The sequence below is a fragment of the Dipodomys spectabilis genome, unplaced genomic scaffold (assembly GCF_019054845.1).
Source record: "Dipodomys spectabilis isolate Male_0828 unplaced genomic scaffold, ASM1905484v1 ptg000092l, whole genome shotgun sequence".
NCBI lineage: Eukaryota > Metazoa > Chordata > Mammalia > Rodentia > Heteromyidae > Dipodomys > Dipodomys spectabilis.
Window position 1 is genome coordinate 14,238,783 of NW_024870769.1, and position 137,654 is coordinate 14,376,436.

The window sequence follows — 137,654 nt, forward strand, 5'->3', positions numbered from 1 at the left end:
GCAGGAAAGACTGTCTCCTGGGTACTGGCCTGAAAATAGTAGGTTGTCTTTTCCTCCTTCGTTTTGGCAAACAGGCAAGACCCTCTCTCCTGGGCAGTAACAGGAGATGGTGGACTGGCTTGGCTATCTGGGGCTTTCTTTTCTTTCCCTCGACCCCTGACTTGTAATTGATCCCTGCTTGAACTTTTCTGGAAGAAGTTAAACAAATGAGGTATTTTTCCCACCCAAGATGTGATGCTTGATAAGCAGCTTGACCCATTCTTCTTCCTGTCTACATGAGGATCTCCAATGAGATTAATAATAATCAAACATGTCCTGTAAAATTGAAAGCAGCACCCCCATATACAAAAAAATTAAAATGCCCAATTTTCCTTCAAAACATGTAAAATGATGAAGAGTAATTAAAACATGGTTAAATAAAAGGTTCTAAAAAAGGGCATTATGGCACCATTGGGGCCTAGAGTTCATCTCCAAATAGCCCAGGGGTGCAGCCCCTGCTGCAGGTTAAGAAGGTGGGCACATCTGCTGAGGTGCCAAGGATTTCTTGAAGACAGATTAGACCAGATATCTTTCAGCTGAGGTGCAATGTTAGCAATTTCACACGTAGCCAGACACACCTGGGCTCGGCTTCTGATAGTGTCTCAAGGGGCTTCAAGGAAAGGTGTCAGAACTAAACTAAAGGTATTAAATGGGTCCAGAACAAGCCACCAGGACAAGCACTATAGGGGAGGCCAGGTAGCCACACCTACAAGTGTGCATGCAAGGATGGCACAGGAGACGCTGGAGAGGGAGCATTGTAACTTGGAGACAGGCCTGTACTCTAAGGTCTGAAGGGAGATATTTCCCCACTACTGTGTGTGGTCTGCTGCTGTGGGTGGCTGGCAATTCAAGCAGGGCAACAATTGGATCAAAGATGTTTCCCACAGGCCTAGGTGATGGAGGCGGGGCATCATGTGTGTGTTTTCTTTCCTTCCTTCCTTCCTTCCTTCCTTCCTTCCTTCCTTCCTTCCTTCCTTCCTTCCTTCCTTCCTTCCTACCTACCTTCCCTCCCTCCCTCCCTCCCTTTCTCTTTTTCTTCTTATTTCTGGGCTTGAACTCAAGGCCTAGGTACCATTCCTGATCTTTTTCTGATCAAGGCTAGTACTCTACCACCTAAGCCGCAGCTCCAGTTCTGGCTTTTTGCTGGTTAACTAGAAATAAGAGTCCCATTGACTTTCCTGCCCTCAGCTGGCTTTGGAACTGTGTCCTCAGATCTCAGCCCCCCTAAGAAGCTAGGATTACAAGCATGAACCACCATCACAGTGTGATTTTACTGGGAGATGGTTGGACTTCAAGAAAATGGGGCCTAGTGGAAGAAAAACAGGTGAGCACAGGGGTTGCCTTAAAGAGGATAAAAGGCAGCTGGACCAAGTAACCAAAAATGGAAACTTCTGAAAGCATGAGCCAAAATAGGCTGATTATCTCAAGAATTCTGTCACAGTGAGAGAAAACTCACGAACACAGGTAGTATTTGGAGAAAATACAGTAGATTTCTGCCTAAGACTTATTAGAGGGGACTCAGTAGTTGAAGAAAAAGTAATTTTAAGCTCAAATATAAATGATTTCTTTATGGACAAAGTGATTATTAATGCCTTAAAACACAACACAAAGTGCAAGAAAAAGCACGTTGGTTGTTGCAAATATATTTTTTATGCTGGTACTGGCACTTGAATCTAGGACCTGGGCACTACCACTTAGCTTTTTCACTCACAGTTGATGCTCTATCAATTGAGCCACATCTTCACAGACTTTACAGCCTGGGCTGGCTTTAATTGTGGTCTTCAAACTCAGCTTCCTGAGTAGCTAGGATTCCATGCATAAACTATTGGCACCTAGCCACAAAAGACTTCGAAAACAGTCAAAATAGTTCCAGAGTCTAGTGGTAGTGGATTTATGGGTGTTCACTGTAAAGTTTTCCTTAGCTTTCCCATCATGACAGTATGTCTGAAAGTAGAAAAGTAAGTTTTGTAGTACATTTGAGAAGCCTCTTGGAGGCGCTGTCGGGAGCTCCTAAGGCAAGCCTATTTGGTGTAGGGTTGATATTTTTAGAAGTTGGCACTTTTATTGACTTTCATAAGATTTTGGAAATGCAGGGTCTCACTGTATTGCCTAGGCTAGTCTTGAGCTCCTGAATTCAAGTGATGCTCCTACCTCAGCTTCCTGAGCAGTAACCTATCAAAAGAGAGTTATACACTGTACTTCCCAACTACTCTCATGTATAGTCTTAAAGTCATTTTACATCTGTATATTATTTGCCCAAGTGCCCTAAGTTAGTTTTACCATTTCAGCCTTCCTTTAATGACGGAAATAGACAAGTATAATATCTAGATGGTACAACTAAACCTTGGATATTGTCATGTGTGGCCATTCCAGCAGATTTACCCTTTGGTAAGCATGCACTGAAGCAGCACTTTAGTTGAAGGCCCAGTGGCAAGAATGCAGGGGAAACCAGGATGGTCACTGACTTTCTCTTCTTCTTGTCTTTTTAGGGTAGCCATTCCGAAATACAGGTGGAGCAGGAAGGTGGACCCTTCCAACAATGCTCACAGCAGCTTCCCCAGAAAGATAAGATGGTCTACTAATTTCAGAATTGCTGGGTGATATAGCACTAAGGTATTGCTAAGAATGTTCAATATGCCAAAATTTTCTGTCAATCTCCAGAGACAGTTGCAATGAAACTGAGTCCATACAGGGGACAGAGACTGGAGTTCTTGGACAAATGTTTTAAGAAGGAAAAATATATTTCTGCTTCCTTACAAATGTTATCACAACTAATTACTCATCTAAAATGCAGCTTAATTTTAGCAGCCATCTTTGAGAAACACAAGTATAATTTCTCATTATAGAGAATGGTGGGTTTTTTTTTCCTTTGATGTTTTTATGTTGTCAAGGCTGGTTCTGAATTTATGGGCTCACATGATCCTCCTGCTTCAGTTTCCAAAGTAGCTAAGACTATAGATGTATGCCAATGAGCTTGGCTCTTAAGTAGGATTTTAACATGAAGACTGACCTCCTGAAGAACAGAGCCAATTCCCCATTAAGTTGACAGTGTCAGTGTCAGCTGTGAGTTTAAAGCTTCTCTCTCCTCTTCCCTTAGACCCCCCCCCTTTTAATTTTTTTACTAGTTTGATATGGAAAACATGTTGGTAAACTTTAAGTACCATATATTCCTGAGGGTAACATCTACGTTCCAGTTCTGCCCTGATGGGTATATCCTTCACTCCAGCCCACCTCCCACATGAACTTGTTTCACTGAGTATTCTTTCTTGCTAGGAATTTCACCTCTACTCCCTTTCCCATTCTCCAGCAAAACAATCAAGACACATGACCAAATTTCTTTTTATTTTGCATACATAGGAAACAGTACCCTATCAAAAGAGAGCAAAAGAGACATGAACCAGCTGTTGCCAAGAAAGTGCATGCACAGATCTACTTCAAATTTGTTCCTAATCATGGGCTCTATAGGACTTCACACAGGAGCTGGAACTGCCCAAAGAAGTGGGTGGGACCAACTGGAGTCCCAAAGGAGATATGAACATTTGGGAAATGTCCCCAGAGGCAGAATTTTCACCAGCAGTGCCTGTGTTCTTGGTGGCAAGATTCAAACCCAGATTAATGGGACACATAATTTATTTTACAGACATGGGATTATAAAATTGTTGAGTCTCTTAAGATTGTTATAAAAAAAAAAACTTAGGCAAAATTTAGTCACAGATGCTGGGCCCCTTGATTCAGCTGTACCCTGATCCAATTCCCAGGGGCAGCTCTGAATGTGCTTCTTTATGTTAGAAAAGTAGAAGAAATTGAAGTTTCAAATGCAAAACAAATGACTCTCTAGACTGAAGAGGAATGATTTGGACCCATGTAGTTGTCTTGGTTGTAAACAGCAGACATTGTGCTTTATCATCTCATTTAAAATATAGACTGAGCATGGGAAGGTACTGCAGGCAGGGACCAGGGGTCAGAGTTCACAGAAGAGTTGTGAGTTACTCAGGTGGCAGCATTTGGGTTCACAAACTGTTCCCAAGTGTTTTGTTTCCTTCTGCATTTCCTGTGGAATTGCCTGGGAAGGTCACACAAACTCTATCCTTAAAGTAAATCCATGTAGCTACCCTGGCCCTATCTCTACTTCTCACCCATTATATAAATACCCCTTTCCCAGCAGAATGTGGACACTATACTTCTTGGCAGGAGGAAAACATTCCACGTCCACTTTAGTGAGTCTGGATACTCAAGGTTAATGAGTAACAATTCCTCAAAGACTTTGAATTAGTTTATTTAAAAAACAAGACCCCTGCTGTACAGCACTGGTGACCCACACCTGTATTCCTAGCTACTCAGGAGACTGAGATCTGAGGACGATAGTAGGAAACCTGCAGGAAAGTCCATAGGATTCTCATCTTCAATTAACTACCAGAAAGCTAGAGTAGAGGTGTGGCTCAAGTGGTAGAGCTCTAGCCTTGAGAGAAAAAAATGAAAAAAGAACACTTTCTACTCCTAGTTCTGCTCCTGACAATACTACATGCAATCTAGGCATCTTGGCTATGCTGCTTTTCTCCTAGTACACACAACATGATCAGGTCTCAGTCTGGTTTTAAATACACATCAATGCGACTAACTACACAGAGCAATAGAACTCCCAGCTAATTGTCAACAACTCTCTTGATTACTTGTAAGTCTATGGGTGAGCTATGATTCTTACTCCAAGGATTTCAAAACTACATCTTGATTCTAGTTTAGATCAAATGGTCAGTTTTCTTCTTTCTCTGAGCAGGCTCCTCCTCTTTGAAGCCCAGTAGACTCTTGCTGGGACTAAAATCATTACTACCAGCTCTGGTTCAGCAAGGCTGTGGTGCCATCTTGACCTTGTTCTCTCTTTCAAAAGGATTGATGGAAATACCTGGGCAGATGTGACCTTCTGCTATGAAAGTGTCTATCAAACACATCATCAGAGCTGCCTCAGAGAAAACAGTGGAAGCCTCTAGGCAGTAAAATCCATGGAGAACCTCTGATCTCAAAGGACAGGACACATACATTTCCATATATGCACTAAATAGGGGGAGGGCATTTTTTTTCTTCTCCAAGTCAGAACAAGAACTCATCAAATAGTGTCTGTTTGGGACCAGGAGTGATTTCCCATGAGTTTCAATGACTTTCCTTAGTGATCTTCTGATAACTGCAATGTTCATCTTGGTCCTGATTCTGATCTTCATCTGGAAGCAGATGAGGTTTTCTGGTCTGTACAGAGGGAAGCCTACCTTTGGGATGGGAGTGGAAATTGAAGATATTAAGGGGGTTGTTTATCTTCAGGAGGTGAGTGACACAAAAGAGGCTCATTCCCCTCTTCGTATCTCTAATAGCTTCAGGAAGAAGAATTGGCTAGGTCAGCTGACAGGCACCCTGTGGGCTCCTCCTCGCTGCCCAGCTGCTTGTTCATAGGCTAAGCTGCCTACTGGACTCAGCTCAGTTAATCACCCTCTATCCATTCTCCCTCATGTGCAGGCTCTGTTTTCCTCTCCTCCTAGCCTCTCTCATGATGATATGGTCATGTCACCCTAAGAATGCCAATCCTTGAGGACTGTTGTCACATTCCGCCAGACTCTATCAGAAACAAAAGCAACAGAGGAGACACCCTGTGAGTTCAAATATTGTCCTCCATGGAAAACTTGAAAGGGAACTGTGCTTGCTTTGAAGATATCAGAGGAGTTTGCCCTTGGGCCATTCCTGGAAGCCAATGTCCATGGGGATGGGGAGGGCCTTTGAAAAGCCCATCTGGTCTTTCCACCTTCCCCCACTGTGTGTCACTACTTGTCCTTTACCACCTGTTCGTAAGGGGGTGGGGGAGTGTTACAGTAGGAAGGAGGAGGTGGGTAGGTCATGGCTCCCTGGGGTGAATTGGGTTGGAAAGCCATTGCCATGGTATTCCCCACTGGATTCACACCCAATCCTCCAGGGTCGGTATAATATGGTGGCCCCGGCTGCTGGACTCCTGTAAAAGAAGACAATCACATGTGAGTTCAAAAGAAAAGAAAAAAAACCACAACACTAGGCAGTTTCAAAATTGGATTTTTGTTTGTTTTGTCAATCACAGGGCTTGAACTCAGGCTTGGGCATTATCTGAGCTTTTTTGCATGAGGTTAGTGCTCCACCATTTTGAGCCACAGCACCACTTCTGGTTTTCTGGTGGTTAATTGGAGATAAGGGTCTCATGCAGTTTCCTGTGGGGGCTGGCTTTAAATTGTGATCCTCAGATCTCAGTCTCCCAAGGAGCTAGGATTATAGGTGTGAGCCACAGATGCTGGGCTGTCAGAACTGGACCTTTCATTTCATGATTGACTCCATTAATTTGCATCAAGGACCCAACACATCCGACAGTGAATTCAAGGGAATAAGCAAGAATAATACATGGAAGAGTTTGCTAAAAACTTTCTAATATAACTTTCAGGTTCAACCTGCTGAGTTAGCATTGTGTGAGATCAGGGAGTCCCTGTCATTCAGGGTAAGCCCAAGGTCACAGGTAGGTGAAAAACTACCAAGACCTATGTTAGCAGCAGAGCTAGAGTTGATGTATCGCTATGCACCGTCGGTGGGGAATCTCTATTCCTCCCAAATATCACCAAAGATGCTCTTCTCCAAGTCTGAGGATCTAAGATGCAGGCCAGCATGCTGGACATGGAGGGTTTCAGAAAAGCTGACAGGAGGTAAGAGAACAGCTATCCTGTCCCAAATTGGCTGTAACTCTGAGTTGTGACTTCATAGCTTACTTTATGTTTGGTTACTTCGATCATGTTTTCCCCTTGATTGGAATAACACACATATGGACACCACACCCAGCCAACCATTAGTTGAGATGGAGACTCATAACCTTTTTCTCTTTTCCCTTCCTATAGATGGATGACCTATGATCTCTTGATCTTCATTTTCCAAGTAGTTAGGATTATAAGGTTGGGCCCCTGATAATCTTCTAGATTCCATTCTCTCCCACCTCCCCCCACCACAAGAGTTTACTTAAGTAAACTCTGATTCTTAGGAAGATGTCCATTCATTTGGGTAAGGTATTCCAAACCTCTCAAGCAGGTAAAAGTCAAATCTTGAAAATCTACAAATGTGCTCAAAGGGAAGTGGGACAGCTACAAAAACTAGGTCTGCATTCCAGGTGCCAGCAGGGCAGAAAGTCAGCAACAGATGCTACTTATTCAAACACCACAACATCTCACCCCTGTGTTACCCCACAGATGGCACCTGCTTCTGTCAGGGCAAACTCATTGCCTTGGCATGTGTTTACTATCAATGGCCATGAGTTTCTCAGATGTGTTGCAAATTAAATGTGCTCTACAATTAATGTGTTATAGAATTTAAAAGTTAAAGTTAGAAAATATAGCCATTGTAGTACCCTAGAAAGATGATGAAGGCCTTTGAGTATTAGAGAAGAAGGGGAAAGGAGCTAACAGGAAAGCACAGCCAATAATTGATGGAAGCCAACTCAATATGGAATATAAAAGGATGAAGACAAGATCTAGAAAAAAAGGCTCTTGTTTCTAGTCTCAAGGAAGGAGGACGCACCAATACAGGACAAGGACAGGGCAGATGGAAAATTCCACACTGGAGAGATAATTGCCAAGAAAAAGGATAGTCAGTTATGCAAATGTAGTAAGCAAAGACAAGAGTGTGGATAAGACCACTAAGGAAGTGCTCAGAGAGGAAGAAAAGGCAGTAGCTAGGATAAAGTTACCGTAAAGATCAGCATTCAAGACAGAAGAACACAAAACATTTAAGGTGACCAGGTGCTAGTGGCCTAATCCTATAATCCTGGCTACTCAGGAGGCTGAGATCTGGAGGATCACAGTTTGAAGCCAGCCTAGGCAGAAATAGCTGGGAGACACTATATTCAATTAATAAATAAAAGGCAGAGCTAGAGGCATGAATCAGTAGCATAGCACCAGTCATGAGCAAATAAGTCAAGAAAGCACAAAACTTCCAAGTTCAAGCCCAATATTGACAAAGAGCAACTGTGAATCATTTCAGGTCATAGAGAAGGATACAAAGGTGACTAAAGAAGCCAGAAAAAGTGTCATGACTGCAGAGATAAAGGACAATATTGTGTGTGATCGAGTGCCTATATGTGCATGTGTACTGGTACTGAGGCTTGAACTCAAGGGCTATGTTCTGTCCCTTAGTTCTTTCACTCATGGCTAGCACTCTACCACTTGAGCCACAACTCCACTTCCAGCTTTTTGGTGGTTAATTGAAGGTAAGAATCTCATGGACATTCCTGCCTGGGTTGGCTTCAAACCTTGGTCCTAGATCTCAGCCCCATGAGTACCTAGGGGTTATAGGTGTGAGGGTTACAGGCATGAGTCACCAGTGTCCAGCTACAAAGGAGAATATTTTAATCATATTTTTATTATCTTTAAGTAGTTGTATGTCAGCCCTTTCATCATTTTCTCTCATTCTTCCCAACACAATCCCTCTCTTTAATTTTCTTAGTTTCATAGGATATGCACTGAGTTTTATGACAGCATTCTTCACCCCAAAAGAAGAATTTTTAAAACTTCATTGTTATGATAAAGGTGATGTACAGAGGGGGTTACAGTTACGTAGTTAAAGAGTACATTTCTTTTTGGACAATGTCACTCCTTCCCTTTTTCCCTCTCCCAGTTTTTCCCTCCCATCCCCACCCACAAGTTATATAATTCATTTTCAACTCAGTGTCTAGTGAGCACCACTGCTGCATTTGTCACCCTTTGTCCCTCCATTTCTGCGCCTCCTTTACCTTCCCAAAGACAGATAAACAAACAAGATGAAAACAAAACAAAAACAACACAGAAAAGAACCTCTTGTTCCCATTTCCTGGAGTTCATTTTGATATTATTTTATATGATAGATGCACACAGGCATTGAACCTTTGTGTTCTGAAAGAATTTTTAAGAAGGCATAAGTGACTGGCCTGCTACAAGACCAAAGAGAGCTCAAAAGAAGAACTGCAAATTTTCAGCAGCAGTAGAGTTTGTGTTCTTTATTTGATACTGCTAGAATAGTGTCAGAACAGATACCCGACACAGTAGGAAAAAAGCAATCCAGGGGTAGGAATCAAGGGGAGAGACACTGTAAGGATGGGAAATGTTTCAACATTTTTTTCAGGGGTAGTGACAGATACAAAGGAGAGAGAGCATGGGTGAGAATGGTTTGGATACAGAAAATGAATGCAGCATCTATGAAGAAGTTGGACTAACAGGGAAACTATTAGGATCATGAGAGGTGAATGGAAAAGCAGCCCATGTTGCTGTTTTCCTCATGGATTAGGTTTAGACTGTGTTGGTTTGTTTGTTTAATTAATTTTTATTTTTTATTTTTGGCACGTAGAACTTTCTTCCTCTTTATTGACAGGCAATCAGGAATTCAGAATGAACACCGTGAGCCCTAACTCTACACAACGCTGCTTCATGTGTTGTTGTTGTTTTTAATTTTTATTTTTATTGTGAAAACACCGTACAGAGGGGTTACAATTACATGGGCAAGGTAATGAGTACATTTCTTATCAAGCACTTATTTTTTAATTATTCATAGGTATACAAAATCCAACAGGTTGGTTTTGTTTGTACAATGCACCTTTTTTTTTTTTTCTTGGTCATGGGGCTTGAACTCTGGGTCTGGGTGCTGTCCCTCAGCTCTTTAGCTCAAGGTGAGCGCTCTACTACTTGAGCCACCACGCCATTCCCAGCTTTTTCTGCTTATGTGGTGCTGAGGAATCAAACCCAGAGCCTCATACATGCAAGGCAAGTGCTCTACCACTGAGCCACCTTCCCAGCCCTGGACAATGCATCCTGATCAGTGTCACTCCTTCCATCATTTTTCCCCATCTCTTCCAACCTTAGCCACTCCCTCAACTTACCTATTTCCATTTTCACATATGTACCACCCTTCCTTTCTTCATTTATTGGACTGTGTCTACAATGTCCCTGAAGCATGGCCATTCACACTCATCCTAGAACCTCAACTCAGATTTTGTAGAAATTGGCAAAAAGGGATTAATCCCCAAATTGCCAATTGTTGCAAAATAGATTTGAAATATTTGAACCTGGAGATGGGCATCTCAAATACAAAAAAAAAACCACACAACAGAACAGTCAATAAATTATGTATTAACAACATGAACTTGGCAACAGGAGGCCAAGAACATCCTTTGAGCTCTGCTTTGATTGGTTAATTAAGGCTATAGGGCCTCAGGAATAGACACTGCTGCCTTGGGGTGAGTAGCAGAAGGCTCTCCCACCAGATGGGGCCAAGCAATGCCAGTTCAGCTGTCTCTTAGAGAAAATAGGCACAGTTCAGACCTAAGCAAGATTTCCACTAGTGTAGCTGAAAGGAGAACACTTGACAAGACACTGGCCAAGGTGAGCAAAGATAGATACTGTTTTAACTGAGGCAGAAAGACATATAGGAAGAGAAAGCAGGAAGCAGAAAAGAAGAAAGGAAGCAAGCAGGAAGCTTTCATTCCAAGTGTGAAACCCACATTGATAAGGACAGACTGGAAGTAGGAAGCCCAACTAGGTGCCCCAGACACCAGAGACCTTCCCTCCAAATTGCACATAATTGCATGGCATGATACTCTGGAATCAAAAGCACCTTAAAATCCTCCAAATAACAAAACCTGAAAGGTTCCCAATGAAATCCATGTGATCCATTCTAAAGTTGCAAAGAGAGACTGACACCAGAAATAGAGATTGGAATCAAGAAAAATAAGGCCCTAGGGAAGTGTGAACAATGGAGAAAAAATAGAGTTCCCTCACCCCCCAAAATACAGCACCTCCTATGTATCATGATATCCAAGTCCTACAGAAATAGCATGAGAGTCCCATTACATATTCTCATTTTATAGATTTAAAAGTTGAATTTTTCTTCTACTGGCCATGTTAGATCTGGAAGCACTGAGGCAGACATCCTTTCGCCAGTGCAAACTACAAAGAATACACAAGCTAGGGCAGCATGGACAGCTGGAAAGAAATGGAGTCCCTGAGGATGCTGCTAGGCCATCATCACTGTAACTCTGTCACAATAGCTACTCTTCCTCATTTTTCAATCTTGCTGAAATGAGTGTTTGTTACTATCAGCTAAAAGTATGTAAGCTGTGTAGAGATGACCCTATGCAGCAGGAGTATAACATAGAGCAGTGACAACTTTGGGCCTGTCTAGATGACATTATTCTGATAGCCACACCCCTCCCTAATACCTGGGCCAACTAGTCACCATAAGATTGCTAGTAATTCATGGGCACTGGTGCTTTTCAAACAAAAGAGACTTTAAGCATTTCTAGTTAATTTCTTTTACAAACTCCATGTTCTTAACATAATGCTGTCTTTCACTGGGAGCAAGTATAGTAGAAGCCATGGACAAGAAGAGATCTCTAAAAGCACAGGACTATACCACACCCCATCCTGGGCTCCCTTATCCCACTGATCCTTCCAGGGGGAGAAGCAATAAACAACAACAATAACAACAGCAATAAAAATGGGAAATGTTAGAGGCACAGGGGTAGAGATAAAGTGAGGTGATCTAATGCCTAACTGCAGCTTTATCCTGTTAAAATAATAATTACAGACTGGGAAGGTGGCTTAGTGGTAGAATACCTGCCTTGCATGCATAAAGCCCTAGGTTCAATTCCACAGTACCACATAAACAGAAAAAGCTGGAAATAGTGCCGTGGCTCAAGTGGTAGAGTGCTGGCCTTGAGCTGAAGAGGTAAGGGACGGTGCCCAGGCCCAGAGTTCAAGACCCAGCACTGGTAATAATAATGATAATAATCATAATCATAATAACAACAACAGCTTCTGCATCTTCAGATTTAACCAACTACAGGCTGCAATTGTTTGAGAACCATTGCATCTGCAGCAAACATGTACATATCTTTTTCTTGTTATGATTCCCTAACAATATGGGCTAACAACTATTTGAAGTACGTGCATTATGTTAGGGATTATAAGTTATCTATGATGAGTTGAAATATATAAGAAGATATGTGCAGATTATATGCAAATACCACACCATTTTATATAAGGGATTTGGATAGTCTTAGATCCAGGGGGTCATTCTCTTGTCAGACTCTTATGTCCTTCTCTTAAGTCAGATGCCCAGCCACTAGTGGCTCACACCTGTAATCCTAGCTACTCAAGAGGCTGAGATCTGAGGATCATAGCTCAGAGGAAGCACAGGCAGGATAGTCTATGAAACTCTCATCTCCAATTAACCACCCAGAAGAAGCCAGAAGTAGAACTATGATCCAAGTGGTAGAGTCCTAGTCTTAAGTACAAAAGCTCAGAGATAGCACCCAAGCCCTGAGTTCAGGCCACAGGACCAGCACCAGAAAAAAAAAGTCAGACTGTTCACATGTCCTCACTACTGAAGCTGAAGCATCCCTGGTTATGCTTCAGCTAGAAACTGGTGAGTAATTAAAATTTCAAAACCCCTCCCACTTTCCTAACTGGTTTCATTCAGCCAGGCAGCCACCATCACTACAGACCAACAGATTTATTATAGGATGGAGACATCAAAACAGTCAGGAAACCATCAACAAACTCACCACAAAAGTGTGGCCAAAAGGAATAATAGTAAAACTACATCTTACTAATAGGAATATTCTGCTCACTTGAACTACTTAATTTTTTTATGTATTAGATACATCCAAGGAAAACATGTTTTAAGTGTAATTCTACAGCCTTCATTACTGTCTATTCTTCCAGTTATTGGAAGCACAGCCATGCTGCCAAAGACATAACCAGTTCTCTCTTCACTAAATGCTCCTTAAGACTGTCTTGTCAGACAATTTTATAGCCTTGATTTTGACAAACTTTTGCTGTTACATAGCATACCAGAAAGAAGACAAGCTACGATTTAATTGCCTTTACTTTGAAGCTCTTGAACTAGTTCCCTCAACCATTCATCATAAGAACATTGATTTCCTCAGAGCTTGACTCTCAACTCTTCTAGAAATGAAACTCTTTCTTCCCCCCATAGTGGGGCTTGAACTCAGATTTGTGAATCCTTTGGTGCTGTCCTTGAGCTTTTGTGCTCAAGGCTAGCGTTCTACTGCTTTGAGCCACAGCACTACTTCTAGTTTTTGATGGTTAACTCTCCAGAGTCTCATGGACTTTCCTGTCCAGGCTAGCTTTGAACTGAGACCCTCAGATCTCAGCCTCCTGAGTAGGTAGGGTTACAGGCATAAGCCACTGGCACGCATCTCAAAAATGCACCTCTTAATCTGAGTTCCTAAAGAAGGTGAGGACAAATATAATGCCTACAAAACTGTCTACAAAACTGTCAACATTGCTCCTGAGTACTCGAAAAGTAGCAATTTGCTGAGTGATGGTGGCTCATACCTGTAATCTTAGCTATTCTGGAGGCTGAGATCTAAGGATCAAGGTTCAAAGCCAGCCTAGGTAAAGTTTGTGAGACTCTTATTTCCACTAATCTAACAACAACAACAAAAAAGCAAAAGTGGAATTGTGGCTCAAATGGTAGAATGTTAGCCTTGAGCAAAAAAGGAGGTCAGGGACAGAGCCTAGGCTCCAAGTTTAAGCCCCAGGACTGATACAGAAAAAAGGAAAACTAGGAAGAGGAAAGGGGTAACATTGTACAAAAGTAAATGCACTCTTTACCTGATTTATATAACTGTAAGCCCTCTGTACCTCACCTTTATAATAAAAATTTAAAAAGAAATAAAAAAGAAAACTAGTATTTTACAACAACTACTTTTTGAAAAAATGATCAAATAGAAGGTAAAACAAAAGAGAACAAAACAAATGATCACCAATCATAGAATATCTAAGCAAATTACCACTTACAAACATAGTATTTAATATAGAGGTATTTAGAATATTGGGAACATTACCATGCCTTCATAGAAATTTCTACATAAAATAACTTTTTAAGGAAAAGGTAGAGAAAAAATAATATGCATATATGAACTGCATTCATTGCATTCATCCAAGGTACACCAATCATAATTTAGCCAGGCTCCTGTGATCATGCCTGTAATCCTAGCTACTCAGGAGTCTGAGATCTGAGAATTAAGGTTTGAAGTCAGCCTGAACAGAAAAGTCCCCAAGACTCTTATCTCCAAATTAACCAGAAAAATGTGGAAAGTGGAGGCTAGCCTGAATCAAACACTCTCTCTCTCTCTCTCTCTCTCTCTCTCTCTCACACACACACACACACACACACACACACACACACACACACACACACACATCCAAGAGCATAAAGCTTGGAGTTCAAGCTCCAATACTGGCAGACACAGACAAAAAAAAATGCCCTCAAGCCCCCAAAAGAGAATATGAGGTTATAAGACAATGATCACACAATCCTATACATGTTTGTGACCAGCACAAATGAGTTATAAAGTTAGTCACTGGAATCTAAATGAACAAAATGGCCAATTTTTTTTCTTCCAGTATACTCTGTAGTCATATCCATGACAAATGTTTACAGATGATACATGCACTGCAGGAGAGAGAGACAGAGACAGAGGACTGTCTGACCTGGAGTGGGGTTTGGGGGTTGCCGGGTGTAGGACACGTTGAACGCAGGCTCTTCGATCAGTGGTGGTGGGTACATGCGCCTGCGGATGAAGAAGCCAGCTCCACAGCAGAAGAGTACACCCATCATCAGGAGGAACCTAAGGAGAGCAGAGACATAAGGCTGGAGCTCAGAGCAGAGACATAGGTAGAAGACCAGGTCCCATGGACTCAGCACTGTGACTCAGACTTCCGATCTTGGAACACCACTACCTACTGGGGACACTGAATACTATGACCCAGGAGGGCATGCCCTTGATCTTGGTCCTCTCCCAGTTTCACTGGTGGATGACACCAGGCAGACCAGTGATACTGAGAAGATTTGGTAGTCCTTTGGCTCAAAACGCTATCTGCTTTCAAAGTATTCCTGGATTTATTAGCTGGTCCATGGCTCTGACCTCAACTCAATATTCTAGTCTAAAACAGAAAAATGCTGCCTAAATCCTGTTTCATTCAGCAAATGCAGCTATCCTCACTGTTTCTTCCATTTTTTCCATTCTCCACTGTCAAGGACACAGGGCTGGCTATACATTTATACTTCCTAGCAATGATGCTCATTATTATATAAACACCTATAAAGGAGCAGAAATAACCTTCCTACAGAACATCTTAATTACAGATAAACTGGAAGAATACAGAAACTACAATTTTAAAAAAAACCCTAAAACTATAGATTCATCGAAGGACTCTCATTGACAATACTGACAGGTAGCAATTAGCCATAAGCAAAGGGGAAACCTAAAGGAAATTTAAATTCTATGAAATCACAGCATCTCTCAGACAAAACGCTAACAAAATTTTACAACTTAAATGTGACTAAAGTCATGGAATGTCACAAGGTGAGTTTTTGAGAATTACTGAAAGGCTTCACTCCAGCCTAAGGTGAGGTAATACATAGTTACTGGAACTATTAGATAGCTCTATAACTTATCTATATGACTCACTGCTGAGAGGACCAATGTAATTTAGTAAACCTACCCCAACCTTTGGGACAGTGATTATATACTTCAGTAACAGGTACTTAAAACTGTTTTTGCTGCCAAGATTAACAAAAAGCAGGACAAAATCTTAGTGTCTCTGCCTCCAGTTTAGATCTGTCTTTCCTCTAAGCCTTTCTCTCTACAGTCACTTTACAATCATTTTGGCTTCCAGAAAAGACAGAACAGATCAATAACATCTTTACAAGGGACTGAAATTATCCCTAAAGAACAGCAGAGTTTTGCAGGACAGATCAACTCCCAAATGAAGATGATTACCTGTGATTACCTAATGATGGGACTGCATCTTGGAGCAGGAGGAATTATCTCATGGGAACCAGACTGCTCCCTACAAGTGATGATTTTAGTGATAATTTCTCAGGAACCCCCTAAGAATGAGATCTAGTTCTTATTCTTCTGGAATTAGAACTCAGACATGAGACTCCATGCGTACATTTGCCCCTTGTCCCCTTAGTTTAAACTTAATGTTGATGCCTGAATATGAATATGAACTGAAGACAGCTAAATTAGAATTGATTCCATCTTGCCATGTAAAAACCCCATTTTCCTGCTCTATTCCTTTCCTAATAAGTTTTCTTATCCTTTTTACTATGTTTCACATCTTACCTGAATTATTCTTTCTCTGAATACAAGAAGCAAGGTAGATAGCTATGCTGACTTTCTAATAACAACTTACATCATTAGCATTTAAGAAAATACTTACAGAAAGATTGAATGAATGTATGAATGAATGACTCGGTTTCATTTCTCATTTGATAAAGGCATAGTTACTTTGGGAAGGGTCAATAATAATAGATCAAATTGACAAAACTGAGAAACTCTTGTCCATCTCTATACTGTGTGGGACCCATGGAACCTTCCAGAACCTCATAGAATCATGGAAACATACAGAACCTCCCACTTCTGGGAAAGTAACCCATTGCCTTGTGCAGGATGAATACACAACAGACAGTCATGGCCAGTGGCACCAGACTACACATTTAATAAAAAAAAGGTTAAGCGATGATTGGATGGTTAATCTTTGGGATTACTAACGTAATGCTAAGCAAGGCCATCAGTGGTATCTATTTAGTGGATAACTCTGGAACACTGAGCAAGGAGAAAAAACAGGGACTGAAGATAGGACTAACTCAGAAAAGGGCTGCAACAGTGGTCTTTGTGTTCTGTCTTCATGATGTTCTGTCTACATGATTCCTTCCACAAATAATTGTTAACTTACTGTTAAGTACTTAGCACCTCTAAAACCATACTACCTATTTTAGAGAGATAAACAGATGGAGCCCATCCACCCACCAAACTTCCTTTCTAATAGAGAAGGAAGACAATAAACAACAAATATACATAGTTATTTATAACTTTGGTAAGTGCTAAGAAGGAAAAATAAGGGATGCAATTAAGTGTGTGTGAGAGAGAGAGAGAGAAAGAGAGGGCATGCATATAATGTTGCATATAGTCATATAGTGTCTGTTACAGTGAAATGGAAAGGCAGTCTATCCTCAGGCACACCTGAGTTGGATTCTGAAGGAGGAAAAGGAAGACACAGCTGGAAAGAAGGGAAGGAAGAACTATCATCCTTGAGACTGAACAGCAAGAGGACAATGATTCAGAGCAGGAGTAAGAAGAGTGAAGAAAGAGGCTCCGAGTAAAAGGGATAAAGACTGGTGTTGTGACAGCCAGAAAAATCTGAACTGCAAGGATTTGACAAAAATCAAGGTACCCTCAGTAGTAAGAATGTTGTAATCAAAAAGGTAACAGCTATGTTTCTTAAACCTATTTTCTTAGCTAGGTGCTAGTGGCTCACTAGTAATCCTTGTTACTCAGCAGGCTGAGAGCTGAGGACCACAGTTTGAAGCCAGCTGGGGCAGAAAAGTCCATGAGACTCTTATCTTCAATGAGCTGCAAAAATCTGGAAGTGGAGCTGTCGTACCCAAGCCTCGAGTTCAAGCCCCAGGACTAGTGGGGGGGGAGGGGGAACGATCATTATCTTTAGGGTGGAATTTGAGAATTTACCTTCAATACAAAGTGGTACTTACTCTAAGTAAGTGTGTTGGAATATGAATGTGTGCAAAAGTTTCCTTCTCAAATGATGCTAGTGGTTACTACCAAGAGATCCAGTTCTCAGATTGATGAGAAATGACAAATACTTTTTTTTTTTTTTAACGGAGATGACATTGCACCTCCCATTCAGACTCTTAGAGAACAAATTAAGAAAGGCTAACAATTACCTAGCAGGAAACCAAATCCTGGCTTAGGTTATCACTCACCACCTGACTCAGTCCTTACTGAAGACTAGTCTAAGAATTTATTTTAAAAGATGCACTAAGAGATAGACTGGGGGCTGCGAAGGTGGCTCAGTAGTAAAGCGCTTGCCTTGCATGCATGAGGCCCTGGGTTCGATTCCTCAGCACCACATAAGCAAAAAGAAAAAAGCCGGAAGTGGCACTGTGGCTCAAGTGGTAGAGCGCTAGCCTTGAGCTGAAGAGCTGAGGGACAGCGCCCAGACAAAGGAATAGGAGTAGGGAATTATTTTTTAAAAATAACAATAAGGAAGGAAAAGCAGTAGCATGTATCATTAATACCAGAAAAGTAGTTTTCTTTTTCTTTCTTTTTTTTTTTGGTCAGTCATGGAGCTTGAACTCAAGGCCTGGGTGCTATCCCTGAGCTCTTTGCTCAAGGCTAGTAGTCTACCACTTTGAGCCATAGTACCATTTCCAATTTTCTGGTGGTTAATTGAAGACAAGAATCTCACAGCCTTTCCTGCCTGGGCTGGCTTCAAACCTCAATCCTCAGATCTCAGCCTTCTGAGAAGCTAGGATGACAGGCATGAACCACTGGCTCCCAGCTGAAGAATTAAGAGAGGAAGTTGTGTTTCTTTTGATCATCATAAGTAATCAAGAGCTCAGCACTGGCGGCTCATGCCTGAAAATCCTAGCTACATAGGTGGTTTAGAACTCTAGGTCTCTCTTCAAGGTTTGAAGCCAGCCTGGGCAGGAAAATCCATGAGACTCAGCTCCAGTTAAGCACGAAAAAAGCTGGAAGGAGAGCTGTGGCTCATGTGGTAGAGCACTAGCCTTGAGCAAAAAAAACCCACCAACTCAAGGACAACACCCAGGTTCTGAGTTTAAGCCCCAGGACCATCACCAAAAAGAAGAAGAGGAAGGGGGAGGGGGAGGGGGAGGGGGAGGGGGAGGGGGAGGGGGAGGGGGGGAGGAGGAGGAGGAGGGGGAGGGGGGGAGGAGGAGGAAGAGGAGGAGGAGGAGGAAAGGGAGGAAGAAGAAGAAATTGGTGTGTGTGTGTGTGTGTGTGTGTGTGTGTGTGTGTGTGTTGTGTGTGTGTGTGTTTCCACTGTTTTCAGCCTTTAGTATAGTAGTTCTCAACTCTGTATATCCTGGAAAAGAGTGCAGTTAGAGTGGAAACCTTCTGACTAGAACAGACTCTAGACCCTGCTTGAATAGGGTGCTCACCCACAGAAAGCTACCCTAGCCAGTCTTCTTTCACACAAGTGTTTTGCAATGCTAAATATGAAAGCTACCAGTCTATCTTTTCTTTTCTTTCTTTCTTTTTTTTGATCTGGTCATGGGGCTTGAACTCTGGGCCTGTGCGCTGTCCCTCAGCTCTTTAGCTCAAGGCTAGCGCTCTACCACTTAAGCCACAGTGCCACTTCCGGCTTTTTTCTTTTTGCTTATGTGGTGCTGAGGAATCGAACCCAGGGCCTCATGCATGCAAGGCAAGCGCTTTACTACTGAGCCACCTTCGCAGCCCCCAGTCTATCTCTTCTAACCTTGAAGAATTCATTCAAACCTTCCGGGCTAATGATCACCCAAGATTTTAGAGCTTGCAGAGCTTGTAAAAATACTCTTCTCCAAACTTTCTGCTCTTTGATAGTAAGTAGGAAGTCTTTGAGTTAGCTGAGGGGCCTAGAATAGCTGTCCGCACTCCCTAGTCCTCTTCCCTTCTCCCTGTATTCCAACCTGGGAGCACACACTCTGAAAGACATATTCTAAAGATTCTTGCCTTACCTAACTTTTCTGGCATCAAAGGTTCTTTGCAGAAATTGGTTAATCACTTGTAGAAAACTAAAGCTAGATCTTTATATAGCATCCTGCACAAGAATTAACTCCCCCAACAACAAATCCTCAAAGAAACAATTGCCCAATAAATAAATGGGCTAAAGACTTAAAGAGAAACTTCTCTGAAGAGGAAAGAAGGATGGCCAATAGACACATGAAGAAATGCTCAACCTCCCTAGCCATTAAAGGAATGCAAATCAAAACAACATTGAGATACCACCTCACCCCAGTTAGAATGGCTATAATCAAGAACTCTGATAACAACAGATGCTGGAGGGGATGTGGACAGAAGGGAACCTCACTGCATTGTTGGTGGGAGTGTAAACTTGTTCAACCACTTTGGAAAGTAGTATGGAGGTTCCTCAAAAGACTCCACATAGAGCTCCCCTATGACCCAGCAATCCCACTTTTGGGCATTTACCCAAATGATCACAAACAAGCCCATACTAAAGCTACCAGCACAACTATGTTTATTGCAGCATTATTTACCATAGCTAAGATATGGAACCAACCCAGATGCCCCTCAGTAGATGAATGGATCAAGAAAATGTGGTATATATACACAATGGAATTCTATGTCTCCATCAGAAAGAATGACATTGCCCCATATGTTAGGAAATGGAAAGACTTGGAAAAAATTATATTAAGTGAAGTAAGCCAGGCCCAAAGAAACATAGGTCCCATGGTTTCCCTTATTTTCAATAACTAGTATATGTCTGGGACAAGCAGAAACAGCCAGATAAGTTGATGTTAGGCGAAATGAACCCCAAGATAAGGACTCAAATGTTTTTTTTCTTTCTTGCTATTGTTTGTAACATATTTATAAGATATTTCATTGTTGCTTTGTATGTCCCTCCCCCATGGTATAACCCCTGTTTTCACTGTATTTGATATTGGTATAATTTGGGGAGGGGAAAGGAAAAAACAAATTGTTTAAATAGGGATACAGGTGGACCCATTGCAACAATGAGATGTACAAAACATGTTGAAAACTGAACTTTACAACTTTGGCGCGGGGAGGTGGGGAGAGAGGGGATGGGGAGATAGGAAGGGATGGAAAGGGGAAACAAAGGAGGAGGTAACAATTGCCTATGTAATTGCCAAGGTAACCTTGCCTATGTAATTATAAGCCCTCTGTACGGTATTTTCACAATAAAAAAAGAAAGAAAGAAAGAAAGAAAGAAAGAAAGAAAGAAAGAAAGAAAGAAAGAAAGAAAGAAAGAAAGGAAGAAAGGAAGGAAGGAAGAAAGAAAGGAAGAAAGAAAGGAAGAAAGAAAGGAAGAAAGAAAGGAAGAAAGAAAGGAAAAAGACAAAAAGGTTCTTTGCAGAATAAGAACTTAAATTTAGCACGGACCCGGTGGCTCACGCCTGTATCCTAGCTACTAAGGAGGCTGAGACCTGAGGATCATGTTTCAAAGCCAGCCCAGTCAGGAAAGTCCGTGAGACTCTTATCTCCAATAAACCAGTAGAAAATTGGAAATGGTGCTGTGGTTCATTCAAGTGCTGGAGCGCTTGCCTTGAGCTGAAGAGCTGAGGGACAGCCCCCAAGCCCATCGTTCAAGCCCCACAACCAACAAAAACAGAAAAAAAGAACTTAAATTTATCTACTTGTAATTATTAGTCTAGACATCTGTCTCTTTCCAAAACTAAACTGCCATAAATGCACCTCTATAGGACTCCCAGCAGAACATCTGGCCTGGGAGGTTTATTGAGAGAATATACAAAACAGAGTCAACGCATCCTTTATATTCAGCTGGGACACCTCAAATTCATACCTCAAGGTGTTAACTAGCTGCAGCACCAGTTGAAAATTGTGTTAATGAATCTCAACTTCAGACAATGAGTGGCAGCTGAGGTTCAAAGCCAGCTTAGACAGAAAGTTAGCAAGGTTCCATCTCCACAAATATGTCAGGCAGTGATGACACTTATATTCTCAGCTATGCGGGGAGCATGGGTAGGAGGATGCCAATCTGAAGCTGATCCAGGGCAAAACTCAAGACCTTATCCACAAAAATAACTATTAACGAAAGCAAAAGGAAATGATCTAGAGTTATGGCTCAAATAGTTAAACACCTGAATCTGGCAAATGCACGGTCTTGATTTCAAACTTCAGTACTCTCCAATGCCCCCCCCCCCCAAAAAAAGAAGTCTTAACACTGATAACTTAACCAAGATTTTGGAAGTTGGCCCTCTGACTTGACCAGCAAGAGTGTAACCACACTGATGAGACTTAAGAGGTTCTCTGTGTGAGATCCAGCCTTGTCAGCATTCATCTCAGTATGGTACCCAGCCTCAGATAGTGATACAAGTTAACAGGAAAGCTCAAGCAGGCCAGTCAGGGACTAGTGGCTTACACAGCTTGCAGATAGCTGGACACTAAGCCAAACCTGCCTGACAATAAAATGGGAGCAGGAGACTACAAAAGAAAGAGGAAGCACAAAAGAGGAAATAAGGATGGGGCACTAAATCTTCGGGTCATGACCTTATAGGAAACAAAAAGAAGACCCACCAAACCAATCAGAAAGTCCTTTTCAGAGACTCCATTCTCCCAAGACGAAGCTCTGTAGCAAAAGATAGCTGAGATGGGCTGAAGTGCCACCTTCCTATGGCATGATCTCTTTCTCTGCCATGTCTTTTCTAATAAACTTTCCTATTCTCTTTACTTACATTCCTATCTTGTCTGAATTCTTCTCTTGTTAGACCTCAAGAGCCCAGGTCAACTTTGCTGCCCTAAATTTCCAATAATATATTTGGTGCATTGGCCTGGAGGTTAGGAATTAAATATGTTTTCGGCTGACTTGGATCACTAAAAGATAACAAGAGGTGATCTTAACCAACAGCAGAAGCACCTGGCAAAACCAGTTCAGAAATGCTGACCAACAAGAAAGGAAGGTCAGTCCCTAATAGACCTTCTGGGATTTCTCACTGTTTTCCTTTTTAACCGTATAATGTCTAGCCTTTGATAATTTCCCCCCTCAATCCCCTTCTGTGGATCTCTAGTACTGTGGATCAAACTTATGGTTTCTTGCTAGGCTGGTGCTCTATAACTAGAACTACATCTCTCCTGCCCCTTTTTTGCATTGGTTGAGAGGTAACTTTTGAGGTAGGGTCTTGCTTTCAACCTAGACAGGTGCTTAGATTGTGATCCTCCTACTTCTACTTACTCATGTCACTGTAGATAACAGGTTCAAGTTAATGCACCCAGTCACTGTGCTTCCTCAGTAGCTGGAATAATAGGTGTGTGCCCCACCATTGGTTAAGATGAAGTCTTACAAACTTTTATGCCATGGCTGACTTCAAATCATAATCCCTGGATCTCCACCTCCCAAGTAGCTAGCACTACACCTGGCAAACTTTTAGAAAAATTTGTTTAGCTCTCCCACCACATTAGCAGTTTCAGATTAAGCCATCATGCTTTTGAACCTTCTTAGGGAGGGTTCAGGGTGTCAACATTCAATCCCCTTGCTCTTTCTGCCAGAAAGTCCCAATGAAGACACTCCTGAGAGATCCCCTCCTACCCTAAAGATAAGCCACACTTGGAAATGTCCCCTGCCCAATGGTCCTCCCTTCTCCTGCTGTAGTTCCAGTCCTCTCTACCTTCAGACATACACAGAGGTGTTACATTTGGAAATCTTCAGGAAGAAAAATAGTTCATGTTCTCTTACAGAGGGAACACCAACTACTATAAGGTAGACAAGCAGGACATTGATCCTCCTTGTTCAGTGCATGTAGCCATCTTGGCAGGGCAGCCTATGAAGGTTCTAAGGAAGTCCTGGTCAGGGGCTGAGGAGACAGGTTGCTGGTTCTGACCAGCAGATTCCAAAACTACAAATGAAGAGATGCTCATGCAGTGATATCTAAGAATATTGTTATTAAATAATTAATATCCCAATGGCCACCATGGGGTGAGGAATGAGTTTAATCGACAGACATGGGTAAGCTGCTCTTCTTTCTGCCAACCTCTGCTATTATAGGTTCAAATCAGCCCTGTGCAAACTTAAGAGGGGCAGTGCTTAACAAAAGGCAGATGACAAAAAGTCAGGAAGCTTGTAAACAGTTTTAACAAGGGAGCCATGATTTCCTCAGTAAGATACATCCATACAGTAGCTCTGTCTTTTGACAGGAATGAATACAGAGGTCAAATGGTTTTCCATTATATCATTCAGACTTCAAGCACTTAATCACATCTCCTGCAGCAGGTCATAGTTCCCACAAGGCTCTATGGCTCATACAACAAGTGATATCAGCTCTCACATATGCAAAGCTTATTTAAGGAACTGGTGATGGGGACGAAGAAAGGAGGCATTGCTACTAAAGTGTAGTTGAGGAGGTGGGGAGAGAAGGGATGGTAGGGGAAAAACAAAGGAGGAGGCAATAATGCTTGATAAGAAATGTACTCATTACCTTGCTCATGTAACTGTAACCCCTCTGTACAGTATTTTCACAATAAAAAAAACTTATTAAAAAAAAAAGAAAAAAACCTTAGCCCTAAGGCCACACAGAGCCACTACACATACCTACTGGTTTATCTTATCACTGGGAACATTGTTAAGAAGAAAAGACAAGACCTCACAGAGCAATTCAAGTGATTGATATAACATGTCCAGTGAGTTTTTTTTATAGAATTACTATTATTATTATTATTTGCCAGTTCTGGGTGTTTGATCTCTGGACCTGGGCATTGTCCCTGAGCTCTTTTTCTCAAGGCTAGCACTCTATCACTTTAAGCCACAGAACCATTTCCATTTTTCTGATGGTTAATTGGAGATAAGAGTCTCACAGGCTTTCCTGCCCAGGCTAGCTTCAAACATCAATCCTCAGATCTTAGCCTTAGTGGCATGAGCCACTCTACAGCCTGGTTCAAAGCCAGAAATTTAAAATCATGAAGACAGTTAAGTCATGAAAAATCTGAAGTTTTAACCCTTAGTGGAGTTTAGCTGAGGACATCACACCTAGAAGCAAAGTAAGTAGATGCAAGAAATGTCCTTTGGGTTTTAAAGAATTCCTTCCTTCCCATCCTTGAAAGTAATACTTTTATCTCAGGCAACTAGACTCTCAGAGGCCTCTACAGGATCCTCTGGGGATCACGATTCACAGAAGGCGGCTCTCTCTAAGGAAACTGCATCCCACCTTTCTCTCAAAGCACAATTTCATAGATCGCAGATGGTTCTCCAGACACCTGAGGAGCTGGAAGAGGGACAAGAAAGCAGGCTGTCTCTCATAAAGGCTAAGATTCAACCGTCACAAGGTAGATGAGGAAGACGGCCAGGCAGCAGAAACTTTATCACATGTCTTAGTTTCCTGACTCTGATTCTTCAAGACACTCAGCCCTGGCTCCATTTCAAACTGGCTAAGCAGCCTTGCTACAGGACAAGGCTGGCATCTGATCGCCTTTCCAGAAGCATGGTTCTTCCCTAGACAGAAGTCTGTGGAAATGAGGAGTTTTCTGCAAACTGAGCACAAGTACCTCTTATGAGCCAAGCCGTATGTTTCTAACTTTTCTGGTCCAGGGTGTCCAAAAGCCTGAGTGAAAGTGCTTAGAACTAAGATGGTAACTACCAAAGGAGGAAGAGATCTTGGGAGGTAGGGACCTTGTTAGAAAAAGGCATGGGGGACAAGAGAGAATTGTGACCTACCAAAAATACCACAGCCTCTGGATGGAGAGGGCGCGCACACAGCACCTGGAGCCACAGCAATCCTCATAGGAACGGCATCTGCAGGAGAGAGGGTACAGGCTGGTCACCATTCTGCATAGGAAGGCAGTGCTGGGCCGATCATGTGGTATCACCCACATTTCAGTGTAAGCTTTCTTGGAAGGAAAAAAAAAATCACAATGGATTCCTTTGGGGAAGACCTCACAACCAGAAATGGCACTAAACCTGCCAGCTTTGTACTGGAAGGATGCTCTGCAATCGACCAATGGTGTGTTGATCTCTGCTATCTTCAGTTCCTATGATGGAATAGCTAGCTAGCTATATCTGCCCACTAAATCCGTCAATGTTAAAACAAAGGTTATGAAAGTCAATGGCTCAAGTCTGTAATCCTAGCTACTTAGGAGGCTGAGATCTGAGGGCCATGGTTTAAAGTTAGCCCAGGCAGGAAAGACTCTTATTTTCAATTACCCAGCAAAAAGCCAGTAGTGGAGCTATCGCTCAAGTGGTAGAATACTTGCCTTCAATGAAAAAGGTCAAGAACAGAGTCCTGGTCCTAAGTTCAAGTCCCAGTACCAATATAAAAATTAATTAATCAATTAATTGATTTTTAAAAACAGCAGTTATGGAGTCAAACCAGTGACCAGGCAGCTTACCAGTGCCTACTCTTGCCACTTATTAGCTTCTGGCAAGAAAATGATTTGTGGCAAGTTACTGACATCTACAGAGAGCCTTAGTTTATTTATTAGCCAAATGGTGGAATGACTTCATTTGTAGGCTATCATCCTTACATAAAATGTTGATAGAATTATTACTGCTCATGCTATTTTCTTCCTCTCCATCCTCATTCATGGTTAAGGCTTCACCAACCTTGACCCATATGACATGCCCAGATTCATGACCCAGAGGTACCACTTAAGAAGGGCTGCAGATGAGTCCTATCACAGGCCTCCTATGGCTCATTCAACTTCTTCAAAATTCCTACCCTTCCCTAACAAAACTGATGCTGCTTTTAAATTTTATTTATTGCTTGAGCTCATAGGCTGGATGCTGTTCCTGAGCTTTTGTTTTGTGCTTAAGGCTAGTGCTCTACCACTTTAAGCCACAGCTCAACTTCTGATGTGCGTGCGTGCGTGCGTGCGTGTGTGTGTGTGTGTGTGTGTGTGTGTGTGTGTGATTAATTGGAAATAAGAATTTCCTAATCTTCCCTTCCCGGGCTGGCTTCAAACTGTGATTCTCAGATCTCAACCTCCTGAGTAACTAGGATTACAGACATGAGCTAAGTTTATTTTTTAAAGTAATTTAGTTGTTGGTGGTAGTGGTTGTGGGGCTTGAACTCTGGGCCTGGGCACTGTCCCTCAGCTCTTCAGCTCAAGACTAGTGCTCTACCACTTGAGCCACAGCACCACTTATGGTTTACTGCCCCGGCTGGCTTTGAACTGAGATCCTCAGATCTCAGCCTCCTGAGTAGCTAGGATTACAGGCGTGAGCCACTGGTGCCTGGTTTACAATTTTATTTTCTAAAGGGAAATTTTATCTCACATTTTTAAAGAGAAAAATGTTATGGTAATTCAAACTCTTTTATTCTGCACCTGGGTATCTACAGAGAACCTGTCACAAATACAATTTGAGTCCAGGTGAGCATGGTTAGGGGAATGCACTGTTCTCAATACTATGACATTGATCACATGACTGTGATGTAAGCTTCTACCAATTTTTTTCTTTAAAAATTAAAGTGTCTGGAAGAAATATGTAATTTGAGCTACTTTGGGTGCTAAATTTGTAGATTATTGAAGTTAAACAGGCATTTCATGTAATTTTTTTAAAAAAGGTGTAGCTCAGGGGCCAGTGGAAAGTGCCTATAATCCTTGCTACTCAGGAGGCTGAGATCTCAGGATCACAGTTGGAAACCAGCCCTGGAAGAAAAGTCCCCATGAGACGCTTATCTCCAATTAACCACTCAAAAGACTGTGTGGAGTATTAGCCTTGAGCAAAAGAGCTCAGGGATAGCACCTAGGCCCTGAGTTCAAACTTCACAACCAAAACAAAAAGAAAAAGGAAAAAGTGTAGGAAATATGAGACAGTAGTAAAAATGGAAAGTATCAAGATTAGAGGCCTGAACTGGGTGCCAGCAGCTCACACCTATAATTCTAGCCACTCAAGAGACTGAGGTCTGAGGATTACATTTTGAAGCCAGCTGGGGCAGCAAAGTCATATGACTCTTATTTTCAATTATCCAGCAAAAAAGCCAGAAATGGAACTGTATTTCTATGTCTCAAGTGGTACACCAGCCTTGAGAAAAAAAAAAAAGCATTATGCTGAGTTCAAGCCCCAGTACTGGTGCGCACGCGCGCGCACACACACACACACACACACACACACACACACACACACACACGAGAGGCCTGGATGTTGGGAGAACTGGATGCTAAGAGATAAAGCTATCTTCTTTCTGGTTACATTTGTTATATCTGTTATATTTGTTATATTTCCTTCCTTTTTTAAGTTCTATTTTATTTTAATTTTTTGTGTATGTGCTAGTCCTGAGGCTTGAACTCAGGGCCTTGTATTCTGGTTTTTGCTGTTGTTTGTTTTTCACTAAAGGCTGGTATTCTACACTTTGAATCATACCTCCACTTTCAACTTTTTACTGGCTAATTGGAGATAAGAATCTCACAGACTTTTCTGCCTGGGCTGGCTCTGAACCACAATCCTTAGATCTTAGCCTCCTAAACAGAATTATAAGCATAAGCCACCAGCACTGGCTATTTTATTTTTTATTAATATGTATAACTAAGATTCAAAGTGTATTTCAACACAAGCATATGGAATCAAGAGTAGCTTAGGTTAGCAAGGCTCTGGGCTTTGTTGAGAACCTACCTGCATAAACAAAAAAAATCTCTCACACACATTCTCTCTCTCTCTCTCTCTCTCTCTCTCTCTCTCTCTCTCTCTCACACACACACACACACACACACACACACACACACACACACACACACACACATCATTTCATTCCACAGCCAGTACGGATATTTCCATATCTAGTTTTTCATGGCCCATGGACATGATTTTCACTGCTAATATCTGAATTGTTATGACTTTGAGAAGATGCTCCCAAAAGAAATGTTCAGTTTAACTGGCTTCAATCAGGCAATACCTTGCAGAGCCACGTAAACAAAAGCTTAAAAATACTGCTGATTCCTTTAACTCACAAACCCCCAAACTGCCATTAAGAAGATGCTAGAAGCCAGTGCCATGCTGGGTCCTGGAGGTGAAGCAATCAAATCTGGGTTACAATCCTTGCCTCTGAAGAGCTTCTTTCCCCAAATGGGAGACAAACAACAAACCCAGAAAAATTGATAGCAATAAGTTATGCAGCTGTGAAAAATGAAGCAGGCACAGTAGATTAAAAGCATCAGGGAGACTGGGCATTGGCAGCTCACACCTATAATCATAGCTACTCAAGGAGGCTGAGATCTGAGGATTTCAGTTTAAAGCCAGATAGGGCAGGAAAGACTCTTATTTCTAATTAACCATTAAAAGAAAAAAAAGAATAAAGGAGAAAAGGAAAAACAGAAGTGGAGATGTAAATGGCTGAGTACTAGCCTTTAGCAAAAAAGCTCAGAGACTGCACATATATATGCAAGGTTTAATATAAAGTGAATAGCTCTCCTGTTGGGGCAGCTCCATGGTCATTGTAGACATGCTGAAGGTTCTGCTGTGTCAAAACTGGCTTCATTCATTCACTTGGAAGGTTTGAAGTGATCTCATGTCTAACCCTCCTGATTATGAGGTCATTTCTTTTATATGTAGTAATGTTGAATGAAGATCCCTTTCCCATGTCTTCTGCCTGAGTAACACAGGGTTTGGTTAATGACTACTGCCAGTTTTTAGTCTAATTCCACTCCTTAATGTCCTGCAACAATAAACACTAGTAGGTACAGTTCTGAAATGGGAACACGCCATGCTCATCCATTTCTCTGCTATATTCACTGAAGTAGGGCAGGGTTGGCTGAAAACGAAGCAGGCCAAGATCATCCGACCTCAGGTTGATTCTATTTGATATAAACACCTTTTGTGAGCATGGTGTTCCAGGATCAGTCTGTCTCTGTCTCAGTCTCTGTCTATGCCTCTGGCTTTTTCTCCCCCACTCTCCCTTGCTGTTTCACTCCAACTATGGACAACAGAGCTGTCTTGGCTCAGTCTACTGCTAGGACTGAAGGGATGCCTGGAGTAAATACAAAACTGGTAACTATGAACTTGGTACAAAAGGTGTCATAAATTTAGTGATCAAATAATCTCACAAAAGCTTCATTTACTAAAAATGTTTTCCTTTTAGGGTTACTAGTAGTAGTAGTAGTAGTAGTAGTATTTGCTGGTCCTGGGGCTTGAACTCAGGGCCTAGGCACTGTCCCTGAGCCTCTTTGTACTCAAGGCTAGTGCTATACCACTTGAGCCACAGCACCACTTCTGGCTTCTTCTGAGTAGTTTATTGGAGATAAGAGTCTCATGGACTTTACTGGCTGGGCTAGCTTCAAACCACTATCTTCAGACTCAGTCTCGTGAGTAGCCAAGATTACAGGTATGAGCCTAGCTTCACGTTACCTTTATAAGGAAACATTTTCTGCGTTGAAACCTGAGACCCGATATGTATATGTATGTATATATGTAAATGTATGTATATATAAATCCTACTCCCCATGTTAATGGAAACCAGACAAAAATCCACTTGACTTTAGCTCTTGGTCTAAAGCCCCAGGTCTAAAATTCTTAGAGATCTTATATATTTAATATACTTACATATATTGGTAACTATTACCTATATTTATTAATATACTTCAGTTTATACATGTATATATATAATACACACATCTTGGATATATTCATACACATGCACGCACGCACGCACACACACACACACACACACACACTCAGTCACTTACCCCCTCAGTCTGAAAACACAAAATCTATACTTGAGTGTTAGGATTATAGTGGACAGCAAGTTCCTAAGTCAAATTGCTCCTTGTGGGCAAGATTCAACACCTAAGTGCTCACACTCACTTTTCAAGATCCAACTTGATGCATCAGCCACAAATACACATTGTCAAGCGTCAACTCATTATCTGTGTCCTTCCCTCAAAGCACAGAGCCTTCTTACTGCTCCTATCATCAGCTCAAGATCCACTCACTGTAAGTATTACAGGTACACCCGCAGTTCTGGCCTGGCTCCCAGTGTGCATCTTGGCAAGCACCTGGCATTTGAAGGAGCACACAATAACTGGTAAGGGTGAAACTCTCACCTCTTTTCGCTCTGCTGTTTTTTTATTTTTTGTTTATTGTTTTTCCAATGAAACTACTGGTAAATTGGCATACCAAGCACATACCTGCTGACATTCCAAATAACTGCACTTATAAAAAAGATGTTAAGTATAACTTCAAGCTTAATTAAAAGCCATAAATATTACCAGGTGGTATAGGATGGGAAAGTGGCTCAGTGGTAGAGCGCTTGCCTTGCATGCATGAGGCCCTGGGTTCGATTCCTCAGCACCACATAAGCAAAAAGAAAAAAGCAGAAGTGGTGCTGTGGCTCAAGTGGTAGAGCGCTAGCCTTGAGCTGAAGAGCTGAGGGACAGCGCCCAAGCCCAGAGTTCAGGCCCCATAACCGGACCCAAAAAAAAAAATATTGCCAGGTGGCATAGCACACTAAGTACACAGGTCAAGTCACTAATGGATTCCTAGTCTCACTGAATGAAATAAGACCAATGTGACAGAATATTAAAAAGACATACCCTAATGAGTTTCAAATAATCATGAAGCATCTCTTTGAAAATCTAAAGGCTTCATAGAGGACCCTGCTGCTATGGTGAGTGGCTAAGGAAATGAACTTTCCATCTATAGCACAGGTCCTTCTAAGATCTCAGCTTGGTGAACTTCTTGCTTCTGAGCCTTTGAGTGTTGTAGGTATTCCTACCTGTTTTTACCCTGAAATCAAGGTCATCTGTGATGGCGGTGATATTTCTCCACTCACTCACGTACTCTTCCCTTTCAGATTCACATCAGTGTGTCCCATCCATTTTTCCCAAAAGAAAGGCGATCATCCACAATTCTAACTCTCATTTCCCATTCTGCCTCTCTATGTATCAAACATTTGAAGTTTGTGCTATCTAAGGTAATAACTTCCAGCCTTATTATGGCATAATCTTATAGATGACATCTCTGACCTTGGCTTGGGGACCCTGAACTACTTTGGAAGGTTCTCTCCATCTGAATAAGGGAGCAGTAAGTAAGTCTCTTTCCTCAGAACCCTTTAACTGTGGGCATAACTCAAGCAGGATGGAGGTGGTCACTTAGCATTTCACAGCTTCAAGTGGGGTTGCATTACAACGAACACTTTGGGAAAGCTAAGCATTGTCTTAGAGTAAAATTGTTGACAGCTTTAAACAGTACCTGAGCCTGTTGGCTTGGAGTCATTCTATACGTGGTCCTAGTATACAACCAATAACCTAAATTTGGAGCCTGGTATCTTTCCTGGTATCCTTCCTTGACAACTAATAGATGTGTATAAGGGACTGGGAATAGGAAGAGAGGTTGTTTTGTTTTTCTGTTCCATTAAAAGAATTATTTATTGAGGTATAATTAATACACAAAGAGCTGTATGTATTTAACTCCTTTTGGACATTTGCTGACACCAGATGATTGCCATCATACTTTGATCACCTTAATATTTTACATCTGTGAATATTTAACAGTATATTTATATTTACAAACCTCTAATCTCTGAAAACACAAAGTTTCAGGCCTTTCTGTCTGGCTATAAAGTCAAAAACATCACACAGCTTTGTTCTGTTTTTCCTCTCAGTCTCAGTTAACAATTTTACATATCAGAACCTTCTTCTCTACCTGGATGTGGTTTTCCTAACAGGCAGGGATTAGGGATGGACTTGTCTGTTGAGACTCTCTTAGTGAGATGAGCCTTTAACTTTGATTTGGCTCATACAAAGCTACTCGCTATATGCCATATCTTCAAGGTACTTAATCATTTCAAAGTGCTCATTCACTTAGAAACCTATTTTATTACTAGTGGACACTTCAGACTTGTATAAACCAAGAATGTTTGTATGTATAATGGTTGTTATATGAGATTATCTAAGAAAATTTTACTAGAATTTCTACCATGAGAAAAAGTATTATAAATGTGTGTTTTAAATCACGTATCTAACAAGCCAGATGGATTAGAAAGTGCTAGTTTTCTTGCCATTGAAACTCTGAATAGCCCAGTTGCAGTCAGATTTGAGATGAGTGAGATGGGATCCCTCAGACTATTATGGACCTTCAATAATTCCAAGGCTTTCAAAACTACACTTGTGTTCTTTTTTTCTCCTCTTAGTAAATCATAACTCACTTAAAAATCAGTTCTAAAGCCAGGCATTTGTGGCTCATGCCTATAATCCTAGCTATTCAGGAGAATGAGGTCTAAGGATCACAGTTCAAAGCCAGGAAAGACTGTGAGATTTTTTATCTCCAATTAGCCATCAAAACAAAACAGCAACAACAAAAAAGCCAGAAGTGGAGCTGCTGACCCCATTTCTCCTGCATCCTAATTCTGTATTGGGTGGAGAGAAAAAACTCAAGACTCCTAGACAGTACCATGGTATCTCTGAACCTGCCCTTCACCCTTCAAAGATCAGCTCTGTGAGCTCTTTCCCACTACCAGTCCTGTGTCCTCCTAAGCATCCTGCTCCTCTCTTGACAGGGTCCCCATTCACACTGTTCTGCCCATTCACAATAGTGTCATGAATTTCTAAGGCATGTATTTTACACAAAAGGAGCTTAATAGTTAGCCCATTTCATTCCTCTATTTCTAGCCCAACTGCCTAGCCTAGTTCCTGGCACATGCTATAAATGCTTTGCCTTAAGCAGAAGTAATTCTATAGGAAGCAGAGCCTCACCACAGGAGGGAACAATTCACTAATGTACATGAACTAGAGGAATACAAAGATACAGGTTAAAATCACACAGCTGGTAAAAGATGGTGTGAACCATGGTGATCTCACATAGTGACAGCCTATTACATCATGATACTCTCAAAGGAGAGCATGCTGGCAGCACTAAGAGTTAAATAAGCTAATCTTTGGTTTGGCAGTTCTATCTCTTCCAGTTCATCCTATGATCTAAATAGGATCTAGTACATAAAGGCATGCTATATAGGATGATGTTTGTAACATCCTGGGAGTCCATTGTAATCCCTTCCAAACTGCTGGGACTCAGAACTGTTTGCTTTCCTGAATAAGCTATAGAACACTATGTATTACATAAAATACCTGGGCAGACACATATAAAGTATCATAACAAATGGATTTTGAAAAGTGTAAAAATAGCTTCATGACTGCTTCAATCTGCTCTTGCTGCCAAGTAAACACTGAAAAGTTGTTCATGAGCACTGACTTTAAACTCTGGAAATGTAGGTTATGAATTGTAAGAATTCAACAGTAAACAGCAATAACAAATGAATAAAAATCTCTCCCCCAAACTAGAGTCTCAATTGACAATCCTAAGGGAGAGTGTGAATAACTAATGGGGCATCCCTATGATTATCGTGTCACTATTAAAAAGGGTGAGGTTGTTTTTGCATAATATTTAAAAGAATTTTATGATACATAGTTGATTTTTTTTAGTTATAAATATGTTTACACAACACCACATTTCAGAGATCTATCAAGGAATCCACTCTGCCGGCCCCCTGTCCTGGGGCTTGAACTCAGGGCTTGGGCACTATCCCTGAGTCTCTTTGTACTCAAGGCTAGTGTTCTACCACCGGAGCCACAGCACCACTTCCAGATTTTTCTGAGTAGTTTATTGGAAATAAGAGTCTTATGGGCTTTTCTGCCCAGGGCTGGCTTCCAACTGCAATGCTCAGGTCTCAGCCTCCTGAGTATCTAGGATTATAGGCGTGAGACACTGGTGCCCAGCTTTCAAGGATTCTTAAGTAGATTAGTAAAATCTGTCTCCCTGTTATGGAGAAAAAAGTCTCTAATTTATACCAGGAATCTTCCATGATAAACTCAGCCAGAATAGAGAGAGAAGAGAGATTGTGTGTCTTCAAACCAGACTCCCTGTAGTCCCTTCAGGCTGCTAACCAAAGCCTGTGTTCAGCTGTCTCATTCCTCCCAGAAGAGAAGCAGAGCTTAAGAAAAGAGAGGAATCACAACTTTTTTTTTTTACCCTGTACATCCCCCAAATCCCCAGTGCTGTTGAGAGGGAAAGGCCCTTGTAGCTGGCATCCTGCAGGCCCAGGGCAAAGGTGGCCCTGTGCTGGAACTGGATGCTGGATCTGATGCTGGCACCTCCCACTCTTTAACAGGCAAAGGATCCCATTTGGACACTTCAGCCCTGCAAAGCTTTTCCCTGGGATCGAAATCTGACACCTATGAACAACACTTTACTCACTCATAGCATTAATTATTCAAAACAGAGGAATGAACCCAGAGACAACCACACAGAGTAACCTAAATCCTTTGAAAGAAACATACAAGCTACAGGGTAAAATATACAGGGTTTTATGAACATACATACAAACTGACTAAAGGTCGGTATTCTTAAGGGAGGAATCCAAAGGAACAACTAATGAGCTGCTGATAAATAAAATGAATCCCAGGAAGCAGCAACATGTTTTGAGGGGGGGTGGTAAACAAAAGGAGGGAGGTAGAGCGAGCCATGCAGTATTATATAAAATGTGTATTATATAAAAATGGAACTTGAGGGCGGGGATGGGAGGGTTAATAATGGAGGAAAATAATAGATGGAGTGACATTGATCAAAATGCACTCTACTCATAACCTAACATGGAACTTGAACCTCTGTGCACAGCTACTAAGTAATAATGATAATAATGATGATAATGATGATAACAACAACAACAATAATAATAATAGGCTTCACAGTCTAACAGGGCCTTAGGTACAGGAACTGACCAAAACCAATAGGCAGAGGAGTACTAGAATAAACATGCTTTGCCAGAGCCAGACAGGCCAGGGACCATGAGCTCAAGGCAGGCCCTGATGGACATATTACTTCATTCTATCTCCTTCTTGTCTCTTTCCATTCTCTCCCTTTAGGGATAGATAATGGATTCCCTAGACTATCAATACCTTGACTTCAAAGAAGCTTCTGCACATTCTTTCCTTCAAAGACACTGAGATTGGAATCATCAACTAAGATAAATGAGCCAAAAGAATACCAGAGCCCTAGCTCTTTGCTCCATACATGCGGCAGACAATGATGTGACTCAATCATATGCAAGAATTCTGAAGATACTACAAGCCCAAGGTAATGGCAGAGTCTCTCTGTGTGTCAATCATTTCACTGACAGTTCTTTAGGGCTCTGCATCCAGTTGAGAAGTCTCAATTACTAGCTGAGCATTGCGGTAAATACCTATAACCTCAGCACTTGTAAAGATGAACAAAGAAGATTCAAAATTTAAGGACAGGCTAGAGTCCAAATAGTAAAACCCTGTCCCATGAGAGGAAAAAAAAGATTCAACCACTTTTAACCTACCTTCTGTTTTCTAGAGGAAATCAGAATCATTTCTATTCATAAAGAGTAAGAAATTAGCTGGGCGCTGGTAGTTTATGCCTGTAATCCCAGCTATTCAGAAGGTTGAGATCTAAAGATTGTGGCTCAAAGCCAGCCCAGGAAAAAAAGTTCATGAGATTCTTATTTTCAATTAATCAGCAAAAAGCTGGAAATGGGAGCGTGGCTCAAGTGGTAGGGTGCCAGCCTTCAGCAAAAAAAAACAAGCAAGAGCTTGAAGGCTTGAGTTTGAGCCCCAGTATTGGCACTGAAAAGAAAAAGAATATAAGGAACTTGCATGTCTAACCCATCAGATTTCTCTGGAATGGAAAAAAGGTACCTTCTGGATAAATGTCCTCTAATAGTGAAAAAGCTCCAGCCCAGCCCTACCAGAATGTCTAAGGACCAGTGAGTAGCCACAGGATCCTAGATCCACACTCTCAGTTCCTGACTATGGGATTAGCACCTTTTCCACTGTCCAATTTAGTACCTCAATCTGTAGAAGACTACTTGTTTTGGAAGGAAATACAATGTAATTTAGTTGCTTTCTATTTGGCAAACAGGATGGACCCTTAAGAAGCTAAACTCCATCTCACAATTTGTTGTTTATCTCTACTGTGACAAATGAGCCTGTTCAGTCATTTGTCTTTTATTCTCTAGACTACAAATTATTCTGAACAGCCAGTTAGTCTTATGGAGGATACAAGCAGGATACATCCTTGACGACTAGCCAGTATAGGGAGAGAACTGGAGCCCCAATGGTTGGGAGGTTTGCCTAAGATCACAGAGCAATCAGATGATAGAGTTGGACCAGAGAAGGTCTTTTGAAAACACTACATCAGCAACGAATGCTGTCTGAATCTCTCTTTTCTTTTCCAGCCCTCCTCTAGGCTATCATTTGTTTCAGTTACTAAATATATACTGAATGCCTTCTATGAGCCAGGCTGTGTGTTAACACAGAATACAGGGGAAAACAACAAGAGAAAACCTGTGTCCTGGATAAACCTTCAGTCAGGGGAGAAGAGGACACCAATTATTAGTGCAGCAACAGTAAATCCACAAGAAGGAACAGGAGGGACACACCCCCTTTCTGCAAAGGGAGAAGGACCCTCACCAAAGAACTTACAGTCACCTAGGATCACCTACTGACGTTATCTAAGCTTCTCCTTGATTTAAAAAATAATCTGCCACATGAAATTGTAAGTTTTAATGACGACACAGACATTGCACATAGCTATTGAGTCCTTCCTCTTACATCAGCTGGATGACAGTATTTTTTCCTCAGAGCAACCCAACCAGTAAGTGCTAAGACTCTATCTGCCTCATACAGATCACTTAGCTGGGGTCTGCAAGATGTGCTGGAAATGACTGCCTCCTGTCCCATGGTACCATGGGATATCCAAACAATACTGGGTACAGAACCTACAAAAGATAGGAGTTCTCTGCCGCCAGATATGTGAGAAGGTCACAGTACTTACTACAAGATACCTGGGCTCACAGTGAGCTCACGGAGATGACACTGCATTCAGACTTGGACAAATGTCACCTGTGTCGATGACACTTTCCAAACCGGGAAGAAGTTCTTTGAATCAGTATCTGCAGATACCTAGGCTGTGTTCCATGGCTAAGTCCTCCCCTGTCTTCTCTTTTTTATTTTTTATTTTTTTGTCATAAGACCAGAACTTGAACTTGGTACCTGAGGCTTTCCTGGCACTCTATAAACTGAGCCATACTTCTAACCCTTTTCTTCTCCTCTCTTGTCTCAGAGACACCTACTTGAGTTTAAGAATCAGAACGTTACAATGAAATCCAGAAACACACACAGTCTTAGGAGAAGGAATGTCATCTGGGATTTCTGTGAGACAAATAAAATTAGACTTTCAAATGTCAGAGTACATTCTAAGACAAATCTCAACCTACATGTTCTCTCCCCAGCAAATTCCATGTGGCAAGTTTTAATCATAGAACAGAGGTATTTTGAAATATATTTTCTACAAGGGGAAAAATAATCTATACATAGAATGATGACATCTTGAATCAATATCTCCAGGGAATTATCTATTTTGAAGAATCCTACTTAAAGCACTTTACCCAGAAGAAATGAAAAAAAAAGAGATATATTCGAAGTGCATTTTTTAAAATTCCAAATCCAATACCATTTTTTTTGTCCTAGTACTGGGACTTCAACTCAGGTCCTGGTTCCTGTTTCTTAGCTTTTTTTGTAGTTGTTCAAGGATGGTGTTCTACCTCTTGAGCACAGCATCACTTTTGACTTCTTTGTGAAGTTTATTTTTTTAAATAAGATCTGTTATGACCTGTGTTTTGTTATGTAACATATAATGTTATGCATGCTTCAAAAATACCTAGGCAATCTCAAATTATTGTGCTACAGCCATGTGAGAACCAAGTATCTCCCATCCTTTAGCTTTAAACACAGGTATGTGGCAGGCATATGGCAAACACCTATGGATTGAGTAAATTAAGTGCACTTGTCAATGCTCTTAGGGCAGCACCATGCAAACTAAATGTGCTTGGAGTTGCCAGGACTGGGGCAGTACCAACATTATCAGCCTGGTACTTGACCCTTGACCAGGTGTGGACGAACAAACTGAGCCTAGGCTTGATTTTGACCTGCACAACCCTCAGTGCTGACTGTAAAAGCACACAGGTGGTACCCTCCACAAGGAGGTACGGGGGTGTAAAGAGATTGTCTTCTTCAGGCCCAGCACTTCTAGTGAGAGCTGTGATCTTCCTGTGGCTACCCCATGGCCAGCAGCAAATCTATCTTTAAGTGAGACAAGCATGGATAGAGTAGAATATAGCTAAGCAATTCTCATTTCTCTGGAATAAAAATCCTCCACTACCCCAACTTGATGGACAACAGCAAGCAAAACCTCCCAATGATAAAATGTTAAATATCCTGGCAGCCTAGGGTGTGGATCTGCATGCTGGCTGCCTGAAGAAAGTGTCTCTCCTCCTTGGCACTATATTAGGCTTGTGGCATGCCAGGAGACCAGAATACAAACTTCCTTCGCACATGCAGGAAAATGGCAAATTTCAATATGCATATTAGTCTTGGGTATGCAGATTTCCATATATGGTTTCAGTGCTCTACTTTACAAAAGAAGAAGCTACCTGACAAAGTAAAAGAAAAAAAAAACAGGTAAACAGCAAGAGCAATTGGTTCCATTTATTTATTTATTCATTTATTCATATTTACTATGTTGGCACTCAGGGCTTCAGTCTCTTGCTTGGCTTTTTTGCTCCTGGCTGGTGCTGTACCCCTGAGCTATGTCTCCATTTTTGGCTTTGCTTTGCTAGTGAATTATAGATAAGAATCTTTGGAGGGCTGCACTGAATCTGGATTCTCAGATCTCAGCCTCCTAAGTAACCAGGATTATAGGTGCCAGCCACCACCACACGGGTTGGTTCACCTGATAATCGTTCATTTTGCTATGTGAATTTCATTTTGAAAAACAAAACAGTGATAGAGTGAATATTTGAGCAGTGATCTTTTTTTACACACTTGAAGAAGCCATACTTAACAAAGAGTGCCAGGATATAATTAATAAAGACAAGGAAAGCAAGCTGGTAGAAAATAAGCTGTACAAACATAAACAGGCATGAAACAATAAGCCCTGTGCCTGGCCCTGGGATTCAGTAAACTTATAGGCTATATATATATGGCCTTTTTCTGGGAGTACTCAGGGATCACACAATATGGTATCTAGGGTGCTATGGCTTTCCAGTGGCTATGAGATTAAAGACTACGAATTCATGTCATGGGAATAGGGTAATTACTACCCTATGTGAAGCTCTCAATAATGGCTGCCTGTCATCATTTCTATCCTGAGTTTTCCATTACAGCGACTCAGCTTTTTCATTTTTCATAATAGCACATTTTTGGAGTTCTAGACCCTTCCCACCACTGAAAAAAAAAAAGACAAGGGAAAGGAAAACCAGAAGGAAATGAGAAGGTCTGAGTGACATGGTTTGTCCTCATATATTCTTCCTTTCTTCCTTTCTCTCTCTCTCTCTCTCTCTCTCTCTCTTTCCCTCCCTCTCTCTCTTTCCCTCCCTCTCTCTCCCTCTCTCTCTCTCTCTCTCTCTCTCTCTCCTCCCTCCCTTCCTTCCTTCCTTTCTTTTTGAGCCAATACTGAGGCCTGGGTGTTGTCCCTGAGCATTTTTGCTCAAAGCTAGCACTCTATCAACTTGAGCCTTAGCTCTGTTTCTGGCTTTTGGATTGTCAATTGGATAGGAGTCTCAAGGACTTTTCTGCAAACCCCTCCCCAGCCCCCCCCCCCCCCCCCGCTCTAAATAGTAATCTTCAGATCTCAGCCTCCTGAGAAGTTAGAATTACTAGTGTGAGCCATGGATGCCTGGCTTGTCTTTGTATTCTTTATTGCTAGTTGAATGCAGAAGTAGTCTTAAAATACACCACGAATGAACAAATAAACAAGTACTACAAGAACAGAACCTATTCCTATCCTCTGACAAAAGCTAATCAACAAAACAAGGGGAAAAATATCCAAAGATGAGCACATTGTTGATACACATTGCCTCAAGAGACTGAATAAAAAGAAATGACTTACTAATGCAGCCTATTATACTAGGGGGAAAAAACCCAAAATATTTAATTTCTCTTATCACATAACCATTTTTATCCAACCTGACAACTCTGTAATTAGAGTCAAGATCTTAGAGCTTCTGCTGTCTTTTCCATGTGGGTTTTTGTTGTTGTTGTTTATTTTGCAGCTGCAAAGGCTTTTCTGCCAGGGACCCTGCAGTAAGGGGATTTAGGAATTCCTGCCTGTCAGTACAAAACCAAGAAAAGATTCTGCTAACTTCCAGTGCTTCAGAGATGAGCACCATTTCTCTTTTCATATTGCTGTTCTCAAGAAAAATAGACAATGGTGGGTGTAGGTGGCTCATACCTGTAATCCTAGCTACTCAGAAGACTGAGATGTAAGGATCATGGTTCAAAGCCAGCCTGGGCAGGAAAGTCCCTGAGGCTCTTATCTCCAATAAAGTACCCAGAAAATGCCAGAAGTAGCACTTAGGCTCAAATGGTAGAGTACTAGCCTTGAGCACAAGGAGGCTCAGGGACAGAGTGCAAGCACTGAGTTCAAGCCCCAGGACCAACAAAGAAAAAAAAAAAGATGGATAGATAAAGTGTAGGTCCCAAGGTTTCCTTTATTTGCAATAATTAGTATATGTCTAGGATAATCTTACCAGAAAAGCAGAACAAGGTCAAAGCTATGCACATATGACCATATAAGATGATGCTAAGTGAAATGAACCCCAAGATAGGGACATAAAAGGTTTTATCTTTGTTGCTGTTGTTTCTAATGTACTGTGTGATTTTTTTGTTTGTTTGTTTGTATGTTCTCCCCCTATGGTATAACCCCTGTTGCCACTGTATTTGATTTTGTGCCCTGCATCTTGTGTATACATTTTTCTAATTTGAGGAGGGGAAGGTAAACAATAAAATGCTGAAACAAGGAAACAGGTTTGACCCATTGTAACAATAAGACATACAAGACACCATGTTGAAAATGAACTTTACAACAGGGCAGGGGTGGAGGGAACGGATAGTAGAGAAAAAAACAAAGGAGAGGGTAAAAATGCTCTATAGGAAATATACTCATTACTTTACTCATGTAACTATAACCCCTCTATACAGTATCTTTACAATAAAAAAATCATATACACACACAAAAGTGTATGGTCATGACAATTAAAAAAAATAGCCTTCTGCCAGGTGCTGGTGGCTCACACCTGTAATCCTAATTACTCAGGAGGCTGAGCTCTGAGGATCACGGTTCAAAGCTAGCCCGGGTAGGAAAGTCCGTGAGACTCTTATTTCCAATTAACCACCAGAAAACCGGAAGTGGTGCTGTAGTGCAAGTGGTAGAGCATTTACCTTGAGCTGAAGAGCTCAGGGACAGCGCCCAGGCCCAGAGTTCAAGCACCACAACTGGCCAAAACAAAACGTTTTAAAGCCCTTTGCTTTTTCCTGTACATGAATACATGAGAAGATTGACTTCAGGATCCCTTTGGAAACCAAAGGCTGAAAATATCTCGTCTTTATATAAAACAGCCTAGTATTTACATATGTCATGCATCTTCAAGTAAACTTTGAATCATCTCTTCATTACTTATAATGTCTAACAATGTAAATGCCATATAAATAAAAGCTATATTATATAGATATTTTCTTTTTTTTTCTGTTCTTGGGCCTTGAACTCCATGTCTGGGAGCTGTCCTTGAGTTTTGTGCTCAATCATATCACTCTACCACTTGAGCCACAACTCCACTTCTGGCTTTTTTTTTGTAGTGTGGTGGAAACAGGAATCTCACGAACTTTTCTGCCTGCACTGGCTTCAAACTATGATCCTCAGATCTTGGTCTCCTAAGTAGCTAGAATTATGAGCATGAGCCACTGGCACCCAATTATGGATATTTTCTGAGGGATGAAGAACTCCCAGATAGGGAGGGCCAGCTATATTATGTATTTCCTGTCCAATTACCAAATTTGCTAGAATATACAATGTTTCTACTATAACACAATTAGTGTGAATTCCTGAAAAAACTCACATTTTGCAAGAGTTTTGGGGGAAATCTGGAATGAAGTACTCCACTCAAAACATATCAACTGCAAGGTATAAGTGGCTCATACCTATAATCCTAGCTACTCAGGAGGCTGAGATCTGAGGATCACAGTTCAAAGCTAGTCCAGGCAAGGAAAGTCTGTGAGACTCTTATCTCCAATTAACCACCAGAAAATCAGAAGTGGCGCTATGGCTCATGTGGTTGAGTGCTGCTTTGAGCTGAAGAGTTCAGGGATCATGCCCAGGCCCAGAGTTCAAGCACCTCAACCAACAAAAAAATAAAAACATAAACAAAAACACCTATCAACGGACTCACAACTGTAATCCTAGCTACTCAGGAGGCTGAGATCTGATGATCATGGTTCAGAGCCAGCCCAGGCAGGAAAGCCCGTGAGACTCTTATCTCCAATTAACTATCAAAAAAGCCAGAAGTGAAGCTGTAGCTCAAGTGGTAGAATGCTTAACCTTGAGCAAAAAAGTCTCAAGAACAGTATCTGGGCCCTGAGTTCAAGCCCCAGAATTGGCATTTAAAAAAGAAGAAATAAAAACCTTATCAACATCAAAATCAGTAAGTGAAAATATTGAGTGGTCATTTAGGCACAGGGCCATGTGGCTCTCTGTATAGCTACTGGCTAACACAACGAATATCAAAAATACATAAAAACAATGCACAGTAAACCAAGCCTGGCAAATACTAGGTGGACAAGAGCTCTAAGACAATAGTCATACAAGGGTACAACTTCATCTGTCTGGGGAGGGGACCAGAGAAGGTGACCGTTGTCACACACACACACACACACACACACACACACACACACACACACACAAGCAAGCATGCATACACATGCATATACAGAGAGAGAGACAGACAGACAGAGACAGAGAAAGAGACAGAGCATTAAGCGCTGGTGACTCACACCTGCAATCCTAGCTTCTCAGGAGGGTAAGATCTAAGGGTGGCAGTTTGAAGCCAGGCTGCACAGGAAAGTTTGTGAGACACTTATCTCCAACTAACCACCAAAACTAAGCCAGAAGTGAAGCTAAGACGCAAGTAGTAGAGTGCTAGGCCTTGAGCGATAATGGGTAAGGGACAGGGAGGGCCCAGGCTGTGCTTTTCAGCTCCAGTATTAGAACAAAAAAATAAGAAGACTGAGAGAGGGAGACAGGGAAGAGAAAGATAAAGGGAAAGAAAGAGGAAGAGGGAAAGGAACAGCAAGATAGGGAGAGGGAGAGGGAAAGGGAGAAGGAGAGGGAGAGATGGGTGGTTAGCTAAGGCTCTATCTTGTCCTGTTCAAGGTCAAAAATAAGTCCGTTCCTATTATCTTAGCTCTGTTTGCTTAGGAAAATTTAACAAACCAAAACAACTTCTACTTTCCACAAACATCTTGTTCCTTTTTACCAATCACATTAGAGATAGGCTGCCTCACAGAACAGAGCATGCAGTATTCATATCCTCATCTGAGTGGGCCCAACATCCTTGTGGGGGCAGCCTGCTGTCCAGAAGCAGAGAGGCTTGAAACCTAGAGTGGAAGCTTTCCTCTATCTTATAGCTCAGCTCTCTACCTTTTAAGGAAATAATTCCTAGGCAGTAATGTGACCACAGAATCAAACCAGCAGCAATGTGTGAATACTTACATATAATATGTTGGGTAGAGTCCTTCAAAATACCAGCAATGTTTTTTGGCTTCTGAGCACTAGAAATAGAAGCAAGAGAAATTTTGTTAGTGGTAAGTAGCTTGCATGTTTCTGAGAAGATCTTGCAAAGGTTACAAGGAAGGTGCAGAGGATATTGCTCAAAATATAAAAAGCTGTGGGATCTGGGAAGGCAGTAAGAGGGAGAGACTCCCCCCTCCCCACTTTTTCAAAAGCTTCTTTCTTCAAAAGTTTGAATAAGCTGGGTACTAGTGGCTTCCACCTAGAATCCTGCACTACTCAGGACTGAGATCTGAGGATCATGATGCAAAACTAGCCTGAGCATGAAAGTCTGTGAGATTCTTACGTCCAATTAATCACCAAAAAGCTGGAAGTAGAGCTGTAGCTCAAATGATCAAGCACCAACCTTGAACAAAATAAAGCTAAGGAGCAGCATCCAGGTTCTGAGTTCAAGCCCCAGTACTGGCACCAAATCAAAAAATAAAGTTTTTGTAAGGGATGAAAACATCTATTTTTCTAACTTTTCACATTTAAAAAAAAAGTCATATAAATTTAATTAAACTTTCCAACTTGGGCCTGGCAGAATGACTCCCACAAAGGGCTATTCTGCCATCAACAAAATGGTGACCCAAGAATATACCATCAATGTTCACAAGCACATCCAGGGAGTAAGCTTTAAGAATCGTGCCCCTGGGCTGGGAAGGTGGCTCAGTGGTAGAGTGCTTGCCTTGCATGCATGAGGCCCTGGGTTCGATTCATCAGCATCACATAAGCAAAAAGAAAAAAGCCGGAAGTGGCGCAGTGGCTCAAGTGGTAGAGCGCTAGCCTTGAGCTGAAGAGCTGAGGGACAGCGCCCAGGCCCAGAGTTCAGGCCCCACAACTGGACCCAAAAAAAAAAAAAAAAACCAACCAAGAATCGTGCCCCTCGTGCATGCAAAGAGAACTGGAAGTTTGCCATGAAGAAGATGGGAACCCCAGATGTGTGGACCAGGCTCCACAAAGCTGTCTTGGTCAAAGAAATAAGGAATGTTCCATATCAGATCCATATATGGTTACCCAGAAATTGTAATGAGGATGAAGATTCACCAAACAAGCTCTGTACTTTGGTTAAACTACATCCCAGTTACCACATTCAAATGTTTACAAGTTGTCAATGTGCATAAAAACTAATCAGCAAGTGTCAGATAAAGCAATAAGCCTGAAAATTAATTAAAAAGGTAAGTGATCATCAGGCGCTGGTAGCTCACGCCTGGGATCCTAGCTACTAGGAAGTTGAGATCTAAGGATTGTGGTCCAAAGTCAGCCTGAGCAGAAAAGCCATGAAACTCTTATCTCCAATAAACCATCAGAATACCAGAAGTGGTACTGTGGCTCAAGTGGTAGAGTCCTTGCCTTGAGCTGAAGAGCTCAGGGATAGTTCTCAGGCCCAGAATCCAAGCCCCACAGCCAAAAAGAAAAAAAAAGAAAGTAAATTGATAGACAAACTTTTTTTTTTTTTTTTAGTCAGTTATGGGGCCTGAATTCACGGCTTGGGTGCTGTCCCTGAGTGTTTTTGCTCAAGGCTAGTGCTCTGCCACTTTGAACCATAGCGCCTCTTCTAGTTTTCTGGTGGTTAATTAGAGATAAAAGTATCATGGACTTTCTTGCCCTGGCTGGCTTTGAACTGCTTTCCTCAGATATCAGCCTCCTGAGTAGCTAGGATTACAGGTATGAGCCACCAGCGCCCAGCTGACAATAATTTTTGGAAAAAAAAACAAAGATAAGGGTACTGGGGATCTAACTCAGGGCCTCAAGCGTGCTAGCAGGAAGTATTTTACTTGTATACAGTATAATACCTCAGATTTACAAAACATATATGCAATAAAGCACTAAGACTTCTATTTTTGTTTGTGGAAGACATTTCTTATAGTGTTATCATTTCCAAGTCTTTATGTTTCACAGTATTCCAAAAAGCCATCTAAAAGACCATTCATTCTGTACTGGCAGACCTATGTCTGCCTAGGTCAGAATTCTCTCAGCAACATCTGGCCCAGATGTGCTCTCAAACGCAAGAAGAGAAAGGAGAGGGAGGGGACAAGGAAAGACAATGAACTCCTGCTTGGAGCTTTCCACACTATATCCTCCACCTGATCTGGTGAATGTAAGAGCCCCAAACCCAAAGGGCAGGGCAAAGAAAGGCAGGTGAGTCTGATCTTGGAGTGGGAGGCAGATGCCACCCTACTGGTTCCTATCTCCTCCCCACAGTGAAGAAGACAAACCAAACTTATCAACTACTCAGGGAGATCCCAAAGCAGAAATGCTCTCTCCTTACCTGAGCAAGGATTTTCTGAAATATTTCCACTCATCCCACTTATTTTTGTAATTTACCACTTCTTAGCATTCTGATCCAAGTTACTGGCCTCTGTATATGTAAATAAACTTTTAAAACTGTAATACAAAGCTACTACCACAGTAAGAACTCAGATTTAAAAAAAAACAGAAAAGAAAAAAAGTTTGCTTTGGGCCCCCACAAGGGCTTACTGTCTTGTAACGCCCCATTACTCAAGGACAGAGGGTACCCAGATTGGTCAGTCCCTTCTTGGTTTGCCCCAGACCCAGCAGGTGACTGAGGAGGCCCTCCTGCTACAGTCTAACCAAGAGAGAAATAGACCCAGATTCTACAGCTGCATGCCAAGGCAGAAATAAATTCAAATATTCTGTGTTACTCTGGCTAAATTAGATGGGTTAGAAAACTAGCATGAAACAGTGAGCTTTATGGAATGTGCTTTAAGACACTCAGAAGCAAACTCAGTTGGCTTTCAGTGACCCAATTTTATTAATGAGAAATGAGTTTAATTTAGCCTAGGTTAGCTCCTGTCTACTTCAAGAAATGAGGTTCAGACAGCCGAAGAAATCAATTTATTTGGGCAGGAAAGAGCAATTTCAGGTCTCTGACCCAGGTTATAATTTATTTCACCAATCCTCTGGGGCTAAACTGAGAAACACAGAGTGTTTATTTCTTGTGGCATTTTAAATGGATCTTCTTAATTACCTATCACCACCAAGGAAGACATACCCAAGAATCTGACACCCAAGGTCTACATAATTGGGAAACAGGCTCCCTTGGTGGCTGCTGGACCCACCCCTTTTTTTCTGCAGTCCTTGCTGTTCCTACAGGCAGCCCTTTGGGGACAATCTACAGACTGATGAGCTGGGGCTCGTGGTGGCTGGTAAGCATGGTAATGGACCAGGGCGCCTGTGGCTCACGTCTGTAATCCTAGCTACAGAGGCTGAGATCTAAGGATCATGGTTCAATGCCAGCCAGGGTAGCAAAGTCTGTGAGACTCTTATCTCCAATTCACCACCAGAAAATTATAAGTGGCCCTGAAGCTCAAGTGGTAGAGCACTAGCTTTGAGCTGAAGAGCTGAGGGACAGCACCCAGGCCCATCTGAGCACCAAGCTCAATGTTCAAGCCCCATGACAAACAAAAAAAGAAAACAAAATGGGTGAAACTGGAAATAAAGACACTTGCTTTGGGACTTTTTTTTTGGTCAGTCGTGGGGCTTGAACTCTGGGCTTGGGTGCTGTCCCTCAGCTCTTCAGCTCAAGGTGAGCACTCTACTGCTTGAGCCACAGCACCACCTCCGGTTTTCTGGTGATTTATTGGATATAAGAGTCTCATGGACTTTCTGCCTGGGCTGGTTTTGAACCACAATCCTCAGATCTCAGCCACCTGAGTAGCTAGGATTACAGGTGTGAGCCACCAGCACCCAGCGGTACTTTTTTTTAAAGGGGCTCCCTAAACCTAAGCTGCCACTTGTTTGTTTTCTCAATTTACTTCATTTTATTATAAAGATGATGTACCTCTGTACAATTACATGAGTAAGTAATGAGTTCATTTCATACAGTGTGTTCTGTTCCCTTACTCTCTCCCAGTCCCTGCCTCCCATCTCCACCTATGAGTTGTATAATCCACTTTCCTCTATTTTCCAGTGAGATCCACTGCTGCACCTTTTCACCATTTATCTGGAATTCCGTACCCTCCCTCCACTCTCCTGAAGACATACACATGAATACACTATACATTAGAAGAAGAAGAAGAAGAAGAGGAGGAGGAGGGGGGGGAAGAGAGGGGGAGGAGAATGACAACAGTGGCTCATGCCTGTAATCCTAGCTACTCAGGAGGCCAAGATCTGAGGATAGTGGTTCAAAGCCAGACTGGGTAGGAAAGTCCATGAGACTCTTATCTCCAATTAACCACCTGAAAACCAGAAGCGGCACTGTAGCTCAAGTGATAGAGCACTTGCCTTGAGCTGAAGAGCTCATGGACAGCACCCAGGCCCAGACCACCACCACCAACAACAACAAAAAAGAATCATCAAAAAATTAAAATTAAAAAGGAAGAAAAAGAGAAATCAATCTTGTTTCCATATCTTGGAGTTCATATATATAGGCATATAAGCATTGTTTCTTTGTGTTTCTCTCCTGAGTATCCTCTTTTGATTTCACCGTGTATATCTAGAATCCTGTATAATTTATCACATCCCAGTATCTTTTATATCTAATTTCTGCCTGTCAGAGAGAACATGTGCCATTTGTCTCTCAGCTTGGCTTACCTCAGTTCACATGATTTGTTCTACTTCCATCCATTTCCCTGCAAATGAGATAATTTTATTCTTTCTAATGGCTGTATAAAATTCCATTGTGTATAGGATCCACTCATCTATTGTGGGGCATCTGGGCTGTTTCCATATGGTGGCTATTGTGAATAGTGAGCCACCTGTTTGGTATGCCAGTCCTATACCTCCTGATTTCCAGGATAGCATCAACAGCAACAGAAAGAAGAGAGACAGGATCCTCCCTTCACACCTTCACACCTGTAGTCCTAGCTACTCACAAGGCTGAGATCTGAGGATCGAAGTTTGAAGCCAGACCAGGCAAGGAAGTCTGTGAGACTCTTACCTCCATTAACTACCTGAAAACAGGAAGCGTCTCTGTGGCTCAAAGTGGTAGAGCACTAGCCTTGAACACAAAAGCTCAGGGATAGAGCCCAGGCCAGAGTTCAAGCCTCCAACCAACCTAAAAAAAAAAAGTAGGATCAAAATATTTTACATTTTAGAAAAGATTCTTTTCATCTAGAGAGGGAATGTTTTTATACTTTTGAATTTACATTGTCTCCAGACTATGTGAAGAGCAGGAATACCATGTGATAGATTCAAAATGCGAGGCCTTGATTTTCTTCAGTTAGAGTCTCCCTATGTATATCAGGCTGGCCTCAAACTCACTATCCTTCTGCTTTAATCGCCCATGTGCTAGGATTATAATTGCATGCCATTATGTCTGGCTTGTGTAAGCTTTTGAAATTTTCTATTATTTAGAAAACTCTTAATTCTTTTTGGTAGTTGAACTTAGTATAGACATAGATGATAGAAATAGATAGCTAGAACAATATATACATGTAACAATATATGTGTGTAACTATAATATATTACTGAAGTGAATACTGTTGACAGAATAAAAATTGTGAAGCCACATTAATTCATTGAAAAACACTGAACAAGGCATCAGAAGTTCTGGTAACTTTTGCTGTTAACTCTTTCCTTCAAGAAATAGTTCAATACCGGGTATCACTGCACAAGAGGACCAGCCCTTGAGGTCAAAATGGACAGAATGCTCTACAGGGGCAAAGACATGGAGACAGGCAGAGACAGAGACAGACAGAACCACAGAAAAAAAGACAGAGACAGAGAAAGAGGGAGGAAGGCTCCTGCTAGGAACAATCAGGATCAAGAGCCACACGTTGGCTTTCAATATAGTCCATATCCTTCAAGAAAGAAAGTATTTGCAAACCAAATCCAGATGTACCGGAAGCATCAGGATGAAGGCAAAGCCAGATAGATGTAGCCATGAAGCTGAGATCCATAGAAGAATTTGAGAAGCCCACCAATGATGGTGGGCTCTGAGGTAGCTGAGAAAAGGCAGAAAGAAAACACTGTGAAGTTCCCCTCCAAAAAAACATGCAGTAAAAGAGCAAAGGACTTCTGAAGAAAGATGAACCAAATAACTAGACACCAGCCTCTCATTGCTTTCTTGCTTTTAAAATAGAACACACTCTGACTTTCTTAAATTTTCACTTCATGAAGAAAATAATAAGAAAATATGCCTTGCCTGGATGGATCTCTTTTGGTTCATCTGATCCTTCAACCAGCTAGCATCTTGTTTCCTCCATGTGAATCTTTTTTTTGGGGGGAGGGGTAGAGCCCGGTCGTGGGGCCTGAACTCTGGGCCTGGGTGCTGTCCCTCACCTCTTCAGCTCAAGGCTAGTGCTCTACCACTTGAGCCACAGCACCACCTCTGGCTTTTTTCTTTTTGCTTATGTGGTGCTGAGGAATCGAACCCAGGGCCTCATGCATGACAAGGCAAGCGCTCTACCACTGAGCTACCTTCCCAGCCCCCTCCATGTGAATCTCGAAGTAAGCTTTCTTTTCTTTTTCTTTTTTATTTTTCCTTTTGTCAGCCGTAGGGCTTGAACCCAGGGTCTGAGCACTGTCCCTGAGCTTTTTTGCTCAAGGCTTGTATTCTATCATTTGAAGCCATTGTGCTACTTCCAGTTTTCTGGAGGTTAATTGAGGTAAGAGCCTCATGAACTATCCTGCTTGAGCCAGCTTCGAACCATGATCTTCAGTAAACTTGTTTAATCCTGGAGCAAATGATCTCTAAGGTTCATTTTGTTGAGAGACATCTGTCATATATGCAGAAGACATGCTTCTGTTTTTTTTTTTTAAGGACAAAGATTGAAAGGGGTGACATTGATCAAGATGCATTGTATGCATAAACCGCTTTTTTAAATGGCAAATTCTATGAACAACTACTTAGAGATAATTTTAATAGAGCTATCAGAACAGCCTTAGCAGTTCCTATATAAATAAAAAAATACATTATTTTGATTGAAAAAAAGTTTAACCACATACTTTACATTTGTGTAGTATTCAATTTTTCAAAATATTTACAAAAAGAGTAAACCTCTTTCCACAAAAAAAAAAACCCCATAAAATTTTTTACAAATTATATAAGCTAAGATATCCAGTCAATTTCATGGTATTTGTCTTATTCCCCCAAATCTACACCTTTTATAAGATACTATCCGCATTTCCTAAAGGACTGTCCATCTATATAAACAGAACATAGGTTTGCCTGTTTTCTGTTACTTGGGAGGCAGTGTTAGAGGCTAGGACATTGAAAGAGACTCTGGGTAAAACAGTGCAATATTTCCTTCACATTTACAATGGACATAATCCTAGCATAGCTAACTATTTCTAAGACATTAATTATTAACAAAGCATCCAGGATTCTGAGGAAATCCTTCTGTCAGCAGCAACTCAGTTGAAGGAATCTATAATTTCACCTAAGACAGTCTGTCAAATATACCTTTATGCAGGGAAGAACGTATTGGGATATCTATAGATGTAGCTAAGCCATCCCAAAGATAGATACCCATATTTAGGCAGGATCTAAATAAACCCCAAAGAAAAATCCTTATTATCTCTAACAGCAATCCTCATATTTACACAAACTCTTCTCCATCAGTGTGTGCAGAATATGAGAGGACCCATGATGTCAAGGTAATAAAGCAATGAGTCCTCTCCTAATCCCCAATTAAGAGAATAAGGCAGTAACGATGGTTCGTTCATACCTGTAATCCAAGCTACTCAGGAAGCTGAGACATAAGAATCATGGTCAAAGCTAGTCTGCACAGGAAAGTCCAATTAACAAACAAAAACTCATTAGGTGGAGCTGTGGCTCAAGTAGTAGAGTGCCAGCCTTGAGTAAAAAAGCTAAGGGACAGTACCTAGGACATGAGTTCAAGCCTTAGTACCAGCATACTCTCTCTCTCTCTCTCTCTCTCTCTCTCTCTCTCTCTCTCTCTCTCTCTCTCTCTCTCTCTCTCTCTCTCTCTCTCACACACACACACACACACACAGGTCTACCACAGTAAGACTGATTAATTGAATTTGTGAGACCTGAAGCCTGTGACTTTGGAACACACAGGACTAAAGAGTCAGGTCTAAGAAATTCAAACCAAAGTGGATTTAAATCTCCTTTGGTTCAGTGCATGAAATGAAGTAGGACCTACAGATGAATCACAGACAAACTGAAAAACCAGTGGTTCACTAACATTTAGAAAGAAAGGCTTCTAATTTTACTGGTCATGGCAATAGTTTTAACCACAGTCTATGGAAAGCCAAAGAATCCGCAATTTGCTTTGAGATGGTGAGACAGCCCCAGAGGGAATGTCCCCCTGACACGGGCATTGTCAAAGGGGAGCGGCTCCTTGCTGTGCCACAGAACCATTTTCCCATCCATCAAAAGCTGAACCTGACACAAAGGCAAGGAGATCCCAGCTGCACTCAGTTCCAGCTCAATTAGGGAGGGTCCTTCCCCACATAACCCAAACACAAGACAAACTCACAGTCAGCTAATAAAGGGAGTCCCTTAGTCTCTGGAGAAATAGAGACAAGGATTTATGCAGGGGATGGCACATAAGTCTCTCAGGATCTCTAAACTTCAATTAATAAATAGGAGTAATCATGCTTTAAATTCCCATACTGGAATTCTCATCTGTTTGCAAAGTGTTAATTACTTAATCCTGGGGTTTTATGGGCAGTCTGTATTTCTTTATCAGCAGACATTAGTTATTCAAGAGCAGAGTTCACTGTGACATTTCTGCATATCCCCCTCTAGTTTACCCCCTCTATAATTCTCCCCTCTCCCACTTCTCCTTCTTGAAACAACTTCAACAGGTTTCATTATTCTATTTTCATGGATGCCTATCAACTATGTCCACTATATTCATCCCCATTCACCTGGTCCTTAGCCCTCCTCTCGTTCTGATAGATGGCAAAAAAAATAGTAGCTGCTTTAAATATAGACTGTTTATTATCCACAGATGATTTTCAAATGAGATGACCATCCTAGGAACTATTTAGGATATCCATGTACAAATGAGTAAAGGAAGCTCTCAGAGAGCTGATATAACTTCCAAAGATAACACAGGAAGCAAGCACAAAATTGGGATTAGATTTAAGGTCTGTGGTTTTCAATGTGTGTGTGTGTGTTTTCTCTGACAGGAAATGGATGTTGCAATTTCCTGTGTCATCATAATACATAATTTTGTCCTTTGGGATATTTGCTAAATCTTGCTTAGGGAACAGAGATTTATTGTATCATTTCACTATCTAAAAATGATGTTTGCATCTATATAAAAGACGCAACACCTTCAAACTCCGCAAACCAATCCTTATGACTTATTAGAGATGATCTTGCAGTATCTTTCGATTCTTACTGCTATCATTTTTACTGCATCTCTAAGAGCAAAAGCAAGGCACATGGGGGTGGCCAAAATCTTCACTAAAAAGCCTACATGTCTGCTCAAAATGACTACAAGCAAACCTGAGGGAAAGCATCTAAAGTTCATGCAATCGGCAATCATGAAAAAAAAAAATCCTCTTCCAGAAACTCAGAAAAGTTATAAATTGCTAAAAGTACTTAGGTCACAGAACAATATGAAAATGAATGTATGGGCTTCAGCCAAAAGGGTCTATGTGACAATTTTTCCAAATGCTTCAAAATCTCATTCATTCAAAACCTGGTAACTAGAAGATTTAATTAGAATGGTCTGCAAACAGCGATAACAGATGGAAATAATAGTGCTACTGTTATTATTGGCTGGCAATAAATGAATATAATCAACCTTGATTATGGACCCAACTCAACAAAAGCAATGAATAGAGACCAAATTTTCAGATGTCTCCCTAAGAACTAGAAAGCCTCTCCACATTTGAATGTTTTGGCATGAGTGTAAGGGCACATTAAGGAGAAGATGTGACCACCTGACATTCTCTGGTCTTCTTCTTTGGTGATACCAAAGGAAAAGACTGTGAAAAGTACAAGAACACTTATTTGAAAACTTTTGATTTGTCCATTAAAGGACAGGAACATATTAACAAGGCTAGTTACTTCCATCTACTGTGTCCCAGAAATAGAATAATACATAGCCACTCCTTTCCAGTTGGGCCTTCAAGCTCTGCCAGCAAATCAAAAAAATCTTCATCATCAGACTAAGGGATAATTAACAACTTTTCATTTTCGGTAAACCAAAACACCTAGAAAGATTACGAAATACTGCAGATCCAAGAACAAAATGCCAAAAAAAAAAAAAAAAAGCATGAAGGTTCCATAACATACCCTAATCATGTGACTTCTATTTCAGAAAGTGTATCAGACTCTGCTGACATATAAATTCATAATAAATCCTCACTAGAAGGATTACAAGAATCATGGTTAAATAAAGACCTACCTGTTAAAGTTAAAACTCACTAACGTCTCTGTGAATAGTGGCAGCACAGAACCTGTGAAAGTCACTGTACTGAGTTAGAAAGATTTGTGCTAGCTACCATATGGCTAAGGCAGCCTCTAGTGTAGTAACAGACCCTGGTATGGGAAAAATGTGACTCAAAATTCCATTTCCACTTCAATAAAACTGGCCTTGTTCCATGACACACCTTGCTATCATCATCTTCCCAGGAAGGTGTGGGAAACACATGGCATCCTAACAAGTTCCACATCCCCTCAATTCTGAGAATCTGGTAATATTACCTACATCAGCTCTTTGCCAAAAGGTTAAGAACCTCTGATATCTGGTAGTATCTAAACCAAAGATAGAAAGCTATTACCTTGGATCTAGGAGACTTTCTAACTTAAATTGATTTAATCATAAATGTTAAGGGAATACATTTTCACAGACCTATTTTGGGGAAAAGAAGGGGTCAGTTCAATGTCGTCTTCAATTACTATGTATTTGAAAGTATAATCATGCTCCTTTCTCTGGGGTTACAATTCAAGACTTCCAGTGGATGCCAGAAACTAATATATATGCTAATAGAGTATATAGTATATATTATATACACTAGATATAGTATGTTTTTCCTCCACCTACAACTAATGATAAAGTTCAAATTATCAATGAGGAACAGGAAAATATTTACAACTAATAATAAAATAAAACAATTAAACAGTGCACTGAAACAAAACATAAATATAGTTTATACCCCTTTCTCTCTCAAAGTATCTTACTGTACTGTGTGGCTCTTTCAGACTCCTGTGCTACAGGTGTCTGAACCTATGCAAAGTGGAATTGGTCTAAGGATAACAAGTTTGAAGTCAGCCCAGGCAGGAAAGTCTGAAACTCTCATCTCCTAATAACCACCAAAAAAGCCAGAAGTAGGGGCTGGGAAGGTGGCTCAGTGGTAGAGCGCTTGCCTTGCATGCTCGAGACCCTGGGTTCGATTCCTCAGCACCACATAAGCAGAAAGAAAAAAGCCGGAAGTGGCACTGTGGCTTAAGTGGTAGAGTGCTAGCCTTGAGCTGAAGAGCTGAGGGACAGCGCCCAGGCCCAGAGTTCAGGCCCCACGACCGGACCAAAAAAAAAAAAAAAAAAGCCAGAAGTAGTAGAGCACTAGCCTTGAGCAAAAATGCTCAGAGATAGTGCCCAGGTCCTGACTGAGTTCAAGCCCCAAGACTAGCACCAAAAAGAAAAACAAAAGAAGGTTCCATCAACTACTTTCAGGCTCCAACATAGAAGGCTTGGTGCAACTCCATGTCTTCTGTGGAATGAGGCGCCCACGTGTTGCTCCAAAGGACAGTATGTATGGGAATCAGGCAAACAGATTTCCCTTTCTCAGAAAGCTCAACAGTGTTTACCCCATAACTAATATTCACTTGGGGACACATTTATCTAGGAACATTTAAAGTAATTTCCTTACAATACTTCTGTGACTTAGATTTCTCTCTACCACTAAAGATAAACACCCTATTCTGATCAGGATTCTTATTATGCATTGTCTATCATCTGTTTCTAGCCACAGAAAAGAGAAGTGGCAGTGTTGTGATATGCCATTGGGGAATCTTCTAGATAAATAGGTGCTGTCCCTGGGCTCTTCAGCTCAAGGCAAGTGCTCTACTGCTTGAGCCACAGCACCACTTCCGGTTTTCTGAGTTGTTTATTGGAGATAAGAGTCTCACGGAGTTTCCTGCCCCGGCTGGCTTTGAACCATGATCCATAGATCTCAGCCTCCTGAATAGCTAGGATTACAGGCGTGAACCACTGGTGCCCGGCTCCTCAAAAGCTCTGTACTTTTGTTTCCTAGACCTTGGGGTTACTAATGCACCAGTATATCAACCCATTGTACCACACATCAATTTCATCTAACTGATTGCTACTCATCAAATTTCTTTGTAAACACAAACCTACCAAGAATACTAATGACCACTTTCCTTCCCTCAAGCCATCTGGGCCCTTGACATTTGAAACATTTGAGAATTTCCTATAATCACGTGCATTCAGCAGCTGAGTGTTGCGCTGGTTTGAATATGGTTTACATTTATCATCCAAGAGTTCATGAGAAGTAGTTGGATACCCACAGTGGTGACGTAAGAAGTAGAGGACCTTTTAAGACATGGAGTTTAGAAGTAGATAACTAGGTCATCTGGACACCACCTTCATAAGAGATTAATATAGTTATTAATGTAGTTTCGTTTCCATGAGAGTAGGTTATTAGCAAAGATCAAATCTGGTGCCCAAAGTCTTCTGGCTTCCTGTTTTCAGTATGTGGCCACTTCTGCACACATCTGTTTATCTCCCTACTTGGCCATTCTGTTCTAACGTAGACAAGGGAGCTTCTGCTGTCACTATGCTGTGGTATAGACAAAAGGTCCTTCTCCATTGAGTTTGAAAAGATAGGGCTGTCTGATCCTGAACTTCTGGCTTCTAAACTGTGAGCTAGATAAATACTCAGCCTTGAGTAATTTTTTTTTTGTTTTTGTTGGTCATGGGGCTTGAACTCTGGGCCTAAGCCCTGTCCTTCAGCTCTTCAGCTCAAGGCAAGCACTCTACCACTTGAGCTACAGCACCACTTCCGGTTTTCTGGTGGTTTATTGAAGTCTCACAGTCTTTCCTGCCTGGGCTGGCTTTGAACCATGATCCTCAGATCTCAGCCTCCTGAGTAGGTAGGATTACAGGCGTGAGCCACCAGCGCCTGGCTGGGTAATTTGCTATAACAACATAAAATGCACTAATAAAAGGTGTTCAGGGCTGGGAAGGTGGCTCAGTGGTAGAGCGCTTGCCTTGAGTGCATGAGGCCCTGGGTTCAATTCCTCAGCACCACATAAGCAAAAAGAAAAAAGCCGGAAGTAGCGCTGTGGCTCAAGTGGTAGAGCGCTAGCCTTGAGCTGAAGAGCTGAGGGACAGCGCCCAGGTCCAAAGTTCAGGCCCCACGACCCGACCCAAAAAAAAAAAAAGGTGTTCATTTCTGCTCTCTTCCCTTATTCTTCTTAAAAGGAAGCCAATGACCAGTGTGTACAGAGTGAAAGGGGGAAAAAAGAAAAAGAAAAAAAATGAAAGGAAATAGGTACCCATGGCTTCCAGGACACATGGTCAGAGGGCCATTCTCACATTTCATGGGTTGAGCCTCATGATCTTGCCCACTTGTGACTGTTTTGATTACTGACCTTTGCTCTCTGACCCTCCCCATATTTTCCTCTTCAGTTTTTCTCCTACTGAGTGTGTGTGGTGGGTACATAAAGAAGTGGGTAACAATATCCACAGGATCTTTGCTTTGAATGATATAAATAAGCAGTGGTTTGTGATGTTCTACATCATTTCTCAAAGAATATAACTCTGTCTGCTAGCTCCATTTGCTAATCTTTCTAATAGTAGTCACTCTGTCTACCTTGTTAAAATCTGAGATGGAAATCATTTCCAGTGGCTTTTCTTTTAAGGGATGGAGAGGGAAATAAGATAACATGGTAGCAGAGTGAAAGTGAAAATATAAAGATTACAAAACTTTCTGGAAATACATTAGATAGACATTGATTGGCTTTACTAGTTACACACTAGATTCTGTTGACAAATCATTTGCTTCTTCATTTATTTATTCACTTATTTATTTTTGACAGTACTGGGTCTCAACTTAGTTTCATTCTTGCTAGCCAGACGTTCCACCACTTAAACCAGGTACCTAGCCCATCATCTAGCTAGCTAGCTAGCTGTCTGTCTGTCTGTCTACTTAGCTAATTAGCTAGCTTTCGTTATTTCTCTAGCCTCATATTTTTGCCTAGGGCTAGCCTTGGACAATGATCCTCCTATATCTATGATTTCTTGAATAGCTGAGATTACAGGCCTACGCTACCTCAACTGGCTTACTGATTTTTTTTCCAGGCTGGCCTAATGTCTCGCTGACCTCTACCTTCTGACTAGGATTATAGTTAGAGCCAGGGCACTTGGCATTACTGATATTTTTGTTTGTTGGTTGGTTGTGGGCCTTGAACTCTGGGCCTGAACTCTTCAGCTCAAGGCGAGCACTCCATCGCTTGAGCCACAGTGCCACTTCTGGTTTTCTGGTAGTTAATTGGAGATTAGAGTCACATGGACTTTCCTACCCATGCTGGTTTTGAACTGTGATCCTCAGAGCTCAGCCTCCTGAGTAGCTAGAATTATAAGCATAAGCCACAGGTTCCTGGCTGGCATTACTGGAATTTTTTAACTTAGGGCTTTCCATTTAAGCCATACCTCCAGGCCTTTTTGCTTTAGTTATTTTTCAGATTGGGTTTCATGTTCTTGTTTGAGATGGCTTCAGACCAAGATTCTCTTCCTATCTATGCCCCTCATATAACAGGATTACAGGTGTGAAACACCATACCTGACTTGCTTTTTTTTTTTTTTTTTTGGTCGGTCGTGGGACTTGAACTCTGGGCCTGGGCGCTGTCCCTCAGCTCTTCAGCTCAAGGCGAACGCTCTACCACTTGAGCTACAGCGCCACTTCCGGTTTTCTGGTGGTTTATTGGAGATAGGAGTCTCACGGTCTCTCCTGCCCGGGCTGGCTTTGAACCGAGATCCTCAGATCTCAGCCTCCTGAGTAGCTAGGATTACAGGCGTGAGCCACTAGCGCCCGGCTGACTTGCTTTTTTGAGTTATCATCTTACTAACTTTTTGCCTGGCCTTGCACTACAAGCCTCCTTTCTCTGCCTCCTTACTTGTTTGGATTACAGGACTGAGCCAAAATACCAGCCCTATTGCTTCACTTTTTAAAAGAGTTTTTACACTGTCTAGCCTTGTCCAGTGCACAATCTAGTGATGGTCACCCTATGGCTTAGTCCTTTTGTTGAACTAAAAGGACCTTTCTCCAGCTGTGGAAAGGGACCTCTGTCAAGGTACGCGGAATCTTTTCACAGGAACTTTATACCAGACATCGCCAAAATCAACAGCTTCCGTCCACCCAAATATTTTCCCTTTTAGGGAAAAGCACACTGCTAACTCCCTTACACCAGCCAAACAGCATCTGCATCTCCTCTTCTTTCTACTTATCCAGATGTCCTCCAGTCCTGTCTCCTCCCTTTTTGTCCTGCCTTGTCATTAAGGAAATCACCCATTGCTGGCCAGAAGATGAACAGATAAAATGTGTGACCTGACTGGTGGAAGAGGAAGAAGATGCAAGTAGAGACCAGGAGACATGGGAAAGCTGGACCAGTACCAGAGTCACTCCAGCATTCCAGGGAGCCCCCAAGACCTCCTTGCTTTGGGGCAGTAGGGGCATATAGTTAAAAAAGGTTTCATGTCCTAGTTTTCTATAACATCATATTGGACACCCTCAGTAACACTTCTATTTTTTTAGAACTATATCCTAAACTCTGGGCCAGGCTTCAGAAAATCCAACCATCAGCCAACCACTGAAGTATATAAGATTCTTTGTGTTCAGCTCATTGTCACGAGGGTTCTAGGAAAGTTATAAGCTAAGGAGAGCGAGCAGGATCTCAACTAGAGTTACACACCCCTGACTCAACCTCAGGAATGTTGAAACTGCAAGAAAGAATCATTGGTGTTCCATTTGCAAAGCTAGGGATCTGACTTGACCCTTAGTGCATAGTGGTAATCAAAACAAACTGAACATTCGAAATGCAACCAATTTTAAGAGATGCTTCTATTAAAATGACCTGATAGAAAATAATGATATTTAGGCAGCATCTAGGAAGATTATACACCCCATAGTAGTCTGCCAATGAGGAACCGGGGGATGGGCCTGCACAAGATAAGGATAACATACTTACAGTGACTGCACGCAGTGGGCTTGTTCACAAGAAACCCAATCTTACAAGACTGCCATGAACAATTAAAGTCTCACTTTCACTGTGTTTCACGTCTCTGAGTCCATTCTTTGAGTTTGGAAGGGTGAATGTGTTTCTCACGAATCCAATTACAGTACAAAACATAAATACAACGAAAACTCTGACACCTGACTTTAACTGCAGAATTGCTGCCATTTCGCCTCTTAAAGGCTGATACTAACATCTGTTTCACTGAGGCTTGCTTCAAGAATTGAATGAGCTAATGCGGCTCAAAGCACACACACACACACACACACACACACACACACACACACACACACACACACACACACAGATCTATCTTCCCTTCTTTCCCAGCCCATTATGAAAGGATCACCTTTCTCATAGCCTTTCCCCTCTCATTTCAACTACTAAAAACTACTAAGACAAAATTCCAATTTTTAAAGCACATGCAAAAGTTCATTGTCCCAACATCGATCTATTGAATATGTACTAATATATGCTGGAGCATAATAAATCAGGGCCTAATAAATCAGGGCCACTATCACCTGCCCATAGCCAGTGGAAATCACAGAGTGGCAAGGTGTACTGCCCTGATGACACAGGAAGACCTGAATGTCTCCACATCTGCCTGGCTCTGCCAGATCAAGCTGCCTTCTTCTGCTAGGACTTCAAGGGTCTCTTTTTCCCACAGATATCATGGAGAACTTTTACTGCCCATTCTACTCTTACAGACACATCTCCAGCCCCCTCTCATAGCCAACATGTTTCTAAAACACAAACTAGTGCAAAGACCCTTTTGCTACAAAACAGGATGGAGAGACATTTGCAAATACTATTGCTTATGTCCTTTATAGTTTGGAAAGCCCTTTGTTACTTGGATTTCTCTTCTCCAAATTTACTACTCCCTCCAATCCTTTTCAAAGTCCAAATGCAGATTTAGTCATGGTCCTTCCAGCCATCAAAGCTTCACAAAGGTGTCCAGACTCAGTTCAATACCTTATTTAGGCTGATTTCTTTTTCTTTTTTTTTTTTTTGGGGGGGGGGGTCCGGTTGTGGGGCCTGAACTCTGGGCCTGGGTGCTGTCCCGCAGCTCTTCTAAAATGATTTTTCCTTAACAGTGCTTACACATGTTCTCAAAAGCTGAACATGCCTTTCTTGCTGGGCTGCACACACATGACACACAATGAAGTACCTCAGGTTCCACAGCACAGCTAACAGTCACTGTGCCTAAACTATGATCCTTTGTATTTAGTGACAAACCTAAGGATCCATCAAATCAAATTTGCAAGAAAACATGTACCTAAGAGTTTCACAAGGTTTTAGGTATAAAACATCTAGAGGGGGCTGGGAAGGTGGCTCAGTGGTAGAGCGCTTGCCTTGCATGCATGAGGCACAGGGTTAGATTCCTCAGCACCACATAAGCAAAAAGAAAAAAGCTGGAAATGGCACTGTGGCTCAAGTGGTAGAGCGCTAGTCTTGAGCTGAAGAGCTGAGGGACAGCGCCCAGGCCCAGAATTCAGGCCCCACAACCGGACCCAAAAAAACAAAACAAAACAAAACAAAAAAACATCTAGAAATTATTTAACTGTCCATAAGGAGAGGACTGATTTTAAAAAGATATGATTACATACATAATGGAATGAAATTCTTTGTAGCTCCCTGAAGAGTGTAGTGATCTTGTTCTGTAGAGATGAAAGTATTTCCAAGCAACAATTCTTATGAAAGAAGGAAGAAACAAGATGTACAATTTGTTGTATAATGTAATCTCATCTGTGTATTTTAAACAAACTATTTGAGCATGCAAAATTTTCGGAGGGGCTGGGAAGGTGGCTCAGCGGTAGAGTACTTGCCTGGCATGCATGAGGCCCTGGATTCCTCAGCACCACATAAGCAGAAAAGCCATAAGTGGCACTGTGGCTGAAGTGGTAGAGCGTTAGCCTTGAGCTGAAGAGCTGAGGGACAGTGCCCAGGCCCAGAGTTCAAGCCCCATGACCAACAAAAAATAAAAAAATAAAAAATTTCAGAGGGCTGCATAAGAAGCTTGCTAATAGCTTCCTCTTCAGGGAGGGTCTAAGGTTGAGGATGTGTTTGTTGGGGAAAAGCGGAGCCCACACATTTAGCTCATTCCTCTTTTCTTAAAAACCATGTAGATAAATTCGTGTTGTCTAAAAAATTTAAATAATCAAATTGATTATCATTAAACAGAAACATGACCACAAGATCAACATGGATAAAATACCTAGACTACTTAAGAAATCTACATAATACCCCTTACAACAAAGCTTTAAATAAACTAAATCCAGTTTCACCCTATTACCCACCCTCCATCATGACCCTCAAAACAGAACTAATGGACTGTGAAAAGGCAAGGTGTGAGGCTGAAAGGAAGAGAAACAAAAAGATATGAATAATTCACAAATGGATAATGAGCTCTGTCATGAGTGAGCTGAGTCCTGACAAAGACCCTACCCTGGACAAGAAGGGGTTCTTGCTCACTCTGACAGAAATGTGAGCTGTGAGGTACCCCTAGTAGTATGTCTCCCAGCCCCAGGCCTGTGAAAAACTCAATAAAATGGGTGCAAAACTAACTATACAATAACTGACACAAATGAAAAAGCCCATGTGTGTACATGTACTTATTATATAATATAAATTCAGGGTACTGATAGACATACTCATGGTTCATGGGCCCCCATGTGAAAAAAAAAACTACTGAAAAGAACACTAATAAATTAATTAACACACATGCATTTCCAAATTGGTGACTTCGTGCTCATTTTCTCACAGAAACAATGGTATAAATTTCTGGTTAACCAACAGATTTCTGTCTAGCTCTAAAGTAATTTAAATCCTATTCTGCCTTATTGTTTTGACCAGAACTATTTGCTGAGGGGATCTTATGCCTGCACCTATTTCCTCAGCACATCTCTGTATAGAAGGGCGAGACTGTGATTCAGGAAGGCTGTGTGGCCAGCCTCAGCTACTGATGTCACTTTGGGTCTGTTTTTTCATCAGCCTGAAGGATTAAGGTTGATGGATAAGGATTAAGGCTTAAGGGTTTAACCATATCCCAGGTTATACCTGCTTTCAAGCCACACACACACACACACACACACACACACACACACACACACACACACACACACACACACACACACACACACACGGTTTTATCGCCTTATTCTCCAATCTCGCCTGCCACAATTGTTGAGCACTACAAAGCCACAGGATTGAAAGCCCCTGTGCAACAACATCAAGTCCTCAGGTCTTCATGCCCACCGAATCAACAACACAGGGAATCTACTACTGAGTTCACTGCCAAGGTAACTCTGAGACAGAGTAGAGGCCATCCTTAGTTGATTTTCTTTTGTTTCTATGTATGGCTTATCCTTCCAAAAGGGTCTGAGGAGGCTTACAGATACAAATAACAACTGAAAATACAAGAAAAAAGACACTAAACATGAAAGTACTAAACAAAAAAAACAATATTGAATACAAGCTACAGGAAAGGCACCTGCACACCTATATTCATTGCAGCACAGTTCACAATAACCAAGTTATGAAAACAGCCCAGATGTCTTACAATGAATTAATGGATCAAAAAAAAAATTGGGTGTGGGGGGGGGGTATGGGAAGGGATGGGAAGGGGAAACAAAGGAGGAGGCTACAATGCTTGATAAGAAATGTACTCGTTATCTTGCCCATGTAATTGTAACCCCTCTGTATGGTATTTTCACAATAAAAAAAAAAAAAGAAAAAAAATGAGCTAGATATATACACACAGTGGAATTTTATGCAGCCATTAGGAAGACTGAAATTATGTCATTTACAAAGAAATAGACAGATTTGAAAGCTATACCAGTGAAGTAAGCAAGGCCCTAAAAGACAAGGGGTACATTTTCTCTCATACACATTTTAGAGCCAAAATATAATTTCCCATGTAAACACACATAGAGGCATATACTTATATACAAAATTTAGTTGACTATAGTACATACAGAAGTGAAACTCCATGCAGTAAATCCTTTGCACAATTAACAGACAGTTTATTTAACAAAATGAGTATCAGGACACTGAGTAGAGATTGGAAGAGGGGTTAGTGGAAGGGGTGGATGAATGGAAAAGGAAATAGGAGATATTGATAGCCAGAATATTCCATGTACATATATCATAAAGGAAGTAATAGAATGGGGACAAATGATATGAGGTAACTGATCAAGAAGCACTTAAATAAACATGTTAAATTATAATCCCCTTAGCTGGGCATCAGTGGCTCACACCTGTAATCCTACTCAGGAGGCTGAGATCTGAGGATCGAGGTTCAAAGCCAGCCTGGACAGAAAAGTCTGTGAGACTCTTATTTCCAATAAACCACACAGAAAACCAGAAATGGCATTGTGGTTCAAGTGTAGAGCACTCGCCTTGAGCTGAAGAGCTGAGGGGCAGTACCCAGGCCCAGAGTTCAAGCCCCACGACGAGATATATATATATAATCCCCTTGTACACCTTTTGAAGTTCAGAAAGTAAAAAACAAAAATAATTAACCAATACAGAATGAAAACAAAACCATTAGGGAAATAAAAAAGAAGACTGGGGCTCAGTGGTAGAAGGCTTGCTCAGCGTTTCAGGAAGCCTTGGGTTTGAACCAGGTTGAAGGTGGGGAGATAAAATAATAACTAATAGGATGAAGAAAGAATCATATGGCTGAAAAGGAGCCTTGTTTAAAGAAGTTTTACTATGCAATAATAAAATATGGCCAACTAAAAATAGGCAAAGCAGTGAATACTGATGGGCACAATGTATACTCAAAGAGAAACAACATCTTTTAAAGATAATCTGTAGTGGAGGTGGCATTACCATGTGAATATACTAAAAAATTCTGAAGTGTGTATTTTAAATGGGTGAAATAAATTATATCTTAAAAAACTATCTTTTAGCTGGATGCTGGTGATTCATGCCTTTATAATCCTAGCTATTTAAGAGGCGAAGATCTAAAAATTAACATGGAAAGAAAAGTCCATAAAAGTTGGAAGCAAACCTGTAGTTCAAGTGGTAGAGCACTGGTGTGGAACAAAAAAGCTCAAGGACAACACTCAGGCCCGGAGGTCAAGACCCAGGACTGGTATCAAAATAATTTGTTTTTTAAAAAAAGCTATCTTTTAAATGTAAGAAAAACCAGTATGTATTTCTTCATATTAATATACAAAATGAGATTTTTGTAAAAGATGATAGTTATGGTAGCTGATCCAAGGGACAATAAGAAAAGGGAAAACATGACAAAAATGGAAAAAATTAAGAGCGGAAAATGGCATGGTTGTGGAGTTAAGGGCATAAGGGCTCATGAGGAAGGACGGCTCCTCCAAAGCTGCTGGTGGCCAAGGAAAAACAGGAAACACCAGTCACAACATCATGGTATGAACCACATGAAAGAAAAACATACAAGAAGACAATAGTCTTTGTGACATTGAAATGTGATGGAAATTTCCCTTGGAATTTCCCCCACAGTGAACGCAGGCCCAAATGTCATAGAAGAGTGAATGATTTCAGGAAGGAGCTCAGCAGAAGAGAACTGGATCTTCCAGAGATAAGCTGACATTTAACTCTGGAAAACTACATTGAAGGATTTTGTACAGCTAGTAGAGACTTTGGGAACTCATCCAAACATGTGAATTATACCCAGTTAGTGAAACCATGAGGTCATTTTGACATCAAAAAAATACCAAAAGTTTATACTAAAAGAAGAGAAATACTAAGATTATATATAGCTCAAAAATCAACAAAGTTTAAAATCTGTAATAATAATACAGAGTATGGGTTTAATAAAATATTATATATGTCTATTGTAAATATATACATAACTATATAAAACATGTAATATTATTCATATGTGTGCATATATAGTATTTGCTATAGTATATATAGTAGTTTATTGTATTTGTATTGATATTATAAAATATACAGAGAGAATACAAAGAGAGATTTATTAAGACCTATAAGTGAATGTGTATTTAATTTAAATTTTGGAAGTAAATTTCCAAGCATCAGCTAAAACAACTGAAAGTAGTCGTTCTGAGAAGCAAGGTACAGAAGAGGGCTGCTATGTATGGTTTATACTTTATTATATTTATTCATATGCTGTGTATAGTTTACAGTTTAGTACTAGCAAATATCTGTATATGTTGTTTTAACTAAAAAGTAATTTGTAAAAATTAAAAGATGGGCACCAGTGGCTCACACCTGTAATTCTAGCTACTCAGACTGAAATCTGAGGATTGTGGTTTGAAGCCAGAATAGGCAGGAAAGTCCATGAGACTCTTATCCCAATGGAGCTGTGGCTCAAGTGGTAGAGCCCTAGCCTTGAGCAAAAAGAGCTCAGGGACAACACCCAGACCCTGAGTCCAAGCTCTAAGACACACACACACACACACACACACACACACACACACAAATTAGCTTGATTAGCTTGTTATACAGAAGAAGTTGTTCATGGTCAACATTATCTATGATCACCAATTCTTTGATCTGGTATCAGGATCCATCCCAGGAGAAAAACCCTCTTACGTCCAGAGGCCATCCAGGGCCATCCACCAGGGCCATTCCAGGCTCCAGTGTTTAGAAGAGGGAGTAGATGGTCCCTATCAGTCCTATCTCCTGGTATCGGCATCCACTATCCTAAACACACATGAGTACATGACTGTCACTAGTCAGAACTGACATGGCCAAAAATGCCCTGGATGGAAAGCAGGAAGCAGAGTTTTCACTGTTGAGATCTTTCTGGACCAGTATTGATAGCCAAATTCACCTGAAGAGAAATGCAGGTGTAATTACACCCCAGTACAACTAGAAAACGAACCAGATATGACTATGGACAATGATTATGGATCATGATATCATAGCATCTATCACATAAAAAATAATAATTACAATATTGTAATATGACAGAAATGTTCTTCCTCCCATCCCACTAGCTTGCTTTGACTTCATTTCTCTTCAGCCTCTTGGTCTGACAAGTGCCACATGTGAATTTGTCCTCAGCAGTGTTTATTTCCAAAGGTGACAGACATATCAGTTGAAGCTCTTGTGCTGAAAAAGAGTTGCTGTGCTGCGGGATGTTAGGACAAGTGATGTCAAGTACTTGAACTGACAGGACTACAGATGCTCTAAGAGCTATAAGAGCTGCTGAAGAGGGTTGTTTTGTGTCCTGCTTCAGTGCATTTTAGTCCTGGACTCATTAACTCCAGCTAATAAAGACAGAAATTACAAAGGAACTCTCAAAATTCCCACAACGACCATGCTAAGGAGGCAGATGTTGGCAGGAGAGATGGTGCAGGCCTACGAGGTTGGCTCATAGGAGACAGAGGCAGAAAGGTGATGCATTCTAGCAGTTAAATCTTGACTCAGAAACAAAATAAAAACAGAAGGGCTACAGATATAGTTACAGTGGTAGAATGCAGCAAGTACGAAGTCCTGGGTTCAGTCCTCAGTAAAACAGAGGGGGCGGGGAGGGTTCCATAGCGGGATGGAGAGTACCATGGGAGCTGGCCATGTTCTAATTGTTATAAAAGACTTATTAATGAACCATTAGCTCATGGAGCTCAGGGCAGGACTCCCCACCAATAATGGTAAAGATGTCAATTGAAGAGAAGATCTGAAGAAAGGCTGGTGACGTTTACAGAACTCACGACATCCATCAGTTAATTGGTTGCAGTTGACGATGTGTAATGCTTCACTGTCATTGTTTTTCAAGTCTACAGATCATTTCTTTGGATTTTTTTCTCTTTTCCTTAAATAAAGACAGCTGGACATTCCTGATGCTAGTTTCTTTATTTTTTTTTTTTAAAGCAGATGCAGCCTGGCAATGTAAAATGTTCAATTAGGGAGGGGGGACCAAGATGGCGACGGGGCAGTAGGGAAACGCCACAGCTCTCTCCAACCAAAAAGAGAGTTCGAGTTCCAACCTTTAATCTCCCCAAGAGACCGACAACAACAAAAAGACGAACACTTAGAGAAAAACCAGAGGTGGAAAATAACAAAAAAAAGAAAGAGAGGAAAAGAAGAATTTCAGAACAGAGAAGAGCGAAGACCCCTCCCCCAACCTTTACTGGCCGCGCGGCAGTGCGCCAAGCCGCCGGCCAGCCGGCCCGGCGGGGGCTGCCGGAGCCACAGAGACACAGGGGGCTGCTTGCAGATCACCAGGTACCGGATTGCAGAGCAGCGGATCGCCAGGAACAGAGAAACCTACCAGCCGGGAGTCTCCAGGAGGATCCCACCCCCACCCCTCACTCTCCACCAGAGCGGAGAGGCTCCATCCTGCCAAAGCCGCCCGGCACCAGCAGCGCGACAAAGGGACCTGTCCGCAGACCACCCGCCCAATCGCGATCGCAACGACCCGGCGGGGGGCCGCCCAACCCAGCCCGCAACCACCCCAACTGAACTCGGACTGCAACAACAACTGACGACCTACAGGGTGAGTACCCATCAGGGGACAGGGAATCCATCAAGGGAGACCAGACCTGGAGGGAATCCCCAGACCCTGACCTAGACTCCCTACCCCAACACCCGGACCACAGGACCCACTAAAACTGGGAACTGTTCGAGAGCTCCACCAGCCGGTGGAGCACACTCTGCTGGCCAGGCCAGAGCAAGAGCGCCCCTGGAAGGGAGCTTAAATGCTCAAGCCAGGAACAGTGCCCCTGGGTCAAGACTACCAACAGTAGAAGAAATTTGAACTGTGTCCTCCAGGCTGCATAACCTAGGTGGTATACACATTAGCACAGGCCTAACGAGCGCGCTCCAGGCTGGGGCCGGAACCAGGCCAGGGGACCGGCGCCTGAACAAAGCAAAAAGGGTCAGAAGTGGGGCTGTGGCTCAAATGGTAGGGTGCCAGCCCTGAGCTGAAGAGCTGAGGGACAGCACCCAAACCTAGAGTTCAAGCCCACAACCAGCCCAAAACAAACAAACAAAAACACATCAGGAGCCCATAGCAGACTCCAGTATTTGGGAGAGTACATCCAGAGCATCTGATCTTCCCAAGAGCACCCGCAGGAGCAAACACAAGCAGTCTAGGCTGCTCAACCCTTCCAAAGGCGGGAATTGCTACAGCAGAGAGCTGAGAATCCTAAGTGAATAGCAGCTGGAAATAGGCTCCCAACAGAATCCAGATCAGGCACAGACTCTCTCTACCAATACAGAATCAGCAACCAAGCAAAGACAGACACACCAAAACAAGATTGAAGAGCAGTCTCCTGAACCCCCATGCGAAAATCACAGAGAAAAATCACAAGGTTTACCACTACCCAGGACAGCAAGCTCACCTCAAAAGCCAGCAGCCACGCAGGGGAGAGCCCCAGTGGGAGCAAAGCAGGAATGGAAGACAAAAACTACATCCAAGGGTTGCTGGAGGCAATGACTCAAGAAATAAAGCGAGAAATGGATCAGAAATTGAAAGAGCACAAGGATGAACTATCAAAAGATATACAGGATATCAAACAAAAATTGGATGCAAAAATAGAAGCTGCACAAACCTCAGTAAGAAGTGAGATAAACGCCAAATTAGAGGTAATGCATACTGATCTCACCTCATTGAGAGGTGAGATCAGTACTCTGAGAACCAACATTGAATCCATAAAGGGATCCATTTCCACCATGCAAACCACAATAGAAGCCACGGTCAACAGAGTGAATGAAATGGAAGGTAGAGTGTCAGATACAGAAGACAGAATACACCAACTGGACCAAAAAGTGACAGATATGGAAAAATCACTCAAATTAAACCAAAGGGAAATTCAAGAGCAAGCAGATAATGCTAAAAAATTTAACCTTCGCATAATCGGAGTGGACGAAGGTGAGGAATTCCAGAGCAAGGGAATGCAACACCTATTTAACAAGATAGTCAATGAAAATTTTCCCCACCTCAAAAACGACCATCTTAACTACATCACAAAAGCTTATCGAACACCCAACAAGCAAGATCCCAGGAGAAACACTTCTAGGCACATAATAGTAACAATGATGGATCTGAATAATAAGGAAACAATCCCGCATGCAGCAAAAATGAAGAAGGAGCTATACTACAACGGGAAAAAAATTAGAATCACTGCAGATCTCTCCACACAAACAATGAATGCAAGAAAAGCCTGGGAAAGCACCATACGAGCCCTGAGAGCCAATAACTGCCAACCCAGACTGATATACCCGGCAAAGCTAGCATTCACATTCGATGGAGAACTGAAAACTTTTAATAGCAAAGAAAAACTAAATGAATACATAAACATTAAGCCAGCATTACAAAGAATTCTAAGAGGGGGGACACAACCTGAAGAAAGCAACCAGGAACTGGGACCTGCCCCAAACAGGCATTACTCAAAGTCTAACTGAGCAAGCACAGGAGGAAAGGAAAGAAGAAAAACTTAGGAAAACGGAATGGCAGGGACAACAATGCATCTCTCTATACTTTCTCTTAATATAAATGGGCTGAATTCGCCAATTAAAAGAAAACGAACTGAGGACTGGATCAGAAAACAAGACCCATCCATCTGTTGCCTTCAGGAGACCCACCTCTCAGCCAAACATACAAACAAACTCAGAGTGAAGGGGTGGAAAAGGATCTACCAATCAAATTCCCCCAATAAGAAAGCAGGTGTAGCTATCCTGATATCTGACAAAATAAACTTTTCATTAAAATCAGTACAGAAAGACAAGGACGGACACTACATATTAATAAAGGGAACAATCCAAGAGGAGGATATAGCCATCATCAACTTATATGCCCCAAATATTGGTGCACCCAGATATGTTAAACAAATGCTCTCAAACTTACAGAATAAAATAGATCCCAATACGATAATACTAGGAGACTTTAACACGCCACTCTCACCAAAGGACAGGTCTACCAACCAGAGGATTGGCAAAGAAGCTACCGAATTAAGTGAGGCCATACTTCAAGCGGAATTAACTGACATCTACCGAGTATTTCACCCTAAAACAACACAGTACACATTCTTCTCAGCAGCTCATGGAACTTTCTCCAAAATAGACCATATCATAGTTCATTCAAGGAACTTAAGCAAATACAAAGGGATCGACATAATCCCCTGTATCCTATCTGACCACAGTGGAATCAAGCTAGCTCTCAATAACAAAGCATACCGCAGAAATTTCTCTAATACATGGAAATTGAACAGCACACTCCTTAACAAGGCCTGGGTAACAGAAGAGATCAGAGAAGAAATAAAGCATTTCCTAGAACTCAATGAAAATGAAAACACCTCACAAAGAAACTTGTGGGACACAGCAAAAGCAGTCCTGAGGGGCAAATTTATTGCCCTCAGTGCCCACATCAAGAGAATGGAGACAGACCAAGTAAATAATCTCATGTTGCAACTAAAACAGCTAGAAAAACAAGAAAAAATGGGACCTAAAGCTACTAGACGAAGCCAGATAACCAAATTGAGAGCAGAGATTAACCAATTAGAAAATCAGAAAACCATAACCAAAATAAACCAAACAAAAAGCTGGTTCTTTGAAAAAATAAACAAAATTGATGGCCCGTTGGCAAGATTAATTAAAAAAAGAAGAGAGGAAACCCATATTAATAGGATTAGGGATGCCACGGGAAACATCACAACACGTACCCAAGATATCCAAACAATTCTAACAGACTACTTTCAAAAGCTATACTCTCTAAAGGAAGAAAATCTGGCGGAAATGGATGCATTTTTAGAGAAATACAAGTTACCCAAACTGAGCAAAGAAGAAGTTAACCAATTAAATAAGCCAATATCCTATAATGAGATACAGGAAGCTATCAAAAGTCTTCCAACAAAAAAAAGCCCAGGACCAGATGGATTCACAGCAGAATTCTATAAGACCTTTAAAGAAGAACTAATACCCATACTCCTCAAGCTCTTCAGAGAAACAGAGAAGGAGGGAGCTATCCCAAACTCATTCTACGAAGCCAATATCACACTCATCCCCAAACCAGGCAAAGACCCAACCAAAAAGGAGAATTACAGGCCAATCTCCTTGATGAACACAGATGCAAAGATCCTTAACAAGATTCTAGCTAACAGAATCCAGAAACACATAAAAAAAATAATACACTATGATCAGGTAGGCTTCATCCCAGAAACACAGGGATGGTTTAACATACGTAAGTCAATAAATGTAATCCAGCATATCAACAGAGCCAAGGTCAAGAATCACATGATTATCGCCACAGATGCAGAAAAGGCCTTTGATAAAATTCAACATTCATTCATGCTAAAAGCTCTGGAGAAAATAGGAATAGAAGGAACATTTCTAAAAACAATAAAAGCCATTTATGACAGACCAATAGCCAATATTATACTTAATGGGGAAAAGCTACAACCAATCCTCCTAAAAACAGGAACAAGGCAAGGATGTCCACTGTCTCCACTCCTCTTCAACATAGTCCTAGAACCCTTAGCCAGGGCAATAAGGCAAGAAAAAGACATTAAAGGGATCCGCATAGGGAAAGAAGAAGTGAAACTATCCCTTTTTGCAGACGACATGATACTATACCTCCACGATCCCAAAAATTCCATCCCCAAACTTTTAGAAATTATAAGTCACTTCGGCAAAATAGCAGGATACAAAATAAACCCACAAAAATCAGTTGCCTTCCTATACACTGATAACGCACAGGAAGAGAGGGAAATAAAGGGAGCAACCCCATTCACAATAACCTCCCCAAAAATAAAATATTTAGGAATTAACCTAACCAAAGATGTAAAAGAACTATTTAATGAGAACTATAAAAAGTTAAAGAAAGAAATTGCAGAAGACACTAGGAAATGGAAAGACCTCCCATGCTCCTGGATAGGCCGACTTAATATAGTAAAGATGGTGATACTTCCAAAACTAATATACAAATTCAATGCAATTCCTATTAAAATCCCAATGACGTACATCACTGAAATACAGAAAACAGTCCAAAAATTTATATGGAACAACAAAAGACCTAGAATAGCCAAAACAATTCTAGGGGATAAAGACAATATGGGAGGGCTATCCATGCCGAACTTCAAACTCTACTACAGAGCTATAATCACAAAGACAGCATGGTACTGGCACAAAAACAGACCCGAAGACCAATGGAACAGAATAGAAGATCCAGATATAAATCCACAGGCCTACAGCCAGCTGATATTCGACAAAGGAGCCAAAGACATACAATGGAAGAAACAGAGCCTCTTCAACCGCTGGTGCTGGGAAAACTGGGCAGCCACATGCAGAAAACTAAAAGTGGACCCCAGCCTATCACCATGCACCAACATCAACTCAAAATGGATTAAAGACCTTAACATTAAACCTGAATCTCTGAAACTACTGCAGGACAGAGTAGGAGAGACACTTGAACTAATAGGCACAGGAAGGAACTTCCTGAACAGAGTCCCAGGGTCACAACAAGTTGGAGAGAGACTCGACAAATGGGACTACCTTAAAATAAAAAGCTTCTGCACAGCTAAATCTATCGCAACTAAGCTAGAAAGACAACCAACTAATTGGGAAAAAATATTTACCAGCAATATATCAGACAAGGGGTTAACATCCTGTATATACAGGGAACTCAAGAAACTAATCCCTCCCAAACCTAACAAACCAATTACTAAATGGGCAAGGGAACTAAAGAGGGACTTCTCAAATGAAGAAATAAAAATGGCAAAGAAACACATGAGGAAATGTTCATCATCCCTGGTGGTGAAGGAAATGCAAATAAAGACAACCCTGAGATACCACCTTACCCCAGTCAGAATGTCCCACATCCACAAATCAGCCAACGACAAATGCTGGAGGGGATGTGGAGAAAGAGGAACCCTATTACACTGCTGGTGGGAATGTACACTTATACAACCACTTTGGAAAGCAGTCTGGAGGGTCCTTAGAAAGCTAAAGATTGACCTCCCTTACGACCCAGTCATACCACTTCTAGGCATCTACCCTGAACAACAGGAACCAATATACAAGGACACGTGCACCTCCATGTTTATTGCAGCACTGTTCGCAATAGCTAGGATATGGAAACAACCTAGGTGCCCCACCACAGATGAATGGATCCAAAAATTGTGGTATCTATACACAATGGAATATTATGCAGCCATTAGAAATGACAAAATAATGGCATTTGCAGGGAAATGGATGGAGCTAGAAGGAATCATGTTGAGCGAGGTAAGCCAAGAACGAAGAGACAAACGGTACATGGTCTCCCTCATAAGTGGATGCTAAATCCAAAAGGTTAGGTGATACGACAAAACTAACAGGACTTAAGAAACAAAGAACTCCCGCTCATCTGGTTGAACCACTACTAAATATCCTCATGCTGCTGATCACAAATATGGTATATAACATGTGAACACTGTTATATATTACAGACTGTGGTAGACAATTTGCTCCAGGAAAGTTAGAATGAACTTGTGACTTTGAAATTATGTAATCATTTAATCACAATCAAAAAAAAAAAAAAAAAGAACCTCGGGGAAGGGAGGGAGGGAGGGGATGGTAGGGGGAAAACAATGGAGGGGGTAACAATGTTCAAGAGGAAGTGTACTCATAACCTCACTCATGTAACTGTAACCCTCTGTATAGTAGCTTTACAATAAAAAAAAAAAAATTAAAAAAAAATAAAATAAAATAAAATGTTCAATTAGTAGAAGTAGGGTAATAGCCATACAAGGATTCTGTAAGGCACTCTATAATTTTTCCATAGATCTAAAATTACCTAAAATTAAAACTTAATTACAAAAACATTCCTATGCTGGGCACCAGTGGCTTATGCTTACTCAGGAAGCTGAGAACTAAGGATCACAGTTCAAAGCCATCCCGGGCAGGAAAGTCTAGAGACTTATCTCCAATTAACCATCAAAAAAGCTAGAAGTGGAGCTGTGGCTCAAGTGGTAAAGCACAGACCTGAGGGGGTGAGGGAAGGCTCAGGCCCTGAGTACAAGCCCCAAGACGGGCATACACAGACAAAAATAAATTCGTATATATTATGCCCTTCCTTCACTAAATATACAAGGCCCATTGGCCTTGTGGTGGAAGAGGTGGCAGAGTCCTGACAGCTAAGGTCACAGTGTCTTGAAGGTAATGTTAGGTACAGACATGGTAATATTTGGTAATATTTGATCATCTTATCTACAGATTATATACAGGCAGATCCTCAGCCTGATGGGTTCCTCGGGTCCCTAATAAATGTGTGTTTCAGGCACTCGATCCAGCATGCCTCTGAAACCCAGAAGAACAGCCTGAAGCTTACAAATGAATGAAACCATGGAAGCAGAGATTGTTCTGTAATTGGCTCCCAGGTGCAGCATGCCCTTGACCAGGTTACTCCAGCTGCCCTGTCTGGTAGAGACCAGGCACATCATAATCTTTCTAATCTGGGTTTTAGCAGTCCCAAGTGAGCTGTAGAGCCTCAAGGAAAGTCTGTGTGGCTTTCAGAAGTGGTGGGGGAATGGATATTGACTCCATGTTTTCAACTAAGATGTGCTCACATCCAGTCTCAACCCTGTCCTGCCCCAGTCTGAAGCGGTAGACTAAGGAAACTCCAGGTGACCAGACAAAATATGCTTGCAGGACCAAAGTTTCCCCCTGCCCACACTCAGGACAGAATGAGAGTGGAAGAGCAGCCTGGTACTTTCTGGAGCCAAATAACAGACACACAAACCCTAAGATAGCTTGTTTTATAGTGAAATCTCACACTTCTCTGACATTTAAGGATAGGGACCTTTAATATAAACCTAAGCCTCTGTGTTCCTATGAATCTTTGCAAACTCTGGGAAGTTGAGCAATCTCATGTAAACTCAAGAAAAGCAGGTAAACACTTTTCCAGAGAGCTCTGTACACGAAGAACCAAGTGTGTTAATCATTCCATTCCTTGCTGAACAGACAGACCTACTGGAAATTGGATCTGCATGGTGATCTCTAACTAACCATGCATGGATGTGTTTTGTTTACCTCCTGTAATAGTTTTAAGAAACAGAAACTTACCAAGCACTCACTGGTGGCTCATACCTGTATACCTAGCTACTCAGGAGCCTGATATCTGAGGATTATAGTTTGAAGCCAGCCCAGGCAAAAAAAGCCATGAGACTCTATTTCCAGTTAACTACCAAAAAGCTGGAAGGGGAGCTGGAAGTGGTGGAGTGCCAGCCTTGAGCAAAAAAGGTAAGGGATCTCATCTATGGCCTGGGATCCTCATATCTCAGTCTCCTGAGTAGCTTGGATTATAGATATGAGCCACCAGCACTCAGTCCAAAGTTTTCAGTTAGGTCAAAGTCCTTGGGATATTAGAGCACAGAACACTCAGTACCATGGACAGTAAGCATACCATTTGTAGATTAAAAAAAAAAATTGCCAGGGGCTGGGGAGGTGGCTCAGTGGTAGAGTGCTTGCCTTGCATGCATGAGGTCCTGGGTTCAATTCCTCAGCACCACATAAGCAATAAAGAAAAAAGCCAGAATGACGCTGTGGCTCAAGTGGTAGAGCGCTAGCCTTGAGCTGAAGAGCTGAGGAACAGCGCCCAGGCCCAGAGTTCAGGCCCCACGACCGGACCCCCCCCCCCCCCAAAAAAAAAAACCCATAAGCTGAGTAGTGCTGGTGACTCACACCTATAATCCTAACTATTCGGGAGGCTGAGATCTGAGGATCACGATCATTGTCTAAAGCCAGCCTGGGCAAGGAAGTTCATGATACTTTTCAGATAACCATAAAAAGAAAAAGAAAAAAAAACCCTGGGAGTAGAGCTGTAGCTCTAAAGTGGTAAAGTGTTAGCATGAACAGAAAAGTTCAGGGACAGTGCCCAGGCCCTGAGCTCAAGCTGCACGACCAAAAACAAAACAAAGAAACAAAAAACGCATTCCCCATAGTGTGGATGCAGCACAAAATGCACATAGCAAAATCAAATTCTGAGTGCTCCCAAGCCTACCTTCTGAAGCAAAAATGTACATGAACGATAACAAGGAGAAGAGAGGTCTAAGTCCATCTTCCTATGGGAAGAAACACTGTGTGGGGGAGGCAAACGAAGAGCTGGACCCATCAGAGTCAGAGGTGGAGGATGAGAGCCTGTCTTGGTATATAGTAGGAAGGCAACTAGAAAAACACTGGAGGAGAAAATTGAAGTTGAAGAAGAATGACTATAACATAGGTGTTGGGTTGGGAAGCTGAGTCAGGAAGATTCTAAATACAAAGCCATCCTGGACTAATTTTTTAAAAAGAGAGAGACGTTGTTCGAAAAGATATGGATTGGAAGTTTGAGATCAATGAAGTAGGTAGAAGGTCACTAACCCTGGTGAGAAGAAGAAGGGGGTTGGATGTATTTAGGAAATGTTTACTTTCTCCCAGTTCACTGATGACCTAGACAAATTAGAAGTACCTTTTGAATTTAGACATAGCAAAGAGGAAATGAAGGTAAGTTTGCTGATTTTAAAACCCCCAACTGTCTCTTTTCCCAAGAGTCACTAATTGCTTTAAAAGGCTGCTCTCTTCATTTTGTTTAAGGATGAAGCAGCAATTACTTCACCATTCCCATCTTAAAATTAAGTGGCTGCTCCTATCAGAAAGCAGAATGGCACATGTTAAAGGACAGTAACTACCACTGATCAGGCAGACCAACAATGTTCTCTGAATATGTAGCCTTCTCAGAGATGATGTAGCCTTTCTGAAAGACAGGCATCATTTCCCCAAAGCTACAAGTGAATCCAGGAAAAAGACAGGCAACTTCTATTTCAGGGAGAAAGTACTAAAATCAGGTCCACGTGGCATGAACGTTGCCCTTTCCCCACATTACAGGATCACTAAATACTGGGGAGGTATTTAAGTCACATCACTCAATCTCCTCCTTAAGGCAAAAGTCTGAACTCCTAGGTGTCCTTTACTCAGAGGCCAGACATAAGGCTGCACATTGGAGCTTTGTCTTCCCAAGAGGTCTCCTGGGGGCTAAGCCACTTATAAGCGATGAAGCCCAGAAACAAAGTAGGATTTCTTAGACTGTACCCTTTGAGCCTGGGGGGAGGGTTGGGACATACATACTGATGAATGCAAATAGACAACAAAGGCTCAAATACTTTAGGGAAGAAAGTCAACTGAAATCTGTCCCTTGGAATATTCTAATCAATCAGACTGATGTTTTTTGTCTAGGCTTCAATGCTGTTGCTATAGCAAAGATGACAACACTTTGACAATATAATTACAAGTGTCAATCTTCCTAAAATAAATTAAACCTGGAAACATTCAGAGAGGAGGAGTATAGACACACAAGTTAATTATATCTCATAACCTCATTCCGAATGTATGTGTTACCCAAGCATGAGGCATTGTTAGAAAGAAATTGTAGTTCATCTGTTACATAAGCTATTTTTAAATATAGGACTAATTGATTTTGTCAATATGAGAAGTTGGGGAAAACAGTTTTCAGTGTAATTCTTAGTGATTATTTCTACCACCTAACAAACTTTTCTTGGGGATACATTTTCTTTTTATTAGTAGTAGTGGTAGTATTTATTTTAAATGTGATGAATAGGGGGGTTACAGTTCTATAAGGAAGGTAATGAATACATTTCTGCTTGAACAGTTACCCCTTCCCTCATTTTCTCATTGGAAATACATTTTAATTTCTACTTCTGTAGCTCTTAGAAGAGTTGCCAATAAAAATCCTATAAAGGGTCTGTTTCCCAAATAAGACTGGCATTGGAAGCTGAGGGGTGTTTCCCAATGCTAGAGACCCAGAGATGACTAGGTTTGGTTGTGAACTCAACTTTCTGATTACAAAACAGATGAGATTTACATCACAGAACCAGGCTAATATTTTTATTTTATTTTAAATATTTACTGCAGCCGGGGTACCAGTGGCTCACATCTGTAATCCTAGCTACTCAGGAGGCTGAGATCTGAGGATCACAGTTCAAAGCCAGCCCAGGCAGGAAAGTCTGTGAGACTCTTATCTCCAATTAACTATCAGAAAACCAAAAGTGGTGCTGTAGCTCAAGTGGCTCAAGAGCACTTACCTTGAGCTGAAGAGCTGAGGGACAGCACCCAGGCCCAGAGTTCAAGCCCCACCACCGACCAAAACAAACAAAAAAAATTTACTGCAAAGAAATCAATAAAGCAAACTGGGGAGGGGTCAAAAGTAAATGCTTTTAACAGGGCACCAGTGGCTCACACCTGTAATCCTAGCTACTCAGGAGGCTGAAATCTCAGGATTGCAGTTCAAAGCCAGCTTTGGCAGGAAAGTCCATGAGACTCTTACTTCTTGTTCACCACCAGAAAACCAGAAGTGGCACTGTGTGGGGGCTTGAGCAAAAAGAGCTCAGGGACAGCCCCCAGGCTCTGAGTTCAAGCCTCATCACCGACAGACAAAAAAAAACGTAAAAGCTTTCAACCCATTCCCTGTTCTCATGCCACAACAACCTACTATCCTCAGGTTTGTCCTCTTAGACTATGAACTGCATGACTCCAGCAGTGCCATTTACAAACACTATGTTAGGAGGATTCAAAGGATGGATGCATCTTGGCCACCCCAGTGGTGACTTATGATCTTGGATCTCTGTCATTCTCATCATTTGTGATTTTCAAAACCCAAAAGTTGTACAAAATTAATATTATCAGTAAAAAAAAGTCAGGACTACCCACAGAAGGATACTTCTTCATGCCCATATACTACTGACAAGATAGGATCTAAAACTTTTATTAAACTTACTGGCCAGTTCTTATAACATAAAACAAGATTATAATAGTGATACAGCAAAAGAAATCATCAAGAAAAGAGAATTTACATACTGCAGAACATCTGTGCAAACTACTCATCTAATGAAAGATCAATATCCTGACTATGTATTTATATATCTATAATAAGTAAGTGTATATATTTATATATAACACTTATGTGCAAACAATTCAGCTAATGAAGAATTCATATCCTGACTACATATATATATTACATATCATATTATACATATACTATATATTACTCAACCTAACTGCAAAACCCAATTTAAAATAGGCAAATGACCTGAGTGGACATTTCTTTAGAAAAGACATTCAATTGGCCAACAAGTATATGAAAAAATGCTCATTAATGATCATCAGAGAAATGCCAAACAGTAACACAGCATGACACAGCAACTTACCCCAGTTAGAATAGCTGTTATCAAAAAGGCAAAAACAGCAAATGCTGGGCAGGATGTGTTGAAAGCAGAACTCTCACACGCTGTTGATGAGGCTGTAAACTGATACAGCTTTTATGGCAAATATATAGAGATTCTTCCAAAAACTAGAGCTACAGCTGCCAGATGACATAGCAATTCCACTGCTGAGCCTACCCAAAAAGGAAGGAAGCCCAGCCTGGGCATCTGCATGTCTATTGGAGCACTATTCATAACAGCCAAAATACACACCAGACCTCAGTGTCCATCAACAAATGAGCAGAGAAAACATGAAATGTAGACACAATGGAGTACTATTGGCCATAAAAACAATGAAATTTTATAATTTGTAGAAACATGGAAGTAATATAAGCCAGGCACCAGAAGATAAATATTATCTCTCTCTATACACACACACACACACACACACACACACTTTGTATATATATATATATATATATATATATACATATATATATATATATACACATATACACACATATATATATATATAATCCCATAAATGCATACAATTATTGTGTCAACTGAAATTTATTATTTTTTTGTCAGCCATGGGGCTTGAACCCAGGACCTGGGCACTGTCCCTGAAATTTTCTACTCAAGGCTAGCACTCTACCCCTTAGAGCCTCAGTTCCACAGACTTTCCTGCCTGGGCTGGCTATGAACCACAATCCTGAGATTTCAGCCTCCTAAATAGCTAGGATTACAGGCATTAGCCACCAATGCCCAGCTGAAAAAACATTTTAAATTATGATGCTTTCATACATATGAGGGCAAGGCTATACCATACTGCTGCCAACATAGCACCTGGATGAGGTCAAGAAGACAAGAAGAAAAAGTGTGTGAAATCAGAACGTGTTCATCTAGGAACTCACAGACCACAGAAGACTACTCTGAACTAACCTAAGGTTATTGGAAATTTTTGCTTAGATGAATAGGATATCATTAATGGATTTCAAGTAGAGAGGGGACAATAGTGATCAGAGTTTTAAATGATCATATAGGCAGAGAGGGGGAAAAAAACTATTCTCAAGGGCTATACACAGGAGAAAGGCCTGGATTAGACAGATATGAAGAAATGGGGGCCAGGAGAGAAACCTTCTAGAACCTTCAGTAAGGTAGCTCAGTAGCAGCTTTGGGAGAATACAGGGAAGGTGGTTGTCAGTATCACTGACTAAGACAGAAATTAAGGTAGGGCTTTCTGGGAGGGTAGGCTGCTTAGCCTTGGCAATTGGATCTATAAATGCTGGAGCCTAGCCGAGAATTTGGGGGTTAAGAATACAGATTTAGAAGACAATAGCATAAATATTGTCATTGCACTTTTTAGGTGTGGATGAAGTACCTTAGCATTCTTCATAGAAGAAGAGTGAGTCCTCAACTAAGCCTAGGAGACATCCATGTCCAGTTTCAAACAAGAGGACTGAGGAGCAGGAAGAGCCACTGAGGAGAGATATCCTGGTGCTTCTTGGAAAGGAAAACAATCAAGCAAAAGACAATCTTCCTAAACATCTGCCATTTTCAAATTCAACCATTTTATTGGAATATGCTTCTAAGCCCAAAGTAAATCCCTCTTGAGACTGAAGCTGCACATTGAAATAGACTTTCAAAACAGAACCAGCCTCAAAATAAATGGCCAGTCTGCCTACAGCCTTTGGAAAAGTATCAGAAAGGGAGAGAAACAAACTGTGGGAGTTGAAAGGCAGATGAGGATCAGAGACTGAGGCCTATATTCCCAAGACTTTCTGGACCAGGAAGCCCCCTCTAGGAGCTTATGCTCAAAAGATTTCACAGATTTTACACTAGGCAGATACCCAAGAATACAAAGAGTTGCTGGCCCAGATGGAGTATCTACCTTACATCTGAAGGAAAAACAGAATACAGATTTTACACTAGGCAGATACCCAAGAATACAAGGAGTTGCTGGCCCAGATGGAGTATCTACCTTACATCTGAAGGAAAAACAGATTTGTCTTCCTGGATATAATTTTCTAAGGTTTAATGGTATTATGCAAGATAAAATGGCAAAGTCAGAAGAAAAGGAAATAGTCGAGGAAAGTGTGGTGCTTTCAGCAACCCACAATGAGCAATTTAGGTTGACCAGACTAGATAAAGATCCTCAATATTCATCTGTTCATCTGTGAAAAAGTAAAGATGACTGGACCTGTCTATACCCAGAGATGTGAATACCATTAATTTGCAGTGGGGACTAGGTCAGGTCATTGGTCAAAACCTTTTTAGGCCATTTGAATATGCAGGCTATCGAAGGACTCAGTTTATGGATTTTCTACTGATATGGGTCATCTTTCTTAAAACACACCTGCCTTAGAACTCAAGCCTACTCAAAGTGCTAACCTTGTGGTAGTACTATTTGCAGAAATGTCTTAAAAATTAATTCAGACAGTTTTTAACAAAATTGACAGATCAGAAACAGACTTTTAGGCATAAATATGTATTTTCTCAGAATAAAATTCTGTAGAGAAAGTACAAGTTCAACCAGTAAGAGTTCAATGAGTAAGGCAAATGCTACCATATTTCTGTGTTACAGAAGATGTCTGCATTTTTTAAAGGAAAGATAATGAGTATCAAATTGCTAATGGCATGTACAATCCACAGAATAAATTAAAAGAGTGATGCTACAGTTTATTTGAAACATGTCTTTACAATACATGAGGAATCAAATCTTTTGCAACCATTTAAAATCAGTGGTAAAAAAGATTACATACTCACCTAAAATGATGTTAATGGGACTCGAATTTATGAAAATTACTTAAGAGAATATAAAAAAACTGACCTCTTTAGAGCCAAAGAAAAGGGTTCCAGCTAACACTTGAACTAAAAGAAGGAAGGGAGCGATCGATGGAGGCAGGGAGGGAAGGAGAAAGAGGAGGGAAGCACAGAGAGAAAGAAGAAAGGAGATGGGAAGGAGGAAGAAGGGGAAGAAAAAGGAGAGAGGAAAGAGGAATGAGGGAAAGGAAGAAGAAAGGAGGAAGGAAGGAATTATAAAAGGAGGCAAGAGAGAAGTGGGAAGGAGAAGGGAAAGAAGAGAGGGGAGCAGGAGGGAAGGAAAGGAAGAGAAGTTGCAGGGAGGAGGAAAGGAAGAGAGGGAGGGGGAGGGAGGAAAGAATGAAGGAAGGAAGAAAGAAAGGAAGGGAAGGAGGGAAGGAGGGAGGGAGGAGGGAGAAGGGGAGGGGCAGGGGAGGGAGGAAGGGAAGAAAGGAAGAAGGAAAGGAAAAAGAAGGAAGACTTTTCAACAGATTCTAAAATCTGCGGGAGTGTTTGGAATTTATGGTGAGGGCAATGGAGAGAACTAAGATTAAAGAATCTATCTAAAAGAAGCTGCTGTTTTAGAAGAGTGTCCTTGGCTATACACAGGAATCCAGACTCAACTTTTCTATTCATGTAAATGAAGTAAAACCAAGAATTAGAACTTTCCACAGAAGCAATATCATCAAGAATACCTTCCCCCCTACACACACACACACTCAAGCCCATAAAGATCTAAGACCAGTCCTCATTCTCTCCATAACACCATATGTTGATTCTTTTGATGGCAGTGAAACATATCACGAAAAATGAAGGGGGGGGGGGGGGGGGAGGAGAGAGACTGATAGTGAAACCACCGAAAAAGCTAAAGGGTTTTTCCTCAGTGCTCTGAGTTGATTAAAAGTCAGCATATCTGAATAGTCTACAATGTAAGTAAGTGGGCTAATTGGTACTCTTTTATTGTTTCACCAACAGCAGAAATTAAGAATTTTTGATACAAGCACGTAAGACCAGCCTTCCCCTCACTCTTCTAAGTCAATGACATTCTAAAAAAATGCAGTTATTAAACAATATGCTAACGTAAGCTGCCCTTCTGTGCAGATAAATAGCTGTATCTTGGCAGGGAACTAGGAATAGGAATTCTGTTGGGAATGATTGCCCATATTCTTAACTTCTCAATCCAACCTGTGGCATCAGTTAAAAATCCAAGTGGGAGATCTTCCTCAGAGCTTCCATCAATACTAAACCATTTCTCTTTTCATAGAAGAACCAATGAAGTCAGCAAGACCTTAAATGGTCTTAAGCAACACTAAAGGTCTCAGACAATACACAAACAACAGAGATCCTATAATATATGGTTGTGTTGCCATCAAAACATGAGATTTTCTAGCACCCAGATAACCTCTGTGCTTTAAGCAAGTAATCCATCAAGAGAGTTCTGAGAACACTTTTATCGAAAGCTTTGAAGTGCTCTTTTATAAAATAATTTTTCTTTTTTTAAATACTTTTATTGAGATTAGGTGATTACATAAATTTCACATATCTCACAGTATTGTGGAATAGTGATACTTAGTTAAAGTCACAAACACATTTTAACCTTCACAAGGGAAACTGTCATTCATTATCATGGTCTATAAAGTTTGTGAATTCTATGAGCTTTGACAATACAAGTATTTCTTCCACATCAGGTCAATCCTACTTTCTTGACTTCACTAAGACCTTCCTTGTCCACAAAGCCACTTCCAGATTTTTCTGTGATTAATTGGAAATTATAGACTTTACTGCCCATGTTGGCTTCAAACCACAATCCTCAGATCTCAGCCTCCTGAGTAACTAGGATTACAGGTGTGAGCCACCAGTGCCTGGCTCTAGAGCTTTACTTTTGCCAGAGCCTTCATCTCAATTTCCTAGCAGTCTTCTGGAAGAGAAAGAGGTGTTACCTCCATAAGCTGTCTCCACCACCCCAGGGTCGCCATGAAGAGGACAGGGCATCCTCTCACTGGGATGGTGCCTCTCCCTCCCTCTCTGCCTAATCTGTCCCCTTTTGCCTCTGTCATGATGACAATGCTAATCAGATTTCACTTACAGAACACAGTGTGCTTATTGTTCAAATAAGTGCCCACAGGAAACACTGGGACAAAATAGAATTAGCTGTGTCCTTATTCCTTCTAAAAGTTCACCAGCATTTCCCCTCTAACACATAGCTCCATAATCAAACACAATCACAGGGTCATGACAGAGTCTAAGACAAACAGACATAAAGCAACCTTGTGGACAGCACAAAGGTACTGTACCATCATGAAGTCAACAAAAGGACAAACAAACATGACAGGTAGGCCATGGGTGCTGGTGGCTCATGCCTGTAATCCTAGCTACTCAGGAGGCTTAGATCTAACAATCAAGGTTCGAAGCCAGCCTGAGCAGAAAAGTTTGTGAGATTCTTATCTCCAATAAACTACTCAAAAAAAAAAGCCGTAAGTGATGCTGTAGCTCAAGTGTTGGAGTGCTATTCCTGGGCAAAAGAGACTCAGGGACACACCCAACCCCTAAGTTCAAGCCCCAAGCCTGGCAAAAGAAAAAATAAAGATCAACAGGTACCTAAAAGGTAATGATCTGAATATCCTCTAAGAGATGCTTGGGGGAAGAAGGGAAAATTCCCTGTGGCTTGTCACTTTAGTGAAGATACTATTTTATGCATCACAGAATTTTGTCAGGAAAATGACATTCTCCCCACAAACTGACTCATACTCCTAAAATGAGCACTCAGGTTGAAATTAGTTTTATGACTGAGGGTTTTTTGTTTGTTTGTTTTTTTCAAACTAAAGAGCCAAACAATTTTTTGTTCCACTATTAACCACATTCTGAATAGGGTCCAACTGGACTCATTTTGAGTAGCCTTTTCCTAGGACCAATTCTTTCAAAACAATGGATATTCTCTATAAATTGTTAAGTGCTGGAAAATTTTCAACCTGCAGTTATGAGAATGGTGAAATGATTCAAAACCACACCCTAGCAGATTGTTGATGATTCACACCTGTAATCCTAGCACTGAGGAGGTTGAGATCTGAGGATCACCATTTAATGCTAGCCCAGGGAGAAAAGTCAGTAAGACTCTTATTTCCAAATAACCACCAAAAAGCCAGAACAGAGCTGTGGCATTAGTTTTATGAAAAAGTAAGGGACAGTGCCTAGAACAGAAACCCCAGTACAGCATACACACACACACACACACACACACACACACACACACACACACACACACACACCAAACAAACAAACAAACAAACAAACAAAATGGAATTGTACTAGTCAGTTTTCTATTGGTGTAACAAATATCTGAGGTAAATCAACTTAAAAGGAAAGGTTTATATTGGCTCATAGTTTCGGATGATTAATTCCATAGTGACTTGGCCCTGCTGCTTGGAAAATAGTGTGGAGGGAGCCTACTTCTCCTGGTAGACCTCTCCTATTAAATATTCTGCCAACAGCACCATGATGAGGGCCAACCATTCCACACACGGGTCTTTGGGGGCATTCTAGATCCAAACTCTAGCAGAACTAAAGACAGACTGAAGATACACATGTCCATATTTCATACTTGATAGACTATAATAGTTATAAACACAAATTTTATATGCACAAGGAAAACAGACAATCATGTGACTTGCTTTCTGGTGACATTTGTTGTTTTTCAGGGCTCTGGAACCATATTTGCAATGATTTTGAGCTGTATTTATGCTTGCACCAAACTCAAGTGCCTCCTCTTGACTGCCCATAATTATTCACCTTCCACTCTCCTATTACATTTCTACCCAGCTCTTTCCCTCAAAATTATATACTACTGGAGCTGGGAAGGTGGTTTAGTGGTAGAGCACTTGCCTTGCATGCCTGAGGCCCTGGGTTCCATTCCTCAGCACCACATAAGCAAAAAAGAAAAAAAGCCGGAAGTGGTGCTGTGGCTCAAGTGGTAGAGCGTTAGCCTTGAGCTGAAGAGCTAAGGGACAGCACCCAGGCCGAGTTCAGGCCCCACAACCGGACCCAAAAAAAAAAAGTTTAAAAAAAATTATATACTACTAATCACTATTTCCCATTGTTCAACTTATTCACCCAAATACTCATTGAGTTTCTTACTGTATATCAGGCACTATCCTAGGATCTGAGAACATTACAGGTTTTTTTTTTTTTTTAAAAAAGTATTAAAATCTTTGCCCCTAAACTGCTTTCAAGACAGAAGGTAAGCTGGGCACCAGTGGCTCACGCCTAAAATCCTAGCCACTCAGAGGGCTGAAGATTGAGATTTGAGGTGAGCCTGGGCAGCAAAGTCCATGAGACTTTTATCTCCAATTAATCACCAAAAAGCCTGAAGTAGAGGTGTGGCTCAAATGATAGAGTGCTAATCTTGAGTGGACACATGCAAGGACGGTACCCAGGCCCTGATTATACAAGCCTTGATGCTAAAAAGAAAAAAGAAAAAAGACAGAGGGTAAATTGCACTGCACTGTAGTTTTGAAGGTGATAGATACTGTGAATTTGGGAAGGGAAGAAATTAGTTGATCAGAGTTAGGTAGGCTGGGAAAGGAGCTGGTCCAGAAAGTTTAAATAGTTTCAATGTGGGCCTCACCGAGACATTTGAAAATGTTGATCCATACTACGTAATAAAAGAAGGTTCTACAAAAGTTAGTTGCATCCTGGGACTAAAAGTGATTGTTACTCCAGTCCTGTCCTTCCTCTGTATTTCTGGAGTTGCTTCGGCCCAGTTAGACTTCATCTGCACAAGCTAAATGAAAGCAAAGACTCAGTAGACCCCTGGCTCTTCATGAACCTCCAAGCATTTCCTAAACACCTGGCCACCAGCTTTCTGCACTTAAGAAAGATGCCCTTGCCTTGTGTTTCAATTAATTCATTTGTCACTGCCACTTCTCACCCATGGGTGCCAAGCCTCCTTGCTGCTTCCTGAGATAAATCTCCTCAGGCTTCTTTTTCATTCAGATTGTACAGATTCTAAAAACTCTAAGAGTAGGAGGGATGAAAAGGCTTATTTCAGAAACTTGGCAGCCAAGGGCTGCCACATTTGTTGGAATTCTAGAGCATGAAAAACTTGGCAAGACAAAAGAAAAGAAGGAAAGGAGGGAAGGAGAGAAGGAGGGAGGGAGGATAGAGAGAGGGAAGAAGGAAAGAAAGAAAGGAAGCCAGAAAACAAGCAAGTAAGCATAGTCTTAAACAGAATTTGGTTCTAATTTTTAGATTCCTTGGTATCAAAATACACAGGCTGTCTTATTTTTCCTAGTTTCAAAAGGCAATGTTCAGCTGGGCAATGGTGGCTCATGCCTGTAATCCTAGCTACTCAGGAGGCTGAGATCTAAGGATCTCAATTTGAAGCCAGCCTGAGTAGGAACGTTTGTGAGACTCTTAGCTCCGGTTTATCACCAAAGAGCCAGAAGTGAACCTGTGGCTCATAATGGTAGAGCACTCCCCTTTGAGCAAAACACCTAAGAGACAAAGCCCAGGCCCCATGCTCAAGCCTCAATGCTGACACACAAATAAAAGAGCTGCTGGGCGCCGGTGGCTCATGCCTGTAATCCTAGCTACTCAGGAGGCTGAGATTTGAGGATGGCAGTTCAAAGCCAGCCCAAGCAGGAAAGTCTGTGAGACTCTTATCTCCAATAAACCACTCACAAAACCAGAAGTGACTCTGTGGCTCAAGTGGTAGACCAGTGGCCTTGAGCTGAAGAGCTGAGGGACAGTGCCCAGGTCCAGAGTTCAAGCCCCACGAAAAAAAAAATATAGTGCCCATTTTCTAGTTCTCTCTTCTATAGTGACTACCCCTTTTCCAGTCCAGTAAGGGTGGCTTTTGTAGAAAACACAAGGCACTCGCTTAAAGTGGTAGCACACACAGGTTTCTGAAAGAGGTTACCCTGAGCAAAAAAAAAAACAGTGACACCTGTTTTTTAAAAAAAATGTAAGCATAGTAATTAATGCCTTCAAATGAATGCCTTCAATCCAAACTTTTCTGGAGGCAAAGGTCAGAAAATCAGCTAGAGGAAAAACGTGAGATGCTACTTAAGACAAAATACCAAAGCAAACTAGAAGTGTCAGGGCATTTGTTTAGCCAAGCATTGAGGCACTCCACTCAAGCCCGAGTATTATAAAAGGAAAATAATATGGCAACATAAAAATGTCTAGGTTTATTCCAGTAGAATAAAGCCTTTCTCAGCAGGACTAGTACTTTCGAAAGTCTACAACCTAGCCCCTAGAAAGAGACTTCAATGAAGACATTTAGAAAACTACATGCTGGGAGGAAAAGACCCTGGGGAGATGGTGGAAGCTCCAAATGCTCAGGATCTAATTAGTCTTCAATTTCAACCAAAGTGCAATCTGGAGTTCCGTTTTGTTTTTGTTTGGAGGGAGGGTATATGTGCTGTTTGTTTTGCTTTTTCCCGTTGGTTGTTTTTAATTTTCTGCTGTGGCTTAGTGAAGGCCACTGGGAATTACTCCTCCAGGACCTCTAGGAGCTAGCTTCCTGTAAGGACTGTTTATGGGACTTGTCATCAGCCAAACTGGCAGAACAGAAGAACTGAACTTTAAAATGGTATGACTCAAGCCAGGCTTGAGGTTATAGACCTATAGTCTAAATAACCGTGGCTACTGAGGAGGCTGCGATCAGAACATGGAGATTTCAACCTAGCTTGGGCAAACCAATCTGTGAGACTCTTACCTCCAATGACATATCAAAAAGCCTGAAGTGAAGACATGGCTCAAGTAGTAGAGCACAAGCTGGGAACAAACCAGCTGAGCAAGAGCGCAAAGCCCTGCATTCAAGCCTCCCTCATGGCACAAATAATAATAAATGAATGAATTTTATGACTCAAAAAGGGCTTTAGGCTTCTTCTAACTCATGGGAATCAGAGCCTGCGGCCAGCTTCCCATATTTGTGGCTCAGGTCCCTTGTAATGCACTTCAAGAGGAACTGTGCTGTTCCTTTAAGATTGCGGTCTGGGCTTTAGGGATTAAGAAAACACAAGTTTCCCAAGATCCCTTGGTATCTACTGTCAGGCACACATTCAACTTAACTTTCCCATGCATTATACTTTGAGTGCTAAATTAGATGGGCCCTCTAACAAGGAGTAGAGTTTCTCCAGGGAGACCAGCAAAACCAGACTTCCTCAAGTCTACCCCTGCCTAGGGATAGCAATGTCCAAATTCCCTCCCTACCTGAAATATGGGCCCATTTTGGAGAGGAAGTTTGCTTGAGTTTACATCCCAGCACCACCTCACTTTACAGCAGTCAGGCTGGTGACAAGTTATTAAAAACCTCCCACTAGAAATAACAACAGGGACAGAAGGATTTGCTAAGTAGATTAATGAGTTAAGGTTTTTAAAGGACTTACGACAGTTCCCAGCACAAGATAAACATTCTGCAGGTACTCTCTGAGAAAATAGGCATTTTTTGTTGTTGTTGTTGTTCTAGGGTTTGAACCCAGGGCCTAGCATTGTCCCTTAGCTTTTTCTGCTCAAGGTGGTGTTCTACCATCCAACTTTTTGCTAGTTATCAGCCCAGACTGGATGTGATCCTCAGATCTCAGCCTCCTCATTATCTAGGATTTCAGATGTGAGCCATTAGCAAGCAGCCCCACAGGATTGTTTTTATATAAATAACAACCTATGATTCACTTCACTGCTCTAAGTGTCATGGAAGGGATGTGATTCATAAGGTTTTAGAAATCTGAACAAATGACAAGAACGCAAGTGTTGAAGCACTTAAAAAAAAACCCATCTCTGTGTATCACCTTTACCAAAATAAAACAAAAAACCCACATTAAATATCAATCAAGGAGAACATTTTGAAAAGAAACAGGAAACCTTTGCTATGATGGCACCTTGAGCAAAGAGAAACTTTTCCATCAACTTCTTCTGTGTGGGGGGGGGGGGGGGGTGGGGAGGTGGTCATGGGGCCTGAACTTTGAGCCTGGGCACTGTCCCTCAACTCTTCAGCTCAAGGCTAGCGCTCTACCACTTGAGCCACAGCACCACTTCCGGCTTTTTCTGCTTATGCAGTGTTGAGGAATTGAACCCAAGGCCTCATGCATGCAAAAGCAAGTACTCTACCACTGAGCCACCTTCCCAGCCCTTTTCCATCAACATCTGATTCCACACAATTAAAACATTTTTTAAGGCTGGGATGTGGCTCAGAGGTAGGGCGCTTGATCAGTATACAAGAGGCCCAGCAGAGAGAAAAAAAAAAAAAAAGATAAAATAAAATTCAAAATAAAATAACAAGAGGCTGGATGTTGCTTGGTAGCACAGTACATGTCCAGCATGTTCACAGCCAGGGTCATCACCAGCATCAATGGGGGGAGTGGGGAAGAGGGAGAGAAAACACTAAGATTTTCTTCAACATTTTTTTTCCTTTGGTACGTGTGTGCTGGTACTGGGGCTTACACTCAGGTCCTGGGCACTGTACCCTAGCTTTATCTGCTCTAGGCTGGTGCTCTACCACCTAACCCACAACTCTACTGCCAGCTTTTGGTGATTCCTTGGAGACGAGAGTCTCTTGGCTATGTCTTCCTCATCTTCTAACTTCGACCCTCAGATCTCAGCCTCCGGAGTAGCTAGGATTACAAGAGTGCGCCACCAGCGCCAGGCTTCTCCAGCAATGACTAGCAATTGCTTTTTAATACCTGGAGAACAGGGAATCAGTCCATCTGCACTCCTCAGTTAAGGGAGTTTTGTTTTGTTTCTTAAGCAAGTCTCCAAAGCAGAGGGGCGGAGATGGTAAGTTAATCATTGCCCACTGACCCTGACTCCACTCAGAATCTTTTCCCCCCAGAATGAAGCTGAGTACGGAAGCGCCAGGCTGGAGATGCTCTCGCCCGCACGGGTGGCCGGCTGGCGGGGATGGATGGAACTTCTGCAGCCGCCGAGCGCGGCGGTGCCCACCCCGGCCAGCCCCGGGCTCCGGCGCCGGCGCTGCGCACCCACTCCCCGCGCTCCTCGGAGACTCGGGTGGCACGTCAAGGACTGCGCTTCCTTCTCCGAAGCAGGACCGTGTTCGTCCATCTTGGCAATTTCTCAGTCGTCCCTTACGTTTCTCACTTCCCCCTCCGCCTCCAGAACCTCGCCTCCCTCCGAAGCCGCCCGCGGTCTACCCCAGCCGGACGGGCTTCGCGCTCCGGCCCTTAGTGCCGGGACCGCTTCTGGGGACCCTGAACTGGGATCTCCGGTCCCGGGCAGCACAAAGGTCACTGCCGGGCGCGGCGCAGGGGGCCAGGGGCTGCCCGGCGAGGGTGGGCGGGGAAGAGGAAGCTCGGGGAGGAGGGGGCCCCCCGGCCGCCGGGGTCCGACGCCTTCCCTCGCCGGACACGCGCGGACCCGTGGGCCGGCGGCTCCTCCCAGGGAGACACACGCGGGGTCTGGGGGATCGCGGCTGCTCTCGGGGGGCCGGGAGCTCGGATCGGCTTCCCCGGGGCTCCCCGCATTGTTGGCGGCGGCGCCGGCAGCGGCGCGACTCCTACCTTCACCAGCAGCCCCAGCAACAGCGCCGCCGCCCTCCGGGGCCAGCGGCCCATGGCTCCTGCGCGTCCTCCCCTGGAGGCGGCTAGCCGGGTGGCCGGGGCGGGGTGGGGCCGGGTTCCCGGCGCGATAGACAGGCGGGCGGACTCGGAGCAGCGAGCCCGGCGCGATCCAGCCGGTGACTGGCAGACGCACCGCCCTCGGCCGCCCAGACGCGCGCCCGAGCCCTGCGCGTGCCCGGCCGCCACGGAGGCGCGCGCCCGACCGCCGCTAGCGCAGGGTTCCCGGAGCTCGGAGGGTACGGGTGGGTGGGGGGGTGTCTGGGAGGGGGGGAGTTCCTAGGCGCAGGATCCGAGCCCAGGGGGTGAGTGCGCCCTAAGGGGCAGGAGGGGTTCCACAGCTTGGCGAGCTGCGGGGTCTCCTCTTCTCAGGGACATCATCTTGTCACCCCTTAACCACAGGAAGGCCCAGGAAGGTTTTCAAAGATGCAGGATCAGCATGGTGCCGCAGGCTCAGGCCTGTAATCCTAGCTCTGCAGAGGGTTGAGATCTGAGGATCCAAGTTCAAAGCCAGGCAAGAAGGTCTGTGAGACTCTCATCTCCAATAAACGAGCAAAAAGCCAGAAGTGGAGCTATGGCTCAAATGGTAGAGCACCAGCATTGAGCACCCAGGCTCTAGTTCAAGCCCCAAGACAGGCACACATACATCCTTGCACACACAGCCTCCCGGGGGCCAGAAGAGAGAGAAGGTGGGGGAGGTCACTGCTGCAGAAGGAAGGGGCTTAGTGTGCCTGCTTATAGTTTTGGCTCTCCTCTTGGGGGACATGTCAAAGGGAAACCCAAAGCCTGAGTGACTGAGAAATGGAAGGCTTCTTTCTATACCTCATCTAAATGCTGGTGTATCTATCTCTATTAGAACTCTGTCACAGTTGAGCCCACAAATGGAAAAGAAATGTACAAATGGACACGAATACTTCTTGTGAAAAAAAAGGGGGTGAGGGGTTGGATGGGGAAAAAAACCTGAAGGGAGAAAAAATATATTTAAACAACTAAGATACATAGTGTTGCATGCAGAGACCAGGACAACAGAAAAAAACAAATACAAATAACCACTGCTAGAGTGAAAACCTCAACTAGGTTTCTATCCAACCTGTCAATCTCCATGTCTAGAATTTCTTTTCTTTTCTTTTTCACTGCAGAGTTTTACTTCCTATAATTGGTATAAAGTTAGAGTGTTGACTGTGCCTTCCCCCAGGCTGATAACTCTCCCTTCTATTCTCTGAGCCTTTAAGAGGTGGTAGCTGCATGGAGAATGGAATGAGAATAGAAGGGACAGCCAGGCAGGTTCCTTGTGTACAAATTAGAAGGGCATCAAGTATCACTGAAACAGTAAGCAGATGAAGAATCTACTTACTACAACAACCTTCTAGTTGACTGAATTGGTATTAAAATAAATCCTTTGGACTTGTGGGCCACTAGTCTAGCTCCTTGGTTTCTGTGTCAGGTGAAGATATGGCAGGCAGAGTATGTGCCTTCACCCCATCCATGACAACTCCATTCCTTTCAGATCTGAGACCGACCATCTGCTTGGGAAATGCCCTCTCCCTCAGGGAGTAAACATCTATGCTAGCCTGAAGAAAAAAATAGTTTCTTCTTCTTAGGCCATAGCATATCAGTTATCTAGAAATACCACATGGGGCAAAAGTCTTCAGGAGAGCCTAGATGAGCTCTTGCATCTCAACAGTTCATTCCCTAACTTGTCCTCCAAGGTGGTTTGTTTTTTTTCTACTTCAGTTTGATAAGGCTATTGATTCAGCATTGGCTCAGAGGGCCCGGAACAGAGTCAATTTCAGGGGCTCTCCAAATACACACAGATCTGTGATGATGTGTGTGGGCTTTTGTATTGAATGGTGTTGAATTCAGAGATGTGATAGAGCTTATTAAAGTGGATAAAGTGGAAATTGTAGGCTGTGACAGTAAAAATGCTGGTTCTAATACTAAAAAGTAAGTAGGAAGAAAATGGCTTTTTAAATGCCATCTCCTGTTATTACTCATCATTTTTTGAAGAGAAGCATAGAAAACACTTCTAAAATTTATTCTAGCATTACAAAAATGATGGCATTGCACTATCAGGGAATACCAGCAGAAAGAAGCTTAAAACTCTTCATTTCATTCTCATATTTTTATTATACAACATGAAGAGCCATGACTGTATGCCTGCACACGCTGCTCCTGTGGCTTAATAAATTCATTATTAAAATGCAAAAAAAGAAAAGAAGTTCTTTGATCATTTGATTGGTGCAGATGTGGACACAAACCAGACAGGCTTAGCTACCTGCGAATAGGAAAAGACCCATAACTTTTGAAAGCAAGTAACTGGTGCTGGTGGCTCATGGATCTTAATTTTACCTATTCAGGAGGCTGGCTCAAAGCCAGCTAGGACAGGAAAATATGTGAGACTCTTCTCTCTAATTAACTACCCAAAAGCCTGAAGTGGAGGTGTAATTTAAGTGGTTCAGTGCTAGTCTTGAGCAGAAAAAGCTCAAGGACACCACCCAGGCCCTAAGTTCAGGCCCTTGGAGTAGTACCATACAAACAACAACAACAAAGATGGACTTGGCCTGCAGCTGCTCTATGAAATGTTATGGAGCCCACATGAAAAAGAATTGTCATTTATTTACATTAACTCTGGTTAGAGCACTAGTCGGAGCTTCAAGGAAAACTCACAAAATAAATAAAGCAAGGGCCAAAAAGGAATTGCTGCCCCTAGTAGATAAACAACAAAGTAAGAGAGAGAGAGAGAGAGAGAGTGTGTGTGTGTGTGTGTGTGTGTGATGGTTTCAGTGCCAGAAAGAAAAACAAGAGTAGAGCATTTGGAAGGCAGATAGGGCTGTCAATGAAACAGAAATGTGGTTCCTTCTCCTTTGGCAAATTGCAAGGAATAGAGACTTTACAGGCAGGACAGAGAGTCAAGAAACCTATGAAAAAGGCTCTGAGCCATTAGCAGCCTGGCCAGAAACTTCCCAGTCAGGATGGGTTGGGCTGGATCTCCATGTTGCCATAGAAGGATGAGATCTGAACTCAAAGATGACATAGAGATCCAGATCTGGAGTCAATTGTAAGAATTATGAATTTAGTTCTGAATAAAATAGGATAAAATTTTTGGGTTTTGAGCTGAAAAATATTATGAGGATCACAATAACTGGAGACTTGGGGCAGGATTGGAAAGGGCTGAGCAGTGAGGAGATGGCTATGATTGATGGAAGGTATCTTGGTATCTGCTTGTCTCTGCCCTCCATACTCGGTGCCATAGTTGTTGTTTGTTGGTGATGGTGGTTGTGGGGCTTGAACTCAGGGCCTGGGTGCTGTCTCTAAGCTTTTTCACTCAAGGCCAATGTTCTACCACTTTGAGCCACAGTGCCACTTGCAGTTTTCTGGTGGCTAATTGACGACAAGAGTATCAGAGACTTTCCTGCCCGGCTGGCTTTCAAACCATAATCTTCAGATCTCAGCCTCCTAAGGAGCTAGGATTACAGGTGTGAGTCACCAATGCCCAGCTTGTGCCATCGTTATTTTTGTAGTCTTCTTCTCATTTGGACTCCAGGGAAGAAATGAAATGAGTTGAAAGAAGAGATTAAAATCTAGCTGTATTGTATTTAAAGACTGACTGTGATAATAAATCAGCAAAGCTGAATCATGGCTGTTTGGATTTTTTAAAATACAAAGGTATTTTAAAGATAGAGATAACTCAGCTGGGAGAGTATGTTTGCTGGACGTATGTGAGCTGTGCATTTCCATCTTCACCTCTTGGGTGGGAAAGAAGAGTAAAGTGAGGTGTCTTGCACAATAGTGCTCAAAGTATTGGGGGTTTCAGGTTTCTATTCCAGGTGAATTGCAAGACAAAGTTAAAACCTTGGAAGACAACCTAGTTATAAAAAATGAGTAATGATTGCCTGGACAAGATTGGTATGGGTCATCTCAAGTGTCATCAAACAAGGCTGTCATTTTACCACTTGAGCCACAGCTCCATGTCCAGTTTTCAGCAGTTAATTGGAAATAATAGTCTCATAGGGACTTTCCTGCCCAGGCTGGCTTTGAACTGTAGTCTTCAAATCTCAGCCTCCTGGTTAGAACACTGGTTAGTAGTTAGGATTACAGGCACGAGCCAACAGAGCCTTAAAAACCTTCCAAATTGTGTGTGTGTGTGTGTGTGTGTGTGTGTGTGTGTGTGTGTGTGTGTGTGTGCACGCACATGCGTGCTGGGGTGATAGGACATTGACTGTATTTATCCAGGCAGTAGTTTTTATAATTTCAATGAATGCAGAATGATATCTTCTCAGAACTCCCCTTGCAATTTTCCATAATTTTTTGTTCCAAGCAGATCTACTCCGAAGAAGAAAACTAAGAATAAACCTATCCTAATCCCTTCTGAGAACAAGATGCAAAAACTTCCTCCAGCATAATTAGAAATTAGAATAATTAGAAATGCATTATTAGAAACTCTCTTATTTCCCTTTGTGCTCCTCAAAGCCCACTTATTTATCTTTCCTAATGAAATCTATTTAGTCTTGAATAAAAGTCTTTTCTCCTGTCTCCCTTTTCACTAGTAAATTAGGTATTTCCATTGCTAACTTTAACTACTCGAGTAAGCTAGCTACTTCTGCTATTTGCTCTGCTGTTGACTTATCTCATGGATTTGTTATGATAATACAATATTAACAATTTATACATATCTTGTCACTTGACTTTTTTTTTGCCAGTCCTGGGGCTTGAACTCTGGGCCTGGGCGCTGTTCCTCAGCTCTTCAGCTCAAGGTTAACCCTCTACCTCTTGAGCCACAGTGCCACTTCTGGCTTTTTCTGCTTATCTGGTGCTGAGGAATTGAACCCAGGGCAAGGCAAGCACTCTACCACTGAGCCACCTTCCCAGCCCCGAGAGAGACCTTTTGTAATATGAGAATTTCCCAAATCTTCAGGCTCTGGTTCTTCTTAATCCAAACCATATTTTACAATAGACAAGAAATAAGTTCGAATCAATCAACTTCTTTATTGCTGTATAACAAAGATTGCCTTTTCTCCAGTCTAATGTCAGGCTCCCCATTCCTATCTGAGACTTCAAAAGAGGGACTTCCAAAGTCTGCCATAGTCTACATGTGGTTTGTCCTGCACAGGCTCATGTGCCCAGAGCTTGGGCCCTGGTATGGCAGTGTTAGATATGGAATCTTTGAGAGATATGGAATCTTTGAGAGATATGGCCGGGCAGAAGGTAATTAAATCCTGGAGGCTCTAGCCTCATAAATCCACTAATGCTGACCACACAGAGAGGGAGAGGCCCATAGGACTGACCTCAAGAGGAGGCTACCCTACATGTTTGACCCTGCTGCATATAATCAGTGTGCTGCATATAATCAGTCTGATTCTCTGACATCTTGTGAGGCACACAGGGGCCATCACTAGGAAACTAGTATCATGGTGTTGGAAACTTCCAGTCACCAGAAACATGAGCCAATAAAACTGTTTATAAAGTACCTAGCCCCAGGTAGTTTGTACAGCAACACAAAACAGATTCATACCATGTCTACATTTCTATCAACAGTTTCCTTGTAGACAAGGAAACGTTGGCTTTTTGTATTATGAATCTCAAAATTCTTTCAGTTTCTTATTTATTATCTGGCTTGAAAGACACATCTATGTTTTTTAGCTGTTTGTCACAAAAGTACTGTACTTCTTAGTACTAAAATATATGATAAGGGCTGGAATTGTGGCTTGGTAGTAGAGTGCTTGCTTAGCATGCATGAAGCCCTGATTTTGAGTCTTCAGTACCACGTAAACAGAAAAAGCCAGAGGTGGCACTCTGGCTCAAGTAGTAGAGTGCTAGCCTTGAACAAAATAAGCTCAGGGGCAGTGCCCAGGCCCTGAGTTCAAGCCCCAGGACTGGCAAAAAAAAAAAAAAAGAATAAAATATATATTAATTGACTATGGATGTACTACAGGTTGTATGACTTAAAAACAGGAAATTGTTTTCTCATAGTTCTTGAGGCTGTAAATTAGATAGCCAGGTCCTGGCACTGTAGTTTTCCTCTGGAGTCTCTCTGTTTAATTTGTAGATAGCCTCTCTTTTGCTGTTTGCAAAGGTTGTTCCTTCATGCATATGTGCTTCTGATGTTTCTTGGTGCCCAGATTTCCTCTTGTTATTAGGATACGAGTCTGGTTAGATTTTGATGACCTCTTATTACCTTAACTATTTCCTAAAGGCATTCTCCAAATAGAATCATATTCTGGGGTACTGAAGGTTAGAGCATCAATATGTGAGTTTAGTGAGGGGGACACAATCCAGCCCAAAATACATCTGTGGAATGTAAGCAGGTACCATCCTTAACATGTATTTTCTGGGAATTTTTCTTAAGACTTCTGGCTATAAATACAACCTAATTACAAATTTATATTTTGTACCCTACAGTATTTATTGAGAGAAGGATAGTTGTTCAATGGACAAACAATACTTGAGGAATAGCATATATGTACAAAGCCAAATTCTTATGGTAAAGGTAGCTTAAAATTAGCAATTATAACTAGACACTGGTGGCTCTGGCCTGTTATCTTACTTTACTGAGGTGGCTGAGATCTGAGCATCAGGGTTCAAAGCCTGGCAGGGCAGGAAAATCTGTGAAACTATCTCCAATTAACTATGTATTTAAAAAAAAAAAAAGCTGTGGAAGTAGATTTGTGACTCAAAAAGTACAGCGCTAGCTTTGAGCAAAAAAAGCTTGAACACAACATCTAGGGCATGATTTTAAACCCCAGGATTGGCACAGTCACACATGCACATGCGTGCCCCATACACACACACACACACACACACACACACACACACACATTGCACTTGCAAGAATTTAACATTAGATTGGGTGCTGGTAGCTCATGCCTGTAGGCTGAGTTGCGGTTTGAAGCTATCCCAGGCAGAAAATCCCCATGAGACTCTTATTTCCAGCTAACCACTCAAAAACTGAAGTGGTGCTGCAGCTCAAAGTGGTAGAGTGCTAGCCTTGAACAAAAGAGCTCAAGGAAAGTACCCAGGCCCTGAGTTCAAGCTCCACAACAACAACAACAACAACAAAAATTTTAATGTAATGTTATAATAGAAGGGCATTCTGGGCGATACCTGATCAACTATCAACCTGTGATCAACTATCACATCAATAATAATGGGATCATTCCATGTCATGTCTGCTGTAGGAGGCAATATAAATTTTATAGCATAATTGTAAAGAATTTTCTTCAGTGGCACTGGTGTTTGAACTCAGAGGCTCATGTCTGCTAAGCAAACACTACCTCTTCAGCCACAGCTCTAGTCCCATTTACTTTTAGCTGTTCTTCAGATAAGCTCTTCCACTTTTTGTTTAAGCCAGTCTTAGACCATGATCCTTAATCTCTATGTCTCCTACATAGTTGGGATTGTAGGCATGAGCCACCTGCTTTGCTTGTTCTTTGATGGAGTCTCACTAACTTAACCAGGCAACCCTGCCCCCGCAGGGCTGGTGTCAGGGACTCTTCTCCACCCCCATGATTTCTTCCTGAGATAGGGCTGTTTAGTAGGCACTCTTTACTAACTGAAAATAGAAATAGAGGGATTTGATAGGATTTATAAGAAGAGTTCTGAGGCATCTTTTTTCATCTGCCCTGATGGGTGTGGAGGGAGATGTTGGCATCACTCAACAAAGGACTAGAAACACAGTATTAGTTCTCCTGGGTCAGCAAAATGATTGGCTTCAAGCAATTCCTGGTTCCACCAGAGCTGGACTCCCCTACAGCTCTGCTTCTCCCATGAATTCACTGGGGATAGGCCTGAGGGTCTCCCTACTCTGCATCACCAGACTCCTGCACCGCGTCCATCACTCACATGGATTTGCTGGGGTCCTTGATTATCTCACTTTAAACAGACCTTCCCCCCCCCCCGTTTTCTGTTTTCTCTTTGTCTTTCTCTCACCAATCCTAGTTTCCATATGTGAGTGAACTCAAGGTTAAAAATCTTTTTAGCTCTATTGAGGACTTCATGCTCCTTATATCTTGACTACAGGAGTGAAGGACATTTTCAACCCACAAGACATACATACAACTCTAGACAGTAGTCCCAATACAGTGGGAGATAGGCAATCAAGGGCACCAAACAGCCTTAATAACACATAGAATTGAACATCTAGTGCCATTCAGATCTGCCTCCCTGCTCTCTTCAGGAAAGACTGTAGCTTTTGAGATGCTAGTCTACTTCACCCCTTATATGTACCAAATGATTAAACCTTAAGCCCATTGAATAAATCACATTGGACTGAATTTTTATGTCAAAATTGGCAATCCAGATTGGACACTAGCATGTAATATACTGAATACTACAGTAGTAACTAGAAAGTAGTAAGGACAAGTGGAACTTTGTAGGAAGAACAAGTTTTACCTGGGTAAAGCTCTGGGACAATCTCTGAGTTGCTCTATCATGCAAGAAATCCCAGACAAAGACCAAAAAACTCTCATTTTCTCCGCCCCCCCCCCCCGATGAAATTCACTGATTCATGTCACTAGAAGACTTTATACAAAAGGAAGAAAAGGATTTGAAAGAAGTGATGATGACCTGATCAAGTTTGGGTAAGTGTTCTCTGTATATACACTAAGAACTGTCAACTTCCTATATCAGTGAAAGTCTCTTTTGGAGGACTTGCCAACTCAATCGGGGCATTTTGTGTCCTCATTTGGGGCTGGAAGTCCCAGCTTAAAGTAGAATTAGGGAACCTAGAAGATTCTCTTTTGGCAGCCTCTGTTCTTTTGTAAAAGATTCTAGACTTAGTTTTAGGTAATTCCCATTTATTTGGTTGGGTGCTCTGTCTTATATTCACTATGGGAGATTTCATGTTGATTCCATCTGGGAACTTTTGAGGAAGGTCTTGGCATATTGACAGATGTATAAACCTATTAAAAATAAATCTAATTAGGCTTTGGGTCTCCAAAGGGTCTGTTCTCTGGACCTACCAAGCTAAGCTAGAAGTAATGAAAAGCAGATAGATTTCTCACTACTTGGTCAGAATTGTGCTGCTGCCTGGTCCACTGTGCAATAGCAGAGACATAGCATTAGTACTGCTACTACCTTTGCCACCTCACACTCTGGGGTCTAAGAGGTTAAGGCCCAGCCTCCAGCCATTACAGTCACTAATTATCTGCTCCCATATTGCTCCTGACCACCTCTGAGCCCCACAAACCCACTTGCCCTACCTATACTGTGCCTTACCTATACTCATCCTGGGGCTCATCTCACTCCAGACTCCTCAGTTATGCTATATATTTCCATTCCATTCACAAGAGAGAGTTGGGAGATGTGGTACAGCTGACCCAGCCTTGGTCAAGTTATGAGTCATTGACAGAATTTTTCTCCACTTGTACGTTCCAGCAAGGCATCTTATTTGGTCAAATGACTACTCCCTATTGGAACAAAGCAATTTCTTTTTAGATAATATCCAACAGGAATGAATATTCAACAGGGCACAGAAATCTTTTTATGAAGCCCTTGCAAAAAGGGCTCCCTAAGAAACAAAAGGAAAAGTCCAATAAAGACTGTCCAGAGTTGGAAACAAACCAATATGCTTGTTGCAAAAAGGAAAGACACTGGAAAAAGACTGCATAGAATGCAACTGTGGAACGAACCCAGCACCACATGCCCTTCCAAAGGTCCAGTGATTTGTCAGGTCCAAATCTCAGAGAGCGAATGTCCAGACCATCAGGCTATGCTGATGGCTCCCAATGGACAGTTACTAAGTTGCGAATTGTAAATTACTGTAAATGAAAATTACTACCTCTGGCTGAGTGTCAGTAGCTCACAACTGGATTCCTAGCTGCTCAGGAGCCTGAGATCTGAGAATCACAGTTCAAATCAGCATTGGCAGGAAAGTCCATGAGACATATATCTCCAATTAACTACCGAAATTCTTAAATTGGAGCTGTGGCTCAGAGTGGTCAAATGCTAGCCTAGAGTGCAAGCCTGGAGTAGAAAAGCACCCAGGCCCTGAGTTCCAGCCCCAGGACAGGCTCTAAATAAATAAATATTACCCTTGCTTTGATGGGGAATAATGGGACGAAATTCAAAACAGACACATCTTCTGGAATACAAATTAGGAGAATAAAAAGAGAGACAGTTTTCTGTTCATGCTATACTGTCCCATTCCCTTCTTGGGATGAGATGCATTGTGCAAATAACCATTTGTATCTGAAAAACAACAGTTCCCCCTACTGGTATCTCCTAAGAATGCACTCTCTTCAATTTCTACTTGCAGATGAAGAGGCTGAGGTTCACTCTGGCTGATTTGATACTTTGAAATCTACACCAAACGAAGTAAAGCTCTGGCTAACAGTGTCTCTAGACAAGCCATTTCAATGGTCCCTATTAAAGCATTATCAAAAGGAGAAGTGACTTTTCCTAGAAAGAAAGAGAATATTATCACTGAGTTCTGTAATGCACATCTATAATCTCTGCTACTCCAGTCATGAGGAGGATTGTTATTGGAAACGAGAAGTCAATAGGATCCCATGTCAATAAACATTCTGAGTATAGTGTTACATGAATATAACCTGAGCTATGTAGACAGAGGATACAGAGTCCAGGGCCAGCCCCAGGTAAAAGTGAGATGTATATACAAAGTAAAAGCCAAAAGATTAGTGACATGGTTTAAGCGCTTGCCTCGAAAGCATGAGGTCCTGAGTTCAAACCCCAGTATTGCCAAAGAACAATAAAAATTCAAGACCAAGCAAATCAACAAAATATTGCCATTTAACCCCCCACCAAAAAAAAAGCTGCAAACAAAAACCCATCACCCTTTAAAGAAAGGTCTTAAAGGGAATCCAGCCAATTCTAGGTAGATTTTTTGGAACACAAACATATTTTGCCTTGCTGGTTTCTTTACAACATGCCAGTAGTAACAATTTAAATACTCCATACTGAAAAATATGGTGATACAAGACTTAAAGCCTAGCCATACTAATGATATCTTCATAACATCTAGCTGATAGGTAATCTGTATACCCTTTTGGGTGTTAGGGGGTTGGGTGGTTATCAGTATTGAATTTAGAGGAAACTTTCCTTTGCATGGCTTTAGAGGAAAATTCTCAATTAGTGCTTGCATTTATAGAAACTTGGGTACTACATAATAATGTTGGATAGTTAGCCAGAAGAATATAAAATCTCAGCCTGCCCTATTTTAACATAAATAACCAGGGACTTATTTACAATTGGATCAAAGGATGTTATTAAAATATATGGATGTATATGTTAAAAATAAATTTTGATGACCAGCACCAATCTTGAACACTGCCTAAAAATAGCATTGCACTTATAGGTAAAATTCATAATATAGTCTTATGCCAAATGAGATAAATGATTTAATATTTCCCCAGGAGAAGGAGACAACTGTAATGCAATCTCCTGGGAATGGCTAGGACAGGGGAGTTGTGCATGCATGGGGCTTGAATTCCGGGCCTGGGCTCTGTCCCTGAGCTTTTACGCTGAACACTAGGTCTCTATCACTTGAGCCATAGCTCCATTCCTGGCCTTTTTTCTCAATTAATTGGAGAAAAGAGTCTCACAGACTTTCCTTCCTGGGCTGACTTTGAACTTCAACCCTCAGATCTCAGCCTCCTGAGTACCTAGCATTATAGGAGTGAGCCACAGGCACCAGGAAGTATGATTGGGTTTTATGTTTGGATTCCCATGCTGACCTGAGGTCATCAAAGCTATTGACATTAAACTGTTTAGTTGCCAGGCACAGATAGCTCACACCTCTAATATTAGCTATTCAGGAAATTGAGAACTGAAGTTACAGTCCAAAGCCAGCTCAGATGGGAAAGTCCACGAGAATCTTATTTCTAATTAACCAGTAAGAAGCCAAAGTAGAGCTGTGGCACAAGTGGTAGAGTCACAAGTAATTTCACTCAGGTGCCAAGGACTATTAGAAATTTCAAATATCTGTGAGTGCTATCAGCACTTTTGCAGAGTATATGAAGGCATAACCCACTGGAACTGAGAACAGCATGGGAAGTAACAAAATCTAGCTAAAAGAGAAAGTTCCTACTTGTGACAATGGACCTTATTTTGTACCATTTAGTAGAAGACAGAGCTATATCCACCATAGAGACTTCTAATGGAAAATGAAGGAGAAATCACATTGAAAAAGGCTATCATTAACTCACTTAAAGTGAGACAACTTTTTACCAGTTGCTCTTCTCCAAATATGAGTGACCTTTAGAAGCAGGCTTGGCTAGGGATTGTTTGAGTTTTAGAATGTCTGCCTTGCAAATGCAAGGTCCTGAATCCAAATCCCATAACTTGCAAAAAAGAAAAGTAATAAAGCAGTCACCACTATAACATTACCTAGAAATTACTTACACATTTCTATAAATAAGAATTGTGTTTTATTTCCTAATTACAACTATCATTTTTTAAAATTTAGTTTTCATTATCTAGTTGTACAGAGGTTTCAATTCAACATGTCCAGTTATGAATACAATGATTTATATGTGTGTGCCAGTAGTGGGGCTTGAACTCAGGGCCTGGGTATTGTCTCTGAGCATCTTCATTCAAAGCTCAGAGCTCTACCACTTGAGCCACAGCTCCATTTCTGGCACTTTGGTGAGTAATTGGAGATAAGAGTCTCAAGAACTTTCTTCCCAAAGCTAGCTTTGAACTGTGATCCTCAAATCTCAGCCTCCTGAGTAGCTAGAGTTAACAGGTGTGAGTCATTGGTGCCCTCAGTCCTGCATGCCACTGGCCCATCAAATGAGCTCTCAAAAATCACTTCCCCCACAGGCACTGAAAATGAAGGTCCTGTTCCTTTCTGCTACCCAGCTCTCATCACAGCTCTTGCAGCACAGTTGCACTCATTTTCATGCACTTTTTATGGGAAGATGTTTGAATGAACATGGATAAATATGCCACTGTGCAATCTTTCTGCTGACTGCAGGTAGAAGTGCAGCTATGCATGTTGTGTATACATGGATATCTATGAGCTCGTGTCTAAAACTGAGATCATGTCATCAGCAAATAGAATTCATTTCTCCTCCATTTAGAATTTATTTCTCAGCCTGGGAAGGTGGCTCAGTGGTAGAGCGCTTGCCTTGCATGCCTGAGGCCCTGGGTTCGATTCCTCAGCACCACATAAGCAAAAAAAAAAAAAAAAAAAGCCGGAAGTGGTGCTGTGGCTCAAGTGGTAGAGCGCTAGCCTTGAGCTGAAGAGCTGAGGGACAGTGCCCAAGCCCAGAGTTCAGGCCCCACAACTGGACCCCCCCCCCCAAAAAAAGAATTTATTTCTCTTCCTCCTTGTTCACTTAATTACCCTATTAAAACTTTTCATAGTATGCTACATAGAGGTCGGAAATGGTAGATGCCTATATTGTCCACTTTGCATATGGTGTATTATCCACTTTCCATATAATGTTAGCTACAGAAGGTGACACAGACATCTTAAGAGCAGTACTTTTGACCCCAGGAAGAGCCCTGCTCACAGCACTGTACCATCTCTGTAGCCTGAATACAGCCACCTCAACCTGGCTATGTACAAGTAGAATGCCCAGGTCCAGCCGGAAGCTGGTGGCTCACTCCTGTAATCCTAGCTACTTAAGAGGCTGAGATCTGAGGATCGCGGTTCAAAGCCAGCCTGGGCAGGAAAGTCTGAAACTCATCTCCAATCAACCACCAGAAAACCGAAAGTGGCGCTGTGGCTCAGGCAGTAGAGTGTTTGCCTTGAGCTGAAGAACTGAGGGACCACTCCAAGGCCCAGAGTTCATCCCTCTCCCCACTCCCCACAAAAAAAAAGAATCACCAGGTGGCTAGAATTACAAGTGGTGACTTGGAGGTGACAACTGGGTTGCTATGAAATGGGGGAAAGTTTCTGACCTTTTCAGAACAGGTTATCCAAGACTCAGTTCTTGTAAAAACAACAACAACAAAATAACCAAAGACCTATGCATTTCATTTTACATAACTGTATTTGCTCTCCACATTCTCAGGACTATCCATTTCAAATATTTTTTTTTTAACCAGTGGTCATTGTTGCATCCAAATCATTAGTTATCCATAGACAACATTTTTCCCATATTTTTTATTGTGAAAATACTGTACAGAGGAGTCACAATTACATGGGCAAGATAATGAGTACATTTCTTATCAAGCATTGTAGCCTCCTCATTTGTTTCCCCTTCCCATCCCTTCCCATCCTCCCCTCGCCCCCCCCCCATCCAATCCTCCCACACACACCCCCCCCCACCAAAGTGGTAAAGTTCGTTTACGACATAACGACTTGTACATCTCATTGTTGCAATGGGTCCACCTGTATCCCTATTTAAACAACTTGTTTTTCCCCTTCCCCTCCACAAATTATACCGACATCAAATACAGTGAAAGCAGGGGCTATACTGTGGGGGAGGGACATACAAAGCAACAAAGAAATAATCTTATAAATGTGTTAGAAACAATCGTATGAAAGAAAAAAAACATTTGAATACATATCTTAGGGTTCATTTTCCTAACATAAGCTTATCTGACCTTTTCTGCTTGACTCAGACATATACTAGTTATTGCAAATAAGGGAAACCATGGGACCTATGTTCCTTTGGGCCTGGCTTACTTCACTTAATATAATTTTTTCCAAGCCTTTCCATTTCCTAACAAATGGGGCAATGTCATTCTTTCTGATGGAGGCATAGAATTCCATTGTGTGTATATATACCACATTTTCTTGATCCATTCATCTACTGAGGGGCATCTGGGTTGGTTCTATATCTTAGCTATAGTAAATAATGCTGCAATAAACATAGTCGTGCTGGTAGCTTTAGTGTGGTCTTGTTTGTAAACATTTGGGTATATGCCCAAAAGTGGGATTGCTGGGTCATAGGGGAGCTCTATGTGGAGTCTTTTGAGGAACCTCCATACTGCTTTCCAAAGTGGTTGGACAAGTTTACACTCCCACCAACAATGTAATAAGGTTCCCTTCTGTCCACATCCACTCCAGCATCTGTTGTTATTAGAGTTCTTGATTTTAGCCATTCTAACTGGGGTGAGGTGGTATCTCAATGTTGTTTTGATTTGCATTTCTTTTATGGCTAGAGAGGTTGAGCATTTCCTCATGTGTCTATTGGCCATCCTTCTTTCAGAGAAGTTTCTCTTTAAGTCTTTAGCCCACTTATTTATTGGGCAGTTGATTCTTTAAAGATTTGTTGTTGGGGGATTTAATTTTTTTGAGTTCAAGGTATATTTTAGATATGAGACCCTTGTCTGTTGTATAGCTAGTGAAGAACTTCTCCCAATCCGTGGGCTTTCTATTGATCTTGCTAGCTATGTTCTTTGCCATGCAGAAGCTCTGAAATTTCATGCAATCCCATTTGTCCAATCTTTCTTTGATTTGTTGTGTTTCTGGGTCTCTATTAAGAAAATTTCGGCCTGTGACAAGGAGACCTAGGGTTTCTCCTATTCCATCCTGTAATGTTTTCAGAGTGTCTGCTTTGACTCTGAGGTCGTTGATGCATTTGGAGTTGATTCTGGTGCAGGGTGATATATAAGGATCTAGCTTTAGTTTTCTACAAGTAGTTAACCAATTTTGCCAGCACCATTTACTGAAGAGGCTCTCTTTCTTCCATTCTATTGTTTTAGCTCCCTTATTGAAGATTAGATGGCTATAGGTCTGTAGGTTCATTTCTGGGTTTTCAATTCTATTCCATTGGCCATGGACAACATTTTTTAAAATATTAATTTCATATTTGGCACAGAGGAAATCTGGGGATAGTATTTTTGCATCTTCTGCATCTACTGAACACATTACTTGTCTCCACTCTGCAATAGCATTTCACCGGGTCAGAATTGTGATCAAAGATGGACTCCTGGCATGACAATGAGTAGAGAAAGCAGTAAAGCAGTAAAGAAAGCAGAAGCTATTTGCAGATTGTATACATGCTTCAATACAGAATGCCTCTGCTCCATCTGGGAAGTCCATTTCATTTTTTGTATAATCAGTTTTATTGTGTGTTTTTCCCACTTCCTAAAGGCTATTGTGCTAAATGAGTAGTATAGGATTTTTTTTTGTGTGTTTTTTGGGTTATGGAGGGCTTTTTTTCCCCCAGTCCTGGGGCTTGAACTCAAGGCCTGGGCACTGTCCCTGAGCTGCTTTTGCTCAAGCCTAGCATTCTGCCACTTGAGACACAGCTCCACTTCTGCCTTTTCTATGTACGTGGTACTGAGGACTCGAACCCAAGGCTTCATGCATAAAAGGCAATCACTCTACCACTAAGCCACATTCCCAGTAATGTACTGTAATTTTAATTCTAAAGAACATCTGTCAATTCTTACCTTTACAATTTGGGGATCATAGAAACATGATCATGGCTTCAGGATTTATTGCTTTAGGGGATGGGATGCTCCAGCCTCTGACCCCTTAGGGGTATTGTTTCCACTAGTGGAAAGCCACCTTCATCAACCCCCCTCACACACAAGGTGGACGGCAACCACTGACTGGCCAGTGTGAGGGGACTAAGGCCTGGCTATCTCACCCTAACATAGAACAGCTCAGTTGTGACATTATAGCTATCTGCACAGAAGCATGACTTCACTCTCTTCTCAATACTGTTTTCTTGCTTCTCTCTTCCGTACAGCATCCATAAGTATCCAGCCTCAACTCTATAAACTCTTCTTCCCAGGGATTGCAACCCACAATAGATTTGAAAATGAGGACTATGTCCTAAAGTATTCACAGTCTCTAGGCTTCTGCCTATGGCTTGGGTCAAAATGCTACTTCTATACAGGTGAACTTTTATTTGAATTCTAAATATTGCATTTGCTGTTTTATTTAATCAATGTGAACCCAATGTATCCTCACCACTAGGGCATTAACTGGACAGACAGAGGACAGTTGGTGAGGTATGTGGATAAGACTGTGTCCAATTTTCCTCCTGGCCCATCATGGGGTCCAGACAGCCAGCCAGTGGCCATTTGGAGAGGTCTTATCTGAGACTGAGGTTCAGAGGAGGGGACCTCCGGTGATGATGTCATCTTCAGAGATGACCGTACAATGGACCAGGCAGGACTTGGGATGCTGGTTACCAGGCTCCCACATTTCTGTGTGGCTCAGCCAGCTCACTTGCATGGAAACCTTTGGGACACCACAGTGGACTCATATTGTTGCCTGGATTTCCAAAGAACTAACCATGACCGGTGTCCCGGTCACCATGCACAACACAGGTGAATCAAGGCAGTCCATGTTGATAAATGAGTAGAATCCCACTAACCTACTAACCTCTGGCAACCTCAGAGTGTTTCTGCCTGTTTGCATGTGTGAGTGGGGTGTGTAGACATGAGTGTGTGTGTGTGTGTGTGTGTGTGTGTGTGTGTGCATTCAGGCTGTTTCACTGTATGGCCGGGAATCTTTTCCCAGTATATTGCTGTTCTCTTGTTGGAATTCTCATTTCACCACCCCAGTATGGATGTCTTTTGGCTCTTGCTGATCCAAGCAAGGCAAGCTACCTTCAAAGAGGCAAATTGGAGACGCTAGTAGACCACCTAGTCCCTGCCCTGCTCTGCAGGGATGTCTTCTTTATCCTCATATTTCTGAGGATGTATGGACATTTACTCTAGCACAGCAGATATTGACACTGCTGTTGAATACATAAGCACCACCTCTGATGGGCCCACTGGCTAGGCCTTGGCATGTGCAGCACCAATGTGGATCTGCTTGGATGGTATGCTCGGACTAATACCCTCACTGCCTGAGGCAGGACCAGTGGGAGGGGCCCCACAGGCCTGTCCTGGGCCAGGCCTTCCACACTGGGCTATCCAGGACTATGGGAGGTAATGTAAGCTTCCTCCTTCCTCATGAAGACCTCCTTCCTGCATTGAGGTCTCACTTGTCTACTACCACAAGCAAAATGTTTTCCAAACTCACAAAGGAGGTGGGTGTCCTGACCTACCTGAACTACACCAGGAAGCCCTAGGGGGACACTCAGACCCCATATCCATTCAGGTATGTAAGAGGAAGCTGGGGGATCATCCACAGCAACATCCTGTAGGAAGCACCAGTATGGGGATGCATTTCCAGACATGTGATAACTCGTGAAAAGAACAAGGAAATTGTTGTCCCGAGCTCTATCCTCTGCTCAGGGACACCACCAGGAACTCTAGATGTCATTATCAGGCACAGTGCAAGTGACATCCTGTGGTCTCCTCTAGATATGATTGCTTCTGTAACTATACTGACTAGAATGGACTCGAGTTACTGCGAGTTACTTTTAAGAGACTCCAATCCTGCCATGTGGCCATGAATAAGAAGAGCTGGGGAGTTCAGAGGCCTTGGGCTGAAACCTGGAAGTCTTCCTGTGTACACTCAAGGGAGCTGGGGCTCCTTGGGCAAGCAGGAGTCTCCTGAGTCTCAGCAAAAACTTAGGGGAAGGCAGCAGGGGGATCTTTTCTTCTCCTGCAGTTGTCCCACCAGTTCCAGTACTTGATGACAAACCAAGGTGTTTCTGGCTAGAACCACTTCAAGCACTGGATCTAGCACCCAACATTACCATCTCAGTCAGAGCTAGAGGCAAGAGCAGCATCAGAACCAGAGGCAGCTCCAGGACCTGCTGTAGAGCTCCAGCACAAGCCACTGCAAGATGGAGAGGCTGACTTAAATTCACCATCATCTACTCTAGACATAAGGCCAGCTACATATGAGCTGATAAAACGAAGCTGTCTGCCTTCACCACCACCAGAACCCAAATGTGAACTCCAAGATTCAGTTCCCTTATTTCAGACAGAAGTAGTGGCAGCTCCATCTCTACCTGGGGCACCTAGCTCAATGGTACCAATGACTTCAGCCCCAGACATAGAGCCACCAGTGTATTCAGGAGAAGAGTCAGTGCTACTTCCCAATCTGAAACACCAGATGCCTCAAGGCAAGGTTGAACTAAGTCTACCATCAGCTGAAGAGCCAGAAGCATCTGCAGTTCAGCTAATGGCTCCCAAGCCCATTGCAGCAGATAGCTCAGGACCAGAGCTAGAGGCCCCTGGAAATCCATGGAGGATTTGAGTTGGCTTCAGGTCCTGCTACAGAGTAAAAGGACATTTTCCTGGTAGGTGGAGGGGATGTCTCACTTCCTCACTTGATGAGGAGCCAAAGTCATCTGCACATGACCCTCTGCCCTCCAGCCCAGATGTAGCACCTGCAGCATGTGGAGACCTGGACCCTGATGCAGAAGGTCTAAGAGGTGACTCTGATTCAGTTCCTGATCTGGACACAGAACGTGACCAGATGCTTCTTGAAGAGGGCAGTTTGGCCCCATGCTGTGTTCCAGAGCAAGAGTCAGTGCCACAACCAGCTATAGAGGAAGACAGGGCCACAGTACATGCTCCAGATTAGAGCCAGCTCTCTGGAAGGGCCTAGAGCTGGAGGATGCTCAAGTGTCATTTAGTGAGGCCTCCTGGATTTCCATAATGGATGCTGACAAAGCTGAGGAGACAGCTCACATCTGGAGGTGGCTTCCCAACCTGAAGGCAGAGCAGTTAACCCTCATGGCTGTGATGAGTACTTGACAGGCCTTGGCATGCATCCTTTTCAACCCGACTCACCAATCGTTCCATTTCCAGTCCAGAGTATAATTCAGTCCAAATCGCAACTCCACTATTGCAAAACCCAGACCAAACCCAGCCAAAGAAGCAAAGTCCCTTTGCCCAGGGCCCATAGGACCCACACAGCCCAAAGGGACCTTGGAGGCTCAAGGAATGACATGGAGGAACAGCCAGAAGCCAGGTGTTCCATGTGTCTTTCAACAGCTCTTAGCCCTTATTGGGGCTTCTTTGATGGTTATTGAGATACCATGACAAATATAGGATCAGATACAAGTTGGAGCCAAAGTGCAGGTGGACTGGTGACAGAACGGAGGTGTAGTGGACACAAGTCAGATCTGCTACCTGGGACATGCAGCCTGAAGCACTTTAGGGTTGGAAGAAAGAAAATAATTTGGTAGAATTATGATCCTCTTCCTCCTCCCACAATGTCAGGGGCTTCCAGTAGTCCAGGAACAAAAGCCAGAGACTCCCTCTGAGACCTTGAGACCCTCCTTGACTTTCTTAGGTCTATTCCCTAGCCCTACATCCCACCATGGGCCAGGGACATTGGATGCCTCAGGATACAATAATGCTGACCCCTGCCTCTCCCTAGGACCTCTTCAAAACACTGGTGCCATAACAGTGCTTACTTTGTGTCTACTTCCAGCTCAATGACAAGTGTCAGGAGCACCTAGTGCCCACTGCCGTTGTCATCCTGAAGCACTTGAACCAGATGGCCTGCTGGGTTGTTACCACCTGCTTTGGGGATGGCATAGAGATGGCAGACAGGGCTCTGATGGGGGAGCACTGGGTCAACGTGGCCTTGGTATGCTGCAGGAGGGGCTCTGGGACCCCACTTCCTTTTCCAGTCCTCATCATCAGCTGCCTGCTCACTTTCAACCCACTGCCTGAGTCCTCAGCTCCTCCTCATGCTCTGCCTTTTCTTGGACTGGCTGTAATCCTGCTCTGCTTCTACTGGGATGATGCCATTTCCCCAAGCTCCCCCACCATTCAGCCCAATAGCAGAGCCAAAGCAGGGCCACAAGGAGCTCCCTCCATGGCTCAGCTCACACATATACCATCCCTAGGAATGTCATCTGCTGACAAATGCTTGCTCCCTGTATGCAATCTTTCCCACACTTAAGAACAGAACCCTCCCAGGCCTGAGAAGGACATGGAAAGCAGTTTCCAAGTGGGCTATCTCCTTGGCAACTGTGGATGCTTCAGTCTAGCAATCCCCAAGGACAGGCGCTGCTGCTCTGTAAAGTTCAGACTTTTGCCCAGGATTTCCCTGCTAGGGCTGGCTTCCTTTTCTGCCACACATTGGACAAAGACACATGGTGCTTTTTCCTGTTTAGATATTGTAGCCACTCTAAGTCCAGTGCTCTTCCAAAGAAAAACAACCTGTGGAAATGTGGGGGGAAGCCCACAGATTCCCCACAAGGCTTTGTTCCAGACTCATGCATCCTTAGATCCAAGTGGATCCATTTGCCAACTCTTCTCCATTAGGATGAAGGGCTGCTTCACACTCCTTCTCTTCCTCCCTCTCCTACCTGTCACCTCATGTTTGTCCATCCTACAGCAAAACTATTGAGATCTTACAGGAACTGACTAAGATGTTTTCCCACAAGCAAACCTGCAAGGTGGTGTGAGCCTAGAAATAGATTCTGGCAATGGGGGAGAAGGGAAAAGAATTCCTCCCTGATGAGCTTTTCATAAATTCCAGTAGTATCTCACCCATAGCAAGGTTAGAAGCATCTGTCCTGTGCTTGGGGATAGGGTAGACTGTATAGGGAACAGAAAGCCCATGGCAACCCAATCCAGTCAGTGTAGAGGAAGCAGTCAGGGTGTCTGGGTGGGAGGGGTATTGAGGAACTGACATGACTGGGGATCTCCAGCTTCCAGCTGGGATTTCCTGTCAACCTTCCTCCTTAGTGGGTGTCCTGTGATAGGGCTGTCTTCTCTACACCCAGCCATCCTGACACCTAGAAGCCATGCCCCTGCTCCATTTCCGTGTAGGATTCACTATCCAGGGGGAGAAGCACTGCCAGAAACATGAGGTCTGCAGATGCCCTGGGACCAGCCTGCCATGAGGACATTCTGTTTGGGATCCCAACTTCCACATTCCAGTGCAGACCAGACCTTGCCATATGTCTCTGTGGCATGCCCAGGAAAAAAGACTGATAGTCACAGAGAGCCTGAGACCCCAGGGTGTCAGGGACAGGCCATGACTGTCACACAAGGAGGGGCCACCGGAGGGCTGAGTAGTAAGAGGACAAAGGTCTTTTAACACCATGCTCATGGCTTCTGGAGGAAACTCAGGAGAGGCCTCAGGAAGCCTAAGGAACTGGTAAGTATGGATGCCTGAGGTCAGAGAGTTCCTAGGAGGAGTGGAGGGAGCTCCCACGCCCTGTCGGCTCACTCCCTGATTGCCCCATCAGACTTGAACTGGGCACAGCTAGCATATAGTAAGAATGAGCTGCAGCCACCACACTAAGGCCCGCAAGAGCATGAGGGCCGGCCATGGGCATAGCCATGCAGCTCTGTCTAGTGCCAGCCTAGAAAGCGACTAGACCCAGACTGATTCCCACATGCAGGGCTTTAGCCTTTGTGGAGTGTCTTAAAGGAAAGGAAGCCTGCCATCCCCCCAAGTGATTCCACATGGCTAGCTACATGCGGTTGGGGTAAGTCTGGGATAACTAGGGAGAAGGTTAAAAGGACCCTTCTGATTATTCTCCAATGGCATAAGAATATCCCAAGGGCACAGTCTCTTTCCTGGGCACCATCCTCACACACCTGGCCTCACTGCACAAAGCAAGGACTCCAAAGATATAAGTGAGCAGAGGCGCAGGGCTGGGAAGTCAGATTTGGGGAAAAAGCCTCTCACTGCCCCTTGATCCCTGCATGAGCCCACATCCTCCCCAGCTGCAGGGTAACAAGCACCACAGCAATCCTACCTGCTCATGCCCCAACCTGCCAGACCTCAGTGCTGCTGATGACTTGATCCATTTCCCAGTGAGTGGTGAGCCTGAGTAAGAGTGTGACACCAGATCCTTCAAGATAACATTGCATGTGGAACCAGCATGGCCTTCTCACTGCAAGCCTCAGCCTTCAATGTCCAGAGAGAGAGTTCAACAGTCAGATCCTTGCCCTCTGGCCTAGACTCAGAGTAACCATAGTTCAGGTGTGGACACAGTCTACCCTCTGCTGGACTGACTTGGTAGGGCACCGAGAGGCAAGGCAGCCTTCAGTGTGGAAGCACCATTTTCTAAGCACAATGGCTCTTTGAAGAAGCCCTCCACCACAGGGTGGCCAGCCGTGTAGTCCACATAGGTCCATTCTTGCCTCTGAAGATGGCAACATTTGGTACAGAGGATAGGAGATGGGGCTCTGAGGGGTTCTGGGATAACATCCTGAGGGTGGGCACCGGATCCTAGCAGAGAAACACAGAGGAGGCTGTGGGAGTGGAGGGGGAGGCTTTGGGGGTGAGGGAGGAGTGAGCCCAGGTAAAGACCCAGAGTATATTTCCTGCCTACCACCTGTCCTCACTCTCAAAGAGGAATTCAAAGTACTTTCAATCACCAGGAACTGCAGTCCACATGCCAGGTGCTCCATGTGGTACCTGCTCCATTTTGTAGCCTGGTTTCAGAATATGAAGCACCTCAGCGAGTTTGAAAGATGGTGCTGGTAATGGGGCAGCACGTATGGGGATCTCCAGAACCAGCCCCTGAGAGCCTGTAGCCTGAATCAGCATCCCTGTTTCCTGTTGAAGGCTGAGCACATGGCTTCCTGGGCCCCCAAGAGCCCTAGAAGGAAGCCCCAGGGTGGAGCCTGCTGTCCTCACAGCCACTTCCTGTCTTAGCTCCAAGCTGTCCATGAGCTGGAGCCTCCCTACAGGGCAGGCTTCCTGACCAGGAACAACAAGAGGAGCCCTCCCCTAAGGAAGCCCTCTGGAAAGTAAATACATCAGCCCACGGGCCCAGGGACTCCCCAGGGTCTGGGTGGTGGGACAGGCAGCCTGATGAGCTGGGGCTGCCATCCCACCAACCGCCACACAAGCCTTTGTCTGGGTGATGTGGCCTGACCTCTGCCCAGCTCACTTCCTTCATTGGGGTCCCACGGTGGTCCTCAGAGGATTGAGCAAATGACAACTTGGAAGTGAGCAGAATAATGAAGGCTGCTGCAGGCCCAGGGGCCAGTGGGGTGTGGGAGAGTCCTGTGTGCTTAGGGAAGCCCTGGAATTAAGGCAATCCCTCCATTCAGTCACAAGGCTTCTGAGAGAGAGCTCAGTAGCAATGGCAGCTCCCAGTTGGAGACAGGTGCCCAGCTGAGCAGTGGGAATATCAGCCACACACCCACCATGCAGTCAGGCTGCTCAGCCAGTCCTGATTTGCACTCCTCTCACTTACATCACTCTGCACCAAATGTTTATGTCTCAAAGATTCTGACAGAATATGTAGTCTTGCCTTTCCTGAGCCCCTAGCCCTCCAGGAAGAGATGGGGATGAAGCCATATCCTGCAGAGACTGCAGTCTCTTCTGCACAGATGCCTGGTTCCACTCATTGGTATGGACTCCAATCAAAGACAATACCACTGACCAATGCATCCTGGGAACTATATGACTGCACAATACATGCAGAGGGAAAGAAAAAGCATTACATGCAATGCTTTACTGTTGCAACCTGACACATGCTCCATACTCTGCCATGATGGGGAGCAAAGCAAGAATGGAGACTGGACTGTGGAATTAAGTTTTGGAGTACCAAGGGACCTGTATCCTTTCTCCAGCTTCAGATCCCAAGGTTCCATTAACCAAGGTTTTTATTGGTCTTGGGTAAAGAAGTAAGGTACAAAGTTTAATACATGACAATATTTTGCATACAAGTAGTAGATGACCTTATTCTGCGAATAAGAGCGAACCAGTAAACAGCTTACAATTTGCATAAACCTAAGTCTACCCACAGGCTCTCACACAATTTAGGGTGCTGTTAGCCCACACTCTGGATAGAAATCTGAATTCCTGTTAAGCCAGGACTGATTGACCTTTCCAGGAAACTTTCAGCATTCTGAGAGTTGGGAGAAGGCCTTCCAAACTCCCAATCCATTTAGGTGTTGGGGCGCTCACAACATTGGTTTGGACTCCAATGAAGGAAAATACCATTCACCAATGCAACCTGGGACCTATATGACTGCACAATACATACAGAGGGGAAGAAAAAGCATTAAATGCAATGCTTTACCCATGGGAGTAGATGGCTGGGTGGGTTAGATAAAAATGCTGTTTGCATATTAATAGGAAATGATTTCTTTACTAGAGCAAGGCTGTTGTGGGTGTTTTTCTTTTCTTCAGTTTATAACAGAGATGTGCACAAATCCTATACTAACATGAAATCTATAAGGTCTGCCCCCAGCCACAAAGGCCCTGTGCGGACACCTCCCTACCTCTTGGCTAAGTTTCTGCCCAGTATCTGTTACCTAGGTAACTGGCACACTTGGAAGCAGTCACCTCCCCCTCCTGCTAGATCACATCCTGGGCCACCTCTGGTCACCAGCCTCCCATCTGGCCATAGGAGGGTCCCAGGCCCTAAGATCACATCCAGATCCAATGTGGCCACACCTTTCCCCCACCTGGCCACACCTCTTCCTGTCCCTGGCTTAGATAAGTTCTGGCCTGGGGGTGGGTCTCTCCTTTTTGTCCATGCCTATCCACCATGCACAGTGGGCACAGCAATTCAGTAAATCAACTTCTTTTCCTACCTGAATAGTGTGTGGTATTCTCTTCATCAGCTAACTAATGAAACCTACCTACTTGATATACCTTACCAAATCTTTGAGGCTCTTAAGTCATTTATTGCAGAATTAGAAAGAGCAGTCCCACCCTCACCTCTATCTCAGGCATCCACAAGGAAACACACATGCCCCTTGCACAGAGCCTGAATTCAGGGTGAGGCCCTTAAGCCAGTGCCTCATAATTCCTGGAGCTAGGCTTTCAGGTGTTATCATGGACCATCCCACAAAGCCCTGAAGTTTGATTGTTGAAAAGTAGGCTTTGGCCGGGCGCTGGTGGCTCACGCCTGTAATCCTAGCTACTCAGGAGGCTGAGATCTGAGGATCACGGTTCAAAGCCAGCCCGGGCAGGAGAGACCCTGAGACTCCTATCTCCAATAAACCACCAGAAAACCGGAAGTGGCGCTGTAGCTCAAGTGGTAGAGCACTCGCCTTGAGCTGAAGAGCTGAGGGACAGCGCCCAGGCCCAGAGTTCAAGCCCCACGACCGACAAAAAAAAAAAAAAAGAAAAGAAAAGTAGGCTTTGCACCATCAATTCACAGTGTGGGTTGTTCCCAGGGCCTCATTTTATAAGGCAGAGAAGTCACCCTTAAACTGCTGGGAGTGGCTGGAGATCACCATGAACAACTTCAGGACTCTGAAAGAGTAAAGGCACACCAGAACCAGGACAGTACTCCAGGGAGAGAGACACTGTTGGAGAAGTAAAATCCTCAACTTGCAAAGAAAACCATTTGATTCACTATATCTATACACACACACACACATACACACACACACACACACACACCACAGTGAGAATGCTAGTTTTAGGAACTATGAAGGTAAAATAAATGGATTATTCCTAAAATGTGAAATCTCCATAGGCTGGAATAAAAATCATTACAGCTTAATGTTCATGAATTAAGACATGGAAGCCAGGTGCCTGCGGCTCATGCCTAATCCTAGCTTCTCAAGGAGGCTGAGATCTGAGCATCAAGGTTTAAAGTCATAGTAGACAGACAAATCCAAGTGAATCTTTAAGCAGCAAAGAGCCAGAAGGGGAGCTGTGACTCAAGTAGTACACCACTACTGATGAGCTAAAATAGTATAAGTGTCTGAGATCAAGCTCCAGAACGGAAACAACAACAACAAACCCAGGGAGCACCTGGAACCCTTCCCAGAATTGAACATTAATACTGTACCCAAAGTTGTAATGCCATTTTGAAAGAGACCTACCTCTGTGATCAGCATCTCAGATTCAGCTCTGTGATTGTGCTGCTTTCTAGAGCTTGGTTTTCTCCCAATTTCCAAATCTATGTGTTAAATCATCTTTATCCAGGGGACCAGAGATTAGTAGGAAGGTAACTATAACTAGCCATAATTAAGTGTATGTTTGTTTCCCAGTGGCTAGAAGAAAGGACTGTGAATGTTCCTAAACCAAAGAAATCCTAAAAAGTGAGTTATGGATATGCTAAATACCTTGATCTGACCATTATATATTGTAGAATTGTATTTTTTGCAGCACCACTAGGCACCTTATAAATATGCACTTTTTTTTTGCCAGTCCTGGGGTTTGAACTTGTAAGCATATTCACTCCTATTTTGGGTTTACAGCCTTCATTTTGGGTCATCTACAAGCTGCAGCTGCCCATTCCCACCCAAATTGCACGCATCTCCAGCCCCAACTGCGTCAGCAACATGCTGCTGACATAGTCTGGATGCCTATTCCCAGTCGCACACTAGTTCTAGTTCCAGCTGCAAGATGCCTGATATAGAATGTTTTCCCTGGCTAGGTGTCAGCCACAGAATGTATTGTCCCGGCTACATGCCAGATATGAAATGTTTTCCCTAGCTACAAGCCAGCTATAGAATGTCCTGCCCTGGCTGTCTGGTATCTCCAGTGTCCAGCTGCAACTACAAAGACTTCCTGCCCCCAACCCCTTCTCATGCCTTGTCTCCCCTGCCTGAGAGCAGGCTTGCTACTCTTTATCCCGCGAGAGATAGCCTGTCAGCTTTGGCTGACAATAAATGCTTCCTTCTTCTATGTGACCGTGTGTCTGCTTGGTTTTTTGGACCAGTGTTTATAGAACCTGGGGCCTGGGCACTGGCCCTGAGCTTCTTTTGCTCAAGTCTAGCACACTACCACTTGAGCTACAGTGCCACTCTGGCTCTTTCTGTTTATGTGTACTGAGGAATTGAACCCAGGTGTTCATGTATGCTAGGCAAGCTCTCTACCACTAAGGCACATTCCCAGCCCCACAGTCTTTATGGGTCAAGTAAAAATACACTTAGCCAGGTGCTGTTGGTTCACACCAGTAATCCTTCCTACTTAGAAGGCTGAGATCTGAGGACTGAGGTTTGAAGCCAACCCAGGCAGAAAAGTCTGTGAGACTCATCTCCAATTATCTAGCAAAAAGCTGTAAGTGGAACTATGACTTAAATTTTAAAGCATCAGCCTTGAGTGAAAAAGACAAAAACAAAAATCAAAAAACAGGCAAGAACACTAGGCTCAGTTCAAGCCACAATTCTGACCTGCCAAAAGAAGTAAATTTAAAAGATTGTTTAAAGCCTATTATATCAACACTAAGGAATTTGATTTTGTAGAGAAAAAGAATCAATGCTGTATACAGCAAAATAAGACCTGACTTACAATTAATGAAATGTTAACATACATCTTAAATGGTAAACCACTGTAATATAAATTATCTTTTCTCTCACTGCTCCTCTTGGAAACGTTTTACATCTTCCTCTTCTGTCAATGAAACACTAGGAAACTTATTTTATATTTATTTTTGAGATGGCAGTGTCACCGTACACAGGTGAGGGTTTGTAATGTTTTCCTTTAAATGTAGGGAGTCTTCACTTATGGTCCTAGACTTTGATGGCAAAATAAGAACTTCTGGACAAGTCATGATGGTAAGAAAACATGGTGGAGTTTTATTGAGTAAGTAAGCAAGCAAGCAAATAGACAAAACACAGACAGACAGATAAAGAGAAGGGCAGGAGCACACTATAAAAAAAGTGTGGGTGCTCTCCTACGGAGAGAGACACAGGTCGTTGGCTGTTTAGGGGCATTTATATGGTAAAGGGATGGGGGTCTGGCTTCAAAGTTGTACAAAGCTAGGTGTTTTATCTTTGCTGTATTACTCCCGGTGTTACTTTCTGGGTTTCTGGATGTTTTGGGGTATTTCTTCCAGGTGAGAATACATCCTGCCACAACACAGGTCTTTATCCTTGAGATAAGGAAGGTGCCTTGTTATCTGCATTTTGGGTAGCAGGTTGCTTAAGTTTTGGGAGGAACGTTTTTCTCAGGAAGGCATAGATCCTTACAGACAAGGTGTTCATTCTTGGTGTGAGAAATGCATCCTTCAGGAAGGAATGCATCTTGTTGTCTCTCTTTGAAGAAGAGATGGTACTTCTATGTTTCTATGTTTTCCTCAAGATTATCCTGTTTCAACATTATCACTATGGTGTCCATGCTGGCTCCAAACTCAAGCAAGTCTCCTAATAGCCCCAAAATAACTGGACTTGCAGTATAAGTCTCTTGGCCTGGTTCAGGAAGTTTCCTTCACATACATTTTCCATTATATACTAAAGTTATAAACAACGAACCAGGGGCCAATGCAGCAATAGTTAGGGAAGTTTCCTTGACCTGCTGGTTTATCTACTTGGAAATTTGCAAAAATTTGATAAACACATGATGGCATGCACCTATCACTTCTCTAGTATGTGTGAGCAGGCCTGGCTAAATCACATAGGAGATTGTTTTGGAATTAAAGCCTGAGCTTTTACTTCACATCCCCAAACATAGCTGGATGTAAGGCCAAGCAGGCCCTGTGCAGATGTCTCCCCACCTACCTGTGGTACCTAGGTAACTGGGACACCTGGGACACCTGGAAGCAGTCACTATCCCCTCCTCAGAAGTCACATCTTGGGCAGCCCCCGTTCTCCCCTCTCCATGGACTGTTGGGAGGGTCCCAGACCCTGAGGTCACATCTGCATTCATTGTGGCCACATCTGGGCCACACCTTCTCTCCACCCCTGGAAATAAAACTTCTCTTCCTGAATACCATGTGGTATTCTCGTTCTTCGGCTCCCTAATTAAACCTGCCTATTTAATTTAGCTTTCACTGGGAAGTCAGGCCTGCTGGTACCGAGGTTGAAATGGTACAGAGCATCTTTGTGAATTGTTGCCAGGTTTCAAACGGAAAGCTCAATGAGGCAGTCACTGTTAGGAATTCTGTAGTGGGTTTTAAAATCTCTCAGAGGAAAGCCAGGATTTTAGGAAATACTTTCACTCACTAGGCTCAGACTGGGAGCATAAGGTCCCCACTCAGCCCTAGCAGCCTAAGGATCTCCAGTCAGACTCTGGGTAACAACCCAATATGCGCACTTCCACCTGTATGGGGCAGCGCATAGTGGAAAATGTAGTCTCCCCTCAGGGACAGAACCTTTAGATGGGCTCTTCCAGGCTTCTTCTGTGCATGCGCCTAGGCGCCCACTCGCGGTGTTTTCTGCTCTGGAGTTCCAGTTTCTGGAGCCTTGCCATGCTCTTGGGAAGTTTCTGAAGTAATGTTTAGCATGCTGAGTGTTGCAGTGAGGGTGGCAAGAGGTCCAGCCGTACCTGGCGAACGTGGGGACCTGAAATGTGAGTGGATGGCAGGCAGGCAGGAAAATGGGCTGCAGGCGGCAGCTGGAGCCGGGCGGGTAGCCTGGAGGCTCCAGGCACTGCCGGGTCCCTCCGGTCTGGGTGACTGTGCCTGGGGTCTTGATTGCTTTGTCAGAGTCGGTTCTGCCAGAGTCAGTGTCCTTCCAGGTGCCGGAACCTAGCTGGCTCGGGAAGGCTCGCGGGCAGGCTAGGAGGTTGTCCAGACTAGGAGAGCTGGGGAGGCCTGCGCTTCTGTTCCACGCCTGATTCTGCTGTGAGCCAGTGTGATGACATCATTTGTCCACTGAACGATGGACGAGTCACAATTCTAGTGAGGTTGTGAAGGGTGTGCTGGCCGAGTCATGTGCTATGGCAGTTGTGTTGGTGGGGTTCTGTGTTGTTTCTTGTGGGGACATTTCTAGTCCCCTTCTGGGCGCTGTAGCCTCTTAGCACTCCTGGCTCCAGTTCACACATGTTTGTACACGACTGGCTGATGAACCTGTATTCCTTGGAATTAAGTAAGCGTGGCAGATTCGAAGGAGGGCAGATTCTGAACAGGAGTGTGCATCCTGAAAGAACACTGTCCTTGTGAACTCTCACTAGCCCTAAAGAGCAGAGGCAGAGAAGCACTAGAACGGGAAGATCTAGTTAGCGTCCCTTGCCCTAGCAATGATTGATTCGACTTTCCCGAGCACAAGATTCACCTGGTACAACTTTCTCCAAAGCTCCCAACCACTCTTCAACTTTGAGAAGAGAGAGGTGAGCTGGACCAAGGAATAAGCCAGAGCTGAATTATCAGAGGGGATAGCAGGCTATGATTTGAAGTGGAGAGATATCTTGTCACACCTGGAAGAATCTTTATCCCAGTCTCTCTGATTCAATCTAACCCCACTATTGTAGCTAGAATGCAAGCTCTCCCAAATGTATCTTGTTATTAAATGTTCCATCTAGAGATATGTTGGTACTTGCTTTTACCTAATGATTTTTCTGGCAATTCAGGAAATGCTTGCTAAGGATCTTATGCTTTAAAACAAAAATGACAAATCACAATTTAAGGTGATGTATACTGCTCAATGTTGTATGGTTTGTAGATGTTAAGTATCCTGAAGATTTAGCTAGTGTTACCCATTTAGTTACAAAAGAAGTACTTTTTTCACTTTGGGGATTTTTTGGGGGGGATGGGAGTGATAGAAGTCAATGTAGCACATACTTTGCTTCAAATATGCTTATCTTATTTCTTATCCTAAGCACTTCCTGTAGCTTTTGTGACTTAAAAATATTACTAACATGAACATTTTCCACATTAAATATGTTCTTGAAATATTACAAACTCTGCAGTACAATAATGAACTTATTTCCCATTACTTAAACAAGGCTGGGTGCTGGTGGTCACGCCTGTGATCCTAGCTACTCAGGAGGCTGAGATCTGAGGATCACGGTTCAAGGCCAGCTTGGGCAGGAAAGTCCATGAGACTCTTATCTCCAATGAACCACCAGAAAACTGGAAGTGGCACTGTGGCTCAAGCAGTAGAGCACTTGCCTTGAGTTGAAGAGCTCATGGACAGTGCCCAGGCCCAGAGTTGAAGCCCCATGACTGACAAATAAATAAGTAAATAAATAAGACTAAATATACTTCTGTTCCACCCCAGTGCAACTTCCTCTTTTAAGTGGAGATTATATTTTCAAACAGAAATTCTGTAATATGAAACTTTACATTTTTTGGTGTAGGAATGTACAAAATTCAATACAAAAAAAAGAAAACCATGAAACCTATGAAAATTCTAGTCTCATCATTGAGATTTTCAGTCTATAGCAAATTTATGTTATGTTTTTTAAAGTATTTTTATTAGGGTGCAGAAAAAGTTAAAACTAAAATGCACACATTGCTTCTTCTTTTTTGCTTTTTTATTCTTTCTTTTTTTGTGGGTCTTGAACTCTGGGCCTGGGTGCTATCCCTGAGTTCTTCAGCTCAAGGCAAGTGCTCTACCACTTGAGCCACAGTGCCATTTGTGGCTTTCTGACAGTTAATTGGGAATAAGAGTCTCATGTACTTTCCTGACCAGGCTGGTTTTGAACTGGGATCTTCAGATCTCAGCCTCAGCTAGAATTACAAGGATGGGCCACCCATGACAGGTATACATTCTTTCTTAATGATTCAAATAGTCTTTACTAGCAGCAACAACTTCAATGAATTCCCCATAATTGACTTTCATGATGATTTGCATTTTTCATTCATGTGGCTAAAAAATTCACTTCATTTTATTTCAACAGTTTGTCTCCTGCATAATTTTGTTAAAAACAAATTTAAAAAATAGCCAATGCTGGTGGCTCACACCTGTAATCCTAACTACTCAGAAGGCTGAGGTCTGAGGATCATAGTTCAAAGCCAGCCCGAGCAGGAAAGTCTGTGATACTCTTATCTCCAATTAACCACCAGAAAGCCGGAAATGGCACTGAGGCTCAAGTGGTAGAGTACTTGCCTTGAGCACAGAGAAGCTCAGGGCCTGAGTTCAAGCTCTAGAACTAGCAAAAACAAAAAAGAGTTAATCTAAATTTAGTGCAAATTTATCTTGAATTTGTCTCTGGTTTTTCTGATGTGAGAAAAAGTAGTTACAATTGTTACATGATCCACTGACACCCAGGAAGTAAGCATGCTAACTTCTTATGGAATGCAAAGATTTGCTGGCCATTGGTCTGAAATCTCATCCTCAGTAACCATATATTAACTATCTTAATGATGTTAAAATGTGTTAGTGACATTTTTCTGGAGCTATTGAATTGTATAGTCCCAAACTTCTTTGAATGTTTGAGAGGCTGGAGAAAGCCATTAAATGACTGTCCACACATGGCTGGTGTGGATTTTCTGTAAGGAGTGCAACAGACTGCATAGAGTTGCATGATTTTTTTTTTTTAATTGTAAAGCTACTATACAGAGGGTTACAGTTACATGAGTGAGGTTATGAGTACACTTCCTCTTGAACATTGTTACCCCCTCCATTGTTTTCCCCCTACCATCCCCTCCCTCCCTCCCTTCCCCGAGGTTCTTTTTTTTTTTTTTTTTGATTGTGATTAAATGATTACATAATTTCAAAGTCACAAGTTCATTCTAACTTCCCTGGAGCAAATTGTCTACCACAGTCTGTAATATATAACAGTGTTCACATGTTATATACCATATTTGTGATCAGCAGCATGAGGATATTTAGTAGTGGTTCAACCAGATGAGCGGGAGTTCTTTGTTTCTTAAGTCCTGTTAGTTTTGTCGTATCACCTAACCTTTTGGATTTAGCATCCACTTATGAGGGAGACCATGTACCATTTGTCTCTTCGTTCTTGGCTTACCTCGCTCAACATGATTCCTTCTAGCTCCATCCATTTCCCTGCAAATGCCATTATTTTGTCATTTCTAATGGCTGCATAATATTCCATTGTGTATAGATACCACAATTTTTGGATCCATTCATCTGTGGTGGGGCACCTAGGTTGTTTCCATATCCTAGCTATTGCGAACAGTGCTGCAATAAACATGGAGGTGCACGTGTCCTTGTATATTGGTTCCTGTTGTTCAGGGTAGATGCCTAGAAGTGGTATGACTGGGTCGTAAGGGAGGTCAATCTTTAGCTTTCTAAGGACCCTCCAGACTGCTTTCCAAAGTGGTTGTATAAGTGTACATTCCCACCAGCAGTGTAATAGGGTTCCTCTTTCTCCACATCCCCTCCAGCATTTGTCGTTGGCTGATTTGTGGATGTGGGACATTCTGACTGGGGTAAGGTGGTATCTCAGGGTTGTCTTTATTTGCATTTCCTTCACCACCAGGGATGATGAACATTTCCTCATGTGTTTCTTTGCCATTTTTATTTCTTCATTTGAGAAGTCCCTCTTTAGTTCCCTTGCCCATTTAGTAATTGGTTTGTTAGGTTTGGGAGGGATTAGTTTCTTGAGTTCCCTGTATATACAGGATGTTAACCCCTTGTCTGATATATTGCTGGTAAATATTTTTTCCCAATTAGTTGGTTGTCTTTCTAGCTTAGTTGCGATAGATTTAGCTGTGCAGAAGCTTTCTATTTTAAGGTAGTCCCATTTGTCGAGTCTCTCTCCAACTTGTTGTGACCCTGGGACTCTGTTCAGGAAGTTCCTTCCTGTGCCTATTAGTTCAAGTGTCTCTCCTACTCTGTCCTGCAGTAGTTTCAGAGATTCAGGTTTAATGTTAAGGTCTTTAATCCATTTTGAGTTGATGTTGGTGCATGGTGATAGGCTGGGGTCCACTTTTAGTTTTCTGCATGTGGCTGCCCAGTTTTCCCAGCACCAGCGGTTGAAGAGGCTGTGTTTCTTCCATTGTATGTCTTTGGCTCCTTTGTCGAATATCAGCTGGCTGTAGGCCTGTGGATTTATATCTGGATCTTCTATTCTGTTCCATTGGTCTTCGGGTCTGTTTTTGTGCCAGTACCATGCTGTCTTTGTGATTATAGCTCTGTAGTAGAGTTTGAAGTTCGGCATGGATAGCCCTCCCATATTGTCTTTATCCCCTAGAATTGTTTTGGCTATTCTAGGTCTTTTGTTGTTCCATATAAATTTTTGGACTGTTTTCTGTATTTCAGTGATGTACGTCATTGGGATTTTAATAGGAATTGCATTGAATTTGTATATTAGTTTTGGAAGTATCACCATCTTTACTATATTAAGTCGGCCTATCCAGGAGCATGGGAGGTCTTTCCATTTCCTAGTGTCTTCTGCAATTTCTTTCTTTAACTTTTTATAGTTCTCATTAAATAGTTCTTTTACATCTTTGGTTAGGTTAATTCCTAAATATTTTATTTTTGGGGAGGTTATTGTGAATGGGGTTGCTCCCTTTATTTCCCTCTCTTCCTGTGCGTTATCAGTGTATAGGAAGGCAACTGATTTTTGTGGGTTTATTTTGTATCCTGCTATTTTGCCGAAGTGACTTATGATTTCTAAAAGTTTGGGGATGGAGTTTTTGGGATCGTGGAGGTATAGTATCATGTCGTCTGCAAAAAGGGATAGTTTCACTTCTTCTTTCCCTATGCGGATCCCTTTAATGTCTTTTTCTTGCCTTATTGCCCTGGCTAAGGGTTCTAGGACTATGTTGAAGAGGAGTGGAGACAGTGGACATCCTTGCCTTGTTCCTGTTTTTAGGAGGATTGGTTGTAGCTTTTCCCCATTAAGTATAATATTGGCTATTGGTCTGTCATAAATGGCTTTTATTGTTTTTAGAAATGTTCCTTCTATTCCTATTTTCTCCAGAGCTTTTAGCATGAATGAATGTTGAATTTTATCAAAGGCCTTTTCTGCATCTGTGGCGATAATCATGTGATTCTTGACCTTGGCTCTGTTGATATGCTGGATTACATTTATTGACTTACGTATGTTAAACCATCCCTGTGTCTCTGGGATGAAGCCTACCTGATCATAGTGTATTATTTTTTTTATGTGTTTCTGGATTCTGTTAGCTAGAATCTTGTTAAGGATCTTTGCATCTGTGTTCATCAAGGAGATTGGCCTGTAATTCTCCTTTTTGGTTGGGTCTTTGCCTGGTTTGGGGATGAGTGTGATATTGGCTTCGTAGAATGAGTTTGGGATAGCTCCCTCCTTCTCTGTTTCTCTGAAGAGCTTGAGGAGTATGGGTATTAGTTCTTCTTTAAAGGTCTTATAGAATTCTGCTGTGAATCCATCTGGTCCTGGGCTTTTTTTTGTTGGAAGACTTTTGATAGCTTCCTGTATCTCATTATAGGATATTGGCTTATTTAATTGGTTAACTTCTTCTTTGCTCAGTTTGGGTAACTTGTATTTCTCTAAAAATGCATCCATTTCCGCCAGATTTTCTTCCTTTAGAGAGTATAGCTTTTGAAAGTAGTCTGTTAGAATTGTTTGGATATCTTGGGTACGTGTTGTGATGTTTCCCGTGGCATCCCTAATCCTATTAATATGGGTTTCCTCTCTTCTTTTTTTAATTAATCTTGCCAACGGGCCATCAATTTTGTTTATTTTTTCAAAGAACCAGCTTTTTGTTTGGTTTATTTTGGTTATGGTTTTCTGATTTTCTAATTGGTTAATCTCTGCTCTCAATTTGGTTATCTGGCTTCGTCTAGTAGCTTTAGGTCCCATTTTTTCTTGTTTTTCTAGCTGTTTTAGTTGCAACATGAGATTATTTACTTGGTCTGTCTCCATTCTCTTGATGTGGGCACTGAGGGCAATAAATTTGCCCCTCAGGACTGCTTTTGCTGTGTCCCACAAGTTTCTTTGTGAGGTGTTTTCATTTTCATTGAGTTCTAGGAAATGCTTTATTTCTTCTCTGATCTCTTCTGTTACCCAGGCCTTGTTAAGGAGTGTGCTGTTCAATTTCCATGTATTAGAGAAATTTCTGCGGTATGCTTTGTTATTGAGAGCTAGCTTGATTCCACTGTGGTCAGATAGGATACAGGGGATTATGTCGATCCCTTTGTATTTGCTTAAGTTCCTTGAATGAACTATGATATGGTCTATTTTGGAGAAAGTTCCATGAGCTGCTGAGAAGAATGTGTACTGTGTTGTTTTAGGGTGAAATACTCGGTAGATGTCAGTTAATTCCGCTTGAAGTATGGCCTCACTTAATTCGGTAGCTTCTTTGCCAATCCTCTGGTTGGTAGACCTGTCCTTTGGTGAGAGTGGCGTGTTAAAGTCTCCTAGTATTATCGTATTGGGATCTATTTTATTCTGTAAGTTTGAGAGCATTTGTTTAACATATCTGGGTGCACCAATATTTGGGGCATATAAGTTGATGATGGCTATATCCTCCTCTTGGATTGTTCCCTTTATTAATATGTAGTGTCCGTCCTTGTCTTTCTGTACTGATTTTAATGAAAAGTTTATTTTGTCAGATATCAGGATAGCTACACCTGCTTTCTTATTGGGGGAATTTGATTGGTAGATCCTTTTCCACCCCTTCACTCTGAGTTTGTTTGTATGTTTGGCTGAGAGGTGGGTCTCCTGAAGGCAACAGATGGATGGGTCTTGTTTTCTGATCCAGTCCTCAGTTCGTTTTCTTTTAATTGGCGAATTCAGCCCATTTATATTAAGAGAAAGTATAGAGAGATGCATTGTTGTCCCTGCCATTCCGTTTTCCTAAGTTTTTCTTCTTTCCTTTCCTCCTGTGCTTGCTCAGTTAGACTTTGAGTAATGCCTGTTTGGGGCAGGTCCCAGTTCCTGGTTGCTTTCTTCAGGTTGTGTCCCCCCTCTTAGAATTCTTTGTAATGCTGGCTTAATGTTTATGTATTCATTTAGTTTTTCTTTGCTATTAAAAGTTTTCAGTTCTCCATCGAATGTGAATGCTAGCTTTGCCGGGTATATCAGTCTGGGTTGGCAGTTATTGGCTCTCAGGGCTCGTATGGTGCTTTCCCAGGCTTTTCTTGCATTCATTGTTTGTGTGGAGAGATCTGCAGTGATTCTAATTTTTTTCCCGTTGTAGTATAGCTCCTTCTTCATTTTTGCTGCATGCGGGATTGTTTCCTTATTATTCAGATCCATCATTGTTACTATTATGTGCCTAGAAGTGTTTCTCCTGGGATCTTGCTTGTTGGGTGTTCGATAAGCTTTTGTGATGTAGTTAAGATGGTCGTTTTTGAGGTGGGGAAAATTTTCATTGACTATCTTGTTAAATAGGTGTTGCATTCCCTTGCTCTGGAATTCCTCACCTTCGTCCACTCCGATTATGCGAAGGTTAAATTTTTTAGCATTATCTGCTTGCTCTTGAATTTCCCTTTGGTTTAATTTGAGTGATTTTTCCATATCTGTCACTTTTTGGTCCAGTTGGTGTATTCTGTCTTCTGTATCTGACACTCTACCTTCCATTTCATTCACTCTGTTGACCGTGGCTTCTATTGTGGTTTGCATGGTGGAAATGGATCCCTTTATGGATTCAATGTTGGTTCTCAGAGTACTGATCTCACCTCTCAATGAGGTGAGATCAGTATGCATTACCTCTAATTTGGCGTTTATCTCACTTCTTACTGAGGTTTGTGCAGCTTCTATTTTTGCATCCAATTTTTGTTTGATATCCTGTATATCTTTTGATAGTTCATCCTTGTGCTCTTTCAATTTCTGATCCATTTCTCGCTTTATTTCTTGAGTCATTGCCTCCAGCAACCCTTGGATGTAGTTTTTGTCTTCCATTCCTGCTTTGCTCCCACTGGGGCTCTCCCCTGCGTGGCTGCTGGCTTTTGAGGTGAGCTTGCTGTCCTGGGTAGTGGTAAACCTTGTGATTTTTCTCTGTGATTTTCGCATGGGGGTTCAGGAGACTGCTCTTCAATCTTGTTTTGGTGTGTCTGTCTTTGCTTGGTTGCTGATTCTGTATTGGTAGAGAGAGTCTGTGCCTGATCTGGATTCTGTTGGGAGCCTATTTCCAGCTGCTATTCTGACTTACTTAGGATTCTCAGCTCTCTGCTGTAGCAATTCCCGCCTTTGGAAGGGTTGAGCAGCCTAGACTGCTTGTGTTTGCTCCTGCGGGTGCTCTTGGGAAGATCAGATGCTCTGGATGCACTCTCCCAAATACTGGAGTCTGCTATGGGCTCCTGATGTGTTTTTGTTTGTTTGTTTTGGGCTGGTTGTGGGCTTGAACTCTAGGTTTGGGTGCTGTCCCTCAGCTCTTCAGCTCAGGGCTGGCACCCTACCATTTGAGCCACAGCCCCACTTCTGACCCTTTTTGCTTTGTTCAGGCGCCGGTCCCCTGGCCTGGTTCCGGCCCCAGCCTGGAGCGCGCTCGTTAGGCCTGTGCTAATGTGTATACCACCTAGGTTATGCAGCCTGGAGGACACAGTTCAAATTTCTTCTACTTTTGGTAGTCTTGACCCAGGGGCGCTGTTCCTGGCTTGGGCATTTAAGCTCCCTTCCAGGGGCGCTCTTGCTCTGGCCTGGCCAGCAGAGTGTGCTCCACCGGCTGGTGGAGCTCTCGAACAGTTCCCAATTTTAGTGGGTCCTGTGGTCCGGGTGTTGGGGTAGGGAGTCTAGGTCAGGGTCTGGGGATTCCCTCCAGGTCTGGTCTCCCTTGATGGATTCCCTGTCCCCTGATGGGTACTCACCCTGTAGGTCGTCAGTTGTTGTTGCAGTCCGTCAGTTGTTGTTGCAGTCCGAGTTCAGTTGGGGTGGTTGCGGGCTGGGTTGGGCGGCCCCCCGTCGGGTAGTTGAGATCGCGATTGGGCGGGTGGTCTGCGGACAGGTCCCTTTGTCGCGCTGCTGGTGCCAGGCGGCTTTGGCAGGATGGAGCCTCTCCACTCCGGTGGAGAGTGAGGGGTGGGGGTGGGATCCTCGTGGAGACTCCCAGCTGGTAGGTTTCTCTGTTCCTTGCGATCCCCGCTGTTCTGCAATCCGGTACCTGGTGATCTGCAAGCAGCCCCCTGTGTCTCTGGGGCTCCGGCAGCCCCCGCCGGGCCGGCTGGCCGGCAGCTAGGCGCACTGCCGCGCAGCCAGTAAAGGTTGGGGGAGGGGTCTTCGCTCTTCTCTGTTCTGAAATTCTTCTTTTCCTCTCTTTCTTTTTTTGTTATTTTCCACCTCTGGTTTTTCTCTGAGTGTTCGTCTTTTTGTTGTTGTCGGTCTCTTGGGGAGATTAAACGTTGGAACTCGAACTCTCTTTTTGGTTGGAGAGAGCTGTGGTGTTTCCCTACTGCCCCGTCGCCATCTTGGTCCCCCCTCCTGCATGATGTTTTGAAAGCTCATTAGTGGCTTAAATTATAGTCAAACCCCATGACTGCTTTTCAGTGTTGTTCTTACTTGAACTTATAATATAATTGATGACGTAATCTATGGCCTGTCTAGAAATCTTTCTTCTCCACATCTTCTATTATGGACCTCTTCTTCTTACTCTTCAGTTTTCCTTGCCTTAGGATACTCTAAATTTACTTTCTCTTACACCGTCTATAGGAAACCTGCTACCTTCCATAAAGTTATCAAGTGCAATGAAATGGATTTCTCCTTCTTGCATCCTCTGTTAGGTTTGGCCTCATTTAATATGATGCTGCTTTTTGATTTGCTCTTAGAACATTATTTTACTATTTTCATTGGTTGGGTCTATAAGAATAGGAGGTGATGGTTCTAGCATACAATACAGGGACTTGGTTTATTGCATTAGAAATGTGACTGTTCACATACCTAAAGGACGTTTATTCAGTAATAAGGTTTGGGCCCTCAGGAACTCTGCTTTTAGCCAATATTTGTGGCAACATCTCCTTAGGACTCAACTGGGAGAAAGTGTTCAGGAGTTAGTGAGACACATTTGTAATACAGTCAATGATATACAAAGGATAAAATCAAGAGGCACAGAATCTAATAATTTCTATCTTTTTCCTGTATGTTTATTAGTAATTTCATTTGAAGTTTGTATTATATCATTGAATTTCCAGCTAAATATCACTTAACATGTTTTCAAATTCTCTCTCTCTCTCTCCCTCTCTCTTTTGCTGCCAGACCTAGGACTTGAACTCATGACTGGGCACTGTCCTTAATACTCTCCCATTTGAGCCATAGCTCCACTTGCAGCTTTTTGTTGCTTAATTGGAGTTAAGAGTCTCATGGACATTCCTGCCTGGGCTGAATTCAAACTGTAACTCTCAGATCTCAGCCTCCTGACTTGCCATGATTGCAGATGTGAGCCACTGATGCCCTTGTTTCAAACTCTTCTAAATTACCTGTTTTTCTTTTTTCTTTGTAATTTCTATTAATTACTTAAAGTTAGTAAGGAAAATAGGTATATATGTACATAGTATATTTTAAGCTAATTTATATAACTTAATATTTGTCACATTACTTTTTTACCGAAAATTTGAAGACAAGTTTGCTGTATAGCCCAAGATTTTCTAGAACTTGATATATAGCATAGGCTGTTTAGTAATCTTGCCTCAAACTCCCATATTCTTGGATTTTAGGTGTTTGTTATCATACCTGGCTCATTAACCATTGTCATTATAACCTGGGCTTGTGCAACCTCCTTTTCCATCCATCCGTATTTTCATCTTCCCTATACAAAGCTGTACATATTCATGAAACATGCAGTTCCCACTTCTCTCTACTCTAGTCTCTTAGAATCGTCATTCTGCTTTTTGTCTCTATGAGTTTGTTGACCCTGGAAACCTCAGTAAAGGAAATTCTACCATAACTATTCTTTGTGTATGTATGTGAGAGAGAGAGAGAAAAAAAGCATGAATGTATGCTAATACTGGCTTCAGAGACTGAACACTATCTTTGAGATTCTTTTGCTCAAGATTAGCACTCTGCCACTTCCACACCACCTTACTTATATCTTTTCTGGTAGTGAACTGTAGAGAAGAGTCTCAGGGATTCTCCTGCCCAGGCTGCCTTCAAATCACAATCCTCAGATCTCAGCTTGCTGAATAGCTAGGAATACAGGTGTGGGGCACTGGCGCTGATAGCAGCGTTTATTTGTGACTCATTTGATTTATTTAGCTTACTTTATTCAAGATTCATCAGTGTTGTAGCATGTACTAGAATTTCTTTTCTTTTTTTGAAATCATAATTACACTAAATTTTATGTGTTTACTGAATTTTTTATTGTAATTTCAGTCTTGTGAGATAGAGATACTTAATTAAAGTCACAAACACATTCTAACCTTCCTGGGGCAAATTGTCTTTATTGTGATCTATAAAGTTTGTGAATTCTGTGAGCTGTGACAATACAGTTATTTCTTCCACATCGGGTAAGATATACATTTCTTTCCTTTTGTGTCAGCTGTTCCCTCTTTCCTTCTCATTCCCTCTCTCCCATCACTGCCATTGAGTTGATTAGTTCATTTTGGTCAATGTTCAGTGAAGCTGATGGGTCCCACTGTTGTATGGTTTCCCCTGTTTCTCTCTGTTTCTGTGTCTTCTCTCTGTTTCTGTGTCTAGTTTCACTCAGATGTGCACATATATACAATATATGTGGTCAGCAGCATGGGGTCATTTAGTAATGATAGGACCAGATGAGTGGAGGTCCTTTGTTTCTCGAGTCTTGTTTACTTTGTCGTATCTCCTTACATTTTGGATTTAACATCCACATATCAGGGAGACCAGGTACCATTTGTCTCTTTGCTCTTGGCTTACCTCGCTCAACATGATTCCTTCTAGCTCCATCCATTTCCCTGCAAATGCCATTATTTAGTCATTTCTAATGGCTACATAATATACCATTGTATATAGGTACCACAATTTTTGGATCCATTCATCTGTAGTGGGGCATCTGGGTTGTTTCCATATCCTGGCTATTTGTTTACTGTATTTTTAAGTCTATTAATGTATGAGTGGTTTGCTTCTGTCTTTTGATTATTGTGAGTAGTTACTATAAAATGATCTTCCCAATACCTGTTCAAACCCCTGCTTTCTCTTTGGTTGGATACAAAACTAGAACTACTGAGCCATATTCCTGTGTATTTGTATATACAGTTCTTTCTTTCAGCATCTTTAGCCACTTTGAATTCCTTCCAGAAATCTACCAATTTAATATTTTCTACATCTTTCTCAATATTTATCATATTTTTGAGTTTATATATATATATATTTTTTTTTTGGTAGGTCATGGGGCTTGAACTCTGGGCCTGGGCACTGTCCCTGAGCTCTTCAGCTCAAGGCTAGTACTCTACCACTTGAGCCACAGTGCCACTTCTGGTTTTCTGGTGGTTAATTGGAGATAAGAGTCTGAGGCTTTTCCTGCCCAGGCTGGCTTTAAACCATGATCCTCAGATCTCAACCTCTTGAGTAGCTAGGATTACAGGCGTGAGCTACTGGCACCCGGCATCATTTTTAATGTTATATATTTGAACTTGTCTGGCTTTTGTTCTATGCACTTTTGGTGTTATATGCAAGAAATAAGTGTCAAAGTTAATTTCATGAACCTTTTTCCTCCCTCATACTGTTTTTCACTTCCCTTCCTCTGGTATTAAATCTATTTCCCTGCCTTTTTTTTCTCTTTTTTTTTTTTTTCTCAGACAGGACTTTCTGGGTTTCCTTGATTGCTCTCTAACTGATAAGCTCAAATAATAGTCCTACCTCAGCCTCCCACCATATTTGATGATTTCTTCTTTCTTTTTCCAGTTTGTTTTTTCTGACCATGAAAGGTTTTCTTGAAAAAGGAAATAGTAAGTACAGCCCACCTCCAAGGAGGAATTTACTTTCACCTAAAGGTGGAGATATTGAGTTTGTGGCCACCATGAATAAACAATAAATGCTAATATTACAATACATTTTTGTTCCAGACCCATTCTAATTGTTCTGCAAGATTTTTGAATCATAGATTGTTAGAAATATATCATGTAATAATAATATATTTACAACTTGTGGTTTTGCTTAGAGATTCATTTTCATTTTCAGTGTGTTTTGGCAAGTGTAACACACAATGCTTGATGAACAACAGTGAGGTCAAGACAATGTTAGCCATGTGTGTGTTCCTGCTGGTTTTTTTTGGTCTGGTTGTTCTATTGGTAATTAAAAGAAGTATTAATTATCCAATTGCAATGTTTGATTGAAAAACAATCTCTTCAATTCCATTGCTTTTGTTACATGTTTTGGGAGACTTTGTTTTTAAGCATATAACTTATTCTATTCTGATGTATGATCTGTGTGCTATTGTTATGAAGCTAGGATTACACGCATAAGCCAGAACCCAGCTTAGTATTACTTTCTTTTTTTTTCTTTTTTTTTAAATTGTGAAAATACCGTACAGAGGGGTTACAATTACCTGAATACTGTGTTTTTGTAGATCTGCTAATGTGGTATGCAACTCTTGTGATTGCATGACAGAGCTCTGTATAGCTTAGATTCTAAGCATCTTTGTTTATAGTTGACACCTTTAATGCAGATCTTTGGGTCCTTGGAAGGTAATTTTTTTTTTTTTGGTTGGTCGTGAGGCTTGAACTCTGGGCCTGAGTGCTGTCCCTCAGCTCTTCAGCTCAAGGCGAGCGCTCTACCACTTGAGCTACAGCGCCACTTCCGGTTTTCTGGTGGTTTATTGGAGATAGGAGTCTCACGGTCTCTCCTGCCCGGGCTGGCTTTGAACCGCGATCCTCAGATCTCAGCCTCCTGAGTAGCTAGGATTACAGGCGTGAGCCACCAGCGCCCGGCGTTGGAAGGTAATTTTTAACTTATTGTCTCTTGCGAGCAGTAAAAGCATTTCTTTTTTTTTTTTTTTTTTAATTTAATTTAATTTTATTTGTGAACATACTGTACAGAGGAGTTACAGTTACATGGGCAGGATAATGTGTACATTTCTTACCAAGCATTGCAGCCTCCTCCTTTGTTTATCCTTCACATCCCTTCCCAGCCTCCCCCCTCCCCCCCTAATCCCAATCCTTCTCCTTCCTCCCTCCCCCCAGCCCCCCCCCCACCAACATTGTAAAGTTCGTTTTGGACATGACAACTTGTACTTCTCATTGTTGCAACAGGTCCACCTGTATCCTTAAACAACTGGTTTTTCCCCATCTCCTCCACAAGTTATACTGACATCAAATATAGTGAAAGCAAGGGTTATACTGTGGGGGAGGGACATACAAAGCAACAAAGAGATAATCTTATAAATGTGTTAGAAACACATGCATGAAAGAAAAAAACATTAAAATACACATCTAAGGGTTCATTTTCCTGACATCACATTATCTGACCTTTTCCGCTTGACTCATACATATACTAGATATTACAAATAAGGGAAACCATGGGACCTACGTTTCTTTGGGCCTGGCTTACTTCACTTAATATAATTTTTTCCAAGTTTTTCCATTTCCTAACAAATGGGGCAATGTCATTCTTTCTGATGGAGGCATAGAATTCCATTGTGTATATATACCACATTTTCTTGATCCATTCATCTACTGAGGGGCATCTGGGTTG

General features: G+C 42.3%; 1 protein-coding gene and 1 pseudogene across 2 annotated transcripts; one reads left to right on the forward strand and one right to left on the reverse strand.

Annotated features, from left to right (window-relative positions):
• Positions 1-4,450: 4,450 nt before the first annotated feature.
• Vopp1 (VOPP1 WW domain binding protein) lies at positions 4,451-92,941 on the reverse strand. 2 transcript variants are annotated; one of them, XM_042685051.1, is made up of 5 exons: positions 92,783-92,941; positions 44,148-44,206; positions 25,314-25,391; positions 14,574-14,710; positions 4,451-6,028 (listed from the first exon to the last, which is right to left on the reverse strand). In XM_042685051.1, the coding sequence occupies exons 1-5, from the start codon at positions 92,834-92,836 to the stop codon at positions 5,844-5,846; spliced, it is 513 nt and encodes a 170-aa protein (XP_042540985.1). In that variant the 5' UTR covers positions 92,837-92,941; the 3' UTR covers positions 4,451-5,843. The 2 variants fall into 2 exon arrangements, with proteins under 2 accessions (XP_042540985.1, XP_042540986.1); XM_042685052.1 differs by lacking the exon at positions 92,783-92,941 and adding an exon at positions 49,108-49,206.
• LOC122112117 lies at positions 92,835-94,787 on the forward strand (annotated as a pseudogene).
• The last annotated feature ends 42,867 nt before the right edge of the window (positions 94,788-137,654 follow it).

Excerpts from the sequence above, each read along its gene's own strand:
- Vopp1 (XM_042685051.1), bottom strand. The coding sequence starts at position 92,836 with ATGGGCCGCTGGCCCCGGAGGGCGGCGGCGCTGTTGCTGGGGCTGCTG. Across the intron at positions 25,392-44,147 it reads CTCTACCCAACATATTATAT|ATGCCGTTCCTATGAGGATT; the intron begins GTAAGTATTCAC and ends TCTCTCCTGCAG. Across the intron at positions 6,029-14,573 it reads ACCCCCAAACCCCACTCCAG|GAGTCCAGCAGCCGGGGCCA; the intron begins GTCAGACAGTCC and ends CTTCTTTTACAG.